General features: G+C 56.7%; 1 protein-coding gene and 1 long non-coding RNA gene across 9 annotated transcripts; one reads left to right on the top strand and one right to left on the bottom strand.

Annotated features, from left to right (window-relative positions):
• Window positions 1-34,348: 34,348 nt before the first annotated feature.
• ELFN2 (extracellular leucine rich repeat and fibronectin type III domain containing 2) lies at window positions 34,349-91,866 on the top strand. Of its 8 annotated transcripts, XM_047742677.1 has the most exons (4): window positions 34,393-34,408; window positions 34,910-34,973; window positions 44,695-44,862; window positions 83,299-91,866. In XM_047742677.1, exon 4 carries the CDS (start codon window positions 83,811-83,813, stop codon window positions 86,280-86,282), a length of 2,472 nt encoding a protein of 823 aa, XP_047598633.1. In that variant the 5' UTR covers window positions 34,393-34,408; window positions 34,910-34,973; window positions 44,695-44,862; window positions 83,299-83,810; the 3' UTR covers window positions 86,283-91,866. The 8 variants fall into 8 exon arrangements, 7 of the variants coding, with proteins under 7 accessions (XP_047598635.1, XP_047598633.1, XP_047598632.1 ...); XM_047742679.1 differs by lacking the exon at window positions 34,910-34,973 and having other exon boundaries at window positions 34,349-34,408; XR_007129580.1 differs by lacking the exons at window positions 34,393-34,408; window positions 83,299-91,866 and adding an exon at window positions 70,358-70,668 and having other exon boundaries at window positions 34,726-34,973.
• A 9,209-nt stretch (window positions 91,867-101,075) lies between these two features.
• LOC125107666 (uncharacterized) lies at window positions 101,076-108,869 on the bottom strand. The gene is made up of 3 exons (XR_007129627.1): window positions 108,558-108,869; window positions 102,016-102,106; window positions 101,076-101,525 (listed from the first exon to the last, which is right to left on the bottom strand). It is a non-coding gene; the product is annotated as an uncharacterized LOC125107666 (long non-coding RNA).
• Between the last annotated feature and the right edge of the window lie 4,936 nt (window positions 108,870-113,805).

Here is a 113,805-nt window from a genome sequence, read left to right as displayed (position 1 = left end):
TCTGGCTCTATGCCCTTGGGCAGGTTACGTCACCATTCACTGGCCCCACCAGTGAAATAGACACGATGACTCCTACGTTGAGTGCTGTGCGGCTTGGAGATGCTCTACAGAGATCTCCCGGCATAGGTATTACCTGCCAAATAAAGAGCCGCTCCCTGGCCTCTCTCAGCCGTAAAAGGGGGGTGGACAGGGGGCTGGACTGGCCATCCCCTCCCCTCTACCATCTGGGGCTGGGCTACGGTCCACCTCACCTGTGTCCCCACAGCCAACCTCCTTGCTCACTGCTCGCGGGTACACTGGCCCCCTTGTTTCCCCTGGTGGAAGTCTAGCTGGTTTCCCCCAGATGGGTGATCAGCTTGGGGAACCTGACCATGTTTAGTATCACCCCAAAAGGGAAAACCTGACCTTCCGTGCTCCTAACGGAATGCAGTAGGAAGGACACAGCACTGCCCAGGAAGTCCGCTTGCCTGAGTCATTGACCCTATGCAGGCCAACTTTCTGGATCTAAATACCAGTTTCAGGAAATGGGGGGATAATGAAACATGTTCAATGGCCCCGTGAGGGTTCAGCCCACCACATCAACAGGGAGATCACTCTATAGGATGAAGAACGTGGTTTCTTCAGCAAATAAGAGGGCATAAACAAGGCAGGAAGGAAGGACCGTTAGAGATTGTAAGAGATTTGAGAGGCAGAGCAACCGAAGGCAGCGCATGGACCTTGTTTAGACCCTGGTTTGAATAAATGGGCGAGAAAAGGTGTTTTTGAGAAAAGTGAGGAAATTTGACCATGGACTTTGTATTAGATGGTATTAAGAAATTGTTAATTTGGGGGTACCTGGGTGGCTCTGTCGGTTACAAGTCTGCCTTTAGCTCAGGTCATGATATCAGAATCCCAGGATCGAGCCCCAAATTGGGCTTCCTGCTTAGTGGGGAGCCTGCTTCCTCTTCTCCCTCTGCCCTGCTTGTGTTTTCTCTCTCTGTCTCTCAAATAAATAAATGAAATCTAAAAAAAAAGAAATTGTTAATTTTACTAGGTGTGATAATGATACTGAGATTCTCTTTGATTTTTTTAAAGGTTTTTTTAAAGATTTTATTTATTTTATTTGACAGAGATCACAAGAGAGGCAGGCAGAGAGATAGAGGAAGAAGCAGGCTCGCCGCTGAGCAGAGAGCCCGATGTGGGGCTCGATCCCAGGACCCTGGGATCATGACCTGAGCTGAAGGCAGAGGCTTTAACCCACTGAGCCACCCAGGCGCCCCCTCTTTGATTTTTTTAAAGTTTATTTATTTAAGTAGTGTTTATGCCCAAGGTGGGGCTTGAACTCATGACCCCAAGATCAAGAATTGCACGCTCTTCTGACTCAATCAGCCAGGCACCCCCAGGTTCTTTTTTTTTTTAATAAGAAATGTTCTCACATAAAAGAGATATATTCTGAAATATTTATGGGTGAAATGATATAATGTCTGGAATTTTCTTTAAAAGGGAGCTTGAGGGGAGGAATGAAATAAGACTAGCAAAATAGGGGTGGTTGTGGAAGCTGGGTGATGGACACATGGGGGTTCATAATGCATTCTCTGTACTTTGGGGTGTGTTTGAACATTTCTGTAATAAAAAATAAAATAATGAGGGTCTGTGGCTATTCCATTTGTTGGCTCTGGCCCTCCCCCTTCTCTTTCTCCCTCCCTTACCCCCTCCTCCATGTCCCACATTCAGGCCCAGATAACATCTGTTCTCATCAGACACCGCAGTCTGGTTCCATTTTCTGTTCTCCCCCAAACAGCCAGAGAAAGGAGAGGCAGACCTTGACCGGAAGCTGGCCCTGCCTGAATGACATTTGGCCTATTGCCTGGCTTCCCCGAGGCCTACCCTGATTCTTTTGGTTCTGAGCACTTGTTCCTGCTGCTTTGTAACCCAGTGGCACTCTCCCTGTGCACGGTCATTGGACACATTCCTCCACCCACTTACCACCCCCTCAGTTGTCCGTCCAGTAAGAATTTACTGCTCATCTTCTCCAGGTGGGGGGAGGTGGGGGAGTGTGGGGAGACATCTCTGTGTGAGAGGTTGCTTACACAGATGCAGGACCTAGCCTCAAGAGGGAGCTCAAATCCCAATCGGGACATATTAAAAACCTGGAGTATCTGGTAATGATGAAACAAGACCATGGTGCAGAAGGAGGAAGGGCTACAATCTGGGGGGCCTACAAGGCAGCAGGGGTCAGGAAGATTTGATGTGGGTGTTGATGGATCTGGGTCTTGAGTCGTGAGGCCATCAGAAGGAGCAGCATGTGTCATGCACTACCTTGCAGACAGGACTAGGGAGACCCTAAGGAAAGGGACCAGTGCTGGTTATGGTTATGGGTAATACTGTTTTCTGTTGTCTACTTATCTCATCTCGCAGGATGAAGGTGAAGTCTGTGCCTAGCATGGTGTCCACGTAAAGCAGAGGGACCTCTTTTCCTCCTTGACTCTGACACCTCTTCCTGAATGACTTTGCACATTTCTCCCAGAGCAGAGATGCATTTCCCTTCTCAGTACCGGGCACATAGCAGGCACAACATGAAGACCAGCGATCATTTAGATGAATGAGTCAATTTTAGGCCAATATCAAGGTGGTTGCATTATAATCTCGGGTGGCTGGTATGGAGGGATCCCGGAGCCCCATCTTAGATCCTCAGAATCCAAACCTCCAAATAAAGGGCTAGGGAGTCTGTATGTTTTCCTGGTTCCCCAGGAGGCTATAAATTGCCTCTGGGTTAGAGGACGAAGTGGGGTTGAGGTGAGTTCAGCACCACGGACAGAACCCTCCCTGCTGCCTCCATCTACTCTCCTCCCTGGGACTAGCTGGGGCAGGGCATTCCGTGTGTGTGTGTGTGTGTGTGTGTGTGTGTGTGTGTGTGTGTATCTAACCTGGTGCAGAAGGTCTAATCCTGGTCTAAGCCTAGTCTAAGCCTGGTGTGGAAGAGGTGACACCTGTGGTGCTGGCTCCCTTGTCTACCCAGCCCTCATCCTTGCTTCAAGAGTGAGTTTCAGGGCAGGCACCAGCCCTGCTGTGGGAGACAGCTCTGACTGCACAGGGAGGGGCCATATAATAAATATTCCCTCCATTTCTAAGTTGTAAATGACCCCCATACTGTGCAAGCAGCAGAGCATGGAGGCTGAGCCGGTGTGAACAAATTAATCCCCCAAATATGGTTTGAGCACCTACTGTGTTCAAGAGCTGTGCTGGTAGCCAAGGGGCACATAGGAATGAACAAGGTATAGCCGCTGCCCCAAGGAACCGACAGCTTGTCAGACATGGTTCACTGATTGTTAGAAAGGAGAGCAGCCTTGAAGATAACCAGACCCCAGTCAGCAAATGTGTGTATGGGAGAGGCAGACAGGAGAGTGAAATGAACAGACGACTAGTAGCAGAAGCTTCCTGGCGCTGAGATCTGATCCTGGCACAGACTAGCTGCATGGCCTTGTGCAGGCTGCACAGAAACCAGAGCCTCAGTTTCCTAATCTGAGAAATGGGAGTGATGACACCCTCCCCCCATTACAGGGCACTTGGGTACAGGGCACCCAGCCCAGTGCCCACGACACAGCTCAAATGCCACTCATTGCTCATAGACTCCAAATTTATGCCAGGCACGATGTCAGATACCATGACCTAGGTGGATGAGAGCTGTCACCCAAGGATCTTATACTGGGGGTGTAGGGCAGAGATGGCACTTCCTCTCTTCTTCCTGGTCCTTGGCTGGACTCCATTTTCAGCATCCCTTGCAGTGAGGGCAACCATGTGACTGAATTCTGACTGATGGTTGTACTCTACTTGTAAATACGCCCCCCACCCCCACACAAGGGGGTCTCTCTCTGTCCTCATCGCTGGCTGGCTGGTAGGGAATGTGGGTTAAGGGAGGGCGGAGCACGGAGATGGAGAAACCCAGAACCCCGAGTCTCCCCATGGAAGTCTGTCCACCAAATGGCTGTACTGAATTGTCAGAAGAACCAGAAGCAATCTTGTGTTGGGTTGAGCTTCTGGGTTTGGGATGCTTGTTACAATGCTTACTGGATCCTGACAAATACAGGGAGGTACAATAAACACATGAGCAGGAGTTCTAGAACATGATGGTGTGATGAGGGACATACACAGGGAGAAAACAGTAGATGGTCTTTGGGGACACACATTATCCCTTTGCTTTTAACTTCTAAGTTCAACTAATAAACCTTTTGCCCTTTAATGGTCCGGGTCTGAAATTCTCTTCCTTTGGACATGTAACTTCCACCATTTTACGTGGTATATATACAACTCATACCATGACCCTGCCTTCTGATTTTATTTCAGGCACCTGCTGGCTAGGTTTGTCTTTCATTTGGCCTGCTGGCTTGGAAACCTGTCCCTTCAAGCTACGTACCTCCGGTTAACTTTGTCTTTCCCACCCATGTCCTCACCTTCTGGGGTAAAGATCCTAACCTGGGTATGTTCCCGCCAGCCATGTCTCTCCAGCCCACTGACCCCCCCCCCAGCTTTATTCAGTATTCAGGTGACAGTATCTTTGCACCTTTAACGGCTTTATAGAGGCTGGCTACAGAACATGAGAGAGGGAACACCCAATTTACCAGTCGGTTTGCAAGAGATTCATGTAGTCTGAATCTGTTTTATTTGTATCTGGTTATTTTAGAATTAAATCAAAATCAACTTGAATACATAAGTAAGATGTTTACTGTTCCATTTACTCATTGCTGCATAACAGCTGCTACCCCAAAACTTAGTGGCTGAAAACAGAGATACCACTTATTTTGCTCACAAAGCTGCAGTTTGGGCAGGATTCACGGGACAGTTTGTTTCTGCTCAACCAAGTATCAGCTGGACAGCCCTGGGCTGGAGTCCGGGTCATCTGGAGGCTCCTGAAACCTGGGTGAGGAGGGTCTGAAACCTGGGTGAGGAAGTCTCAACTTGCTGACATTGTTCTCTGCCTCTAAGAGGTCTCTCTGGCCTGACTGTTCTGGGTAGCTGGACTTCTTACATGTTGTCTCAGGACCCCCAGCCCAGAGGGTTAGGTGGAAGCTGGATTGCCTCTTATGACCTGGCCTAGGAGGGAATGAGCATCACTTCAACAGAAACCAGTAGCGAAGGCTGGCCCCAATCAAAGAGGAAGAGTTTGACTCCCCATACCCCTTTTATTTATTTTTTATTTTATTTATTTTTTAAAAAGATTTTATTTATTTCTTTGATGCAGAGAGAGAGAGAGAGGGAGAGAGAGACAGAGACAGAGAGCAAGCACAAGCAGGGGGACCAGCAGGCAGGGGAGAAGCAGGCCCCTGGCTGAGCAAGGAGCCTGGTGTGGGGCTCAATCCCAGGACCCTGAGATCATGACCTGAGCTGAAGGCAGATGCTTAACCGACTGAGCCACCCAGGCAATGCCTGTACCCTTTTTAAAAAGTATGTTATTAATTTTTAAAATCGTGTTAAAGTATATATAACAAACGATGGCATATTAACCACTTTAAATGAACAACTTAGTGACATTAATTATATTCACCATGTTGGGCAGCCATTACCAAAGCTTTTTAAAAAGATTTATTTATTTATTTATTTGAGAGAGAGGGAAAAAGGGCACGAGTGGGGGTGGGGGGAAGGGCAGAGGGAGAGAACTCACTCTCCCCAGCTGAGCGTGGAGCCCGATGCAGGGCTTCCCGCGATCGATGAGATCATGACCTGAGCAGAAACCAAGAGTTGGATGCTTAACCACTGAGCCACCCAGGCGCCCCAGCAAAACTTTCTCGTAATGTTTAAGTATCATGCCCTCAAGTTTCCTCCATGCTGCCGAGAGCATCAGAGCTCTCTTCCCTTTTACAGCATCAGACTATTTCATCCTCTGGGAACGTCACTTTGTTGATCCATTCATCCATCCACGGACACACGCGGGTCGCTTCCATCTTTTGGCTCTTGTGAAAAACGCCGCTGAGAACACAGCAGGTGTACAAATATCTGTTTTTTGGTCCCTGCTTTTGGTTCTTTGGGGAATATAGTGAGGGTGGAAATGCTGGATCATATGGTAATTCTATGTTTAATCTTCCCGAGGCACGGCCGTCCGTTCCCACAGCAGCTGCACCATTTTACATTCCCACCAGCCGTTCACAAGTGTTTCATTTTCTCCACACCCTCCCCACACTTGTTATTTTTCTTTCTTTTTTTTAAAAGAATAGTAGTCCTCCCAGTGGGCGTGAGGTGGTAGCTCCTTGTGGTTTTGATTTGCATTTCTCTAATGGTTAGTGATGCTGAGTAGCTTCTCACCCGCCTGTTGGCCGTTTGTACCTCCTCTTTGGAGAAATGTCTTCTCGAGTTCTTTGCCCCATTTTTAATCGGGTTATTTTCATTCTTTTTTACAGCCATGTAGTGTTCCAAAGAATAGCTCTCTGTTTTTTTTTTCTTTATTAAACGGGTCCTCTACTGATGGACATTGACATAGTTCCTAGTCACCCGCTCTTCAAAGAAACGCTACAATGAATTTTCTTGTACATGTTATTATGTTCACATGCTGAGTGTTTTGGAGGATCATTTCTAGCAGGAGGATGGGTGAATTAGAGAGAAGCCGCATTTATCATCTAGGTGGATACTCTCCAATTGCCCTTGAGAGACGATGTAATGATTTATATTCTCTATAGCCCGAGTAGGAGAACAAGGCACAGCTTTAAAACTAACACATACGTTTTTGGCACTGTGCCAAAGATTTCTTCTTCCTTGGGGATGCTAATCTGACATTTCCTAATACCGATTAAAACATTGGCCCAACACTGCGCCCTGTGAAGGGATTTGCAACTTAATTGCATTTGTTCATAAAATGGAATTAATACCAAGTCACTTGCCATCAACAAGACTAATTTTTGACCCTGTGCTATGACAAACCTATCCACATTTTATGTTTTACAGATCCATTCAAAGTTTTAAAAAAAGCCGTTATCTGAGTACCATTAAGCTGATATAAAAAATCAGACTCAGAGCTCAATGCGTATTCCCATCTTTGAAAATAATACAGAATTTTATTTCTGTCACTTCTTTCCCAGAGGTATAGCCATGAAAATTCACAACGGAAAGTTCTTTGTTCTTACTAATAGTATCTAACAAGATAACAACTCACATCAGCTATGAACCCAACCTGCACTTTCTAGTCTACATGTAGATTTAGAAGCAAACAGCAGGGGCGCCTGGGTGGCTGAGTGGGTTAAGCCTCTGCCTTTGGCTCAGGTCACTGATCCCTCTGAGATCGAGCCCCACATTGGGCTCCCTGCCAAGCAGGGAGCCTGCTTCCCCCCTTGCCCCCTTGCCCCGCCTCTCTGCCTGCTTGTGATCTCCATTTGTCAGATAAATAAATAAATAAATAAACCCTTAAAAAGAAAGAGAGAGGGAAGCAAACAGCACCTCTTTATAAAGCCCACACCAAGCCACTTGCTCCTTCAACATCTACTCAAGAAAGCAAGTGAAAATTCCTAGGAGCAAACCAGGATCCAATTAAAACAGATAAATAGATTATGATTACATTAACCACTTTATGTTAATACATGTTTATAAGTAACTAGGCATAGTTTTCAATAAGGGACAATTTTTCGAGGGGGAGATAAATCCAATAGATGAAGAACCAACTTGTAAATAAACTCAGGACAGAAAATGCTCTATGTCCTGAACAGCAATTATTGTAATGCTTGTATTAATGGATAGTGAAGATATATGGTAAGTAAGACAAGATGTGCAGGATGGATAAATGGGAAATATTTAACCAATATGGTAAAATCATAGTAAATGCATGTCAACTTTATACCCTGTGTTACTTTGAAGTAGTTTACGCAAACATAAGCTCACTTCTCTTTCCTTGAATATCTTCAAGTTCATTCATTTCAGCCATTCACCCAGCATGGGGATGGATCCCAGGGCACTGAGCATGGCTTGCTTCCTCCGATGACGGCAGTTTCATGATCTCAAATGGTAGGGAAGCCAGGCTGCTCCTTATTCGGTGCCCACATGGAATGTCCAGGACACAGGGGCTTCCTCTCCAGCCCCCTGACAGTCAGAGATACACAGCTCCCGGAGATGTTTTTTAAAGCTCTCCAGATGATTCCAACCTACAGCCACGTTTGGGACCTCCTGCTGTCTACAGAGGAGCCACAGGCGCCTGACCGTCTCTTCGTTCATTCCTTTGTTAACACCGGCATTTATCACACACCTTCTTTGCTAGGTCCTGAGGAGACCAACGTGTTATTTACACTCTGTTTTTCCTGGCATTGATGCTTTTGTACTTAAAGACATTTATCTTATTTAATTTTTTAAATTTTATTTTTAAAAAAGATGTATTTATTAGAGAGAGAGAGAGGAACAGACAGAGAAGCAGAAGGGAAGGGAAAGAGAATCCCAAGTAGCTCCATGCAGAGTGTGGAGTGCAGTGTGGGTCTCGATCTCACAATTCTGAGATCACGACCTGAGCCAAACCAAGAATTGGATGTTTAACTCACTGTGCCACCCAGGCGCCCCAAGACATTTATTTTAAAAAGACACTTTGTAGAATCAAGTGGATGGGCCAGATGGATTTTAAGTAACACACATAAAAATAAGTATATCAGGGGTGCCTGGGTGGCTCAGTCGGTTAAGCATCTGACTCCTGGTTTCGGCTCAGGTCATGATGTCAGAGTCATGAGATCAAGTCTCGGGTCTGGCTGCTTTCAGCTCAGAGTCGGCTTGAAATTCTGTCTCCCTCTCCCTCTGTCCCTCCCACTCGTACTCTCTCTCTAAAATAAATAAATAAACAAATCTTAAAAAAATAAGTATATCCTATTTAAACAAGTTACTACTCTCTAAAAAGTACCTCTTGTATTCTAGTGACATTCACACCGCCTTTTAGGAAATCAGGAATTCATTCATTCATTCATTCTCTCATTCTTTCATTCATCCATCCCACAGTGGACCCCGCACAATACTGGGCACCCTCCCTGCCCTCTTGCTTGACTATGCCTGGTGTCCGTCCAGGAGCCTCCGCACTCCCTGCTGCTGCAACAGGAACGAAGTCATTCTCAGCTTCTTCAGGGCTCGGGGCTTTGTGTTTCTTCCACAGGAGCCGCTCTTCCCTTGGCCCCTGCAGGCAGCCCTGGAGGCGAGCGAGTGGATGGGGCTCGCCTGCTGCTCCACTGGCTGGAGGCCCGGCGGGCAGGACACTCTATCACCACCAGGGGGCACTCCTGCACCACTGCTGGCTTTTTGCCCTGGGCGCAGGCTCAGGGCAAGGTGGGCCAGGCAGGAAGGTTAGGATGCTTGGGGAGCTGCTGTGGGGGACCAGGCCAGTCTTGGGAAGAGCCTCCTCGGAGAAGGGGTGTGAAAATGGACCCCCGGCTCTCAGATTCTGAGAAAACCACTCCTCCGTACACAGCATATCTACCAGGCTCAGCAAAACGTGACCAGCTGGGGACAGCAGCCATCAATGAAATAATTCTGCCATTTGCTGTAGGGGAAGGTTACCCCATGTGCAGATCTGAGCCCACCACGAGCACCAGACAGCATGCCTGTGTACGTCAGCCCTTTGCTGATTATTTTCTTGGAGAAGAGAAGAGCAGAAAACAGCATGGAAGGCCCACGGGGACCTCACTTTGGGACAGGGGCCACCCTGATCCCCATCTTCAGCCAGGAACACGGGTCCTGTGGACTGGGCCTTCTGAAACCGTTCTTCCCCAGTCTCCTGGGCCACAGTTTCCCCTTCCATAGAATGGGACTGAAATCATTTGGGAGCCGGCTGCCTCTCTTGGGTGCATGGATGAGAAAGCTGTGGCAAACAGCAGAGCAGATTGAAACAAAAACGGGAGAAGCGCAAACGGAACTGGGCTTCCCCCCTCCCTGTGCCCCTCCCTGCGGTGGAATCTGTGCACATTTGTCATCTGTGTGAGTGAGTCTGTGCTTTACCATGCCTTGCTGGAGCTGGTAATTAGGACCCGTGGTGGCTCCTGCCTTGCCCTCTGCTGACTTTTCTCTAATTGCTCTAATCTCTGTTTTCATGCACTTGCTGGAAAATGAGAAGAGCCGCCAGTGGCTCCCTAGGAAGGGAGATGAGGGCTGAGCCCCAGGGCAAGGGGAGGGGAAGGCGGCCCTGCCGCTCCGTGTGTGCGCACGCACGTGGTCCTGTAGTGCACGATTGGGGGCGGGGACAGTGGAGGATGCTGTCCCTGTTCCTGGATTCTTATAGTTCCAGGGCCAGGAGGGACATTAATGGGGGAAGTACAGGAGGGTGAGCAGTTTCCTGGGGTGCCCAGAGTGCTGGAAAAGGGGGTGAGGGGGAAAGGGGACCCCGACAGGGCTTAGCTCCTGGGGAGAAGACGTGGGGGGCTCCTGTGGAGTGTCCGGGGGTGGGTGGAATGCCTGGCTGGGGCAGGAATGGGGGGCTCAGGGTGGGGGCAGAGAGAGACCCCGATGGTGGGGAAGGACCTGGTGTGAGCAAGCGCAGGGCTGTCGCTTTCTCCTGGACAGGACGCTTCTGTATGGCTTCTCCAGATTTGTCATACCTTTGGGAGGACAGTTCAGTGTGTGTCCCTGTCTAGTATGTTGTCTCTGACTGTGTGTCTGTGCAGGAGAGAGAGAGAGAGAGAGTATGTGTGTGTGTGAGAGAGAGAGAGAGAAGGAGGAAGGGAGAGAGGGAGGGAGCAGGGTGGAGTGTTACCACTGGTGGCTGCTGGCTCTGTTGAATTCAGCTTCCAGACCTCAAGAGTTTCCTGGCTGAGCCTCTGGGAACCCTGAGTTGGGACCGAGGTGGCCAGTGCAGCTGGAGGCGGGGGTGGGGATAGCCTACATAGCCGTTTAAGCCGGACTGCTGGGGCAAAGCGATTATTGGTGTGTTGTGTGTGCATGAGCACATGCATGTGTGTGTGTGTGTGTGTGTGTGTGTGTGTGTGTGTAGGGGGGTGAGACTGAGCTCACAGCTCTTAGTGGCTGCAGGTTTCTCAACTGTCCTGAGAAGAGCCAAAAATTTGCCCGTGGCGTTTCCCTCCCTTTTCTTGTGAGATTCACTCCCCTTTGCTGACCTGGATACGTGCATTTACTCCAAGATGCTGGGCTCTTAAATTGCTTCTCTTCCTAGGGGTGCCTCAGCTCTAATGGTGGAATTTCAGTCGGCGTCAGAGGGGAGATGGTTTGGAATGTAGGGAGCTTCCTGGCACTGCCTTGGTGACATGGACAAATTGAGATTTCTGACCTTGTGTTTGACAAATGAGTCACCTGTAATCACACTTATTCTCCCTTGCATAAACCGAAGCAAGAGGAAAAGCTTCCAGCTGCACCACCTGTGCCCGGAGGCTCTTCAGAGGGTTAATTCTAATAAGAGCAGTGAGTGTGAAGTCAGGGGATGAAATGTTCCAGAACCGGTGAGTAAATTCGGTTTCCTACAACAAACAGACCTAAAGAAAGAAAGTACTCAGTGTGAATATGATGGCCGTGGCTGACGGTCAACAGCCCCTCCTAGTGTGTACCAGGCAGCCCGTAAGCCCTTCCCAGGTAGGCCTCTGGAATCCTCATCTACTGGTGCCCATTTTACAGATGAAGAAACTAAGGCACAGGGAGAGCCAAGTTCGTGGAGCAGGAATTTGAACCCTGGCTGTCTGGTGCCTTTGCTGTGTCCCCAGCCGCTGTGTCATGCATTGTAGGACATTCGTGGAGGGTGGTCACAGCGTGGCTGAACTGTGCCCCTTCTTTTTTTAAAAGACTTTATTTATTTACTTGGCAGAGAGAGAGAGAGAGCACAAGCAGGGGGAGCTGTAGAGGGAGAGGGAGAAGCAAGCTCTTCACTGAGCAGGGAGCCTGATTGTTGTGGGGCTCGATCCCAGGACCCTGGGATCATGACCCGAGAGGAAGGCAGATGCCCGACTGACTGAGCCCCCCCAGGCGCCCCAAAAGTACCCCCCTTGCAGGAGAACCGCAAAGCTTAGTTTCACCAGGGAGCTTCTGGCCAACTCTTCCGTTTCATGTGGCCAAGACGGAGGAGGAGAAGCTCAGAGGAGAGTTTTACCCCACCTGGCTAGTGTTCTGTTGTTTGCTCTTTGCAATTTGTAAATATTCTGGGGTCCCCTTTGTCTCTACAGCAGGCATGCTGTCCAGGTCGGTGCCCTGCAGGCTCCATGGCCCTTGTGTGAAGAGCTCTAGCTGCGGTGATCTGCTTGGAGCGCCCTGGACACCGGGCTGTGGGGTCTGCTCTGGATCATGGCCAAGGCTGATCCATAGTGTCTGGGAGCTGGGATTTGAACACTGGTCTTTGGGGCATCATGGCTGCCCGAGAGGGAGGTAGGGTGTCTGGGAGTGTAAGAGGTGGGGGTTTCACAATAATTGCAACCTCACAAAGCTTTCGTGTATCAAGTCAGATTGTCTCCCATTGTGGATAACAGAGACGAGAAGTAATGGTGGCTTGAACCAGATTAAGGCTTTTTTCTCTTTCACACAAAGGATGTCAGGAGGTAGGAGAGTCTGGGGCTGATGGGGGGCTCAACAACTTTGTCAGAGACCCAGGCTCCTTCTTTTTCTTAGTCCCACCAACTTTAGCATGTGGCTTCCATCCTCAAAGTCACCTCATGTTCCAAGGTGGGTGCTGGATCTCCATCATCACATCTACTTTCTGGGGTGGTAGGTATAGACCAGCCAAATGTTTCCCTCTGTCCCAACCTAACAATTTATGCTTGCCCTCATTTGCCTTGCCCAAGGGAGGCTGGGAAATGGAATCTATCAGCTGGGCACATTGCCATATGAGTTTGTTACTAAGGAAAATGGGAGATGGGACATGATAAGGGTACTCTGCAGTCTCTGGCCCAGAGTACTGTAGCATCCTATGCACCTAAAAGCGAAGGCTGTTGCTTTTTCCAGGTGCTGTGACTGTTTTAGACCAAACAGCTAGAGAGGGTTAGGGGAAGGAGCCCTAGCGGTGAGTGCCAGCACACAGGCCCATAAGGGTGTGCTAGTTTGGGGTTTTATCTTCCCCTTAGTGTCCTGGAGTAGTTCCAACCTTGGGGGAGGGGTCCTGCTGGACAACCACGGCAGGATTAGGGGGAGAGAGGAGAAGGCTGCCGAGTAGGGGGCTCTGTGTCTTGCAGGTATGTTCTGGAAGGAACCGTGATGACGGCAGTGGTGGTAAAGCTTGGCACTAGGTTGGAGGTCTGGGTGGTCTTCCCAGAGGGCAGAATGGGGTAGCTTAGAGTCTTGAGGATGTGGGTGGCCAGAAGATGGTAGCTTGTCTAGGAAGACCTCTTGACACTCCTGTAGGCCCAGCCCCAGGGGGCCCAGGTCCAGTGACCAAGTTCATGCACACAACCCCCCTCATTCTGCCAGGCCCTGGGAGGGTGTCTCAAGGGTTGTGACAATCCAAGGGAACGTTTCACTGCCCAAGGCATCTTCACCTCCTTATCACACTGATTCTCCCCACAGACTGGTAGAAATTCTTTCCTTTTTACAGATAGGGAAACTGAGGCTGAGAGAGGGTAAAATACAGGCTCAAAGTCACACTGTGGCAGAGCTGGGCTGGGGCACACGTTCTTTGAATCTCAAAGGGGAGAGGGGATGGTCTGAAAACATGTTGCAGATGTAGGGTCTTTTCACTTCCTTTTTACTTTAACTTAAAAAAAAATGAGGTATAATTTACACACAGGAAAGGAAAGTGTAGATTTTAAGTGTACAGTTCAATGAATTTTACCTGTTTGTCAAACATTCCCAGCACCCCAGAAGGTTCCTTATGTCCCTTTCTAGTCACTAACCTTTCCTCTCCCAAAGGGCAATCACCATCTTGACCTCTATCCCTAGAGATTAGTTTTGCCCATTCTTACCCTTCATGTAAATAGTCATGCAATGTGTTCTTTTTCTTTTGGCTTCTCAGACTTAGCCTGCTTGTGAGATTCATCCTGGTTGGGGCATGTATATCTGTAGCTGGTTCTTTTTTATTGCTGAGTAATATTCCACTGTGTGTTACCATTTTTCTATTTATTTTTTTAAAAAAAGATTTTTATTTATTTATTTTAGAGAGAGAGAGAATGAGTGAGAGACAGAGCACAAGCCAGGAGGAGAGGCAAAGGGAGAAGCAGACTCTCACTGAGCAGGAAGCCTGATATGGGGCTCGATCCCAGATCCCTGGGAAGGCAGATGCTTAACTGACTGAGCCCACCCAGGACCCCCGCCTATTCATTTATCTGTTGGCGGGCATCTGGATTGTTTCCCGTTTAGAGCTGTAATGAACAAAGTTGCAGTGAGCCCTTGTGTTCACATCTTTGTGTAGACAGACATATGCTTTCACTTCTTTGGGGCAAGTACCTAGTTGAGGAATGGTTGGGTCAGGGAAGAGATATATGTTTAACTTTGTAAGAAACTATCAAATAGTTGAATCATGGCCACTCTCACTGGCTGTGTATCTTTCCTATATTTGATATTTTCAGTCTTTTCAATTGTAGCCATTCCTACGGATGTGAATGATAGCTTGTCATGGTTTTAATTTGCACATCTCTGATGGTTGATAATGTTGAGTGTCTTTTCATGTGCCTATTGGTTATTGGATATGGTCTTTCACGAAATGCCAGTTTGTGTCTTTTGCCTATTTAAAAAAAAAGTGTTTTTTTTCTTATTAATTTACAGTTCTTTATATATGTTGGATACTAATCCTTTGTCAGATTTATGTATTGAAATATCTTTTCTGCATTTGTGAATTGACTTTTCTTTCTCTTAATGGTGTCTTTTGATGAATATAACTGTTAATTGTAACAAAGCACAATGTACCGTTTTCCTCTTATGTTGTTTTGTGTTCCATTTAAGAAAGATTTGCCCTCCCAGGTGGAGTCATTTTTAACATATTACTCCACCTGGCCTCACGCCATCTGTTTGCTCTCTTTGCAGCCTCATCTTCTACTAGAAGTGCCTCTCAGGAGTAGGGGTGAGGAAGGCTGAGCTGGGATGAAAAATCTGTGATAAAATGCAGGGTTAAAAGCCTGGATTACTTGCCTCCCCAGGACAAGAGATTTGTGTGCCTCCCCAGGACAAGAGATTTGTATCCCTCACCCCTTCCTTTCCCCCCTTGCGGATTTGGGTTTATGCTGCCATGCAAGATTAAAACCAAAGAGATTAAAAGATTACCTCTGGCAGGGAAGGCAAATTCTGCCTCTGCTCCTGGAGTCAGTGGGGAAGGTGTTGAGGGGGAGGTGGAGTGCTAGTGATGGACCTTCCACTTCCTCCTCCTCTGGGGAGGCCTGGCCAGGTCCACTCTTACCTCTCTGGGTCTCAGTTCTCAAGTTGAAGAGCAGGTTGGGGAGCTGAGCTGGATAGTGAGCCAACATGGGCTTTAGTGGGTTCTCAAAGGGTGGCCTGCAGACCAGCCGTCCCAGCATGGGATAGTGATATGTTAAAACGAAAACATCAAGCCCCTCCCACACCTGCTGAGGACGAAGCTCTGGGGAGTGGGGAGGAGGGGCAGCAATCTGGATTTTTAAAAGCCCTCCTGGGCATTCTGATGCACACAAAGGTCTGTGTATGGGCACATTTAATTACGGTTAACAATTGCTAATTTTTAGAGCATCTAACTGCGTTCATCAGTGACTCTTCTAAAGGGTATATACCCACTCACCTGTCATGGAGGTACTATTACTCACTCCACCTTACCCCAAAGGAAACTGACACTGAGAGGTGGAACAACTTGCCCAGGGTCACACAGCTACTAAGTGGCTGAGCCTGGATTTAGACTTAGGGAGGCTGGCTCCAGGCGCTGAGCTTATGGACCACAGCTCATATGGTTTTGAATTCCCAGCACTGTGCACTCTGGGCCCTCACTGAAGTCCACGATCTTCATCAGCTGCTCCAAGGAGTGGTTGCTCCAAAGGGCTGACTGCCTTGGGGACCCCTGGTTCTTAAGGTTCTTTCCCAACCTCCCCGCAGGGTCCGCTGAGTCTGCTTACACCACGCAGGACAGCTTCCCACTTCCTCTTCCTGCTTCCTGGGGAGGTGGTGGCTGGGAAACCCCTGGGCTGAGGTTGAGGGAAGCGGGTGTTTCAAGCTGACCCCAGCTACACTGTCAGCTGGACCCAGAGACAGAGGTCTACGGCATGCTGGGTGAAACGCATTCACGTCCTGGGTCATTTCTCTGTTCAATATTTAGTGATCCCAACCAGAGAGAAGTAGAGGCCAGCAGAAAGCCAGAGGCACAGAGAAGGGGGTGAGGGAAGAGGAAACGTGTCCATTAATTTTATGATTCTTCCTATGAGCCCCCTCCTGTGCTAGGGATGGTCAAAAATACCGACCCTGATGTTGGAAAGTGATCAAGAGCCAGGGCCCAGATGGGGAGGCAGATTCATGGGGACCATGCTGGGGAGCTGGAGTGAGCATGCTGGGTGGGAGAGGGCAATCTATCACTGTTCCCTGGGGGAGCAGAAAGGCTCCTCCCCACCAGCCTGGCCCCACTGGGGGGCAGGCTTGCCCTGCCCTTGGCCAGCTCACCAAGGCCCCTGCTCTCAGGGAGAGGTGGCATTCCCTGGGGTGGCTTGGGGGGGCTCTAGCACTCCCCGCACTCAACTTTTCTGCCCCAGTTTTTTTGGATCTAGAGCCCCTTCGAATCTTTGGGTGGGGGCAAGGGCGGTCAGGGGAAGAGGAAGGACCCCCGGATAGAATCCAGGACAAGTCCCTTCTCTGCAACTCAGCTTTGTCCTGTGAAAAATGAGGGCATCAGCCCAGCCAGGCCAGCTGCACGGGGTGTTCGTGGTGGTAAAGGGGTATGGCCAGGAGCTGCCAAGCTCTGTCCCACCTGAGACGAGCGTGAGGTTGGCACGAGGAACTTGCCTCCCACGGCCTTGCTCCCAGACGTGTGCTGGGCTCTGCATGCAGAGGTGTGTGTCTGGCACACAGGGGTGGCCACAGCCCAGGGTCCCTGCGGGCAGGTGTGTACCCCGTACGTCTACGTGATGGGTCCAAAGCTGTGGGGACACACGTGGTGCATGCGTGTGTGTGTGCACACATGTGTGCAGGCATGTGTGTGTGAAACCACACTGATGGCCTGAGCTGCTTGTAATCCCTTTACTCCTGCCAGCTGGGGAGGACCCTTCTGGGGTGCTGGAGGGGGTGTGGCTGGGTGCTTATGCCCAGGCCCTATCCAGCTGGTTATTTATTGATTAATTCCCCCGCCGGCTGATGGATGCCAAGCCTGTGCCAGGCGCAGGCCCTGGGCTGATTTACATAATTAAAAACCATCAGTAACAGAGCCAGGCCTCACACGCCAACTCCTTCCTCTGGCATGACAACAGGCTGAGCCTCCGTCCTCTACCCCCGCCCTTGCCTCTGCACCCCAAGGCTCCCTCGCCTCCCTGCCTCCCCCGCCCCGGCCTGCCCCAGGTCAGCCCACCGGCCGGGCCACTCCGTATCAGCCCCTGCCCATTCTGGGATGGAGAGACTGTAGTGTTCTGGGATTCTCGAGTCACTGGCTCCGAGATTCTATTAGCTCATGGTTGTAAGGTTCTTTGATGGAGAGTCTCAGATTATAAGATTCAGCTGTGATCCTCCAAGTATGTGATTTTTCAAGAGTCTATTACTCTATGTGACAAAGGAGAAAAACGTTTGCTCTCAGCAGTCCTGCCTGCTCTCGAGGGGGTGGGGCTGCTCTTGGGAGAGCCTGGCTTTCCATGGAGGCCGCCATGGTGGGTGGGATGTGTCCGTCACTGCTTTACAGAAGGAAGGAGCCATTTGTCATGGGCTGAAGGCTAGGGGCAGGGGCGGGTGCTGGGGGGGTCTGGGCAGAAGGAAGGAGGACCCAGGGACACATGGGGGAGGGGCAGGGAGATGTCCCCTGGGGGAGGCCTCCCCTCTAAGAGGGGCTTCAGAAGATTCTGGATTCTGCTGAGTGTGTGATGTCAACCAACCCCCTGGCTGGTGTTGCTTCCAGTGTCTTCAGAAAAGGCTCTCGCATTTAAAGAGGCAGTTTGGGGTGACTTGCGTGGACACCTCCCCCTCCAGGCTGTGTGATCTTGGGAAGCTACTCACCGTCTCTGAGCTGTAGTTATCTTCTCACCTGCGAAATGGGGCTTGCTATAAGGATGAAGTGTTAATCCATGTGATGGGTTTAGTAGTCGGCCGGCATACGGTGAACCCCTCATGAGCGGCTGTTATTGTGTGGGAGTGGGCGTTTTGGGGAGACCTTCAGTGAGCTTGTTAGACTTGGTGGAAGCAGAGACTCGCTGGGCTCTCTGGACAGGAGGGGTGGGTCTGCTAGTCTGCACAGGCCGGCTCCCAGTGAGGCTGGTGCTCAGACAATGTTTGTGCAATGAATGATTTTCTCTTCTCTCAGCCCTTCTCGAACATGGTGCCGGCCTCAGCCAGCTCTCAGCCATTTCCCCTCTTCCAAAACAGTTTGGGGAAGACACAGCTGACTGACCCCACACCCAATGCCGTGGCCTGGAGGTGCACCCACAGACTGTACCCCACAGTGCCTCATGTCAGACTGGGCACGACAGGACCTCAGCACCTCAGTGTCCTGATCCAGAACCGCGGAACTGAAGACCCACAGAGCAGTCTTGCACCCCACCGTGACACCTTGGGCTACATCACGGCACAGGTGAACCACCAATCTTAGGTAATTAAGAAAAGATTTGTCATAATTAAAAAAAACTAAATAAAATATGTTTAAAGTTAATGGTAGGATGAGGATGTACAGCCACTTCGGAAAACAGCTTGGTGGTTTCTCCAGAAAAATATCGAGGGGTGTCTGCGTGGTGCAGTGGGTGAAGCATCTGACTCTGGGTTTGGCTCAGGTCAGGATCTCACAGGTTGTGGGATCAAGCCCCGCATGGGGCTCCGTGCTCGGTGGGGAGTCTGCACAAGAATTCTCTCCCTCTTCTCTCCCTCGCTACTCACACATGCTCTCTACAGTGAATGAACGAATCTTAAAAAAAAGATCCTCTCTCTCCCTCTCTTTGCCCTCCCCATGCTCATAAGCTCTCTCTCTCTTAAAAAAAAAAAAAAAGGGAAACATAGAATTAATATGGGAGCCAGCAAGTCTGCTCCGAGGTATAAACTCAAAGGAGTTTGAAAGAACCCTGAAAGCAAAGACACAAACTCACCCCGAAATTAATGGCAGCATTATTCACAAGAGCCAAAAGGTGGAAGAAACCCAAATGTCCATCAGATGATGAATGGCTAAGCCAATTACGAAACAGACATAAACATACCAAACATGTAAAGCAAACACACACCACGGAAGCTTATTCAACCTTAGAAAAAGGAATAACGTTCTGATCCCTGTTACCACATGGATGAACCTTGAAGGCATCATGCCAAGTGAGAGAAGCCAGACACCAAATGACAAATTCTGGAGGATTCCACTTGGGTGAGGCCCCTGGGAGAGTCAAAGCCATAAAGACAGAAAGTGGAATGACTGTTACCCGGGGGCTGGGGACAGAACATTGGTGTTAAATGGGCACAGGGATTCCGCCGGGGAGGATCAGCACATCCTCGAGATGGACAGTGGCACTGGTCGCGTAAGGCTGGGAATGTGTTTGATGTCACTGAAATGTACACTTAAAAATGGTAAATTTCGTGATGTATATTTTACCACAATTAAAAATTGCCTTCATTTCACTGGAAGAGATCACTATGTAATCCTCTGTCTTTTTTTTTTTTAATTTTGATTTTCCAGACCCTCGTGTTCCAGGCACATAGTAGGTCCTCCATCATGTCTTGCCAAGTGGATGAAGGAGCCAGGCCTCCCCATCTGGCCCAATGACAAGCTAGCTTGTTCAGCAGCTCATGGCTCCCATCCAGGCAGCTGCCGGAGCAGACAACCCATCGCTCAGCCACAGGTTGGTGGGGACAGGGACAGGTACCTGATGGTGGGGAGATGGTCCTGAGCTTTGAGGATTGGACACACCCCCTGAGTTGATGAAGAAGCGATTTCACATGGAGACCTCTTTCTGGTGCTGTCAGAAGGGAAGATGCCACGCTCGGCACACTCCTGAGCTGGAATGCTGTCAGAACCAACCGCCCAGACCCCGCTTTGGTTGCATTTCACGCCGGCAGACATTCCTTCTTGTTCGGCAGCAGCTCTCAGATGTGGCTTTTAATATGCTCGTTGCTGTGTCATCGATTTCTCCCCTTAAGCAGTGGAGAGAAATGTCAAGGGCTGGGACAGTCGGGCTGTTGGGGAATCAAGAAATTTGCCCCACAGTCACTCTTGCAAAAACCCTGGTATCTTTTTATCAAATGTGAACATTTGATGGAGCCCGATTATTCTAGGTGCTGACTGTATAGACAAGTCATGTTTCTTAGAATCAAAGGATTGGTTTTCGTTGGCGTTATTGGGTCACAGAGAAAGACTGTGAATCTTGGCCCTCATTACAAGCAAACAAATAAACAACTTGCTGTACACCTTCATTCAATAGCAAGCGTGGCTCAGGTTGGAAAAGCAGACTTTCGTTCAGCCCATCTCTTTTGACAGCTGGCTAAAAAAACGTCCACTCAGTGGCCTTGGCTTGATTGCACTTGTAATATTCTCAATTTCTCTCGGCACTGAATGAAAATCTGGAAGCACATTGTTGCCTGCCAGCTGCTCACTGTGAATCAGCTCTGAGCACTGGCATTCCCAAGCAAGTGCCTCCATCCACGTAGCTCTGCCCTTCCTAGCAGCCTACACAGCAACGGAGAGTCGGTCCTCATCTCAGTGGCCCCTTCCAGTCCACGTCATGGCTCACAAATAATGAGCTTAACCAAGGAACGAGGAGGACAGAGGAGGACTCCTCTGCAGCACCAATGTTAAGTGATGGACAGGACCAGAAACATCGTGGAGGATGTCTCCCTCATATACGTACAGATCAGGCTGTGGCTGTTGGAAAAAATCCAACCACAGATGTTTTAATAAATAAAGATGCATTCCTGAGAATATAGGTCTGTTATAAAAAAAAGCCTGAATAACAGAGATTTAAATAAGATAGATGTTTATATCTCTCAGATATGACAGTCTGGGCATGATGTAACCAGTACTGATTGGTTGCAGTTTTTCATTGTATTACCTCCCTTCCTGTCTGGTTTCAGAAGGTTGCTCCAGCTCCTGCCATTGCAGCCACAGTCCAGCCTGTGGGAAGGGCAGAAAAATAAAGGAGAGGTATACACTTTTCCTTTAGAGGGCTCGAATAGGAAATTGCACGCCTCGTCTCCGTTCACACTTCATTGGCTAGAATCCAGTCATATGGTCACACCCATCTGCATAGTAAGCTGGGAAATGTAGTCTTTATCTGGGCGGTTATGTATTCAGCAAAATTTCCATATATATATATATATATATACATATATATATATGGAATATATACATATAAACATATACGTATATTTATTTATTTTAGAGAGAGGGTGTGTAGGAGTTACATGTGAGAAGTAGTGGGGAGGGATAGGGAGGGGCAGAGGCAGAGAGAGAGAATCTCAAGCAACCTTCATGCCTGTCGCAGAGCCCAACATGGGGTTCGATCTCATGATCCTGAGATCATGACCTGAACCAAAATCAAGAGTCAGACACTCCACTGACCGAGCCACTCAGGTGCCCCCACATTTCTATTTCTGCAGAAGAAAAAGAGAGTAGATATTAGGGGACAACCAGAGGTCTCTTCATTCATCTAATGAATAGGGTTGAGCCCCCACAGCAGTGACAATAGAGCAGCAAACAAGACAACGAACATCCTGTTTCTCATGGTCTTGACCCTCGAATGGGAGGACAGCGAGAGAAGTCTTTTGAGGAGGAGGGAGCGGTCCGCTGCGTCCCCTGGGGCTGTTTTCCTCCCCCAACAAGAAGCCAGAGGTGGGACAAGGTGACTACCACAGCTGGCTCAGCGTTATGTCAGTGTTCCAGGCAAGGAGACGGTGGAAGAAAGGCCCACCAAGCATCAGACTTCTTTAAAAGGAAAAAAGAAACTTCCTTGGAAACCCACCAGCGGCTTTCTGCTTCGATCTCATTGGTCAGAAGAGGCTTGCCTGGCCACCCCTAGCTGCAAGGGAGGCTGGGAAATCAGGATCAGAATTCTCAGGATGGGCTGAGCACTGGACGAATTGCCCCTGGTTCAGCTAAGAGAAAGAACGAAACGTCTCTACGAGGCAAGCGCCTATGAATAATGCCTCTGTGCTTTTGGTCCCTTCTCCGCCTTTAGGGATGGACGTCATCAATTTTGTGCTGGAAAGCTTTATTTCGTGCTTGTTCTAGAAACACGCCAATGGTTCCCCAGAGCGATGGCTTGATTATTTTGTGGGGGGAAAGATGGGCAAACTTCAGAGGCTCCTCACCACCGTCGGCCACGCCGACATGAGAGACCCCACGCTGGCCGTAGGCATGACGTAGTTTCAGTTCCAGTTATTTCGGTTGTACGTTCTATTTTTACTTTTCCTCTTTCCCTTGTGCAAAATCCTACCTCTCCAACCCAGCACATTCCACAGGCACATCAAAATCCGAGTCATGGTGGATGGTTATACCTTATTGGGGAATGTAGAATTTTCATTAATAGTTTCATCCCTACTTGATTGGTCTGACACACCATTTTTGTCTTACCAATCCATTTTTGTTATCCGGGGTGGTACACCAACAGCAAATGCGTTCAAGGGCTTCTTACGCACCAAGCACTATTTTGAGGGCTTTGTATATATTGTGATGGTTTGAAAACATGCTCCCAGTTTTGGGGGACACTTTTATTAAGAAGTGGCATCTATGTCCCTTTCCCTTTAATCTGGGCTGGTGTTAGCGACTCACTTGTCACCAGTGGAATGCAGGGGAAGGGATGACTCATGATTGCCAAGTCCAGGTAGGAAAAGGCTGTGTAGCTTCTGCCTGGTTCTCCCGGGACGCTTGTTCTGGAGAAAGCCCAGCTTCCTGATGCTGCTATGATGGAGGTAAGCAGTTCGGTCACCAGCTTCAGCCGAGCTAGCTGCCAACCTAGGGTAGACACCAGGCGCCAGCTGTGTGAGTGAGCCATCCTGGACATGCCACACAGCCCCCCTGGGCCATCAGATGACAGCGGTCCCAGAATGCATCTGACAGCACCCCCATGAGAACCCCAAGCACGACGTCCTCAGCTGAGCCCTTCCCGGATTCCTGACCCATAAAACTATGAACAGAATCAAATGGCTGTTGGGTTTTCCCCCACCACTAGAATTTTTAAGCCAGAAAAGGAACCAAAGACATAGAACTAATTTAGTCTCAAATTTTCAGGTAAAGACATGGAACCCCAGAGAGAGAAAGCAAGTTGCACACGTTTTCACAGCCGAGGGAAGAGACGTGTGCTGGCAGGCTGATTCAAATATCTGCCTCTTGACCATAAGGGAACGAGGAAGCAAAGTTAACAAACGAGTAGTAACACACAAAATGCAAAAATGTGGGCCGGCCAGGCTAACAGCACTCTGTTGAGGGAAGGTGGGTCCCTTTGCACCCGCCATCCCCGATGGATGGACTTTGGAAAACACATAGCACTTTTAAGAACCCAGAGATTTCTAGAAAGATCGTGATTAATTTCACATTTCAAATGTGCACAATGTAAGTGGATGAAATTCTTCCACTTGTTCTTTTCTCCTCTAAAACCTCCACACCGCCTAGGGACGTCAGGGTTTTGAGACTGCATGAGGGAAACCCTGACCCCTCGCCTTGTAGCATCTCAGGTGTGGGAGCTGAGAAGCTTCCCGACAAAAAAAATATTAAAGCCATAAAATTAAAGGACATCCAATTTAACTGTTGGAAGCACCTTGGAGTTCATCTCCTTCAGCCTTCCACCCGGGGCAAGACAAGGACAAGCCATGTGCAAAGCAACCGCTCGATGGGATGGTCCCAGTGGTGCCAGTGGGAAGCTGGTGATGAATGGCTGGGGACTGGTAGAGAAAATATGGCCATCAGATCACAGGGTCCGGTTGGTCACTGAGGGCTGAGAATTGGGTCAGTTTCATGGGCACATGACCCGGGCGGTCACTCTTGCCTTGAAGGATCCCATACTTTAATGTCCTGTCTCACTGCTTGAAATCCTTTTTGAATGAGGGGTTCTACATTTTCACTTGTCACTGGAGCCTGCAAAGTGTGAAACTGGTCCAGGATGGAGAGGTCTGGCGCAGGAATGAGTGTTTCAGGGGAGAAGGGCAGGCAAAGCCTGGGAGCCAGAGGCAAGGGGTCACTTGCCCAAGACCACTTTTCAGGCAGTGATAGCACAAGAAACTGAACCCAGTCTTGTTGGATTTCATGGGACCTGGTCTTAAACACTTTGCTCTCCTGTTGCCTGGGACAGACCTCTCATGCGAGCTGCCTTCTCGACTATTCCTACAATCTCAGTCTTCTCTTCCAGGGAGCCCTCCTGGATTGCTCTTGCCTAGTCAGACTTGCCATTCCCTCCTTCTGTCATACTTCCTACCTGGCTGAGCCATGGTCCTTGTGCCAGCCTGTGTCCTTTCCATGCCCCTCCTGGCTAGAGTCTGCTGTGACTTCCAGGCCCCCAGGCCAATCCGAATAGGGCCTTGAACCCGCAAGAATTTTTGGGCTCAGTCTTTTTGCTGCAAACCTTACATGTAGATTCCACGGTGCAGTCTTTCTCACCTTCCCATCCCCAGAGCTGGGCTCCTGCCTCAGTTTCCCTGTCTAAAACTCCAAGGAACTGTGGGATAATGGGAGTCAGACAGGCCTGGTTCACATTCTGTCTTGCTACTCACTCTAAAGAAAGCAGCTCAGCCTCCGCAAACCTCAGTTTCCCCATCTGTTAAGTGGGAGTATATCCCACCTTACCCAAGTGCTCAAGGTTGGCAACACCAGTGACGTGGACATCACGTATCCGCTGATATACAGGGATGACAAGGGCATCGCAGCTCTGCGCAATTTCCCCGTCCCACGACCCATGATGTGAGAAAACATCAGACAAGCCCCAAGGGACAGGGTACAGAATCCCCGACCGGTACCCTTCAAAACTGCCAAGGTCATGAAAAGCAAGAGAAAAATGAGAACCTGTCACAGAGCGGAGAAGACTAAGGGGGTGGGATGACTGAACGCGACATGATCTCGGGGCAGGATGCTGGAGCAGAAAGAGGACGTTAGTGGACAAACGCGCGAATCTAAGTGAAGTCCGGAGTTTAGTTCCGAACGTACCAGTGCTAGTTTCCTAGTCTTGACAAACAGACTGTGGTTACGTTACCATCACGAGAAGCTGGGTGAAGCGGACACAGCCAATTCTCCTGAGTTACCTTGGCCTTTTTTCTTGAAACCTAAATTTATTCCAAAATAAAGGTGTTTGTTAAAAACAAACACAACCTGCCCTGCTGTTACTGCTTTTGTCTGCCCAGTGCCGTCCTCCATTCTTTTGAGGACAGGCCCTCCCCTGGTGACAAGGGTGGGATACCCGACCCAAGCTGGGCCATTAATTTGCCCTCATCATCCTGGCCACAGTGATTGGTCCAGGGGGTAAGCATGTGACCCAGGCTGGGCCAATGAGAGTCCTTCCCTGGAATTGTTCAGCTTGGATCCAGAGGAAAAGCCCTCAGTCTCCGGGTCAGTCTGGGAAGCTGTCAGCCTGAGTTTAGGGGGTGCTCCTGTTTCCACTGCTGGGGGTGGGGGGGCACTATGGCTTGAAAAAACTAAGCCAGAAAGAGAGAGAGAGAGAAGGAGGAGGTTGATGGCATTCAAGATGGCTTCCTCCTTCCCAGTCTTCCTCCAGCAGAGCCTCCCCAGCCTGCCCTGTTCTGGCAGCCAATGTATCTTTCTTTTGAGTTTAAGCCAGTTCATACTGGGCTCGAGTTGGGTTTCTGTCACTTGCAACCAAGGAGTCCTGACTGATACCTTCCACTCAAATTGCTGTGAGGATTCCATAGGTTTATACAACCAGGCCCGAAGCAGGCCCCCTGTGAATGGTGAAGGAGGCTGGTATCCTCTCCAAGGAGTCTGGGGCCTGCCCTGAACTGAACTCCAGCCTGCTTGGCCGTGGCTCCTCTCCTGGTTCCCCCAGAGCCCCCTGACGTCACACACATTCCCACCTCCAGGCCCTGCTGGGGACCTCCTCCTCTCAGGCTGGGAGCTGAGTGTGCCACCGATTGGGCTCTGCTCTGTGAAAGGCACCAGAGGGCAGGAAAGGGACCTGGGCCTCTGGCAGAAAATTTCCTCCGCAGAGGTAGGGGGGAATCCCCACATTGACCTGGTCAGACCCAGTAAAACCAAGAAGTAACTGGTGTTGGGGGATGAGGAGGCTTGCCTAGCGCCTGTTGTGAGGACGGAATGATGGGGCCGTGGGGACCTGGTTCCGTGGGCCCCAAGCAAGAGGCGGTGGGGGAGCAGGAGACTTGAGGGAAGCTTGAGGAAAAGCCACAGGCAGAGCAATCAGAAGGATTTGTGTGCCTGAGCCGGGGCAGAAGTCGCTCTTTTAACTGAGGTCTGGGCTGTGGGCCAGGAAGGGAGAGAAGACACCACCGGGGAAATCAGCGGAAGCAGAGAGGGCAAGCCGCCACCTTGCCTGGGAGGTCCAGGGGAGTCCACCCGGACTTGGGCTGGGAAGGACCCTGCAGAGTCCAAAGATGGAAGAGACAGGGGCCTGGGCCGTGCTCCCCCCAGCTTTTCTGGCCATGTCACACTTCTGTGCCTTGTTCCTTGTGGGTGCGCTGCCTGGTCCTCCGCCCCTGTCAGGCCCATCCAGAGCTGGGGCATCTCTTCCTGGGCGCGCTGTCCTTCTTCCCGGTGCCCCCAACCCCAGCCCCCAGGGCAGAGCTGAATTCGCTCACCTTCCCGCTCTCCCGACATCGGCTCTCCTCCTTGGAGGACTCTTCCTTCCTTCCTTCATTTGTTCCCTCAGGCATGAACTTGATCATTTTATTCCACAAACGTTTTGGGGAGTGCCTGCGGCATGACGGCTTCCCAGCAAACCGAGGAGCAGGGATGGACCCCGCCTGGACCCCTGGAGGCAGTCAGAGGAGTCCTGGGTGGATCAGGTTTGTGGGGAGCTGGGGGGCCATCAAAAAGGCATCGGTAGCGGCCACACACCCTCCCTTCCCTGCAGAACCTCAGGAACACACAGCTACTCCCCCGCCCACCGGGACCCTCGGACACCCAGATTTTAGACTCAGAGAACAGTAAATATAAAGGCTCAGAATGGGACGACCAGCCTCAAACACCCCAAGCATCCTGTGGCTACAGCATGGCTCCCTCAGCAGGAAAACCTGGGTGGATCGTGGCATTGCTCCTTCCCCTCTGGGCCGTCTTCATCAAACTGCTCAGCCTCTCTGGGCCTCATCAGTGAAATGGGCGTTAAGAGCAGTAAGTACCTCGTACGACTGTTGTCATCGTTTGCTGAGACTTTAATTCATGGGAAACACTTGGCATCAAGCCTGAAAGAAATAGTAAACGCCCCCATTTCGAGCTGTTATTCTGATTCTAGGTAGCATGTGGCCAGGTTGCAGAAAACTCCAGATGCTAGAGTAAGGAGGTGGTGCTTTACCCCATGGAGTCAGAGCCGGGAAGTGTTCAAGCAGAGAACGAATGGGAGGAAACCAGCCAGTCAGTGCCTCTCCGGTCCCCGGTCCCTGCAGTATCTTGAGCCTTGGAGCTGGCAGCGGGAGAGCAGTGGTGAGCCTGGCTACGACGAGGCTGGTGACCTCCAGCCTCCCAGGGGCCGCCGGCTGCCCCAGTTCCGGACCCAGGCAGTAGAAATGAGTGTACCCCCACCCCCCAGCATCCCTCGGGGCAGAGCCAGATAGATGGTTTAATAACGCAGGCCGCCTGGCTGACCTTGTGGCTGCTGAGCTGGCGGAGACTCATGCCACCTCTGTGCTGTGGCTGCAGGGCCCTGGCCCGAGGTCCCAGCAGAGTCCCTGGAAGGCCGAATTCTGAGGCCCTGTATAAGGGTGCGTAGACACAAATGGTAGACACCTTGGCAGCGTGGGGCTCAGCAGACTCCGGCTAGTGGGCAGCAAAAAGTCAGCTAGAGGCACAGTGACTGGGCCCCCCTTAGCCCCTTCTGGATCTTCCTGGGGGGAAGACTTCCTGGTGGAGCCAAGGGACTCCTGGCTCCACACGCTGCGGGGAGGTGGTCTGTCACACGCATGCAGGCCCTACCTGAGTCGGAGCAGACTCTCAGTCTCTCAGTCAGACCCTTGTGCCACTGGGGCAGCTCATGGGGGCTCTCCCTCCTAGGTCACTCCCGTCTATGTCTGGTGAAGGCCTGGGCACCCAGGGCACAGACCAGGTCAGACATGGCCAGATCTGGGAGCTGCTCACCTTCTTGGGGAGTCACCAAGTATATCAAGGGGGGTGGGGTGGGGCTCTCATTCCTTTTCTGTTGCAGGGTATGCTCCAGGCCTGCTTTACTGAGACTGGTGGGGTGGGGGGCACAGGCTGGCCAACCTCGCCACCCAGGAATCTCATCTCTAAGCCAGACAAGCGGGGTGCCTTCAGCACCCTTAATGAGCTGCCCTGGGGGCCCTCCCATAACTGGATCTGTGGGTCAAAGTGTATCCCCGTGGACACTCAGAATATCCCCCAGAGTGTAGCCCTGGGCTCTGGCCCTCATAGGCACCCTCTCTTGAGGGCCTCATACACAGCCAGCCTCTAGTCTAGCTTCATCAGGAACTTTATGTACATTCTTCCTGCCCCGTTAGCCTTGAGCTGCCCTTGATTCATGGCTTTGAGGACTAGAGACTCTCAGAATCATAAAATCCTATGGAATTAGGTTCTCCAGCTCTGGTAGCTGTACTCCTAATTCTGTTTTCGCCTCTGGCAGTCTGGAGGCAGAACGCAGAACTTTCTCAATTTCCCCCAATATCATTGATGGATCTTAAGCCCATGGGCTTCCGAGATGGCTCCCGATGCTACCTTCCTCTTAGAATTCACAGCCTGTGTCGTTCTCTCCCACAGCGAATGGGCAGACCAGTGTAACCAGTAGGAAATTGACAACATTGAGAATGTGTAACTTTGGAGCAGGTCATAGAAGACATTGAGGCTTCCCCTTTGCTCTCGCTCTGGGAGGAAGTAGCTGCCATGCCAGGAGGGTGCCTAACAGTCCTGCTGAGAGGTCCATGAGACACAGACGGAGGCCTCCCTCCCACGACCATCACCAACCCACCAGCCACATTCATGAACCTCTGTAGGAGATCTCCTCCAGCCCCAGCCCAACCTTCAGATGAGAGTGGCCCCAGCAGCAATCTTGGGAGGTTATGCAAGCAAGAATCACCCACTCCCAAATTCCTGACCACAGCAACAATGCAATAACTATTTTGTTGTTGTTGTTGTTGTCTTTTTGTTTTTTGTTTTTTGGGTTTTTTTTTTTTTGCTGATACAAGCCACCGAGCTTTGAGGCAATGTGTTACATGGCCACAGATGACTAATATGATAAGCACATAGACTTTTCTGTTTTTTTGGTCAGCAAAGAGTGTCACACCTTTAATAATGCTAAAAGGAAACAACCAATGACCTAGACGTTGATAACCATCAAAAAATCTCTTTCACAGCTAAATACAAGGAATTCAGATCAACAAGGGTAGGGAGCTGGAAAATAGCAAACGCTCACGAAAGTGAATTGATGCAAAATATCCATGAGCAAAATAATTCTAGGTGAAAACACGAGAGAAAAGAATTAATGCAATATGAGAAATAGATAGGTAATTGTAAGTACTGATCATATGAAGAGCCTGTAGACAGAGCAGGGCAGGGAAGGTGTTTGGCAAGGCAGAAGTGGGGAGGGGGGGTTCTGTTGCACGCTCCACAGCAAAAGGACTTAAAAAATCCCTTTTGGAAATGTGTGTGTTCTCCAAAATCCATTCAGGACAAGGCCTCCTCTGGGGGTTTTCCTGAATCCCTCCTCTCCTGACCAGTCATCTCTTCTCCTCTTCCCTCCCCACTGCCCACTTTCCCTCAACCCCAGCTCCTTTTTTCTCTTTTCTTTCTTTTTTTTTTTTAAAGATTTTGTTTATTATTATTATTATTATTATTATTTTGAAATAGAAAGAGAGACAGTGAGAGAGGGAACACAAGCAGGGGGATTGAGAGAGAGAGAGAAGAAGTCCAATGCGGGACTCCATCCTAGAGCCCTGGGATCATGACCTGAGCAGAAGGCAGATGCTTACTGACTGAGCCACCCAGGTGCCCACGTCCTCTCATCCTTACTAGGCCTGGGAATTTGCCCTCTGCCTTCAACCTTGCCCTACTCTGACCTGTCGAAGTGCCTAGCAAAAGAAAACCCTCCCACGTAAAGGACCCCCCCCCCTTCAGGAGAAGCTCAGTCTGTGCATCCGTGTTCCACTGGGATGGCTCCATGATGGGCGAGGTGCAGAGATTTTAGGAAGCGGAGCTGCAGGTTTCCCTTCTGGGTCCTGCGTCTCATCGCTGGGTCTTGTCTCCAGTGACTGTAGCCTTCATTCCTGCATCAGAGGCACGTCAGAAAATCTGCTTCGTGGTTTGGATCTGAAACAGGAATGGGACCCCTCTGCTACATGTGTGTTTTGCTAAAAGCATCACTTAACCTAATTTTCTTAATCAACTCAAAATGCCATGTAGACCAAGTGAAAAACAATTCTTCTGAGCACAAAGCGTGTATCTTGCTGTTCCTCTTGAACAGTGCGGGCAGCTTTTAGTATTCCTGTGTTCCTCTGGCTCTTACCGCTTGCTCGGCTCTCTGGGCTCCGCAGAAAGGAAGAGTTTCTGGACAAACTGTCCTTGTGGCGATGTGGCCAGGGCCTTGGGCTCATTTGGATATGAGACACATCTGGTCAACTGAGGGAAAAGGGGTCCTTGTTGGTGGGCTGTTAGAGGCGAGCTCCTGGGCACTGCTAGGAGATTCCAGAACAGATGGGGTCTGGGATCCAGGACAGGGGTCCAGGCAGCTGGAAATACCTGCCTGTCATCTGGCACTAAGGCTTCTGAGATGGTTCAGCTTCGCTGGTTTTTCCTGTCCACGCATCATTCCACTGATGGCTTAACTAGCCCAGCAGGGGCAGGGAGAGGCACCGGGATTCACAATCCACGAAGATGGCACATGGCGGTGGGGACACAGGCCAACATGGTGTTGGTGGGAAGGGAGATAGAAGCTGGATGCCCAGAACAAAAGCCCTCTAATGTCCACTTTGGTGGCTTATTAATGCAAATAATGTATGAAATAATGTATGAAAAGCGTTCTGCACGGTGCTTGGTCCCTAATGAGCCACCATACACCGTAGCTACCATGATGGAGGTGATGGGTGAGGAGTAAGTTGGGGAAGGACACACATGAGAAAGAAAATAGTAAAATTTGATGCATGCTGTCATTCAGACCTACACAGAGTGTCCCAGGAATGGGTGGAGGAGAAGTAACTTGGCCAACTCAACTTAGGAGTAGTCAGGGGAGGCTTCCCAGAGGAGGTGGCCTTTGAGCAGTACCTGATGAAAGCATGGAAGTAGACAGGTGGGGAGGGAATATGAGAGGAGGAAAGGCGTGCAGGCTGAAGGAACAGCAGCATCAAAAACACAGATGGTGCAAAGATTATGGGGTGAGAGTTTCATGGCATGTTCTGGAAAGGGCAGGGACTGGTGTTGCTGGGCCCCAGAGCATGTGTGGGGTGATATGAGAGGGTCCTGGAGGGGTAAGTAAAGGCCCAACTGCAAAGGGCCTTCTTTGGGCAAGTTAAGGACTGGGATTTGATTCCCTAGCACAGAGGACATACCATTCGTCCTTCTGTCTGCACCCAAGGCAGACATCACCAGTCGATCATGATGCTTCCTGCAGAGGGAGCACCCAGGCGCTGCTGCCAATCATCTGGCATCATCAGGAGAAATAAAACCTGTGGCATCCCTGCCCGGGGGCTATTGGAGGGTGGGGAGGAAGGTGGTTGCGGGTGTCCAGGTGAATGATGGCAAGGCCTGACCAAGGACAGTGGCTACGGGGATGGACATATGGCTGCCCACGTTTGTCTCAACCTTACCCGTCCACCTAGAGAGAGTCTAGGCAGTGTCCTTATCATACTGCTCTCTAGCCTGGCCAGAGGGCTGGGGGAGCTCCGCGCGCGCGTGCGTGTGTGTGTGTGTGTGCACGTTAGCTCCCTATGGGCTCTATTTTAGTGAGGAAGTTGCTGTCTTTCTGGACCTGCATTATCCAGTATGGAAGCCACTAGCCATATACAGCTATTTAAATCTCAATTAATAAAACAAAGATTATAAACTCAGTTCTTTGGCCACACTAGCCCCAAGTTCAAGCACTCCGCGGCCACACGCGGTTAGTGACATTGGACAGTGCAGGTAGAACATTCCCCCTATCACATCTCTTTCTCTCTAAAGTAAATAAATAAATAAAAATCTTTAAACAATTTTTTAAAAAAGGCACCTGGGTGACTCAGTAGACTCTTAATTTCGGCTCAGGTCATGATCTCAGGGTCATGTGATCAAGCCCTTAGCAGGGGCAGGTGACACGCTCAGCGGGGAGGTCCTTTGTCCCTCTCTCTTTGTTCCTCCCCTGCTTGTACCTGCTCTCTCTCTCAAACAAATAATCTTAAAAAAAAATTTTTTTCCCACCATCACAGAAAACTCTATTGGATGGCACTTGTCTAGAGAAAGCACAATCTGGTGTCCAGATAGTGTGGTCCACCATGACCCTCGGTTAGCCCAGGCCAACTGTATCTTCTATGTAGTGGCAGTGACTAAGTTAAAAGTTTGAAAGTCTTTCCAGGCTATGTGTCGTAAGGTCGGTCTCCAGGGAGACTCTTAGAACATTTTAGAGCTCAAAAGTACCCTAAAGCTAAACCAGCGAGACCTGGAGGTCCCAAGGAGGTAAGGGAGTGCTCAGGTAGTGAGCCCAGCATTGTGCTGGGGACAGGGGTGCTTTTGTTATTCTCATTACACCAAAGAGGCTCAGAGAGGGGTGTGACCTGCCCCTTGTCGGATGGCTGGGAAAGTCACCCAGGCTGAACCAGAAGAGGCTGTTTGGCCGCCCGCTGCCTGGTATTCTTGAGATCATGGCTCAGTTTCTTGAGTCGGAGCGGATTTGGTGGGCCTCACCAGTGCCCACCTCTGAAGCGGTTCTGTCCACCAGAGCCGTGGTCACGGGGGTAAACGAGGGGCGGCGGGGAGCTCTCTGCAGTTGCGCGCTCCATCCGCCAGGGGGCGCAGGGGCCGCTGTGTCTCCTGCTTAGGTGGGCGGGGCGGTGGGGGAAGGTTCTTCTCGCAAGGACTTTGGCCTGGGACCCTGCTTCTTGTCCCTCTTGGGGCGGGGGTGGGGTGGGGTGGGGGGGTGCATACAACGCGTTCCGGACAGCCCTTGCCCTCTAGGAGCGGAGACAGCACAATCACTTTAGGATCTGCAGGGAGGGGCCTTGAAGGGTGGGTAGGAGTGTACCCAGCAGCCTGCGGTGCGGCTGTGGAGGGCAGAGCTGGAACCCTGTTGTCTGTCTCCTACTTGGGGAGATAAAGGTGGCCTGAGTCCCAGTTCTTCTGCGCCCTCCCAGTCCCATCCCGGACCTGCTTTCCTGTTCTCCGTTGACAGGAGGGAGGAATTTCCGACCAGACGTCCTTGCTGCTTCAGTGAAGCCTAGCTCCGTGGAGTTCCCTGCACACACACACCAGGCTGTCTCCCGCCTCTGTGCCTTTGCACAGGCTGTTCCCACAGCCTGATACATTCCTCTCCACCTTCTTCAGCTGATCAACTCCTACTTCTCCGTGGAGATTCAGCTCAGGCAGTGGCTCCTTCCGGGGAGTTGCTGCCATCCCTGGCCTGGGGGGGATGCTCCCGCTGCCGGACGACGTTCTGCTGTGGACCACCCGAGGACAGGCACTGGCGCATGCGGCCCCGTAAAAAGTGATGGAGACGCAGAGGACCCGCTCCAGGCAGGGCTTCAGTGTGTGGGTTAGCGGATCCGGAGGGCCGAGAGAAGGCGCCCGTTTCTTCGTGGATGCGGGACGCAAGCTGAGTGTTCCCGCCAGGTGCTTGTGTGCCCGAGTGCAGGGGTATGGGCCCGGATGCTAGAGCTTTCTTTCTGGATCTCCTTCCTCCACCCCTAGCTTCTACCCTCTTGCGGGGGGCGCAGGTGTGTGGGCATCAGCCAGGGAGGGGCTAGGGCCTAAGAAGAACGTCTGGGGGTCGGGGGTAGGTGAAGGGTAATGAGCCACTGCCAAGGGCCCCCGCACAAGCGTAGATCTGGAGTTTAACACTGTCTCTGCGGTCAAGCTCGCTTTGTGACCTTGGGCGAGTGGCTCTTCTCCCCCGAGCCTCAGTTGGCTCGCCGATAAAATGGGAACGCAGCAGCCGCACTTCTCGGGTTGCCCGCGGTGGAGCGCCGGCCGCCGGCGGCCGCGCGGAGGTGAGGAGGGGTCCACCCGCGGAGGGGGAGTCGGGGGCCGCGGGCGTCCCCCGGCGTGCGCTGGGGGGCGCTGCGCACCTCGTGCGGCCCGCCCCGCGGCAAGTTTGCCTCCAGCTGTTGAATGCGCTCGCGACGGCGTTGGCGGGACCCGGAGCCCGCGGGGGTGAGCTGGGATGCGGGCCGGGGCGAGGCCGGGGGTCGGGGGCTCCTCGGTCCGCGCGGCCGCCGCCGCCTCCCCTGGCGCTGCAGCTGCGGCGTTGGAGCCGGGCGCGGCCCCCGCCCGCGGCCGTGTGTCTGTGCGTGCGCGTGTGTCCGTGGAAGGATCCAGCCGGGAGAGGGGGCGGGCGGGGTCTCGTTGCGGAGAGGCCTGCGGAGGGAGCCGGGCGCCGGGGCGGGCCGGGGCGGACGGACAGACGGCCGGCCGCGGGCCCTGACGCACGCTGCGCCCCGGCCCCCTCCCGGGCGGCGGGCCCCGCCGAAGCAGAGGCGCGGCGACGGGGAGGCGGGGGTGGCGGTGTCTGCGCGCACACGTTCGCTCGCAGACACACACACACACGCACACACACGCACACGCGGGCCACGCCACAGACACACGACACGCACCGAGCCTCGGCCGGGCGCCGCGCACACTCGCACCCGCGCTCACACTCACACTCGCGCGCAGGCCCCGCAGCCGCCACCGCCGCCGCCGGAAGCGGCGCTCGGCCCGGATCCCGGCTGGGCTGGAGGTAAGTGAATCCCTCCGGATCCGAGCGCCCGCTGGCCGGCGGAGGCGGTGGGAGTGAGGACTGGAACCAGAGGGCACCCCTCCTCCACCGGTGGGGGTGGGGCTTGTTGTGGGGGGGCACAGCTGAGGATTGGGGGGGTAGGATGAGACCGGGAAAGCCACCCCCAGGGGCTCCGGGGTCTGGGGAATCACTGTGAGACCCCCCCGGGGGACCCCCCTTTGTGGGAGTGCGGGTGGTGGTGGGCGGAGGCGGGGTGGGAGGACGCGGAGGACGGTCGGTGAGGTGAGCATTTTTGGGGGGTGGTGCAGAGGCTCGATGGTGGACGGCTGTACCAGTCAGTGCCACGCCGCACCTCTCTGCCCCCATCCTTGCGAATCGGGGACCCTGGCCCCCTGTTTCACGGAGTGCTGCCGGGGTGGAGCAATTCATCTTCGTAGCTGGTAAGGGGGGTTTGGTTGGTGCTGCTCTAGGGGGAGGGAGGCAGGGTGGGGCTTTACCCCCTTTACCCGCAGGAGGGCGATGGATTTGGTAAGAGGACCAGACGCGGGGAGTGGGGTCCCCTAAGTGGGTGGGGACCCTGGCAAAGGCTTTGCTCCCTTCTCCGTGGTGCTGGTGTGGGGCAAGCAGGGAGGCAGCCCCGGGAAGCAGCAGGAATCGGCACAGACTGCAGCTCTGGCAGGGAGGGCCACGGCCCCAGGCTGCGTGTGTGTGTGTGTGTGTGTGTGTGTGTGTGTGTGTGTGGACTCCAGCAACTGGCAGAAGATGGGGGCGGGGGGGAGGGTGGGTGTGTTGGCTGGTGGGGCAGTGTGTGCACGTGGGGAGGGATGTGTGTGCTCTGTGTGTGTGCACACAGGGCTCTGTGCAGGGGTGGACCCTACTCTCTCTGTACACACACACACACGCATGCACACACACACACACACACACACACACACACACACACAGAGTCTGTGGCCCAGCAGGGTTTTCTTGGACTGTTTGGAGGGGACAGAGCTGGTGTGCGTGTACGTGTGTGCACTCGGGGAGCATGTGTCCAGGACAGAAGCAGCCACAGTGTGTCAGGCATGCCCAAGGAGAGACAGGAAGGGGATGGTGGCGCTGGCCCTCGGCTGAGCTCAGGAGGAACGTGGGACTTGAGGGTACTTTCTGTCGCTCTGTGCTCCGTGCTGTGCTCCTTCCCCTGAACCCTTCCTAGCCCAGTGGCCACCTCTGGAGGGCACTGCCTCCGTCCTCTTGCCCCCCGCCCGCCCTTGCCGAGACACAGGTGTTGGACTGGAGTACGTGTGTGTGTCCAGGCTGCGGCTGTCGCTGCTGTCAGCAGCCCAGGCTGTCGGAGGAGGAGAGAAGCTGGGGGGCAGGGGGAGGAGGAGGGGGTGCTGGCAACACCTGGAGGAATGTGGTAGAAGCTGCCAGCTCTGGGCTGCCTGATTTAGTCATTGAGGGACATTTTCATACACAGAGCTGCATCATGGGGGTGGGGTGGGGAGGATTTTTGCCTGTGCACACATATGTCCAGGGCTCGCACACCTGTGCCCCTGGCCTGCCAGGCACCTGTGGGACGTAGTGGGTCTCAGCCATCAGCAGGGCCCGTGGGCCTGCGCACCCGCATAAACGTGTGTCCTATGAGGAATGTGCACACACAGGCTGTGTCTGTGAACGCCTGTCCAGAGTGAGTGGTGACTCTCAAGCTGTGTACGTGGGTGGTGACCTCTGGGCCATCTGCATCTGGGCAACAAGAAAGAGGAGTAATTGAAAGGGGGGGGGGTCTTGGGGAGAAGTGTGCGTAATGCCAGCATGGGCCTGTGGGTGTGACGTCAGTGAGAACCTCTGGGTGTGACATCAGCGGCAGGCTGCCAGTGACGTCACTGGGATAGCAGCGTGAGGGGTCACCCCCAGAAGCTAGAGTGTGTGATGTCAACCGGGAGGGCTTGTGGCCGCATGTGCCTCCGTCCCCCGTGTTGTGATCTGTGAGAGGGGGAGGAGGATGGGGTCCCTGAGGGAGAGGTCCCTCTCCAGACGCCCCAGGTGGGTGTGGGGCCCCTTACCTGAAGGCTTGTTCTCTGCCCCCCACCTTTCAGTGGGGGCGCCTCTTCCCTTCCTCTGACAGTCTCTGTTCTCCACCAGCCCCAGCCGGGTCACGGAGATACGTGTTTGTGTGAGCAAGGGCGGTGTGCAAATTCATGTGACAACACGGCCGAGGGGACGGGCCTGCTGGTTCTAGTCCCGTGTGGCTACTCTGTGCTTTGTGATTTAGGCCTTCCTGTCACCTCTCTGGGCCTCGGCGTCTCATCTGTAACCTGGGGCAGGGGTGGTTGGAAAGGTGAGGGGTGTCACAGGGAACGGTGGGCCTCCGGGGTGCCGGGTGCCTGGCTTGTGGTGGGGGCTCGGCCCATCACGTCCCTTGGCTTCCTGTCCCCCAGCTCGGAGTCTAACTTTGTAAAGAACTTTCTCCCTCCTCGGATCCTCAGAGCCGTCCTGTGGGGCTGGCCAGCTGGTTTCTGTCATGTAGTCATTTGACAGATGAGTAAACTGAGGTCTGAAGGGTAAGGCGAGTTGTCCATTGATTGAGTCCTTAGAATTGGCCCCTCCCCTCGGGGGGAGACTCACTGGATTGGCGGCTCCCTTCCCACAGGGCACTGTCTTTGTTTTTATGGACAGACCGGGAGCTCTGTGCATTGGGGATGGGGAGTGCCCAAGGCCAAGGTGTAGCTGGCCACCATAGAGGCTGCTTCCATCCCCAGCCCTCTCTTGCTTGTCCTTCTACCCCACAAGCTTCTGGCGACTGAGCCTTCTCTAGTGTGCTCCTTGCCCGCTGCCCCGTGCGGCTTCCTTGCCTCCTGAAGTCTGCGGGATGTCTGCTTTGGAAGCAGAACTGGTTCCAGTGACATCTCTGCTGAGCGGCTGTGTGTGACACGGGGGTCAGCGGCGCTGTGCTCTGTCTGCGAGGCTGCAGCTATAGTCTTGCAAGCTCGGTGAGTGAGTGTGAAAGTGTGGCATCCATCCCGTGGCTGGGAGGTACCCATCCCGGTCACCTCCCCATTCCAGGTACAGTGCCCTCCCCACCCCTGGGCCTAGATCTGTTCCCCCACAGTCTGCAGTGGTGTCCCAGGCCGTGCGGAACAGAAAGCCAGGAAGCAGGATTGCCTGGAAGCCCGAGCCTCCTTAACCAGTAGTCCAGAAGGTTAACTCAATCCTCTGCCTCTCACTGCCCCGTCTGATCCCCTATTGAATTAACCTTCTCGTGGCTCAATGAGTTTCGGGGGCAGGGTCACTGTCATTATTACGGGCCGGCGGCGGGGGGAGGGTGGTGGAGGGTGCTGGGAGTTGGAATAATAGAGCCCCTTCCCCTCTGGTGAGCAGACAGCCCCCTGGGAGGCCCCGGAGAGGCCCTGAGGGTTAGGGAGCCACCTGGCAAGCCTCAGCTGCTGGGTGCCGCTGGCGGCAATCGTTACAGTGATAATAATAATAATGATATGAGCTAATATTCATTGAGCCCAAGAGCCAGGCCCGGGGTGAAGCTCTTTGTAAGTGTTTAATCCCCACCAAACCTTCTGCAACACAGCCATTCCCATTCCTCATCTCCTACACAAGACACAGAGAGGTTACAGATCGGCTCAGGGCCACACAGCAGCAGAACGAGGACCAGAAGTCCCACATCTCTGCCAGGGGACCTTTCCATCTTGGGGTGTCCCGGGGTGAGGGGCCTCTCCGGGCCTTGCCTTGCTCATCTGTCAGCAGGAGAAGCAGTGGGTGTGGCACAGGGACAGAGGGGCAGGAAGGCTCTAGGGTCTCAGGCCTGTTCCACATTCCTTCTGTGCTCCCCCCACCCCTGGGCGACCTGTGACATCCCCGAAGCCAGCAGCACGCTCTCTTGCTGTCCTCCAGCACCGAGCACAGCGCCGGCGCCCAGCGGGTCTTTTGGGGGCTCCCCTGGGTGATGGAGGGAGTGCTGCTCCCAGATTAGTATCTTCTCCGGTTCCGAGGCTATCACGGCCTCAGCGACAGTCCCCTTGGGCCACTCTACCATCTTCTCCCCCTGTCTCAGTCAGCAAAAGAGTAGGGGCCCAGGGTCCAAATTCTGTCTCTTTTTAACGGTGTGTGTCTTGGGTAAGTTCCCTTCCAGGAGGCCCTGCTTCCTCAGTATAAAGTGGGGATAGCAATGCCGGGTTCCTAACTTTTCCAGTGCGGTTACGTAAGAGAATGTCAAGTGCGGAGCATTGTGTCTGGCACATAGTAGGTGTCAATTAGATGAGTTCCCTCCCCCTTCCCATCTGTCTCCCTTATTCATTCCTGGTTCTCTGGAGTGGGTCCTGGGCTGTGTGCGTGTGTATATGTGTATCCCTCCCTCTCCTTTCAGCTTCTCTGTTCACCCCCTGAGACACATAGAAACTGTTTCAGGAGCCAGGCTGGGGGGCCCCACGGAAGTGTGAGAAGGGCCTGAGAGCTGCCTGTCCCCCCAGCTAGAATGTGCAGAGGGGCTGGGAGGGGGCTGGACATGTCTGCTGTGCACCTGTGCATGTATGTGAGTAAGTGTATGCGTGTGACTCTGTGCATGCCAGTGCATGCTGGGGCAGGGGGTTAGGGGACAGCGGGAAGCAGTTCCAAAAGGCTGCCCGGCCAGCCCGCTCCGGGCCCAGCCCCAAGACTCAGGCCTGCCTCAGTTTCCCTCCTTGGCCTGGCTGGGTCCCCTCTCTCTGAAATTCTCCTGGGATGGTGGAGAGACACAGGCGGCGGGGTTGGCAGGCCACCTCCCTTGCTTTCCGCGCTTCTCGCTCTGGGGCTGTGTGGGGAGGTTCATAGTTCTGGTTTAGCTGTTCCCTCTGTGTCTCTCCTGCTAGTACATCAGCTCCACACAGGCGCAGACTAGTAGGCCAGGCCCTCAAAAATGACTTGGGCAAGTTCCTCTTATCTCTGTGCTATTTTGAGGATGGACTGATGCATTTTGCATTCAGTACACACGCGCGTGTGCGTGCACGCAGGCACAAGCGTATCTCACCCAGGGATAACTGTGGTGCCCCAGGGCTCAGGCAGGAACGCATGGAGAGGAGTCACGTGGAACATCTGGAAGAGAGATGAGACACGTGGAACATCTGCCAAGTGCCCAGCGTGGGGCCTACGCACAGTAGGGCTGGGCAGACGGGGTGGTTCTTGGTTGTCTGTGACCTGACCCCGAGGCTGCAAGGGCAGGTGCCGAGCCAGCCTGGAGAGCTGAGGGTGGGAGAGGCTTGGTCTGGCCGCTTCTGTTTGTCTGCTCGCCCCCCCCACCGTGGGGTCCCCGAGACTGCACACCTGCTGGGTGCCAGGCACGGGGCTCCACACTGGCTATTATCTTGTTTAATTTTGGCCTGAGGACGGTGAAGGAGGGCCAGCCAGCTCTGGGTGGGGGCGGGCCAGGTGGAGAGACCATTAGGAGCCAAGGTCTGGAGGTTGGAAAGCCTGGAGTGGATTTTGGGAAGATGAGTCTGGAATGCGATTAGGGGCTCCATTACACAGGACGGTCAACTTTGGGCTAAGAAAGGGAACGTTAGGGGCACCTGGGTGGCTCAGCGGGTTAAACCTTTGCCTTCAGCTCAGGTCATGATCTCAGGGTCCTGGGATCGAGCCCCACATGCAGCCCCACATCAGGCTCTCTGCTCGGCAGGGAGCCTGCTTCCCTCTTTTTCTCCACCTGCCTCTCTGCCTGCTTGTGCTCTCTCTCTGTCAAATAAATAAATAAAATCTTTAAGAAAAAGAAAAGAAAGGGAACGTTATCCTTTTTGTGAGGGAACACCAAGGTCTCTGGGCAAATCTGTTAAAAATGCAGATTCTCAGGCTTCGTCAGCTGAGACTTTGATTCAGGAGGGGCGATGTATGGCCCGGGAACCTGCATTTTTAATGCATTTCCAGAATATGAATTCGCCCATGTTTGCTGGTTGGAGGGCAGCTGAGGGGGCTGCGTCTTCTGGATCTTTCTGCACAGGTGGGGAGGCACCAAAGGCATCTGCATTTTTCAGAGGAGCCTGGGGTCAGTTCTGTAGCAAGACCAGGCCAGTACTAATCATCTCCGTGTTCACCAGCTGCTGTTCTGAGCTTGCCCAATGGCCCTCAGCAAATCCTCAGAACGACCCTCTGCATCGTTCCTGTTGCATAGAAGAGGAAGCGGAGGCAGAGTCAGCGGTTTCGGGTTCAAGGCCGCACAGCTGGTAAAGGCATGAAGTACGGGGCAGGTGAGGTGAGACCAGCGAGGGCCTGCCCAGCGTTTTGGAGAGAGACCATGCCCTCCCTCTCCCTTCCTTTGGTGCCAGGGTACTGGTGGAGTTGAGCCTGGAGTTATGCCTGTGAGCAGAGGCTGGAGGCCGCCAGGTGGTGGAGGTGGGAACAGAGAAGCCAGAAGAGGACGGAGAGCCCGGAAGGCCTCCCGGAGGCGGCAACGCAGAGTTGCACAGTCGCGAAGCACTGGCCTGAGGCGGGTCATCCGGTGGGCGCTCTGGCCCACGCAGGTGGCTATGGGCCGGGCGGTGAGCGGGTGTCCATCCCCGGTGCGCACCTGGGGCAGGCCCCCAGGGTGCACCGGCGCGCAGCTCTTCCCGCACGGCTCCGGGGCACCCACCCCCGGCCCCGCCCAGCAGGGCACAGGCACGTGCACGGCGGCGGGGTGGGCGGGAGCGCGCACAGGGAGGCCCCTCCCCAGGTCGCCCGTACCCCCTCCACCCCCGCCCTCACCGTGGCCGGCAGCCCGCCTGGTTCTGCCTTACTTCCCTGTGCTTAGAATTTGCAGCCGCATCCCTCGCAGCTCGCAGCCAATTTCACGGCCTCTGGGCTCGGCACGGTGCGCTGGATCGTAAACCCGCGGGCTCTGGGCAGGGGGCTGGCGGACGGCCAAGGCGCGTGCCCAGGGAAGGGGGCGGAGGGGCGACCCGATCAAGGGCCTGTGACTTGTTGGCGACCGGGTGTGTGTGTCAGGTGGGTGTGGACGGGATGGGGTTGGCGGGGCGCCGCCGAGAACTGCCCTGGGAGTGCGGCGCCCTGGGTGTGCAGGCGTGGCCCTGCGTGTGCTGGGGGTGGGGTGGGGTGTCAGGGAGCGGTCCCCAGTGCGCTGGTGTGCCGGGGGCCGTGTGCGTTGGCCTGTGAGGCCGTGTAGGGGCCCCCGTGCCTGTGGGCAGGTCTGTCTGTGTGTGTATGGTGGAGCACGAGTGCCTGCCGCGGGTGGTCCACCAGGAGTGGGCGCCAGTGCGTTTCCATGCTTGTGTTGAGGGCTATCTGTGCCCTGGTCCCAAGCATGGTGGCACTCGTGTGAGTCCACGTGTTCAGGTGGGCGCTGCTATATCAGGGTTCTGTGGGCAGCTGTGGACGGTGCATCTGGGTCTCTGTGCACATGTCCAATTGAGGGGATGTGGGATTCTGGTGTTAGTTGCTCTTCAGTGTCCTGTGGGTGCTGGCGCGCGCGCGCGTGTGTGTATGTGTGTGTGTCAGGGTGTCTGCTGGCCACAGTGCTCCGGGTTAAGCGTGGAGGAAGTATCCCTGGGGGACCTGGGCCTGGGAGCCCTTTCCAGGAGCCAGCAGGTGCGTCCTTGTCCTCTGCCTTTGAGCCGGGCAGCGCCGGGAGCGCGTGCGCGCTTGTGTTCCGGGGCCGCCAGCTGCCCGCGTTGGAAGGGTCTATGTATGTTTATGAATGGCAGTGTCGAGGGGGCCAAGGTGTGAGGCTCTGCCTGTGAGGACGGGCTGGGAGGACCATCTGGGCTGGTGGGGGGTGCGGGCCAGACAGGGAGAGGGGCCTCTGAGGGCAGAGAGGGAGTGTGTGCGCGTGTACGTGTGCGCACAGATGGGAGAAGGTTGGGTGGAGGCACATCTGTCCAGAATAGTGTGTGTCTCTGCCAGGGGAGGTCAGGCAGGTGCATTACTCTTAGGGTGTATGAGTGCATATGACCCGATGGTGCCCAGCAGGGCGTAGGCTATGGGCACACTGGGAGAATGGGTGTGTGCGAGTCATCAATGAGAGATGGCACGGGGTGGGGGGGTTGCTTGTTCCCTGCAGCAGAGGGCCTGGGGCCCAGTGGTAGAAGGAGTAGGTCCGGTTGGGGTTGGGGTGACTGATAGGAGGGTGGTGTGGTTGCCCATGTGAGGAGGGAGGGGCTGTGTATGGGAGCACCTGACGACAGGGAGTGGGAGGGTATGGGGACCGTCCCCACCTGGGTATGCTGTGTGTGTCCATGACTGAGTGGGGTGTCTGGCTGGGACGTGGGAAGAGCCTCCAGACTCTGGGGCCCTTCAGGGAGTCAGGAACATGAGCGAGACTGGGGTGGGGTGGGAGGAATGGGGTCCCTTCATCTCCTAGAAACTACCCATTTGGAGGGTAGTGAAAGAAGTCCTGTGACCCCTTCCCTCCTCTTACTCTTGAACCCGATGGGGCCTATAAGATGGGGACCCAGCCTTCCCCATCTCCCAGCCTCCCTCTCCCCCACCTCCCAGCCTCCATGTCCCCCCATCTCCCAGCCTCCATCCCCCAGCCTCCATCCTCCCACCTCCTAGCCTCCCTTTTCTCTACCTCCCAGCCTCCATGTCCCCATCTCCCAGCTTCCATCCCCACCTTCCAGCCTCCATCTCCCAGCCCCCAGCCCCCCACCTACCAGCCTCCCTCTCTTCTACCTCCCAGCCTCCATCTCCCAGCCTCCATGTCTCCCATCTCCCAGCCTCCATCCCATTACCTCCCAGCCTCCCTGCTCCCTTCCTCCCAGTCTTCCTCTCCCCTACCAGCCTCCATCTCCCAGCCTCCATCCCCCAACCTCCCAGCTTCCATCTCCCAGTCTCCATCTACCCCATCTCCCAGGCTCCATTCCTCTGCTTTCATCTCTCCATCTCCCTGACTCCATCTCCTCCTACTCCCTCCCTCCCTCCCTCCATCTCCTCCATCTCCTCCACCTCCTGGCCTCCATTCCCCACATCTCCCAGTCTCCATCTTCCCGACCTCCCCAATTCCATCTCCCTATCTCCCACTTCTCCTTGCCTCCTTTTCCCCCTCCTCCCTGCCTCTGTCCCTCCCATCTCCCTGCCTCCTTCTCCTCCATCTCCTTGCCTTCCTTTCCCCCTCCCTACCTCCCTTTCCCCTATCTCCCTGCCTCCAGCTTCCCCTCCTCCCTGCCTTCCTCTCCCTCATATCCCAACACCCATCTCTCCCATCTCCCAGCCTCCATCTCCACCATCTCCCTGCCTCCATCTCCCCCTTCTCCCTGCCTCCCTCTCCCCCTTCTCCCTGCCCCCCTCTCCCCCATATCCCAACATCCATCTCCCCCTCCTCCCAGCCTCCATCTCCCTGCCTCTATCTCTCCTTTTCCCTGCCTCCCTCTCCCCCATATCTCAACCTCCATCTCCTTCATCTCCCAGCCTCCCTCTCCCTCGTCTCTTGCCTCCCAGCCTCCATCTCCGGGCCTCCATCTCCCCGCCTCCATCTCCCCCGTCTCCCCGCCTCCATTTCTCCACCTCCCTGCCTCCATCTCTCCCATCTCTCTCCATCTCGGCCTCCATCTCCGTGCATCCCTCCCCTCTCTCGGCCTCCTCCCTCTCTTTCACACTGATATTCATTTGTGGTATATTTGGTTGCCATGGGAAACCTAAGAAAGAAGTGAGTGTACCCTTCAAGACTTCAGCATTTTCCCTCCTCCCTCCCTCCTGCTGCCCCCCTCCCCCTCCTTCTCTCCTCCTCTCCTCTCCCTCCCTCCCCTTTCTCCCCCTCGCTTCCCCGCAGAAGGAGAGGACCTGGGTGAGAAGCTGCCGCTGCCTGAGCTGGACCAGGACCCGGGACCCCATTGCTCCTGCTGCTGCTGCCTGGCGCCGCTGCTGCAGGGGCCTCCCTGAGACCAGGCCAGGGATAGAGCCTCGTGGGCCGGAGGGCCCCCTTAGCCCGCAGACATCGGTAAGGACAGGGTCCTTCTGACTGTGTGCGAGCGTGTGGCTGCATGTGAGCCTGGCTCACATGACCTGGCCTTGTGAACTGTGGTGTAGCCAAGCCTGTCGCCCATTGGTCCCTTCCTGTCTTGCCTGGCAACCCCCCCCCCCCCGCACCCCTGCTATAGGCACCCCCACCTGCTTCTCCCCAGCTTCCCTTCCTCCGGGCCTGCGAGGCAGCTGGCAGAGTGGCAGGCCTTTCTGGGGGCCGGGACAGGCTCCCTGTGGGGGGTGGGAGGAAGTCACACTCCTGCCCCTTGGCCTGGCCTCTTGTACCTCAGTGGGGGGCCGGGGCATCGGAGGGGGCTGCTGGGGTGGGGACCGGCTTCTGGGGTCTCCTTTCCTCCCTCAGGAGGGGAGGGTGTCTCTTCATTGTCGGGAGAGGCAGACTGAGGGGCTGGGAGAGAGCTGGGAGCTGAGACGCGCGGGGCAGGATCGATAGGGGCCTGATCGGTGTCGGGGATTTCATCGGGGAGAGCAGTCAAACAGCTGGCGGCCTCGGGCAGACGGGAGCTGTTGGTCTCTGCTGGGGCTGGTGGCTGCCGCGAGAGGAGAGGCTGTCACTGTCACCGTGGCAGTGTTGGTGGTGGCCACGTGGAGGGAGCTGTGGTCCGGGCGGGTGCTGAGTGACGGTGGTTGCCTTGGCGAGGGAGCCGCCTCTGTGGCATTGTGGTCTCCATGGAGAGAGGAGGAGACAGAGGGAGGAGGCTGGCTGTCTGGGCGCGGTGTTGGTGGTTGCTAAGGAGAGGGAGATGCCGTCTCTAGGACGAGGTGGTCCCCACGTGGAGGAGCCGTGGCTGCCGAGAGGTTGAGGGCCCTGGGGAAGGGCCCGGTGCTGGAGGCTCTAGGGGGGGCCATGCAGGGAGTGGGAGCGAGTGGGGCGGTGGGGGCTCCGTGGGGGGGGGGTGGTGTTACAGGGAGGGGCTGCGGCCCTGGGCTGACACAGGGTTCTCTGAGGGGGAGGGAGGTCCAGAGGGTGGGTCCAAGCAGTGCCCTTCCCTGCCAGGTTCATCCTGTTCACTCCCATGTCTGTGGCCAGGTGCCCCCACCTCTGCCTTCTGGAGCCTTCCTCTTCCTCAGGGCCTCTGAGCATACAAGTCCCCACTCCGGATGCATGTTCTCTCCTTGTCCCCAAGTGACTTGGTCCCATACCTCACGTTTGCTGTGCTCCAGGATACCTGGAATTGATACTTGCCTTTGAGGCATCAGAGAGGGAAGGTCACTTGCCCCAAGTTGCACAGCAGGCACGCACCGAGGCTGGGATTTAACCCCTGGGTACCTGTCTCCCCAAACACCCAACTCACCGGTCCTGACCCCTCCCCTGGGAGCCTGTCCCTCTGTGACCACCCCGCTGAGAGTTGGCTCTCTCTTCCCTCAGTCCCCAGGTCCTTTTCCGAAGCAAACATTTCACTTCAGTAGTTACAGGAGGCAGCAGCTTGGGACAACAGAGTCCTGGGTTTGAATCCTGACTCCGGCACTGACAGCAGTACGGTCCGGGGCCTCATTTTCCCAATCTGTAAAATGGAGACGACGCACATGCTTCTTGGGCTTGTGGTCACTGGGGATAATGTATGTCACGCCCCAGGTGCGGTTCCTGGTGCGTTAGCAGAGCCGCCGTTAGGTGTCAACCCCACCACCATCAACATAATTCCTTCCAAAAATGATTGAAAAATTATTTTCTGACATGCCCGGGGAGGACAACAGTGGTGATGTCTCACCGGAGGTCAGCCTCACTGCATCCTTGTCTGTGACCCTTGAGCCCTGGAGGCAATGACCTGGCCGCAGGAAGTGGGGCTGGAAAGGAGAAGGGCCTCCAGGAGTCACACAGCGCCTTGGTCACTGAGTGGGCCTGGAACCTGGTGTGGCTGGCTTGGCATTCCATGCTCCCTGCCTGCCTAATCCAGGGGCCTGGGTGCCTGCTGTCCTCACACAGGCCTTGGCCCTCCAGCTGCCGCCCAAGTCTCCCACCTCCTGGCTTCCTTCAGGGTCCCCAAGTGTCCTGAACCTGCCCAGCTAACCCCAGCCCGGGGCACGGCGTATCAGGCGAGTGGCGGGTGGTGTCCCGGGAGCAATGGATTCAGGGCAAGTCCTTCCTGCTACTAGGGGCCACGGATGGAGAAGGATGTCCAGAGAGCGACATCTGAGGGATTTGGGGGATGAGTGGCATGGTGACTCTGAGTGACACAGACCTGAGTTCAGAGCCTCTCTCTGCCACTTTTTAGGTGGGTGGCCCTGGGCATGTTTCTTACCTTTTTGGGAACCTCAGCTTTTTTCTTTGTACGATGGGTGTGATAGGGCTCAGCTTTATTTGACCCGCGTGCGGCAAGGGGGTGACAGTGAAGCCCAGCATCTGCTGCCTAGCAGGGGCTCCCTGCTCTTTTGAACCCGTGAGCCCTTCCGCGCCTTTCCAGTGACCTGCGGGAAGTCGTGGGAGAGGTGTCCTGTGTAGCCCCAGGTGGTAGAAGGGAAACCAACCAGGGCATAGACATCCGTTCCTCCCAAGAGACTTTCTGGCGGTCAGTGCTATCTTGGGATCGCCTGGGGGAGAGGCAATGAGCGTCCCGTGACCCGTGAGGCCACATAAGGCCAGCAGGACCTAGGGTTGGGGATGACAAGACCTCGGATCCCATCATCATGTTGCCATTTACGGGCCGTGGGGTCTTGGGAGCCTCAGCTTCCTCACCTGCAAAATGGGAGGAATGAGAATGAATCCAGGTGTGTGGAAGAGACGGGGTTCCCTCGAAGCTGCCCGGCATCCTGTTTTCCAGAGGAGGAAAGCAAGGGGCAGGGAGCTCACAGGGCTTAGGGGCGGCTTTTTCTGGAGCTTCTGCTGTGTGCTGGGCGCCCCCCCACCCAGACTCCATGGGGCACTGAAGTCCTTGGCCTTTGTACTTGCTGGTCCTTCTGCAGGAGTTGCTGGCCCTCTCTGGGTTCCCACCTGCTCCCTGGGCTTGTCCTGGGCTGCCCCCTGAACCCCCGTCCCTGTTCCATGTCGCCTCCCCAGGGAGCCCCTTCCTAAGTGCTCTGTTTGTGGCCCCGGGCCTCTTCCCTCTCTTGGTAGCCCCTAACACAACCAATTGCTCTTTTTGTTTTTTGTTTTTTGTTTTTTGTTTTTTTGCTTTTTTATTATCCACCCTTTTGCCAGCGCAGTGTCAGCTCGTGAGGGCCGGATCGTTCTCGGTCTGGTTCCTCCCTCTATCCCAAGTGCCTTAAACGGGGCCTGGCATATAGTAGGTGTTCAGTCAACACGTGATGGCAGCGTGGATGGGTAACCCTGCCGGGGGCCCTGGGCTGCCAGTCTTGTCATTTGCATCTTAGCTACAAGGCCCTTGAGCCTGGGGAGGCCAGGCCAACTGGACCCGGAGACACAGTGGGGAGTTGGTGGCCGAGCTGGCCTCAGAGCCCCAATTGCATGCTGACTCTGGGTCAGGTGGGGGCCTGGCCTTTCAAACTGGAGAGTTCGGACTTCACTCTGACTGCAGAGGCAACATCGCAGAAAGGCTCTGAAGCAGGGACGGCTCCTGCCTGCCATAAGGAAGAGGTTTTGGTAGCAGCCTGAGTCATCAGTTCAGGCGCTGTGTGCCCTTAGGCAAATTACTTACCCACTCTGTGTCTCAGTTTACTTGTTTGTAAAATGGAGATGATATCTTATCTAGACAGGCTTCTGGGAGGTGGTGGACTTGGAGATTTGGATTTGCAAGCTTGACTCCAAGGCCCTCTCCCCAGGAAAGACCAGCAGCCTCTCCTGAATGCCCCCAGGCCTGGGAGGCTCCATCGCTCATTCCTGAGGGAACTGAGCTTCTGACTTGTGAATAGGGACGTTTATAGTGCTTGGAAAAAGCCATTTTCTGCCCTGCCAGCCTGGGCTCTCACCCTGCCTGTCTCCCCCCCACCCCAAAAAAGAAAAATAGAAGAAAGAAGGAAACTGGTTTTCTTGGGGCACTTAGTTCGTGCTGGGGACATTGCTGTCTGTGTCCACATTCACAGTCCCAGCAGCACAGGCAGAGTAGGTCTAGTTAGGCCCATTTTACAGATGACCTGCCTCAGGTTTGGGGAAGTTTTCCATGGGGCACAGAGCAGGAATTTGGACCTGGGCCCAGAGGCTCCTGCCTGCACTGTCGGGAGGGGAGGCACCTTGGAGGCATCTGGGGTTGGTCCACTCTGGGGTGACCCGGGGAGTGAGCTGTTGATCCCAGCCCCATCAGGATCTGATTTCGGAGGCTGGACCTTAAGAGAGGCTGTGGCATGGACAGCCTGCTCCCCCATGCCCCCCACCCCTTGCCTGCCCCCCCACCCCCTGCTGGCAGTGACATTAGCCCAGGGAATAGATCTAGCCTTGTGTGTGATCCCAGTGGTTCACTCAAGACCCCATTTGTTTGGGGAGGAGAAAGGGGGGTCTGTGGTGCCCAACAGAGGTGGGATTCATGAACAGGGCCCGGGGGAGGGGAGTAGGCTGCCTGGTACGGGCCAGGCCTGGAGGACTGCCAGGAGGGAGAGGGATAGGAGGAGGGGTCCTGCTTGTACCATTGGGGCAGAGTGTTATATTCTGGGTGGGGGGCTGTGTGCGTGGAGGTACAGGAGGAGGGAAGGGGGAGTCTCACCCCCATTACTTCCTAGTCTGAAAGAAGGAGAGCATGGTGGCCCTGGCCTCAGGGAGTCCCTAGTCTTCCAGCAGAGGATTGGGGGTGGGGGAAGACTGGGCCATCAATATCCTTGTCTGGGGAGTCATAGCCCTGACTTCAGGGAGTCCCCCATCTCCCAGGAGCCCTAGTCTGAGGGCAGAGGCTCAATCTGCTTCATTAGTGTAGAAGGAAAGCACAGTTCCTTTGAGTGGGAGCTCCCCGAGTTCCGGGAAGACTTCCTGGAAGAGGCAGTCCCTAAGGATTGGGAAGGGGTTAGATTTAGGGCAGGGGCTCCAGGCAGGCAGGTTCTGTGGTTGGAAGCAAGGCACAGTGGGTTCCATCCCGATCCTGAGTGGTCCTGTGCACCTGAGTCTCTCTGTTTACTCATCTGTGAAGTGGGGACATTGCCTGCAGACAGCACTGGGCTCCTGCAGGGGCTGGAATGAGACAGGGTTGTGCGAGGACTGTTTACATAGAACAGGCCATAGGGCTGCTGGGGACTGCATGGTTGGTAAGGCCTGAGGCATTCTAGAAGTTGCTAAAAATCCACCCCCCCCCCCCCCAGCCCCTTTGCCTCTGCACTGGGTCACAGCTCAACCAACCTAGCTTCAAGTTTTACAAACACAGGAGGGAGGGCAGACTCTGTGCTGAGCTGTGACAGGGAGCCAAGGGCCATAGCTCTCCTTCCTGCCTCTGACTTGCTGTGTGACCCTGGCTCATCTGACACCCTCTCTGGGCCTCAGGCTGAGACCCAGCTCCTCTTCCCGAGGATATCATCTGAAGTTTATGGGGAGACACAGACCTTCCCCTCCCTGCTCAGGGCTTTGCTTTAAGGATAAAGGTGGGAGCTGGCCGCAGATCCCGAGCATCCTGGGAAGAGACGGGCCATAGAGGGCTCGGCAGAGGAGGGCAGGTACCCCAGATGATGGTGGCTTGGGAGCCCTTGAGCTGAGCAGGGACTGGAGGAAGGAGCCCCTTCTTGCCTCTGTCTGACATTCTGGAGGGTCGGCTTGGGGTAGGTGGGTCAGAGCAGGAAAGTCCTGGGTCTGTGAGATGGGGTGACACAGTGGTCAAGCCTGTGGGCCCAGGCCTGGGTTCCACTCCCTGTTCTTCCCTAACAAGTTGCCAGGCCTCTGCAAAGTGGGAATTAAAATAGTACCCGCCTCCGAGGACTGATACTCTAAAGTGCTTGGGGCCGGCTCCTGGCATACAGTGTGTGCTCAGTACCTGCTCACTCTGTCTGTTGTCGGGGTTCCTGGTGGCAGGTGCAGGGGAGCAGGGCTTCAGCGGCCCTCCCAGCCACCCCGTCTCAGGCTGTTGGGGATGGGCTGTGGTGCATGGTGTCCTGAGGCCTGGGATGCCAGTTTAGGAAATGCGGGGGTGTCTGCCTGGCCCCTCCCACTCTCCCCAGTACCTGCCGGACAAGATGTGGACGTTGCTGCTGGGTTTTGGAGTAGGCGGCCTGCGCTCCCTGCCAGCTCCTTTGTCCTCTTGCTGGCTGCGTGGTTCTGGGCAGGCCATCTCCGAACCTCAGTTTCCCCATCTACAAAATGGGATCAAGGTTCTTCATGAGGATTAAGTGGGACAAAGCAGGCCGGCAGCATCATCTGCTCCCCTACAGGCACATGTGATGCATGGTACTTGCGGTCATCGTCACTGCCCTGCTCCTCCCCTCTCTGATCCTGCTGGCTCTGGTGGCTGCAGCAGGGTAGGGGGTTCCTGGCTTGGCTAAGACGGCAGCTGACCCGGACACTCTGTTCTGGATTCTAGATTCCGGGGGAGCTCCAGGGTGGAGGAACAGGGCTGTCCCCAGAGACCCCCCCCCCAGGCCCGTGGCGGGGGGCAGCCTGCAGACCGTGAGGGGCCTGAGGAGAGGTGGGAGCCGGGCCTCGGCAGGGGATTGGGACCCTGGAGTCCTGGAGGGTCTAGCCCACAGGGTCTCCATCCCCTGCCCTGTCCTCCTGGGCATCCTGACACCCAGAGAGGCACTGGCCCAGGGTCACTGGGCGGTGAGTGGCCGGGCTGAGGGCGGAACCCAGGAAGACCCAGAACTGTCCCCTCCTGGGGCCCCTGGGCCACTTCGGATCGGATCGCATCCCCCCTGGGCCCGAGCGGAGCTTTCTTGGCTCTGCCGCTTGCCTCTCACTCCATCTTTGTCTCCCCGTCTTCTCTCTGTCTTTTGTCTCTCCACTCTGCCCATCTCTGTGGCAGCTTTGGTGTCCCTTCCTCGGGCCATGCGAGGAAGGTGGCTGGCCGGCTGCTTGGGTGTGCGCACATGCACACGGGGTGATTCTTGTGTGTTCGTTGGGTGTTGAGTGTGCATGTGTAAAGGGGAACGTGTGAGTGTAGACGCCCGCTTCCTAACTAAGGAATGGACGCGTGCTCTCTGAGGGACGAGCTGGGGCCTGGTGGGGTCCTTCCCTGTGATTCCAGGCCCCCTGCAAACACACGTGTGCTATCTGTTCTTACCTCCTTGGGATTCGCCTCGCAGCCTCTCCTCCTTCCCGCGCCCCCGACTCCACACTCTGCACCTCTGCTCTCGGGGACCCAGAGGGGGCCTGTCCGGCTCTGCCTTAGCTGAGGGCCCCCTTGCATGGCCATTTCCCTGTTGGGGGGCTGGGTCGGTTGCACATTTTCCACTTTCACCAACATGGCATGATTTCAGATTCTCGCACCCCTGACCTGGGTGGGCGCTCGGTGATGTGGGTGGGCTCGTGGGTGGGGATCAGCTTCTGAGGGTGCGTGTGGACATCTGGGTCCACTCTTGGCTGAGGGCTTCAGGGACGACTCCCGTTCTGGGTGCGATTCCTGCTGGTGGGGCTCCGTGGGACCTTGGCTGTCCCTGGGGCAGAATGCTGGGGATTGGGAATGCTGTGGCAGCTGCTGGGAGGCCGTAGTACCCCTTGCCATCCCCTGCCTGCTGTGGCCCAGGACCACTGGCCTCAGGCCCTTGGCACCGAGGGTAGCTGCTTTGGCACCTGGCTGCCCAGGGCCCCTGGGTGGCCCTGGCTTTCTGGAGCTGGGGGTCAGGCAGAGAAGTTGGCACGAGGGCTGGTTCCCAGCCTGTGCTCTGACCTCTGTCTCCATACAGCCTCTGCCTACCTCCTGGAGCCCGAGCCAGGGTCAGTCCTGGGATGTCTTCATTCTCTTAGCCGAGCTGGAGCTACCTTGGTGCTGTAGGGAGCGAGTATTGGACGGGGAGTCCTAGACCTATGGTTTGAATCTCAGCTGTACCCCTTGCCCTCTGGGTGACCCAATTCTCTGGCTGTCCTTAGAGCTAAAGGGACTCATTTATTCTTTTGATTTAACAAGGCCCAAAGAATGCTTCCCACAAGCCAGGCACTGTTGAAAGAACTTTATAGAAATTCAATCCTCACAACAATCCAACAAAATGTCATGATCCCCATTTTACAGATGGAGAAACTGAGGGGGCAGAGAGGTTCAGGATCCTGCCTATGGTCCCAGAGTGAGTCAGTGGTGAGACTGGGATTTTGAACCTGGGCTATCTGGCTCCCAGGGCCCCCGCCCCCAAGCACCTTGCTGTGGGAGCCCTTGAGGGTCTGCAGGGAGCAATGCTCCTGCAGGGTCTGGGCCAGCCCAGAGCCCTGGTCTGAGCCTTGAGGGAGGTCCAGGAAGGTGGTCCCAGACCACGGTAGGTGTGGCAGCTTGGGGTCAGGCGGGACTTGAGTGCCCAGCTCGTCACTCACTGAGCAAGTCACTTGACCTGGCTGAGCCTCAGTTCTCCCCTTGGTCAATCAGGGTCACGGTACTTACCTGGCAGGGCTGTGGTGGGAATTCCTTGTGGCGAGGCCTAGGGGACCCCAGGTATGTGGCAGGGACTCAGGACGTGGGGGCCAGCTGTGAGGGCTCCATGACAAGGGGAGAGGGAGGCGGTTTCAGGGGTGGCCTGTGCCGGCAGAGCTGAGCGTGCAGACTTAGGAGCCTTGACTGGGAGCCTCCGGGGGGCACACAGACAGCCTCCCCTCATCACTGGGCACACCTGTCCCTCTGGTGTGTCTATCGTGCTTCTGGACCCAGCGCTGGGACAGTCAACTATGTGTGCGTGTGTGTTGGGGGCATACCGCCACCCCTGGTGTCCCCCACATACACACAGCCATGATGGGGAGACTGAGAATCCTTGCTTGGGGGGGGCTGGGATACAGCCTCTGCTCCCTCATTGTTGCAGATGGGGAAACCGAGGCCCAGGCAGGGGAAGGGGTTTACTCTGGGGCCCGCAGGGAGTTCCAGTTATCTGAAGTTTCATTGCTGGGCAGGACTTTGTCTAAGAAATATAGGGACAAACCCTGCCTTTGGTAGCCCGTCCTGGTTGCCCTGGCCTGTCTCTATGGGGTCAGTGCCTTGCTGTGTTGGTTTCTGTCCATCCCATGCTGTGTTGATTAGAACATGGGACACTGGACAGTGGAAGCCAGGGGAACAGAAATCTTGCCCAGCCAGGAGCCTGGTGTGCATACAGTAGGCGCTCAGTACACATTGGTTGATCAAGGGACCCTAGCAATGAGCCCTTCCTGCTCCCCCTCAGTAAAGGCCGAATTTCAGAGGGGCGGGGACTTATCCAGAGGAGAGCGGGGGAATGGAGCCCAGACGTCCTGGCTTCCGATCCCAAACCCTCTTGTTCTCTGCACTCATGGATGCGTGTAGCACGTGCATGCACACACGTACAAGCACACATGCACACACCTGAGCGCAGAGTCACATGCTCAGTGCGCTTGCTCTATGACTCGGTCCAAAAGCTTCACTCTGATCATTGCTCAATTTTCTAGCTTAAAAGTATCCATCTGTCCATCTCTCTGCCAAGGCCGTGGGCAGGACACCTAATGGGATGCCTGTTCTGGGGCCTCCGCCATCTGTGGCTGCCCCCAGGATGGGGCAGGAATCCTGGAATGGGGTTCTGGGAGGGTAGGACCTGCCCAAGGGACACTGCCCCAGGCATGTCCCCTGCTGTGTCCCCTCCTTCTGGCCACATACACCAAGTGGCACACTGAAATCCCTGCCCGAGCATCCTGATTCCCCCCCCTCTGCCATTTCTGGGCTGTCTCTGGCTTGGGGGGAAAGGGGGTGTCATTCCTGGGGACCAGCCTCCCCCGCCTCCCCCAGGAAGCCTGCCCTAATGCCCGGGAGGATGGTAATTAGCATGAGGCAGGCTGATTAGCTCAGAAATTAAGTCTTTGTTTCCCTTGCTCCCTAGTTTCCCTAATTGAGCAGATGCGGAGTGGGGGGAAGGGAGGGGCTGTGGGCTGGTCACGGGGCTGGGTGGGTGCCCATGTGGTTGTGTGCTCAATGGTGGAGGTGGTGGGGGTGATGGGAGGGGGTGGACAAGGGCCCGGTTGGGGTCCTGCGGTGGGACTGGTGGAGGAATGCCGGGGTGGGGTTTGCACCTGGTGTGGACCCCCAGGCTGCAGCCCTCTGGGGATATCCTTGCTTGGCTGGGGGCAGGGCATCACTCCCAGGACCCCACTGGAGTGCTTGTGGGCCATCATTCTTTCCTTCAAGTTTTACCATCCGATCAGTAATCACAATGGTTGTCCTTTGTCGAGCGCCTGCTGTATGCATTCCCTGGGCTGAACACCTTTTGTGTATCTCCTTGTTGAGTCCTCCTCACTCAGTTGTGCAAGGATAGGACCCCTTATTTTTTAGGGCAGGAACTTAAGGCTCAGAGAGGTGAGGTGACTTGTCCAAGGTCACACAGCTCAGAGCAGCTAGGGCAGGGTTCCGACCCAGGCAATCTCACGTGGCCCTGTCCCGGGCTGAGGGCCATTTGGACTGGGGAGGGAGGAGCCTGTGATCAGAAGGTGGCCAGTCTGGGTCCTGGATGACAGGGTAAGTGAGGCCTTTGCCCTTCTCATTTGTTATACTGGGATCCCTGCGTTCGCTTTCTCAGGTTATTGAAACGTTATTGGAACGTTAGCAAAGACTGTAATGATGATTTAGTTAGTGCTTCCTGGGTGCCAGGCAGGTGACACGTACTCATGTGTTTTCATCTTTCACGTTCACAACAATCGCACGCGCCACGAGCAGATACCCTCCTTATCCCCATTTCACATTCGCAGAAGCCGAGGTTGAAGTGGGGTGGGGGGACACTCCTGGTCCCATAGTTAGTAAGCAGGGACCCGGGGTTCGGCCCGGGTTCGACCATCCTCCTTGATCGCCACCATAGGTCTGTAACACCTGTGGGGGGGCCTGGCTGTTGGTAGGTGCTCAAAAAGGTTAGTATCCTGTCCCCCTCTCAGAAGGAGCAGGTTCCTTGAGGTCCCACACCACTGGGGGACCCAGGGGGTAGCCCTCCTCATAGCAACCTGTGGGATAGGCATTGCTTTTATGTCCCTTTTAGGGATGGGGAAGTTGAGGCTTGCCCAGGATCTCACGGCTGGTGAGGTATAGGGGCCCGGATTAGAGCCCCGGAGGTCTGGCTCCAAGTGAGGCCATGTGGGAGACAGGCCTGTCCCTGGGAAGTGAGGTTCCCGGCCTGATCATCGTTCTCTGCTCTTGGGGGTGGTGCTGTATGTCCCTGGCTCCTCCCAGCAGCTGTGTACGGGGTGGGGGGTGGGGTGCCCAGGCCTCCAGCCTCCACAGTGCCCTGCCTCTGGAGGGCCTCCCTAAAACTCAGCTCGTTCCATCCCGGACTGCTCTAATCCAGCATCCTGACTCCGTGGCTCCTTCTCTGAGATTCTCTGTTCTGGGGTGGGCACTGCTGTCTTTCAGCTGCCGGCCTGGACCCTGGGAGTCATTCCTGAACACCACGTTCAGCCTCTTGTCCTCATCCTGAAGGTGACCGGTGCGTCGCCGAGACCTGCTCTCAGGTCCTCCCGTCTCCTGGTCACCCTTCCACCCTCATGGCAGCTCCGCAAAGGCTGCTGTCTCCGCTCCTGTCCCTCCAGTTCCTTCTGCGCTCTACCCTTGGCAGGACTCCCTAGCGTTTCCCTGGCTCCCACTCTCCTTGAGCCAAGATCCAGAATCCTTATCTTGGCTTCTGAGACCTGCAGGGACTTGGCCGGCCTTAGCGCTCCTGCCTGGAGGGACCCTCTCCTCTCACAGGCCATGATCCAGTCCTCCTGGTTTCATTCCAGTTCCTCGGACTGTCACCCTCTGGGACCTGATAGGTGTTTCCATCACCAGGATCTCCCTCCACAAAGCCTTCCCTGACCCCAGGATAACGAGGTCCGCAGGTGTGCTGGGGCTGTCCCTTTGATTAGGGGAGTGGTATTGCCCATTTTGCAGATGGAGAAGCTGAGGCTCAGGAAGCTGGAGTCGGATCCCAAGGCTCCTCACTGTGGAGCCTGTGTTCTCGGTGTGTGCATGTGTGTGTGCGTGCCGGTGTGTGCGCACCGCCGGCGCTGCCGTCTGTTGTCTGTGCCAGGCGGTGTTTGGGCAGGGCTGAGCCACCCCCCTTGGGAGAAGGAGGTCTGGGATGGTCTCTGGGGACCAAGTCTGCCTCTTCCTTTGTGGGGTGGGGATGCTAGTGTGCGCATAGGGCTGGGGCGTCAGGCTCTCTCCAGCCAGGGACCGCAGCCTCCCAACCCCTCCCATTAATCACCCCTTCGCTTCAAAACAAACACCCGCGAGCCCAAACCGCCCATCCAGCCAAGGCACAGATGGAGTGCCAATCGGAATTAATTAGTCAGGTTGCCAAGGCAACCAGACCCAGGATCCAGCCTTACCTCCGGGGGTGGGGGGTAGCCCACCCACCTGTCAGGCCCAGCCCCCACCTTTCATGGCCCCACCCCTCTCGCCTCAGGCCCCACCCTCTCCCCCCTCCGCAGCTGGGGGTACCTTGGGGACTCTTCTGAAAATCAGGAGGTGGTGGGTGGGAGGGACTGTCCAAGAGCTGGGTTCGAGTTTGCAGTAGGCCACGCTTGGCTTGGTGGGAGCTTGGGCAGGACCTGCAAAGCTGGGAGCCATGCCTGGTTCCGTAGGAACGGACAACGGCCAGACCTGACTGGGGAGGGGCCTTGAGGGGCCATCTCAGACTGGTGCGAGAGGAAGAATGACCGAATGACTGTGGCCTGAACTTGAGATCCCACTGACGTATGCCACCGCGGGAGCTGTTAGGAGTGGCCAACCTCTGTCGTCCACGGTAGTGATGGGGCAGCCTCTCAGGACTCCGTCCTCCTCCATCCCCACCGTGTTCCTCTTATCCTCTGCCTCACCTGTGCATCCATAACCAGGTTTGGGTTCTCCATCCTTGCTCCTTGGTCTGCTCATGAGTCCACCGGCTCTTTCTTCCCAAGTAGCCTTGGGCAAATTACTTAGCTTCTCTGTGCTTCTGCTTCCATGTCTGAAAAATAGGCAGAACAGCACCTATTTAGCTCTCAGGTTGGTGTCTGGTCTCTGGTAACTACTAGATTGTTCCTTGTACCACTGCTGGATGCAGGGATGCCCAGGGAGAGGGGCTCTGGGGAAGACAGAGGGCACAGAAGCCCCACCGCCCTTTGGGGAAGTTGAGGCACACGCAGGAATGACCATGCTGACCGGTGAGGAGGACCCTCACCACCTACTTCCCTCCCAGAATGGCTCACTGTGTCGGAGTCAGCCATATTGCAGATGGGGAAGTCGAGGCCTGGAGAGGGCAGCTGGGGCAGCGGGCTGGCGTCTCTGGCGTGAGTCTGGGCCCCTGTTCTCTGGATCTTCCCAGCTGGTGCTGGCCTCGGGAGGGTCGCACAAGACAGGTCTTGCAAGGCCGGTCTCCCTTTGTGGAACCATAGGGAATCCATCCCTCCTCCTGCTTGGGCCTCAGTTTCCACTTCTGTGAGATGGGGGCTCGCGGGGGTGTAGCTGGTGGTAGGTCTGGCTGAAGCAGCTTGGGGCTGTGGCTTTTTATGCTTTGAGACGTCAGAGGAGGGGCTGGTGTGGATGGACGGGCTGCAATTTCTGGCCGAGGTCTTTCCTGGAGGTGCCCTCAAGGAAGAGGGTATGGAGGGGCCCTGAGGGGCATGGGCCAGCTCTGGCCCCATTCCCCACCCTTGGAGCCTCTGATGCTGGGCTCTGCAGGGGCAGGACCTGCGAAGCTGGGAGCCACGCCTGGTTCCGTAGGAATGCGCAACGGCTGGAACTGACTGGGGAGGGGCCTTAAGGGGTCATCTGAGACTGGCGCGAGAGGAAGAATGACCAAATGACCACAGTCATTCTTGGCTCATCGGAGTGCCACCCTGGCTTGGCACACCCATTGCCAGGTTGGGGTGAGGCTCAGGGCAGGCCCTTCCTCCTGCTTAGCCGCCCACAGCCCACTCTAACGCACTGAGCTCACGGAGGCCAAGCCTGTCTCTCCTGCCCCCTGGCGGATGGGCCATTTGCTCCTCCGTGTGACAGGGAGGAGTCTCTCGAGTCTCTCAAGCTGGCACAGTGGGACTGGGACCCATGTCTGACCCCATAGCCCTTCCCCCAGGGACTGTGGGCCTGTCATTGGCCCTCCGTGAGCCTGTTTCCCCATCTGTCCTCTGGCCTAACGATGTGTTCAGTGAACTCACCTGTTGGAAAAGATTCAGAGGGGCTGCAACCAGGGGTGGCAAACTCAGGGGCCCACGGGGGTCAGGTCACTTAAAGGTTCGAATCCGGTCTGAGTGAGGCAATAAGGCATGGCGGGGCCTCTGGTCAACATGGGCGCTCAGGCTCTGCGATGGCAGCAAGCTCGGGTTTTTCTCACCGGTGCAGGGGCCAACAAAACTGATCTGTGGGCGGTGTTTGGAGCTGCCAGCTTGCCCCAGAAGGCAAACTCGACAAATGGATTAACTGGGGGGTATTTAACTCTCCTTTACATAATAACAAGGGCTAACATTTATTGAGGGCTTGTTGGGTGCCAGGAGCAAACTAAGCACTTTACTGGGATTATCTTGTTTGATCCTCAGACCGGCTGGCCGGCAGAGGCAGGCAGGGTGTGGTTGTGATTCCAGCGGACTCCGTGGATGAGGCAGTGGTATCAGAGAGGTTCAGTCAGAACCCCAGGTCACACAGCTGTGGGGGCTGGAGCAGGGTCGCCCCAGGTGCCTTCAGATTCCTCCGTGGAGGTGTCTCCTTCTAGCCCAGAGGGTGGAGGGGGGGAAGGGCAGACCCACTTGGGGGTGGGAACCCCCAGACCTGCTGCTTTTGCTTCCCTCACAAGAGGAGGCTGGGGGAGGGGAGGAGAGACAAAATTAAGCCGCCGAAGGGTGTTGTGGCGCTGAGGAGGAATAACTTATTTTTTATGAGCTTGTTCGCATTTGTGAAGTTAAGTAAGCAGAAATTTATGCCCTTCGTTGGCACGCATTAAAGGGGAAGGCCGCCTGGGCCCCCGTCGTTACCAGGAAACCTCACGCTTCCCAGCGGCTGTGCCCGTCCCTGGCGCGAGGCGGTGCCCACGTCTGGAAGGTTTGTTTGGGCTGTGTGCAGGGGTTTCTTCGGATCCAGCTGTGGCCATCTGCTGATGGCCCACTGTGTGCTTGTCCTGGCCTGCGGCGGCTGGGGCTGGCCTTGCTGTGTCTGAGAATGGCTCACCCGGCTGCCGGCAGTGCAGCTTGGCCCTTAGGTCAGAGGCTGAATGTTCTAGACCCTGTTCCCTGCCTTCATGGTGAGGTCCTCAGAAGGCCCAGAGACCACCCGTTTTGTTGCCCAAGAGCTCTGAGGCCTGAGGCATGTTGCTTGAGCTCCCCCAGCCTCGATGTCCTCATCTGTGAAATGGGGATGGTGGCGACGCACACCTCATGGGATTGTGTCCTGCTCGTGACACAGCTCATCTGAGATGACCTCGGCTTGTGGGGTGGCATGGCCTATTTATTCATTGACCTGGCTCCTTGGGGGCCCTTTGTTTCTAATGGCCCTGAGAGCTAGATGGTCCTTCCTGCAGGAGGCCTGACTGGACACCCCTACCTGGCCTTGGCAGTCTCGGGCTCTCCCACGTCCCCCCCTGCAATTATTGGTCTCCTGTAATTACTACTCCTTTCCAGCTGTGAGCGTCCTCCGGGCAGCGCCGCGTCTGTTCTGATGCCTGCGGATGCTTCGTGCCCGCCCCAGGGCATGAGAGATGGCATTCAATGAACAAGAAGGAAATCTAGCATCTCCGCCTTGGTTTTCATGCGTTTGGAATTAGAAGTCCCTTCCAGGTGTGTCGTGATTTATGTGTGTGTGTGTGTGTGTGTGTGTGTTTCTTTTAGATTTATCTTTTTTTATTTGAGAGGCAAGGGGAAAGGCAGAGGGGGAGAGAGAATCTCCAGCCACCTCCCTGCTGAGTGCGGAGCCTGACTTGGGGTTCGATCTCATGACCCTGAGATTATGACCCGAGTCCAAGTCCAGAGTCGGACACTCAACTGACTGAGCCACCCGGGCGCCCCGATGTATGGTTTTAAAAGCACTTTTGGGCTAATGCCCTCATTTGATCTCTACTTTTTGGTCCCCTTGTGAAGAAGGCAGGGCGAGTTACAGGTGGAGTGGGTGGAAGTGGGGGGATTTGAATCCAGCGCCCATTCACTTGTTTGTTCAGGGGAACTTCTGAACTCCTGCTCTGGGTGAGGTAGTCGGGGTCTTGGGGGGAATCTGGTGGGATTCTGCTCTCCAGGAACTTAGAGGCTGCCCTCGATAGGCAGGTACAGCAGGGCTAGGAGGAAGCTGGGGAGGCCGTGGGGGGTCACTGCATCTCTGTAGGCCCGAGTCTGTCATCTTGTCTAATGGGTGACAGCTCAGAGGCTTACAGCCTCTTCTGGTTCTGATGGGCTCAGCTTCTCGGGTAGGGGATTGTTGCCAGATACCTGCTAGGAAGCCTTAAGACCTCAGGACTACCCATCTTCCAGCCCTATCCATGCAGTCCTGGTCTCTCCAGGAGGCTGAGGGGCCCTGAAGACACAGTTTGTCTGGGCCTTGAGGGCTGGAGGAAGTGGCTGTCCCCGCTGTTGTCCCTGGGCCTGTGACCATGAGGGTGGTTGTCTGCACGCTGTGGGAGTCTGTCTCTGGTTAGAATTTGCAGTCAGCCTGGAGCTAGGGATAGGGGTGTGGGGAAGGAGAGCTAAGGGGCCTGAGGACTGGTGGGATGGGGGGTCAGCTTCTCTGAATGGAGTTGTTCCACTGGGGGGGCTTCCTGGAGGGACGTCGAGGCTGCAGAATAGGGGGAGATCAGCACCTTGGGGGGCCGGGTGGACCCTGGGGAGTGAGCAGAAAGGCGAGGAACGAGGTTGGGAAGGCTGTGTGTTTTATTCTGGCCTGTTGGGAGCCTGCAGCCAGGTGAGGTGGGTGTCAGGGAGGAAGGTGCCGCCCCCTGCGGTAGCTCCGGTGTGCAGCTGGAGTCTGGCGCAGGTGTGGAGAGAGGGCAGATTCGCACGGGTCATGAACTTGTCCCCTCTGCCTCCTGGAGCTCCGGGAAGGTACAGGAGGGAAGTGCATTTATTCGGCAGATAGTTCTCAAGCATCTAGTATGAGCCAAGCATCGTGCAAGGCACTGAGGGTCTGGGGGGGGGGGGTCAACGAGAATGGTTCCTGCCATCAGGGACCGTGCAGCCAAGGGGAAAGGTTGACTAGGGTGAGTGATGACCCAGCAGGTTGGAGGGCTTCCTGTAAGAGGTGGCTCTGAATTCTGCACAAAAAGTAGCATTCACGAGGTGGGGGCAGAGCAGAAGGGATTGTGGGAATTTCAAGGGGAAAGGCCAAGACTCCTTGAGTTCAGAGGAGGGTGAGAAGCTCATGTGCTTGGGTCTGGGGTTTGGGAAGGAGGATTTGGGAGACTGGGGAGGAGGCAAGGCTTGGGAGTTTCTTTCGGGCCAGGAGAAGGAGTCTGGGCTGTGCGCCTTCCAGCACTGGGGAGCATGCTGGGTGACTGGAAATCAGGGGCGTGGATGATGTGTCCAGGACGGAACACAGAGTGGGAAAGGCTGAGGCGCTGGGGAGGGGACTTCTGGACAGTGCCACTCTGGGTTCGGGTGAGAGGCTGGTAGTGGGATCAAGGCTACAGAAGGGATCAAGAGAGGAGCCAGGGAGGCCCAGTGTACGTGTGGGCACCTGTGTGTGTGGTTTGTTGCCGCGCTGTTGGGAGTGGTTTGTTCTGACAGGCATCCGGGTTACAGGGTGGTGTTGGAGGGCAGAGTTGCGGAGACACGGCCAAGACAGATCACGAGAGGTCTTGAATGCCGCAGTCAGGACCAGGGAGGCGATCAGAGGCTTCTGAGCAGGGCAGTGACCCACAAGCCTGCTGTGCCTCCGGAAGTTTCCTTGGGCAGCTGGGCAGAGGGTGGGCGGAGGCAGGGGTAGTCTGGGTGGGCCGTTAGGAGACTGCACCTGCCTGGGGGACTTTCACTAGCCAGAGGCAAAGGCGAGGAGGGAGGGCAGTCAAGTGCCCCGGGGCAGGCTCAGTGGAAGAGGGGGCTGTAGAGGACGAGAGAGTTCTGCTCTGTGGAGGGGAAGAAGACGCAGCAGGTGGCTGCACGGAGGAGGCGGGAGAGGGGGCCCATCGATTCGGGGAGCCTTTGAAGGATGAAAGGGAAGGTCTGAGCCAGGAAGGAATTAACATCATTAGTGAGCACCCACCCCTAGCGATGCTTTCTGTCCCCAGCACCGCGCCTGGCTCCACGCTTCCAGCTGCTTGGCTTTGGGCAGCATCTTTGAACACAGCACCTCCGTTTTGTTGTCTGTAAAATGGGGAGACTGTTCAAACCCGCCTCTTACGGAGTCTTTGTGAGGATTGGGTGAGCGAATCTGCCGGGCTTCTGGGACGCTCCATGGTGAACTAGTTCATTGGCCGTGGTCATGACAATGTCATTGAACGCCGCACGCCTGCAGGGCAGCCTTGAAATATGGGGACAGGTGAGGAATGGGCTCCAAAGAGGGTTCAGTCTGCCCTAGGCCATGCAGCTGGGAGGGCTACAGAGCAAGGGACCTCCAGATTTGGCATGTACTGTCCTCCATGGCTGCGGCCTCCGAAGATGCCCAGCCCAGCGTGCTCCGTGAACATTCTCTCTGCTCCTTCCATGTTGAAAGCTCTGTGGGTCCAGCACAAGGGCCCGGGGGGCAGGAGTCAGCCTCTGGCTGGCCCCACCAGGCGGGAGAGCTCAGGTCAGCTGCTCGTTCTCAGAGCCTCAGCTTTCTCATCTGTTAATGGGGGCCCCATGGGCCCCATAAGCTCTGTTCTGTCAGGCCCCCGTAGGGCTCCTTTCCCAGCTTCTCTGCACCTGCTTGACCACGCTGCCTTGAGTGGGCGGAGACCAGGGTGGACATGGGAGGCTCAGGGTTGGTAGAGGCCCTAATGGTCATAACAACAGTGGTAAGGGGCTGGGAGGCTATCTTGTCAGCAGTAGTAATAATGAGCATACCTCAGCAAGTGGGGAGGTGGTGGGGTGGGGACAGAGACCAGCTGGGAGTGACGCACCTCTGGGGGGTGCTCTGTGGGTCTTTTGCTTTTTTTTGCTTCTTTAGCTTTTTCAGTCCCCAGACCCCAGGCACCTCTTCTGCATCAGTCTGCTTGCTGGCAGTGGGGACACAGAGGGGAGGTGGTGCTGTCTTGGCCCTCTGGAAGGGAGATGGTGACCGTTTAGGGGGACGCTACTTGGTGCTGGTGAACACAGGGTTGCTGTGGAATGGTGAAGCCAGACCTAGGGTTCAGGGCAGACTTCCTGGAGGAGGCGATGCCCGAGCTAGAGATGGTAGGGGTTCACAGTGTGGGGGCGAGTGCAGGGAAAAGGGGGTGTCAGTGCCAGGGTGGCATGGGGTGGGCGGAGGACGTGAGGAGGGCTGAGTCTGGAGCAGGAGGTGGGGAATGTACAGCACCTCTTACTGAAGCGTCTCACACCAGCGAAGAGCTTGGGATTTAGCCCTGGGCCTTCAGGGAGCCCCGGAAAGGCTGTGAGCAGGAGAGGCAGCCTCAGCATTGCTCTCTGGAAGACTCTTTCGGGCTGCTCTACGGAGGGGCTGGAGAAGGCCATGTGGGCAGCTGGACAGTCTTGGTGAGGTGGGGAGCAAAGGACAAATGTGGGACATTTTGAGGACAGAAGTGGCAGATCATCTACCAGGGTGGGGGGAGAGACAGTTGAGGATAGTGCCGGGGTCTGTATCCAGAGCAAGCTGGTGGGTGGTGGTGACCTTGACCAGGAAGAGATGTGTGGGCAGGTGTGGGCTTGTTCCAGAAGCTGACCTGGCCCGGCAGGTCTGGGGCATCTGAAGACACGGGTAAGAGAGAGCAGCTGTGGTTAGATTGGGGACACAGCCTGGAGGAGCAGTCGTGTTTTGGTGGGTGGGACAGAAGGGGACCCCCCAGAAGGATAGGCCTCAGTCTCCTTCTGTGTTCTATGCCCAGGGCCTGGACAGGCTAAGGGAGCTTCCAGCTCTGACCGTCTGTGAAGTCCCCCAGAGGGTCAAAAAGTGGAAGGAGTGAGTTTCACTGGGGGAGGGGGGTGGTCCCCACACACAGTAGCTTTTGTCCTGGACCCAGGTGTGTTCACGGAGTTCACTGGGAGTGTGGTGAGAAGACATCCAGAAGGCTGGGGCTGTTACCTCCCTCTATAGCCCCAATCTGTGACAACTGAGGTTTTTTTTTTTTTTTATATGAGAAATTAGAGGCTGGTTATTTATTTCACAGAATAATTGGGAGGAGGGTTTCCTTAGAAGCAGTAATCTCCTGTGTGTGTGTGTGTGTGTGTGTGTGTGTGTGTGTGTGTGTGCGTGTATGTGTGTGTTGGGTTTCCATTTGCCTGAGTCCCCACTGGTGCATGAGTTTCTCACTCATCTTTGTTTCTCTATCATAACATGGCCTGAATCCCGGGCCAGGTAAACAGTAGGTGCTCAGTAGATGTGGACCATCCCTCTGGCAGAGTGCAGTGCCCTGCGGGGATCCCCAGCCTCCATGGGTGGTCGCAGGTCCTCCGAGCGCCAAGCCCTCCCAGTTAATAAGCAGCCTCAGCATCTGGGGAGCAGCCAACGGTCTCCTTGGCCTCTCTTCGGGCCGCCTGTTGGCTCTGTGGTCTGCTCCAGGATGACAGGCAGGGCCTTGCTTGTCCCCCTGAGTGAACTCCCTAACTTGTCCCACCCCGGGTCTCCTACCCCTGCAGAAGGGAGACCAGTTTGCTGACCCAGGGCCTGGGGAGCTCTAGGCCCACAGGCGCGTGGATAACGTGCTTCTGCTCTGTGCGTCTCGTCCACCCCCTTCCAGGTGAAGAAATCAGGGCCCGACAGGGAGGGTCTGGCTCAAGGCCTTGCCACCAGGGAGCTGCGATGGAGATGGGTGCCTCCCACCCTGAGTGCCTCTGGCCATGGAGGGCCTGGGAGGATTTGAGCCAAGCTGGAGGGGCAGAAGGACTCTATGGCCACGACTTGGTCTCAGACTCTTCTCCATCCTAGCTCTGTGCCCTTGGGCAAGTGGCATCACTGCTTTGGGCCTCAGTTTTCTCATCTCTCAAATGGGTATAGTTAACAGGGCCTGTCCCACCGGGCTGGGGAGAGGGTTGACAGTTCATTCGTGTAAAAGGCCTATTGGGGTCTGGCATGTGGTGAGTGCTGCTTATCAGCAGTGACCTGGGGGGCCACTTTGTCTTTCTGAGCCTCAGTTTCCTCATTTGAGAAAGGGGTCTGAAGTGCTTTATCCTCTCATCCTGGTAGGTGGGGAGCTGTGTGTGCACACGGACCAAGAGCGGTGAGTTCTCCTCTGTGGTCTACCAGGCTCCCTGTTGGCACTGACCACAGCCCTGTGGGTTTGCTGTCTTGACTTCCCGAGGTGTTCGTTCAGGCCCCAGGATCACTGTGCTGACCAGCGTGGGGCTGGAGCCCCAGTGGAGAGCACACTGTGTTTGCCGGTGGCCCCAGTGTGCTGGGGGTGGGCAGGTGGGTGGAGAGGGGACGGACACCTGCCACGGACAAGAATGGAGAGAGAGTCACTGTGGGAGAGGGGAGAGCCGCCTTGGAGGAAAGCTGGAGGGAGGGTCTGCCGTGGGCAGTTCAGCCCAGCCTCGTGGCTGCTTTGACCTTCAGGAGGATTTATGGCTTCAGTCTGGGAACCATGGAAGCTTCTGGAAGTGTTTTAAGAGAGGGTCTCTCTACGGGTCCATGATAGATGGCATTTCGAGAGGCTCTCTGGCAGCTGAGCAGAGGGGCGGGGAGGAACTTGGGGGACGCTTGAAACCCTGGGAGGTTGTTGTGTTCTGAGTAAGAGCCACCAGTGGCTTCGGATGTACAGGTGTGCGGCCTGGACAGATGTCGGGATGGATTGGAGGTGAAGGATGGACAAGGCAGAGGGCAGAGTCAAGTGTGATTCAGATGATGGGGCTGAGCGCAGAGAAGTTTGGTAATGGGCCCATAGTCACACAGCCGGCGGGTCAGGGAGCGAAGCTTTGGGCCCCGGGACACGTAGGAAGCAGCCCTGCATGGAGGCGCCCATGGCAGGGAGGCGGAAGGCAGGACAGAGCCATCGGTGACATCCTCGCTGCTTCCTCCCTGGCTCTGCCCAGAGCCAGGCATGACGGAGATAGATCAGGGCACCTGCCAGGGAATGGGGGCTTTGGTCCATGTTGCCCACCGCTCCAAGAGGCAGGGATCGGCGCGTAGAGGAACCAGGCAGGGGAGAGTGGAGCCGGCGCGAGTGGTGGCCAAGCATCACACCTTCAGGGGGCGGGTGCGATGGTGAGGAGTCCAGGACTCCAAGTGAGAGAGACCCAGGTTTGCAGCTGGCGCCGGCATTTCCCTGAGAACTGGCCGTGACCCCACTGGCCTCAGTGTTCCCATCTGTAAAGTGGAGATTGTTTGAAAATGGCTGGGATGATATAGGACTTAGCATAAGGCCTGGGACACGGCCTCTCTGATCTGGGACAGGTCGTGGCCTGCCCACCCAGCTCAGCGCAGGGGCAGACCTTATCCTTGAGAAGGCAGGAGGAGAGGCCACTGGTGGGGGAGGACCAGGAAAACTGTCGTGGGGACGGGCTCCTGTTTCGTGGAGACTAGAGTTACGCGAGTCGTGGGAGCCAGAGAGGCACAGAAGTGCAGGCAAGCGACAGAAGAGTCTGTGGAAGGATGGGATGGGGCCAACTTCGATGAGCCCTAGCAGTGCTTAGACACTGTCCTTTGCGTGGTTTTACCAGGTAACCATACAGATAGCCCAGAGAGGGTGAGGGCCAGGTTCAAGGTCACCCAGCAGCTGGCGCTGGGAGCAAACCTGCTGGCTCAGGGCCTGGGCCCCGCCCCCCTCTGAAGGAGGGATGTGATCATTTGTCTGGGGAGTTTAATAATGAATGAAGGCGAAGTGTCTTTAATGCAGGCAGCAGGCCCGAAGTAATAAGGGGCCCTGTATTAATTCGGAAGTTAATGAATATGCAGGTGTGTCTGAATGATTAATGGGGCTCCCAAGGCTTTGGAGAGGGGTGCGTGAGCTGCTGATGGGGATATGAATATTGCATACATCTGGCAAGTCAGATAAACTGGGGAGCAGGTGGGCATTCGTGCTCCAGGGAGGGCTTGAGCGGCCACCAAGGCTGAATTTACAGATGCTCCGGGGCAGATGTCCCATGTCATGGCTAAGTGCACTCCTGTTTGACTGTGTGATCTTGGACAAGTCACTTCACCTCTCTGAGAATCAGTTTCCTGCAGGAGGGCATAAAGAGAGTACCTGGTTCCTGGGCCCTGAGCATAGGGACGGGCACTGTGCAAACAGCTGACACAAACTCTCGTAGCCTTTTAGGAAGGAGGGCAGAGATCGCTGAGAAAGGCCAAGGAAAGAATAACAGTGACAGTCCATTCCCTTGATGATGGACAGCACTGTACAGTTGGTAAGGGGGTGGGGAGCGTCTTTCCTCGGTCTACCCCGTGGCTCCACGAAGCAGCGGCATGGGGCAGAGGAGATGGGTCTTGGGGAAGCTGAGGTTCAGGGAGGGCTGGTCACTGCCCAGCTCAGCAGCCGGCTGGCGCAGAGTCGGGCCTGGGCCCAGGTCTGCAGCCTTTGACCATGAATCTTGGAGGAGGCGGAGGTGGAGGGTCCCACACCACCTCTCGGAGCGATAGTGTCTCTGCCTGGCTTGTGAGGGTCTGTCTGCCTCTTGGGGCTGTTTCAACGTGTTGATGAGAAAATGGGACACTAACCCCTCGCCTGGATCAGGCCTCTGGGGGGTCCTGGGCTCTGCAAATGACGTCTCTTATTGTCTGTAACAGTTGTCCTGGGAGTTGGCCTGAACCGGCCCTGTCTCTTAGGTACTGGGGGGCTATGGATGCTGGGCTACTTTGTAGCCTTGGGTCCTTGGACACATCGCTGAGTCTCTCTCTGCCTCCGTCTCTTCATCCTTCCAGGGGGCATAACAGCATGGCTCTTGTGTGTCAAGTGTGCAGGCCTGGCACACAACTGTGCTGGGCACAGTGAGCTCCCTTCCCCGCCTTTCTATCTCCCCTGGGCCCACATCACAGCCCTGCGCGTGGGTACCCTTTCTGTGCCCCCATGGCACCTTAGTCATCCTTTGAGCCTGTGAACATTTATGGAGTGCCTCCTGGGTGCCCTGCTGGACCCAGGGTTTGCAGGGTGAGTGAGACTGCCCTCCCTGTCTCTGTCCTTGACAAGGTCATGGTCCAGGCGGAAGGCAGGTGTAAAACCGGTGTCCCGTGATGCCGGCTGGGACGGGGACGGGAACCAGAGGATGGCCCCTATGCAGGCCTGGGCAGGGGCAGGGGCAGGGGCAGCGTGCTCATTTATCTTGTGGGCTTCCCCGCTAGACCTCCCACCCGAGGCTGTGTCCTGGCTGTGGGTCCTTGGCTCCCAGCGGGAGGTACTCTCAAGGTGGCTGGAGGAGGGATCGAGGGAGGGACTGAATGGGTGGCTACTGTCTGGGCCCCTGCCTCGGGCTCCCGGGCTCTAGGCCAGGCTGTCCCAGGTGCATCCAGGGGGAGTCTGTCTCGTGGCCTCCTCTTTTCCTTCCCACATCTCCGCTCTGGGCCCAGAAAGGCGCCCCCACCCCCTGCCCTGCCTCGCCGGCCTGGCTGGGCCACAAAACTGTAGCCTGTTGGGTAAAGGACCGGAGCTGTCCTGGTCAGAGTGTAGCCTGTGGAGACTGAGGTCCCAGGGTGGGGGGAGGGCTGTGGGGCAAGGCTGGGGTTAGAGCCCCTACCGGGCTGGTCCCGGTGCAGTCCTCTGCCGTGCTTGGCCTGGCTGGGTATTTATAGTCTCTCCCGATCTATATTAACACCAGGGCCTTGTGAAAAAGAGGCCTTTGCAGCCTTTGCATCTGAGGACGGCTTTGAACCCCCTGGGGGCTGTGGAATCAGAGCTTGCCCCTATGGGAAGGGGAGAACGTGGCTTCTCATCTTGCCCTTCGCGGCTCTGGAACTCACACTGGGCCTTTTGCCTGGAGAATGTTTGCCGGTCTGGGCCTGGGCTCGGGCCCCCTTTTGGTGGGTTCAAGGTCTTTGTCTGGGGCTGGTTCTTCTACCCCACTGCCCTCCAGCTCTGCAGAGAGACTGTGTACACAGCATGGGCCCTGGGGCGTGGGCCGCGTGGCCTCGGGCAAGCCGCCCTTGTCTGAGCCTCAGTCTCCCCATCTATAGAATTGGGTAGAAGTCTCACCCGGCTTCGCTGTCAGGCACAGAGCGCTGGATGCTTGTGAGCTGGGAGTCAGTGTTTACACTCCTCCCGTCTCTTTTGGTTCTTGTCCCAGACAGTCCTCAGAGCCTATGGGGGACTAGAGTGTCCTCTCTGTTGGACAGCTGAGGCCACTGAGGCCCCGGGGTGCCCTAACTTTGCCAGGGCCATGCTGCCTGTTGGGGCACAATTTGGACTTAGTTTCTCATCCCCCCCCTGCTTCTCAGGGCCCCTAGGGTCCTCGGGGGGCAGGCCGGACTCCTTGCCCCCAACAGCTTGGTTCCCACCCCCGTTGCCACGGGGACAGCTCCACTAACTCTATGCTTTTCTTACAGAGCAGAGACGACTGGCCGCCCTGAGCGCAATTCAATTCAACAGACATTTACTGAGTGCCTACTATGCGCCAGGCCTTAGGCTAGGCACTGGGGTTGGGGAGCAGAGAGGAAGATGGGGTCCCGTCCTCAGGTAGCTCCGGGCTGGGGGCAGTAGGGCTTGGAGAAGACTGGTAAGGGCTGAACGGCTCGGCACCAGGAGAGAAGCTGCGTGCAGGGCTGGAAGCAGCAGAGATGCCTGGGTTCAACTGTATCCCTGGAGAGCTGCTGTCCCTCGTCTGTGCCTCAGTTTACCCATCTGTACAACAGGAGGGAGGTGAGATGGGGTGAGACGATCTCTAGGATCCTTCCTGGATTCCGTGGGGATGGAATCAAGGGATGGGGGCAGAGCAGGGAGACCACTATTCTCCCCGCACAGAGGAAATCTGAAGGTTTCTTGGACCAAGAGGCATGAGGTCTGGGCTACAGGGGGTGGGGAAGGGCGGGAATGGCATCCCAGGCTCAGGAACAGCTGCCCAGGTTATGAAGGGACGTCATGGGGTATGAGCTGGGCGGGGGAGGGGCCCAAGGGCGACATGTTGGGGTGTGAGCTCTACTCTGTGGGCTGTTGAGGGTAGAGAGTCAGGAATGAATGGTCCTGCTCTGTCTTGCCCCCACTCCTCTCCTTCCCCCCGGGGTTACACTTCACGATCACATTTCCATAGCACCTTGTGGCCATGGCAGTGTCTGCCCCGTGCTGGGCACTTTGCACGGTTAGTCCCCTTTGCAGCCTTATAAAGTGGGCATTAATGGGCCCAGTTCACAGATGAGGACGTGGAGGCCGAGAGGGAAGCTCTCGCCCAGGGTCACGATCTGCTGCCCAGACTCCCTGTGCTTCTCTCAGTGGCTCTCCCTGAGGAATTTCTCTGTCCTGTGTGATGTCTCCCATCCTAGGAACCCCACCCCCACCCAACCCCAAGCTCTGAGGAGTGCCTCCCAGGGGCAACGCAGTCGGGTTTGAGGTGAGGGTGGGAAGACCCCCAGATGTTATTAGCCGGATGGGCTTTCTCCAAGACCGGAGTTTCTGCCCCCTCAGTCACCCCCTGAGATGGGGTGAGGCGGGGCTCCTTCCCACTTTACAGATGAGCAGGCTGAGGCCCTGGGAGTCATGGGGCTAGCTGACAGTCAAACTCAAGGAAGTGATGGCCTGAGCAGGGAGCCCCATCTCTTATTGTCCTGTGGAGGCTGGAGGGAGGTTCAGTTTCCCGGAGATCTGTGCAGAGGGTGGCCCCTACAGCCCTCTCTAGGAAATGGAAAAGGCTGGCGTTGGAGTCCAGACCTGGTTCAAATCCTGGTTTTTCTCTCGCACAAACGGTGTGATCTTGAGCAAGTTGTTAATTACTCTGAGCCTCGGTATCCTTATCTATCAAGGGAGAGGGCAGGCCTCCTTCATTCAGTCGTTACTAAATATTTATTACCTCCTGGGTCCTTGGTGCTCGGCTTTCCTGGGGAATCTGGCCCTCCCTCAAAGAACTCATCCCACGGGTAAAAAGAGCAGTTCCGATTCTGGTGGTGATGGGAGAAAACCCTACGGGCTGCGGGGACCCACAGGAGGGACCCTAACCAGACTGGTTTACTTGGCTGAGAAAGCAGGAGGGCAGGAGAGGAGAGCAGGGACCTGCTCCGCAGGACCCCAGGAGCTGGCTTTCGAGGTCTGCTGTTAGAATCTTACCAGATCAGTAGACTTTGGAGGATGGAAGTGCTACTCTCAGATTTAGCCTTTAGGAGGCTTGTCCTCTGCTGGATGATGGGTTGAAGGAGGCCATTAGATTGGAGACAGACCAGTGAGGATGCTGATTGAGAAATTAATTTTGGGCCAGGAAGGAGGGCAGAGCAGTGGGAGGGCGTACACAGCAGCTTTCCAGGTGTTGAGGGGCTGCGCAGCTGCGGGCTTCTGGCTGGCTCAGGGCAGAAGCAGGAGTGGGCAGTGGGCGGACAGTGGAAGGGGACAGGAGGCAGCTGGGGTAGCGGGCTTTGGGCCTGGTCAGCACCTAAGGGATAACAGAAGCGTCGGGAGGGGCCGAGTTGCTGGGTAGGGGGCGGGGAGCAGGCTTTGGGGGCTTGTTTGGGGACCAGGACCTGGACCTCAGGGGAGGCCCCTGTGGAGGGGGAGAGCAGGGGAGGTAGGAGGAGAAGCCAGATGTAGGGACTTTGGGCTGCCCTGCCCCGAAGGGGGCGGGCACAAGTCATATGTGTCAGGCGCTTTGCCCAGTGCCAGACCCACGGGACGGGCCCAGAAGGGTCAGTTCCCACAAGTCATTGGCCAGCAAGCAGAACCTAGTCTGTCCCCTTGCCAGGCCAGCCCGAGGAAGATATTCGGGAAGAGCATTTGCATGCGTAACAAGGCTAAAGTGAGGGAGAGAGAAAGGGGGAGCAGGAGATGAAAAGAAATTACCATACGCCAGGATCTTGTTATTCAACCCAATTTTCAAAGGACCACAGCTGTCGCACTGAGATAATCCGTTAATTATAACAGCCCTTGTGCTTTGGCAGTGGGAGAGAAACCGAGGCTGGGGAGCAGGCAGAAGGCAGGGGTGGGTGCAGGCCTTTGGGGGGCCGGACCTGTGAGAGGGGACAGGGGCAGGTAAAGAGGGGTGTGTTGCCCTTCAGACTGAAAGGAAGACACCGTTGGGGGGCCAGGCCTCCTCCCTTCCTGGCTGCCATCCGTAGGGCAGTGGGTGGCGAGGACCTGCTGTGTGCTGGGCACCCCCGCCCCCCGCCTCCCCCAAAGCCAGGGTGCCATGACCATACTAGGGGCTGCTTAGTTTATTGAGCACTTACTGTGGGCCAGACTCTGCTCCGTAGCTGTTCACTCACCGCCCTCTGAGGTAGTGCCCTTCTAGTCTCATTGTACAGAAAAGGAGGCTAAGACTCAGGGGGCCACGCTGTGGGGTGGGTGGCAGAGCTAGGATCGGAGCTGAACATGGCCCGCCCTTCCAGCAGAATGGGAGGGGGCGCCGGTGTCCCTGGCTTGCCCTTGAGTTTCAGGACGAAGGAACTGTAGCTAGGTATAGGACTCTTGAGGCTCAGCCTTATCATCAGAGGACCCCCCCCACCCCGAGATGACAGGCCCATGCTGTTGGAGGGTGGCTTGGTGGCCACGCGCCCTGGGCCATGGTTTCTACGCAGCCGGCAGTCATGGGGTGCCCCCCCAACCCTGCCCTGCATTTCCGGGGCTTTTCCAGCATGGACAGAGCTTCCTTGTTCTCCGAGGCCACAGCTGCAGGCCCCTGGGGGCTCCCCCACCCGCTCCAGAGAAGCTACCCCAGGGCCAGGAGAGGGTCCCCTTGCTTCTGCCTGATTCATGGTTGGGCTGGGCTGCACCTTTGGCTGGCTACAGGCCCTGGATGCTAGACCTGCAACAGGCAGTGGGAGGGAGGGCAGGTGTCCTAGGTGAGCAGAGTAGGGGACTCAGAGTCTATGGGGAGAGGGGTGGGAGTATGTGGCCATCCCAGAAACCCCAGAGCCCTTTGCTGCAGGCCCTACTTGCGGGGGCGGGGGTGAACTTAAAGCTGTCTTCGGGGTGTGGCTTCTGCAACTGAGGCCTCGGGCCTCCTGGTGTGCACAGCAGGCTTAGCTGGCAGTGTTTTATGGATTAGGAATTGTGTTTGGAGTGAGTAAACCTCAAACCTCAGCAGGAACCTGGGTCAGGTTCCTGACCCAGGAACCCAGGCAGCATCATTAGAGAGCTGGTCCCCTAGGATGACGAGCAGATCTGGGAGAGTGTATAGGTGCTCCCCTAGTTTGGGGTCCCCCCTGTGGGCCTGCTTAGAGCTAGTGGGTGTTTGCTGTCTGTCCCAGAGCCACAGAAGAGGGAGGCAGGGACAAAGGTGCTCTTGGGCCCCACACCAGGAGGCTCGTGGGATCCCCCCACCCCAAGGCTGGGATTCTAACTATTCCCACGCTGAGGTTCCCTCTATGGCTGGTTTCCCAAGCTCCAGTGCGCCAGGGCCAGAGGGCAACGCAGCCAGACAGGCAGGGAGGAGGATGGGTATTTGCTCTGTCCTTGCAGGGATGCGGATCCTGAGCAGCCAGAACTTCCAGGTTGTTCCATGAGAAACAGGGATTTTTGAAATGAAATCACGGAAGTTTTCAATATTGGCAACTCAATTAAAAAAAAAAAAGTTTTTAAAGCACTATCCAGATGAAACAGGATCCCACAGCATCTCTTGACCCAGAGCCTGGTGCCACGGAGGGTCAAAGCCCCTGTGTAGGAGTCATGAGACCTCAGTTTCCTCCTCTGTAAAGTGGGAATGATAACTGAGGTTGTGCGGAGGGCAAATGAGCTAATGTGAGAGGTCCTTGGGCCCAGCCCGGGAGGGAGCCAGGACTCTGTTTCCCCCTTGCCCCAGGCTGCCCATCCCTCCCCCGCCAGGCTGCCTCCCAGCGGGCTGCTCCCGGTGCCCCTGGAGCCTCCCCTTCTCCCGGTGGGCTCCTCGTGGGCCACCCCGCCTTGGGACTGCCCTGAGGGTGTTGGAAGGCAGGGACTGGTCACCCCTTGGGGCCCTGGAGGAGAAGCAGGCGGAGGAGGCAGAGCTGGGAGGGCAGGCCTAGCCGGTGCCTGGTACATAGTAGGTGCTCCATAAATGTTTATTGAATGAATGAATGGAGGCCATGCAGGCAGAGGCAGCCGCGCGTGTGCAGGCACTGGTGAAAGAGCGGGTCCAGTGGAGACTGGTGAGTAGTGCCCGGGGTTGCAGCTGAGCGGGGCCTGGGGTTTGCTGGAGCCAAGTTCAAGAGGCCAGCAGGGACCAGGTGGGAGGGTCAGGGACTAGGTGGGGGGGTTCATGGGCCCAGTGGGGGGGGTGGTCAGGGACTAGGTATGGGGAGGTCAGGGGCCAGGTGGGGGGTCATGGGCCAAGTCGGGAGGCCGGGGTCAGGTCGGGGAGGTGGGGACCAGGGGCAGAGGTCAGCCAGGGAGGCAGGGACCCAGGGAGGGGTCAGGGGTCGGTTGGGGGATGGGTCAGGTAGGGGGCAGGGGACAGGTGGGTATGTCAGGGGAGGGCAAGGATCAGCTGGAGGAGGCAGGGGTGAGCTGGGAAAGGCAGTTCTCTGAATAGCCTGGAGGATTCTGGGAAAGCCAGAGGTAACCCCTGGGGTGGGACTAGGAGGCGAACTTTTAACACAGGTCACCCTTGGATTTGGGCGGGAGGATCCCATGCTCCCCTCCAGGGCCTGGCGGTAGGTGGTCCCGGATCTGGGCTGCTCGGGGCTGGGCAGTGGGTGCCAGAGAGTGGCCTATCTGTGAAGTGCTCTCCAGAGAACTGGTGTCAGGCCTCTGTGGTCAGTTTTTCTGGGTAGTTTTTCAAAACCAGAGCCTTTTGGTAAAAACCCTCCCATCTTCCTGCTTACCTCCTCCCACTGAGGCGTGGACATGATGCAGGTGCTAATGATGGGCATGGTAGCCCCGGGAGCAGCTGCGTTCATGGGTGATGACTCGGTGGGGAGTTTCCAGAGGGCTTTGGTGGAGGGGGGTGGTTTCCTGGTAAACCAGAGAGACACCAGTGTGTAGTTGTTCTCCCCCTGCACAGATGAGGAAACTGAGGCCCAGAGGGGCAAGGCGCTGACCTGCCCGTGGTCACACAGTGAGCCAGCCAGCAGTGTGATGTGACCGCCCAGGATACGGCAGATGAGCCCAGGCCCCTTCCCTGGCCGAGGCTGCTGGGCTTGGAGGCTGGTACTTGTGTGTTGAAGCCGTGCAAACCCAATTACGTAGCCCCCCCACCCGTCCTCCCCTGCCCCTCCGTAGCTCTCAGCCCTCGCTGCTGGGGTGGCGTGGCGTGGCGTTCTCCTTCAGCTCTTCTAGGTGAGCCGGAAGCTCGGTGAAGGCAAGGCGTGCATGTCTGCTTCGGGGCCGGGCCCCCAGTAGGTGTGCGGTGAATTCACGCCCCGGTGTCAGGAATGTGGGCGAGTGGGCAGCGGGTCCCCGTGTCCCCTGTGACACAGATACGGATGCAGCCGTGGTCGGCTGGCCCAGCCCCAGAAGGTGCAGAGCTGGGAGCTGGCGCCGAGGTTTCAAGGGGCAGAAGCCAGCCCCCCCGAGATGGGGGACCGCTGCGCACAGGGCTGAGCCTAACGAGACGTGATGGAAGGGGGACGGACGGAGCCCGGCACCTCGGGGGCAGCCCAGACTCCTACTTACTGCCCAGAGCTGCCTGAGGACGGTCTGGGCACGGGGGACTCCCCAGTGGAATGTGTGAAGGGGCCCAGGGCTTTGGGTGACATCCAGGACGAGGTGAGGACGTAAGGCGGGTGTGCACACTCCCGCTGCTCTAACCGAAATGTGGTGCCAAACCAAGGGAGGCGGGGGGCCCTGGCGCCCATCACAGCTCGGACCACGTTGGCATGATGCTGAGCTCTAGGTGATACATTTTAGGGGGGTCCTTGGCAGCAAGCATGACCTGGGCAGCTGGATCCAAGAGCTGGGGACTTGAAACTCCAGTGGAGGAAGAGGAGGAGAGGACGTGAGGCTGTGTAGCCTGGAGAAGTGGATTGTAGGGGTGTGAGGTAATGGTGGGGCCTTTAAGGAGGGGATATTGGCCTTGTTCTCAGTGGCTCCAGACAGCACTTGGACCAATGAACAGAGGTACAAGGAGTCAGAATTGGCTCTGTAATAGAAGAAGAAATTTGTAACCATCAGATCTGTTCAAGAAGGGTTTAAGTAGCTTCCGGTGGATGCTGAGATCCCTGTCACCGGGGGCATGCAAGCTGGGGAGTGTTACCTCTGCAGGAATTTGGGAAAAATCTGGTAGTTCTAAGAGCTCAGGTGGGCCCAGATTCCCCCACTGTGTGGTCTTGGGCAGATCACTGTATCTCTCTGAACCCGTTTGGTCATCTATAGATGAGAAGCATAAGGGGGGCTTATGAGGCTAACAGGAAGGCTCAGTGAATTTCCTGCACCCCATGAGCACCCCATCAGTGGGGCCCCTACTTCTGATATGTGACATCCTGACTCAGTGGAGTCAGGGACCCCAGGATCTCTGTCTGCCTTCCGTCCCCGTCCCTAACCCTGAGCTCTCATTCCACACACCATGTTCTGAGCACCTGCTGCATGTCTGACCTTGTTCCAGGCATGGAGGTTAATTATAGTTGTGAACAAAATAAAGCCTGCTTTGATTTCATGATGGGGGGGTGGGGGGGTGGGGAGGGCAGCTGATAGTTAATTACCAAGTGATGTCTGGCATTGCTGAGTGCTCTGAAGGGAGCCAAGCCAGGTTTGGTTTCAGGGAAGGTGGGCTTGAGGGGAGCAGTTGTGGTAGGGTAGTGGCCTATGGAGACACTGGGGGAGGAGCATTCTAGGAGCGAGAATAGCATGTGCAAAGGCCCTGAGGTAGAATTGTGCCTGGGGGAGGGGGTTGAGGAACATCGCTGGCTTGGAATAAGTACTTCCCAATGATGGAGAGATTGAAGTTTCTTTTGGCTTGTAGACACTTTCCTAATAGGGAAGAAGGTGCATACACAAGGGGAAGGAGAGCCCCTGGGCAGCCCATGCATGTCCAGTCCCTGCCATGAGCCCAGCTCTTTAGAGGAAGCCGGGGAAGGAGAGAGCCTCAGTTTTCTCATCTGCAAAATGAGACCAATAGTCCTAGTCACTCAGGATTGATAGAAGATTCAAGGACTGTGCAATGTCGGCCAAAGGGATGGTTATGACTATCTTATAGGTGAGGAGACTGAAGCCCCAAGAGGTTCATTAATGTACCTTATGTCACACAGCTCAGCATTCAATCCCAGGACCCTTTGCCTTCAACATCCATACTTCTTACTCTCTGCCCTGTAGCTGGGGCTCATTGTACCTGAAATCCAAATGGTTTATGGCCAAATGGCCTTTCCATGGTGGAGGTATAATGATCCCATTTCGTAGATGCAACTGAGGCCCAGAGCGGCGTGCCCCGGGGAACCTCAGTGCGGTGCAGGAAGTGACAAGATTCATTGTCCAGACCCCCCAAGGGGTGGCAGGCTTTGTCCCAGAGGGCAGAGGGGACCCCTGGCCTGGTGCTGTCTTTCAGTAGACAGAGGTGAGGCGACTGCCTGCCCCATGAGTTCTGGCTGGGTCCCAGGAGTCCTCAGGCCTCCTAATCCTGGGTAATGGCGTTGACCCGGACAGTGACAATGGCACCTCAGGGGACCTTGGCCAACCTGGCTCAGGGAAGAATCCAGGCCAGGGCTTTCAGCTGCTGCAAATGAGATTTCCCCGGTCCACCCTCATGTCCCTGCTCCTGGGAGGTGGGAACAGGGACCGCACCCCTCCCCGCCCCACCTGTTCCCCAGCTCCCACCAACATCTGCTCCAGCAGTGTCCCCATGGGAGCTTCCTGCCCTGTCCAGTGTATTTGTCTCCGCCACGGCCTGCGATTTCGGGGGAGCCCTGTGAGATAGCAAGGTGGCACTCAGCAGCCCACGCAGGTGGCAGCCCTTCCTCTCGCCTTCCCTGCTGATCCTGGCTCCCCCACCTCCCGCCCCTCCCCCCTCCACCGCAGACCTCAGCTGAGCACTTAGCCCAGGGAGGGGTTGCTCTGGGGAGCTGCCCTGGGTGCCCGAAAGTGCGAAAGTGGGCTTTGCCTCCCGAGCAATGTCCTGGGTTAAGCTGGGGGGGGCCGCCCCTCTGGGGCAGGAAGCTCCCAGAAGGGATGTGGGGTTGGCAGATCGAGGTCTGCCACTGCCACCTGGGGCCTGAGCCTGACCTGCCACCAGCAGCATGGGACCCTTCCCTGGCCCTGGTGTCCGCTTTCCCCTCTGGGAAGGGCTGGCATGGGGTGGAGCAAGGGCCCCTCCTTCTTCCAGTTCTGAAGTTGTAGGATCCGGAGTCCATGGAGGCGCCCCGAGCCTCGTGGCCCTGGAGGACAAGGGCATAGAGGCCAGCTGGATAAACCAGTGGCTTCTGGGGGTGGTTGCAGAGGCCCAGAGATGGGGCGGAGGTGGGGCGTGGAATTTGCTGAGAGTCACTCATGTTCTGTGGCTCTGAATGGAGACCCCAGCTGAGCTGTGACCTTCAGACCTGTCAGGGCTTGCTGACCCTCCTTCCTCCTCACCATCCAGGGTGTCCCCACAACAAGGGACATCTGTAGCCAGCCAGACTGAGGGCCCACCCCAAGACCCCTCTGCAGTACGCTGCAACCCCCCAACTTTGCCCCCCAACTTTTCTGTGTTGGCTGGAGAGAGGGGGGCCTGCCCCTGCTCAGGCCAGAGGTCTCTTGTTCCTGCCACACCGGTGTGCCCCCTGGGCTGGAGCAGGGGGGGAGGGTTGGGGGGGGCAGGCCCAGTGCATGGGTTGGGGAGGAGAAGCTGGGTCAGCTGGGAAGGGGGGAAGCTGGGCCAGGCTCTCCCAGGTTTAACACCCCTGGCACAGGGCAGCAAAGGCCTCTGCTTCCGACAGCTGCTTCCTACTGCTTGCCCCTCCCTGCAAGCTGGGCACTGGCGGCATTTCTGCCCCGGTGGGTGGGCAGCAGGCTCAATGCCCTCCATCATCTCCCTGAGCCTCTCTGCTGATTGGTTCCTATCTGAGACGCTCGTTCTCCATTCATCTCCATCCTCTGTCTCTCCCCGCTTGGCTGTCTCCGTATTTTGCTTTCCTATCCTGCCTGGCCTTCTATTTGCAGCTCCCTCACTCCTTCCTTTCCCTCTGCCATCCCCCACCCCTGCCACCGCCCCAGGGGTGGGGGTAGGGCCCTGCTCCTGCTGCTGGCATGTGTGCTGGGGGATCCCCAGGACCATGAGTACCCCCAGCTCCAGGTGTGAGCCAGCAGCCCTCCCCCATACCTCAAGTAGGTGTGCAGCCGGGCAGGGGGCCAAGTGCTGCTCTCAGCACCTTCTTCCCCTTGCCGTCCCCCTTCCCTGGCTGCGTCAGGCCTCAAGGGGTGGTGGGCAGGCGGCCCAGGGACCGGGACGGAGTGGCTGACGCACACATGGGAAGGGGTGATGGGGAGCCTCCTCCCCTTCGGTCTGAGTCATGGAAGGGGTGGGAGGGTGAGGGGAGCTGGGCGCCGGGCCAGGCCATCCTGGAGACCAAGAGGTGCTGGAAAGGGCCATGGGCAGGGTCACCTTGAGTTGCTGGGGTGGGGGCTTTTGTCTCCCCTGGACTGTTTGGGGAAGGGAAGAGGTCAGAAAGGACTAGCCCTGCTCCCTAAGCCTGGGATCCTTTTCCTAGCAACCCCCTACCACCATTAGCCTCTTCACATCCCCTCAGCATGGCCTTGGATTTCCAGAAGCTCCAGCCAGCTCAGCTCTGCCCTGCACCCCCTGGGCCCGGCTGGGGGTGCTGGCTTGAGCAGCTCAGATCTGAAGGGCGTGGGGAATGGGGTGGGGGACACTCTGTGTGGCTCAGTTGCACAGGTGCGCACGTACGTTAACAAGGGGAACTCACACGTTCTGAAACATGTTGACATATCAGCAGGTATGTGTCTGCGTCCCTGCAGATGCCCCTACGTGCACCTTTCCCCACTGCTCCACACGTAGGTGAGCTCACCTTCACCCCAGAGCACTCCCAGTGGCGGGCTGCACATGCATGGATCCTGGGCTCTCGCTTGGGCATGAGTGTGCACACACAGCTGCCTGCATGTCCGTCTACTTGCACGCATCTGCTTGCATACCTCTGTGCTGGTGTTGTTTTTTTAAAGATTATTTATTTATTTATTTGACACAGAAAGAGAGAGAGATCACAATTAGGCAGAGAGGCAGGCAGAAGGAGAGGAGGAAGCAGGCTCCCTGCGGAGCAGAGAGCCTGATGCTGGGCTCGATCCCAGGACCCCAAGATCATGACCTGAGCCGAAGGCAGAGGCTTTAACCCACTGAGCCACCCAGGCGCCCCTGCGCCAGCCTTCTGAGCCAGTGCACACCTGCGCGTGTACTGACATACAAATGCGGTCCCCGGACGTTCCCAGCAGGGGCTGGAGGTGCAGACGGAGGGCTCCCTAACCTGGCGAGCTTGGCCCCTCAGCCTCTCCCAGTACAAGCTTGTTGCCAGTGGCAGGGGAGGAAACTGAGTCCCTAAGGAGCCATCAGCCACGCCAGATGGGAGTGCTGAGCTGTGCAGCCCAGCCAGGGACAGAAATGCTCTGTGCTGCCTAGGTGCCAGTTCCTGCCCGATCTCCTTGTGCCCCCTCATCACCCCCCTTCCTCCAGTCCCCATCTGGCCCCTCAGCCCGAACCAACCTTGCAGAGGACTGGGAGCTGTGAGTCGGCCTCACCTAGAGGTCCGGATCATCACAGCTTCCGTAGCCACGTCTGCCTTTAATCTGAGAAGTCATCGAATGTCCTGTTCGCTTGCCCCCTTTTCCACAGAAACTGCCTGCCTGGACTTCTTCAGGGACTGTTTCCGTCCTTGCTTCCCTTTCCTCTCTTCAGCCCTCTGGGGCTCCGGGCTGTAAATTGGTTTTGCTTTAACAGCAAAGGTTTAATACATTTTTTTTTTTTTCCCTTTTCAATGCACTCTCTCTCCTGGAGTTTCCCAGGAGGAGGGGTGTGAGGCAGAGGTGGCTCTTGTGAACGGTGTCTGGCTTTCTTTGTCCAAATGTGGATTTCTCCGGTCTGGTCTCCATAGCCCTGGCCACTGCCCAGGGCGAGAGGAGGGCGCACGGGGCTCTTCCTGCAAATCGAGGGAGCCTTGTGTGGGAGCTGGGGCCACATCAGCTGAGCGGCCCCTGTCTGGCTTGCTGGGCGATTGAGGCAGGTGTCCCCTGGTTGGGGGCTCAGTGCCCCCCCCCGGAAAATGAGGGGCTGCCGGCTGTGAGCCCTGTGCTACCAACGCTGGTTCTCTGCATCTCAGGCACGGGCAGCATGGCTCACCATATTTCTTCCCCATGAGACGGCTGGGCAGGACCTGGTCCCCACTTCAGTGTGGCAGAACGTTCAGAGATGGTTCGATCCCTCTGGCTGATTGGGCTGGATAGAGGGGGCTCCAGGCCTCCTGACTCTTGGTGCCTAGAGATCCTTGATCCTCGCCCAGGCTGTGCTGTGTGACTAGGGGCAAGTCCCTGCCCCTCTCTGGGCCTCTGACTCTCCAGCCGCAGAGGGGATGCGGGGTTTCGGCCACACTGTTGGGGATGCCGCCAGCTTCTCCGCCTGCCTGAGACCTTGTACTACAAGATCGGGGCCCAATAATGGAAAGCGCTTTGGGGAAGTGATATTGGGGGGTGTGTGTCTGGCTTCCCAGACTCTCGTCCTCTCTCCCTTGGCTCTGCTGCCACGTGTGGAAGAAGCTGTCCCCGTGCCCTCCCTCTGTGGGAGACCCCCAGCTTGGGGGGGCCCACAGCCATCCTGCTCCGCTCCCCCTCCCCCATGGAAGCTGAGACAAGGGGATTATTTTTGGAACAAGAGCGGTTACACAACAAATGAATTATTTATCTTTGGGCATGGAGGGGAGGAGGCATTTTGCTAGGCTTCTTAATTCCTCTCCTGGATTGGAAGGTTCCTGCCTCGTTACGGGGTCATGTGCATACGGGCCCATTTGTCCAGCATAAGGCCATCCGTGGGCATGCTGCGGTGTTCTGGCTCATGGGAGGGCATGTGGGTCTCTGTGCTGGCAGGTGGACGAGTGTGGACAGGAGTGCTGGGGAGTGTGTGTGTGTTGTGTCTGTGCGTGTGCACACACACACCTGACCTGTCACTGTCCAGTCTCCCTTCTCTGCCTACCATCCTCAAATTCTGTCCCCCTGTCCCTACTCCTTGTTTCTTCTGTGTCCTTCCCTCCAGACCTCTTGGTCCCTTCTCCCTCTCTTGCCACCCCCCACCCTCCCTTCTTTTACATAACAGAGACCCCCCCACCCCCCCCACCCCCCGCGCACTTGCTGCTGGCACCAAGGACCCCCAGTAGGAGGGGGTAGAGAAGGGACAGGGGCCCATGCTGGAGCTTTAGTGGGGCTGTTCTGAGTTTCCACTGATCTGTCACTCCCTCTCGGTGCTGCCTTTCAGGAGCCAGGTGACAGATGGGTCTCGTCCTTCCTGCCGCGACTCTCGCGCTCCCTCCTCGGAGCTTCCCTCTCCAGCTGCCCATGGGAATCGGGAATCGTGGGAATCGTCTGAAGTTCTGAGCCCAGAACCAGAGAAGGAGGAAGAGAAGGAAGAGGAGGAGGAGGAGGGAGAGGAAGTCAAGTCTTGAGAGCCTGTGCACCTTCCCAGAGACAAGCGGTGGGGGTGTGTCCCGCTGTGTGTCCCTGTCCCAGTGGCCTGCACCTGCCGCTAGCACCCACCAAGGACTCCCCCATCCCACTCCCCACCACACGGTTGGTGCCGGCTGTGTCTGCCTCACCAGGGGCCCCTGTGCCAGGGGTCGCCCCCAAGATGGTGGCGGCCCCAGGGAGGACTGTGCCGCCAGCCCCAGCCTCCCGCTGCTAGGTCCTCCCCCCCACGCCCCGGCCCCCCTCTCTACGCCCCCCCAGCCCGGCCTTCCCCGGAGGGTGGGGTGGGGGGCTGTGGCCAGCGCCATGCTGCGCCTGGGGCTGTGCGCCGCCGCGCTGCTGTGCGTGTGCCGGCCGGGCTCCGTGCGCGCTGACTGCTGGCTCATCGAGGGCGACAAGGGGTACGTGTGGCTGGCCATCTGCAGCCAGAACCAGCCGCCCTACGAGACCATCCCGCAGCACATCAACAGCACCGTGCACGACCTGCGCCTCAATGAGAACAAGCTCAAGGCCGTGCTCTACTCCTCGCTCAACCGCTTCGGGAACCTCACGGACCTCAACCTCACCAAGAACGAGATCTCGTACATCGAGGACGGCGCTTTCCTGGGCCAGTCGAGTCTGCAGGTGCTGCAGCTTGGCTACAACAAGCTCAGCAACCTGACGGAGGGCATGCTGCGCGGCATGGGCCGCCTGCAGTTCCTCTTCGTGCAGCACAACCTCATCGAGGTGGTGACGCCCGCCGCCTTCTCCGAGTGTCCGAGCCTCATCAGCATCGACCTGTCCTCCAACCGCCTCAGCCGCCTGGACGGCGCCACCTTCGCCAGCCTGGCCAGCCTCATGGTGTGCGAGCTGGCCGGCAACCCCTTCAACTGTGAGTGCGACCTCTTCGGCTTTCTGGCCTGGCTGGTGGTCTTCAACAACGTCACCAAGAACTACGACCGCCTGCAGTGCGAGTCCCCGCGCGAGTTCGCCGGCTACCCGCTGCTGGTGCCCCGGCCCTACCACAGCCTCAACGCCATCACCGTGCTCCAGGCCAAGTGCCGCAACGGCTCGCTGCCCGCCCGGCCCGCCAGCCACCCCACACCCTACTCCACCGACGCCCAGAGGGAGCCCGATGAGAACTCGGGCTTCAACCCCGACGAGATCCTCTCGGTGGAGCCCCCGGCCTCGTCCACCACGGATGCGTCGGCGGGGCCCGCCATCAAGCTGCACCACGTGACCTTCACCTCGGCCACCCTGGTGGTCATCATCCCGCACCCCTACAGCAAGATGTACGTCCTGGTCCAGTACAACAACAGCTACTTCTCCGACGTTATGACGCTCAAGAACAAGAAGGAGATCGTCACGCTTGACAAGCTGCGGGCGCACACCGAGTACACGTTCTGTGTGACCTCGCTGCGCAACAGCCGCCGCTTCAACCACACCTGCCTGACCTTCACCACGCGGGACCCCGTCCCGGGTGACCTGGCACCCAGCACCTCCACCACCACCCACTACATCATGACCATCCTGGGCTGCCTCTTCGGCATGGTCATTGTGCTGGGCGCCGTCTACTACTGTCTGCGCAAGCGGCGGATGCAGGAGGAGAAGCAGAAGTCGGTCAAGGTCAAGAAAACCATCCTGGAGATGCGCTACGGGGCGGACGTGGACGCCGGCTCTGTCGTCCACGCCGCCCAAAAGCTGGGCGAACCCCCTGTGCTACCCGTGTCCTGCATGTCGTCCATCCCTTCCATGATTGGGGAGAAGCTGCCCACCTCCAAGGCGCTGGAGGCCGCGCTGGACACCCCCAAGGTGGCCACCAAGGGCAACTACATCGAGGTGCGCACGGGTGCGGGCGGGGATGGCCTGGCCCGGCCCGAGGACGACCTCCCGGACCTGGAGAACGGCCAGGGCTCGGCTGCCGAGATCTCCACCATTGCCAAGGAGGTGGACAAGGTCAACCAGATCATTAACAATTGCATCGATGCCCTCAAGCTGGACTCGGCCTCGTTCCTGGGGGGGGGAGGCGGCGGTGGGGACCCCGAGCTGGCCTTCGAGTGCCAGTCCCTCCCCGCAGCCGCCGCCGCTGTGTCCTCGGCTGCCACCCCCGGGGCGCTGGAGCGTCCCAGCTTCCTCTCGCCCCCCTACAAGGAGAGCTCCCACCACCCGCTGCAGCGCCAGCTGAGCGCGGACGCAGCCGTGGCCCGCAAGACCTGCAGCGTGTCCTCCAGCGGCTCCATCAAGAGCGCCAAGGTCTTCAGCCTGGACGTGCCCGACCACCCGGCTGCCACGGGGCTGGCCAAGGGCGACTCCAAGTACATCGAGAAGGGCAGCCCCCTCAACAGCCCGCTGGACCGGCTCCCGCTGGTGCCCGCGGGAGGCGGCGGGGGTGGCGGGGGCGGTGGGGGCGGCGGCGTCCACCACCTGGAGGTGAAGCCCGCCTACCACTGCAGCGAGCACCGGCACAGCTTCCCAGCCCTGTACTACGAGGAGGGCGCCGACAGCCTCAGCCAGCGCGTGTCCTTCCTCAAGCCGCTGACCCGCTCCAAGCGGGACTCCACCTACTCGCAGCTCTCCCCCAGACACTACTACTCAGGGTACTCCTCCAGCCCCGAGTACTCCTCCGAGAGCACGCACAAGATCTGGGAGCGCTTCCGGCCCTACAAGAAGCACCCCCGGGAGGAGGTGTACGTGGCTGCCGGCCACGCCCTGCGCAAGAAGGTCCAGTTCGCCAAGGATGAGGACCTGCACGACATCCTCGATTACTGGAAGGGGGTCTCGGCCCAGCAGAAGCTGTGACCCTCTCCTTCCCGGTGAGGCCGGACGGGGGAGGGTTTGGGGGGGGGCCCCACGGGGAAGGGCCCGGCAGCCGGGCAGGGGGGAGGGGGTGGCGCTGGGGGCCGGGGCCGAGGAGCGGACGCACACGCACACCCGCACGCACGCACCCATGCACACACCTGACCACCACCTGACTGTGAACAGCCACCACCCGACAACAACGGACAGGAAAACAGAGACACGTTCTCCTTCAAGTTTACACACTGATACCGAAACCAGTCGTCTTTACTGTGCTGCCCAGGGACTCTGCGGGGGTGTGCCGGGCTGGGGAGGGCAGGGCGCAGGCCAGGAAGCCCCAAGTGGGTGTGGGGTCTGGGGCTCTGGGACTAGGGACAGGTGTGGGGCAGAAGAGTCTGGGGCGGAGAGAGGGTTCCCCCCCACCGACTCTGGGGACAGGTCATTTGGGGATTGAGCACCAGACAGACATTAGGCCTTGTTTCCTTTCTTTTATGGCTGGGGAATCTGAGGCCCGGAGAAAGAAGGTGATAGCTCCAGGGCCACATGGCAGTTTAGGCAGTTTTGCTGTCCACCCCCCACTCTTCGTCTACTTGCCACCCCCTTCCAGAGCTGTGGTCTCTTGGGGCTGAGGGACTTGAGAGTCAGGCAGGTGCTTTTCCTTTCTAGAAAGCCCCATGGCCACGTCCCCAAGTGTGGAGCTATGATTCATTACGCTGGGGGTCCTTCGCCATGCCCCCCACCCAGTGCCAGCACCCAAGAGAGACAGGAGGTCTGGCTTGCAAGAAAGGAGCAGAGGCACAGGGCCATTCCACCAGCCCCCTTCAAGTGTCTTCCACGTAGCCTGGGGGCTGCTTCTGGGGTCTGAGAAGAGAGCAGGTGGGTCCACTCCCACCACGTCTCAGGTGCAGACCCCTTCACCCCAGCCCCCTAGCCTCTCTTGGCCTCTAGGATCCTTCCTTATGCCAGAAGGGCAGCAGTGAACTGTGATGCCTGGGAGCAGTGGGGAGGCAGGGTATTGGGGGGGTGGGTCTTCCTGCCTGTGTCCCCACATCCTGACCTCCCACCTGCCTGATCCTATTATGGGATCTTGGGGCAGCATCTCGGCCTGCCCAGGGGAAGGAGGGCTTTCCCAGGCTTACTCACCCACCACCTCTCAGCTGCCCATCCCTGCCCCGCCCTCTGACTAGAGGGGCTCCCATGTTTCCATGGAAATGGCGCTCCTCCCCTTGCCGACCCCCACCCAACATCGAACAAAGCACAAACAGTGAGCACCCCCCCTTGCTGGAGTGGGGGGGCGGGAGCAGGCAGGTTCGTGGGGCCCCTCCCTCTGCCTGGCCAGCTTCTGTCGCCATGGCAACCCAAGGCCTGGCAGTTGGGACTGTTGGGCTCCTGGGGGTTCTCTGTCAGTGTGGGTGGCAGAGGGTGGTGAGGGAGAGCAGGGTCAGGTGGCTGCAGCCTTTCTCAACAGCGAGGGGCTTTCAGGGTCGAGTCGGTGGGGGCGGGAGGTGGGGCAGATCTGGGGTCCTGAGACTGCGGTCTTGAGCACACTGTCAGGGTGCTGAGAAGACCTTCACCTTTGATAAGGACCTGGGCCAGTGGGGGTGGGGACAACTATGGCCTTGGCCACCTGCCCACCTGCTCCCTGGCTCCTCACCCAACTCCCGATGGGGAGGAGCCCACGCACCTCGCCCCACAGCCCTGCTGGAGACCCCCCAGCCTCTGGCCTATCACCTCATTGGGTTTCTTGAGATCTGGGGCATGTGGCTATGGGGTGAGGGTGGGCATTGGGGTGAGACTAAGACCTTTACTGTGTGTGGGGGTTGCTGACCAGGAAAGCTAGTGCCATCTCCTGGGTTGGGGGGGCGTCTAGTGACCTTCCTGCCAGAAGTAGAGTCTGGGGCAGGACTGTTGGGGGGAGCTGCTAGGCTCACAGGAGCGCCTCCCTTACACCCACTTGGGGGACAGACCAAGCCCAGGGCTCACTTTGGGGGTGACATTTGCAAAGAAAAGACTGTTCTGGGGAGTAGAGAGGAGGGGGCCAGCGTGGACGTGCAGAGCAGACCTCCCTCAACCCCCGAAACCTGCCCCCTCAAGCCTGCCTCACACCAGATTGGCAAAACTGAGAACAGCAAACGGGCAAAGCCAGTGGTGTGAGGAAGCAGACTCCTGTTATATTTGCATGACGATTTTACTGTATTTTTCTGAGCAAACATCTGTCGTATATGTGCCAGTTTGTCTAGACTCCCAGCCCCCCCCCGCCGCCCCCTCTTGCCCACGTTCCCTCTGTCGTGATCTGACAAGCAGCTCTTGAAACCTGGGGAGGGTCCAGCTCTGCAGAAGACCCAAAACAGGTGCCACTGAAACGCAGCCCCTGCCCCGTCCTGGTCTCCTTTCTCTCTGAACGTTGGGCCCACAAGTGCTGCCTTGCCCCTTGGGGCCCCCAGTTTCCTACCCTTGCCCTTTCCCCTCCTCCCTGCCAGGGAAGGGAGCGTGCTGGGACCTCTTTGTCCCACCTGCTGTCATTTTTCAGATGAAGACGTTGGGGGTCCCCCGAAGAGGGAAGGGCTGGGTGACTTGACTACCAGGCTGAGGGGTAGGACACGGTCACCTAGCTAAATCCACGGGGCTAAGAGCTCGGGGCTTCATGGGGAGGCTGGGGGCCCTGAGGGAAGAACCCATGGAAGGAGCCAGGGCCAGGTTGGCCTGGTCTCACCGGAGATGGCACTTCCCACAGAGAGGGTTCCTGGCAGTGGGAGCAGAAGCCCCCCACCCTTGCCATTCCCCCATCATTCCTGGTTGACGATGGCCTATAAAAACCACAGACCATCTTTCTTTGGGGGTCTCTATCTTAATAGTGAGTGTCTTGCCACTCCAGGAGGTAAACTGACCTTCCCAGCCTAGATCACACCACTCTTGGAGGCAGACTAGAATCGATCTCAGGCCTCTGGCCTCCTGGGCGGGCTGGACCTTCCTCAGCTGCCAGTCGCCCTGATCTGGGAAAGGGGCCAGTGCACTGCAGCCCACCTTGGAGGCTTTCCTGCATCTGTGTCCTGTGTCCTTTTCTGGATCATTCTTCTCCAACAGGGAGCAAAATACGAAAGACAAATGAACACCTATGTCACAGAGTCTGGCCAGCTGAGGCCCCGTGTTTGTAACAGCGATGAGCACGGCGGCCCGGGGCAGACGGGGAGGGCTGGCAGCCAGGAGAGAAGGGAAGTAGGGGGTGATGGAGGAATCGGGGACAAGCTGGCCCGAGGAGATGTGGGCCTCCCGGGGGAGGCCTTCTTGCCTTGGGTCCTGCCTGGACTTTGCTGTCCCTGTCAGAGGATCTCCAGAAGAAATTCCTGGGTGCCTGTTGCGGGAGAGTGGCACAGGGTGTGGGGTCCTCCCTTCACCTGGAGGGCCAGCACTGCTAACTGTCTGTTGAAGCTAATGGTTTTCCTTCCTGGAGTGAGATGCGGAGGTCTGGAGGGGGAAAAAAAAAAAACCCCAAACCAAAACAAAACCTTAGTCCGCTGTGGATACCTCCTCAGGAGTCCCAGGGCCCGCCCCTGCCTGCTGGAGGCCCCTCACCTCCTCACGCCTGCTAGGGGACAGTGCTGGAGGCCCTGGAGGCTGCCCGAGTCCAGGTTGCGGGGAGGTGGGGCATGGAGCTATCTGCGGGGCAGTGGGAGTGGAGAGACCCACTTGGGAAGAAGAGTAAGCCTGTGTAGTCCCAGAGACCGGGGACTCAGAGGAGAGTCTTGGCCTGGCTGAGGGTCTGTTTAAGGTTTTCGATGGGACGTCGCTCACCGTCTGTCCCCACTACTGAAAATTTAACAGTGCGGAAACAGAAGCTCAGGAAAGGGAAGGAAGGAAGTCTTCTAGAGTCTCGAAACCAGTTAGGGACGTGAGTCCAAGATGGCAGCCAGGCATGGGGGACAAGAGTCACAGGCCCCAGCTTGTAAGGGGCGTCCGTGCAGAGAAAAGTTCCCCAGTGAGGGACACTGTGCAGAGAATTAAAACAAGGTGACAGAGCGGTGAGGGGCTCAGGGACCCCCTGGCAGGGGGAGGGGGGCGGGGGGCGCGAGCCCGGAGGACTGACCAAGAGGACCAGACCAGAGGGAGAGGGTGACAGGTGGCTGGATGTCCCGAAGAACCTCCTCAGGTGTCCCCACTCTGCGCGCCCACCCCCGGCCGAGGGAGCCTGCCCTCAGCAGCATCCCACCCCATTCGTGGCTGAGCGGGGCTCTTTCTGGGTAGAAGCCCTGGGTGTGGGGGGGGTCTGGCTCCCGAGGGGCTTACAGGGGCAGGGCTGACGTGTGCCCACCTGAAGGACTGCTTTCTCCTCCCCAGCAAGACTCCTGCGCAGCGCCCTCCGCCCTCCGGCCCCGGAGCTGCCGTGCTCCTTGTCCTCCCTGACCCTGTGTCCTCCCACCTTTAAGACAGAACCAGTATTTATACTTCTTGCCTCACAGGCCTCATTAAAGGTCCCTCATTGCTGCTGAGCAGAGGGAGAGGAACGGGGTGTTGAAGGGGGTGGGCGGGAGGCTCTGCGCCTCCTCTTCTTTTGCCCTCGCCAAACAAGCACAGGGCTGGACAGGGGCAGGGGTCTATCCTCGCTGCCTCCCTCCCTCCCTCCCTCCCCTCCTTCCTCCCCACTTCCCTCCCTAAGGAGCCGCCAGCCCTGAGGGCCCTGCGGCTTGGCACCTGGTTTGGGGGCTGCAGAGGGGACTCCCGGCCCTGGGCTACGAACCTGTGAACCCTAGCTGTGTGTGGACCTTTCCTTCCTTGGGGGGGGGGGCCCAGAACCTCTCCTTTTCTTCTTTTAGGGGGGTAACCTCATTTATTTTCTCTTCCCTATATCTGCCTCTCCCTCCTCCCGATTTCCTGTTTTAAACTGAATGGCACGAAATTGTTTTCCTCAACTCGGAGATTCCTGTATGGAGAGAATCAATTTCTATATTTGCAATAAATTTCTTATTTAAAACAATGGGGCCAAGGTCTGTGTTGAATGTCGACCCCCTTCCCCCCGCCCCCGCCAAGCGGGAGTCCCAGGAACCCCCATTTCCCTTTCTCACCAGAGTCCCACACCCAGGGTTGAGGAATGAAGCCCCCTCGATGGGCAGTCACCCCCCATCCCATCCCGCCCCAGGGTCAAGGAAAAAAGCAGTGTGTCTGTCGGAGGTCAGGGGCCAGCAGGAGACGAGAGGGTTCGAGTCCCCCCACACCCCTCAAGCCTGGCAGGCTGGGGCCTTATGGCACCTCTTCCTTAAAAGCCAGGAGGCCCTCGGCCAGCTGCTGCGTTCCCCACCCCGGGTGCCCTGGCCTCCATCGTCCCTGCTCGCAATCAGACCTGAGGAGACGGACAGGGTGTGGACATTATGAATCTCAGCCAATGCCCAGGGATTATGTCCCTTAGCCAGTGGCCAAGGACCACGATTTGCCATGGGCTGGCTTTTAATTGCTCTGTGCCCTTCAAGAGGGGTGATGGGGGCCCAGCGGGTGTCCTCCTGGCTACTGTCAGGCTAACTTCCGGGCAGCCCGCCGAGTCCCAGCAGGTCTCCACAGAGAGCTCTGCTGCCCCTTTCTCCAAAGCTACGAACCACCCCTGCTCCTTCTCCAGAATCAAGAGATTGGCATCTTGTCTCTCTGCTCAGGCATGGAGTTTGCGTCTTCCGTCCATGGAAACCCTTGCTCAGTGGGGCCTGGGGGTCACCTACAGACCCCGCCTCCTCGTCTGCCTGGGCCGCCCTTGGCTCGGATCCTTGTTCTCCAACTGCGGCAAAGCCCTCCTTGGGGAAACACCTGGCTTCAGCCTGGATGGCTGTGGGGTCCTCTGAGTGGCCTCCCTGGCACCGAGCTGTTCTGCCACGAGTGATGTCACACGGTGCCATTTGGCAGCTCTGACCCCGGGGCCATCCCTGGGGCCCTGGTGGCTCTTGGCCCATGGGTGTGTCGTGATCCCTTTCACCTCCCTGAGAGCTGGTGCGGACTGGTGGTGGGGTGGGGGACGGCGTCCTTCTGCGAAAGCCCCCGTCTGGGCCCCAGCTGGCGTCCCGTCTCTGCTCAGCTGGTCTCAGGCACCCTCTTTGCTGCTGTCTCAAGATGGCCTCAGCCCAGCCCGCGGTCTCCAGGGACCTCTGCTGACTGGCCCTTGCCAGGCAGCCCCTAGCTCACGTCCTGTTTTCTGAGGGGAGGTTCAGGATGAACTTGCACTGTGGGATGGGAAGAGAGAGGGGCATGTCTGTGGGTGGGGTTGGGGGGGCACAGCCTGCAGCTGGGGCTGCCCTGGGGTCCCCCAGCCTGGCTGAGGCTCAGGCCACCCCTCCTCACCCCCGCCCCGCCACCTTCCTCTGATACTTTGCTCCAGGGCCTCCATCACCGTGGGCCTTTCCTCTCGGAGGGCTCCCATGATTTCCAAGGGTAGGAAACCATGACCAAAGGTGGGCTTGAGCCTTTGGCGGGGGTTGGGGGGGCGATGGGGGCCATCCAGGCCAGTCCAGGTCCTTCCATTCCCGCTGTCCTGAACTCCCCAGCCCCTCAAGTTCCTTCCCCCAGAGGTTCAAGGGTCATCGGCAGTTCCTGGGAATTTGGAAGTGTCTTCGAGGACAGCTTTGCTTTTGTGTACAGAAAGACTCATTCTGTTATTACTCAGGTACAAATGCAAAGACCTTTAGCTTTTCATTTCGGCACAGAGGTTATTCTACTCATAGATCTAGTAAATTTTCACGTTCACGTGGAAGGGGATTTGGGTTAATTTAGGTCCTGTTTACAAAATGCAGTTAATCAAATGTCTTTAACGGCCCCAAACTTCATCCAGACGTTCATCCTATCTGATTTCCTTTCAAAATACTTCGTTTATTTGGAGAACCAGCAACGCCTTACATCCTGACAGATTTCTACTCGCTCCTGGGGTGACTTTGGGTTCTTGTCATGTACCGATCTTCTTATCACATGAGTGGTATTTTCAAGGAAAATCACAATTCGGAATTAATTCCTTTTATAAACAAATCAATCTGAATTTCAGGGACATGGATGCCTTATAAAGAGCGAACAACACAAAGAAACTGAAACACGAGATAAACCCAGATATCTTCATCAGACATTAATTATACAAATGTGACATGTGGGTTTTACACCTAATTCTAATCCTTCCTGGGGTAAGGAGGTGTTCTTCCTGTGACAAGACACATGTCACCCAGGGGGTCTGACTTGTGGGCACTTTAGGGTAAACTCTTGCTAGCTCTGATATATTGGCGATTTCAGTGGGGGTGGGGATCTGGACGCTATAGACAGAGGCAACCCCACTTTTACGGTTTCCCGGTTATGCCCTGTAAACGGGCTCACTCAGACCAGTGTCCACAGGTGACCCGGTTTTTCTGTCTTCTCCAGGAGGTCTACAACCCCATCATGTCCCCCTTGCCTCGAGCTGTCAGCTCAGGATGGCCACTGCCTCTGGATTCCTGAACCTTCCTCCCACATACGCGGGCTCCCACTTCCCAAGGTGCTCCCAGGAAAGCTCCCCGGGCTCCTCCAGGGCTTGGTTTGAAGGTGTTCACGGTTTCAAGGTTATTCTATGACCTTCTCAGAGCTGTGGGTCAACGAACTTGCTCTCTATTTAGTTGGGTAGCTCACTTCTGCTCCCCCGGGGCTTCCCCCTTCCCTGACTTAGCAGCAGTAAAATCTCTTCCTCTGAAGGTGTCCTCAAGATCAGCCCTTGTGCCTGAAGGGCACTGGGGACGTCACCCGGTCTCGGCTGGTTCTGAGGCAAGTCTCGGAAGGCACGGCCCTGGGCACCCCGGCCTCTGGTCCATGACCCCCAGGCCTGCCTGCCTGCCTCGTGTTTCTGCCTTGGGTAGTCGAGTTGTCTGTGGGACCCAAAGGCGGCCTCCTGCAGGCCACAGGCGAGGCAGCGTCACACCGGGCAGAGCCCTGCCCTGGGCTTCTGCTGGCCTCAAGCCACAGCTACCCCTTTCTCCACAACTACAAACCACCCCTGCTCCTTTTCCAGAATCAAGAGATTGGCAACTTGTCTCTCTGGTTAGGCATGGAGTTCGGGTCTTCCATCCAGGGAAACCCTTGCTCAGGTGGGGCCTGGGGGCCACCTACAGGCCTCAGCCTCCTTGTCTGCCCAGGCCACCCTTGGCTTGGATCCTTGCTCTCCAACTGCGGTAAAGCCCTCCTCAGGGAAGGCCCGGGGGAGGCAGCCACTAGCTCACGTCCTGTTTTCTGAGGGAAGGTTCAGGATGAACTTGTACTGTGGAATGGGAAGAGAGAGGGGCATGTCTGTGGGAGGGGTTGGGGGGGTCAGGGTCTACAGCTGGGGCTGCCTTAAGGTCCCCCAACCTGGCCGAGGCTCAGGGCCCCCCCGGCCAGCTGCCTTCCCCTGCTCCCGGGCAGTAGGGGACTTAAGGTGATTTCATAGCAGCTGAGGTGTTTTTCTCAAATTTTTAGACACTGGGGTTGGAGAATCCAGTTCTGGGTCTGGACTTTCTCTTGGCCCCAGCTCGCCCCATTTCCTGGATTACAGGTGCCGGTCTCTAGCTTGCCAGCCCCTACATTTGCCATCTTCCACACGGGTGAACGCTCAGCCCCCGGGAGCCCCCTCCCCAGGGCTTTTTACCTGCAAGAAAGGAGACCTGGTGACAGATGCAAGGCCAAGGGGAAGGTTCTGGGCTCCCACCTTCACCGTGTCTTCCTCCTCCTCCTGCAGGCCACCCCTGAGGCCTGTTCCTGGCCCTGCGCCAGCCTGGCCTCCAGGAACTCAGCCACGTCATTCCTCGGGCCCCGAGCTCCAGGAACATCCTCTCCTCCTTCATGCTCATCTTGGGTCCCAGGACATCCTGATGTGAGTCCCAGACTCCAGGCTCTCTGGCACTGGAGCCCCGGTCGTGCTTGACTCGGGGCTCTCTGCCTCCCCTCTCCTCCTCCCTAGAGAGTTCTGCAGCTTGATCTGCAGGGTCCAGACTCCAGGAGAGGTTGGGGGCTGCCTCTCTGGCCTGGGCTGGGTCCTCCTTCCCCTTCCCTAGGCCTGGGGGGCCCCAGCCTACTGTCTGTGGCCCTCTCTCCTCAGCACCAAGTCTGCCATACCCACTCCTGCCCAGTTCCCCTCCAGGCTGGAAGTCCTGCTCCAAATCTTTCTTGGGCTAGAAGAGCCCTTCCCTGCATCTCTGACAGCCCTTCGCCAGTCTTCCTGGTTCTTGCCCAACTAAGCAAGATCATGCCTGCCTTTGTGTGTGTGTGTGTGTGTGTGTGTGTGTGTTGGGGGGTGCGGCGGGTTACACAGTGACAGGTGGGGACAGGGGAAGTTGTAGCCTCTCAAAGTCCCTGACCTCAACACTCTTGCCTACCCCTTCCCTGACCTGCTCTGACAACCTCCTGGGCCATGCCCTCGTGTAGAGAGCTCTGGGAATCCGGACAGGCCTGAGACCTCCACCCTGCTCTCTGCCCCTTCCTCTTCTTGCTTTGGCCAACGAGGCATCCCGTTTCCGAGGCAAGGGCAGGGAATATATTGACTCTGGCGGGGGCTCTGCTGCAGGGAGCAGAATTCTCTAGAGCTCACTGAAGCAAGGAAGGAGTCACGAGAGGCCACCTGTCAGGCGTAAAAAGGACCCAGACTGGAGCTTGTGCTTTCCGGATGGGCTCTCCCCCAGGCCACCCGCGAGGCGGCTGCTGCCTTTTGGGCCCTTAGGAAGCCCGGGACTGCGGGTACCAGGACCCAGCAGCCGGATGGACGTCCGTGGAAGCCAGTGGTAGGCCGAGGGCCCCCACTCCTTGCTAAAGCGGTGGGGAAGGCACAGAAACAGAAGACTGCCTTCTGCCTCCTGACCTCCTTCCACACCTCTCTGAAGCCCATGTGACCTGTGGGGCCAAACCACTTGTGACCCGCAGCTTCAGTGTGACCTTGGCAGGTGGCCCTTAGTGTCAGCTCCACAGCACCAACAGTGGGGTGAGCTGGTCCCTTCCATCTCTCCCATGGACCACGTTGCCTATAATTCCCATGGCAACCGTGTGAAGTAGGTGCTTCAGCTCTGTTGTACGTTTTGGGGGACAGGATCCAAAATAGGAATTTCCTCGAGCTGGTACAGTGCATCAAGGTCAGGCTGGGATGGAGCCCCACCCCCTCATGGCACCCCCAAGCTTGGCTTGTTCCTCTAGGTAGCTTCTTCCAGATGTCTCCTCAGGGCGAGGGTCGCAAGCCCAAGGCCAAGGTAGGGGGCACTGCAGGACCTCCCAACCTGTAGGCCAGCAGAGAATGGAAGGAAAGCCAGCTTTGAAAGAGGCCAGGGCCTGTGACAGTCCCGCGTCTTGAATGTCCATAAAGACATCCCAAGGCCCACCAGAGCCTACATTCTGATTCTTGCTGTTAAAATCCTGGTGACTGCTGAGTTCTCTGTTAAGGATCCTTCATTTAAAGATGAGAAGAATGAAGTCCAGAAAAGAGGGATGGAGAGAGCCTTCTCAGGCCCCAGGGAGCATGGCATGACCTGGGAGGATGGAGGTCGGATCTTAGAATATTTTGACCCGGCCCCAGAGATGGGAAAGGGAGGAGGCAGATGGGTCTAGGTTCAAGAGGGGCCCTAGATCGGGCTATGCACATCAGAGGTCCTGCTCTGGCCCTCTAGCCCCCAGATCAACAAGTCTGCAGGGCCTCTCTGCTTCTAGACCCTTCTCCAAATACCTGGGATCCCACCCTTGTCTGCCTAGTTTGGCCCTAGACCTGCTTCCAGGCTCCGTCCTCCCAAGTGCAGACTGTGCCTCCTGCAGCAGGAGAGATGGCCAAGGGTAGCTCTGTGTGTGTGTGTGTGTGTGTGTGTGTGTGTGTGTGTGTGTGTGTGTTGGGGGTGGGGTGTAGACAGAGTTTGGAGGTGTGGGTTGGGGGATTATAGGCATCCATATGAGATCACTCAAATTATGGGCTAGTGCTGAGGGAGAGAAGGGAACAGGGTGTGCTCAGGGCCAGGGAAAGGGGGCTCCTTCTCCTGGGCCACCACATTCACAAGTCCAAAAATTTGAAGTTCACATTGGTCGTGGGTCATGGGGAAGTTACCTTTGTGTCAAGGCAGGAGGATGTCCTCGCAGTTTGTTAGCTTGATTTCTTAGACTATGGGATCTGAGCTCCCCTGTGAGCTCTGGCCCAGGCCTTGCCAGCACCATGGGCACGCCCAGGCTTAGGGCTCCCGGAGCCACTGAGGGCGGCCGATGGTGCAGGACAGGCCCGCTATTTGAAGGAGAAGTTTCTGCAAATGGTGTCAAATGAGGAAAATGGTTTTGCTTTTTGTGTCTGGGTGGGTGCAAGTCGGTCACAGAGTAGGGAATGCCCCATGCAAGGAGGGGCAGGGTTGGAAGCAAAGACGGTGTAGGACTGGGTGGGTCTGAATTTCGTCTCCCAGGGAAGAGGGATGATGGAGCTGGCTCCTGAGGGAGGGAGGGGCTGGGAGAAGGGGAGGTCAGAAAGGCAGGTCACATTCACGGTGTTGTCCTAGTGGTGCCTTTTTCAGTGAAGTAAAAAATGGGATAATTTATCTTCCCTCCCGTCGCTCAGCAGAATCCCCCAGCCCGAGGTCTGCCTAGTTTCTTACTCTGAGGGTGAACCCACCAGCCTCGCTCTGTGTGCCATTGGGGACAGGGGTCCTGGTCGGCATCTGCAGTGTAGACGCAGAGAGGAGACGCAGAGAGGAGACACGGCCTTGTCCCTTGGGAGCCAAGAGATGCCAGGGAAGGACAGTGGCCTTGGGGCAGCACACTGGCAAGGGCCAGGGAGGAGAGGGCTGCCTGGACGGGGCCATCCCTTAACTACCATTGAAGTTCCCTTCACAGTCTTTAGGTGAGGATTTATGGCAAAAAGTAACCGTAGTACCTGACGGGGCCTCACGTGGCTTGGTCTCCACAGTGACTACCATTCCCCAAAGCCCAGTTCAGCCATCAGATAGCAAGGAAAGAGGATGCCGCTCTTTCCTCGCTCTCTAGAAGGACATCAGGATTGCATTTAGGATTTGTGGCAATCCTTTCTGGAGTCCCTTCTTTAATCTGCTCCTTTGTCTCCTGCCCAGAAACTGCTCCCGCACCACCTCCCTCCACTTCTCTGGTGTTCCTGCACACCCTAGTTTTGGTCCCTGGGTGCCCCCCTTCCCAGCCCTTTCTGGCCTAGGGACCACCCTCCTGGCTTTGGACCCGAAGTCACCCCAACAATGTCTCCCTTTAATAGTTACCAACCAACCCCCACATTAGTGCCTGAGCTGTCACTGTGCCTGGCCTGCCACTGGCAGCTCCGGTGGGGGAGGCGTGAGCGGTCCATGGCTCCTGCCCCGGAGGACCCACCTTTGGAACAAAGCACCTACTACGTGTTTGCCCACGATGCTCACCGTTTAAACCTCCCAACGATGGAGGTCGGACATCACCCGGTCATTAGATCTTTGCAGCATGCGAGTGAGATACAGAGTTGTTCTTCGGCCCAGTGTACTGACCAGGGGATCAAGGCTCAGCAAACACTGATTAGTATAGACCAGGCCAGACTCCCTCAGCTCATGTCACTGCCTCAGGCCTGGCTGCTTCCGATACCCATCAATAGGTGATGACTTGTTCCAGGCCAGGCTCCGAGCCAAGGGTGGAAATGACCACCAGGGGCGACCCTGAAAAGAGAAGGAGTATGGTGGCCCAGGCGCTGAGACTCAGGAGGGCTCATCGGAACTCCAGGGCCTCAGTTTCCACTTCTGCAAAATGGGGCCAGCCACACCGACCTCACTGAGTAAGGGGAGTGCTGGGAAGCACTCCCACCGGGCCTGGCCCAGCCAGGCTGTCCGGAAATGCCAGCCGAATGCAGAAGGGTGTGATGCAGCAAGGAAAACAATATGCTTTGTCCAAAAGAAACAGGTCCCAGAGGAGGTCTCAGGAGCTGGCGAGGCAGAGAAGCTGGGGGTGGGGGAAAAGGAAAAGGGGAGCTCTGGGGGCGTGGAGAGGTGAGTGCTGGCGGCTGCCCTGTAGGGGGGGGGGTGGCTCCCACCACCCAGCTCCTTCCTCTCCTTCCCTGACTGCCTCTGGCTGGATTATGAGTTCCTATGGATTTTATCTTTGATGTTGCTGGACCCCTTTAATATCTGGAGAAAGGCATGTGTGCTCGGGAAGTGACTGCACATTGATTCTCCAGGGCATGCGCTCTTCAGGGCCCCAGGGCTGTCCATCTGTTGATGACTCTCAGCCACAGATCCAGCCCAGATACTCCCAGCTCCCCCGCCCAGACCTCCTGCCTCGACTTAAGTGGCACCACTCAGCTGTCCCAGTCAACATCACAGGTGGTCTTTTCTGAGCTGTCCCCTCACTGCCACCGCCGGTGCCTCAGACTTTACCTGGAAAGCCCTTCTCCAAGCTAACTACCCCTTCCGTGGACACCACTCCCCCTGGGGGCTTTCCCCTGGAGTGATCGCTGCAGCTTCCAGACTGGCCTCCTGCCTGCCACCAGGTGAGCCCCGGTCCCTCTCCTTGCAGCTGACTGTGGGGAGCATGCATCTGGTTGTGCCCGTGTCTGGGGAAAGAAACCCACTGCCTCCCCCAGCCAGGCTGAGCGGGCTTTTCACCCGGGGCACGCTGTTCTCTCTGCTGGGGTTTCCCCGCTGGACCTCCCTTTCTCCCCTCTACCTTCCTGTAAAGAACCCTCTCCTTTCACTCAGGAGATCCCTCCCCACCAACATATAGCACTGGACAGGGTCCCGTCCCCAGCCCAGGGCCAGGCTGGACTGGGCTGAGGCCACCGTGGTGGTGGTCCTACCCCCCTTGCCAGTGATTGGTTTAGGAATGGTCATGTTACCCGGTTCCCACCAGGGAGGGGACACCTGCCGGTGGACTTTCGGGGTGGGGGGGGGGTCTCCGTCCTCCTCTGAAGACCCTGTTGGATCTAACTGGACACAGATACCTGGAACCCCTCCAACCTTGTGGCCACGAGGACCCTCCCTGGGAGCTAAGCCGACACCCAGGGAAGGCCAAGGGGAAGGAGCATGAAGCTTGTGTTTGAAGAAATGGCAGAGCTGAGGGTCCCACAGGGCCTGGACCTGCCTGCCCCCGCCTACTTGCAAGACAGCGTCTCTTTGGAGCTTGCTAGTGTCCGGGGTCTGTGTTCCTCGCAGCCACACGCAGAGAGAGGTCGTGGATGTGTTGCTTCTCTTCCTGGACGTGGCAATGTGTGCTCCATGTCCGCTCACAGGCTGACAGAGCCGCTTCTAGGCATAGGGGCAACCATGGGCCATGTGTACAGAAGCACAGGGTCCAGGCTGGGGGAGGCAAAGCTTCTGTGCTCTTCTGTCCTGCCCGGACCCCACCTGGGGAGACCTACTGCGGTTGTCTGCAGAAAACGATCCCATTTGGAAGGGTTTGGGAATCTTCCTCAGGCAAGGGACAGGGGAGAGGACGAGGGTTTGTAGCCTGGCAAAGCGAAGGCTCAAGGGAGACCTCATTTGTCTCTGGGAGATGCAAAGATGCATAGGGGAAGGGGGCTCCGAATGAGGTGGGGAGCCCAGCCACACATGCGCTGCTCCCAGCGACGAGGAAGTGAATGACGGTATGGAGAATTCGGCTAACAACTTAGGGCAACCTCAAACTTCAGTGGGCATCCTTCCTGCCGGGGCAACTTGGCAAAAGCACAAAGTTGCAGGCCCTCCTTGCCTTTCGATGAGCCCAGCCTCTGAGTTCTTAGCACTCTAGGAGATTGTGAGACCCTCCAGCATCGGGGAACCCCTGACTTCAAGGAAAGGAAGCCAGCATTTGGTCTGGTGCTAATATGTGCGCATCTGATTTTGACATCAATCTTCAGGGCCAAGCATGGTTGTTACAGATTGTTTGGTAAGTAGTGAGTCCCCCATACGAAGGATAACTCAAACTAAGACAAGGGTAACCCATACAATAGGAAAAGGAGAGTACTGGAAAGATGATTCTTAGGTGGTAAAATGAAAATGGCCAAGAAACTTTCCAATGTGGCAGAGATCACTAGCTGTCCTCCAATACCCACCCTCCTTTCTTCCATAGGAGCAAACTCCTTGATTTTTGGCTGGCCACAGGGTCATCTAGAATAAAAACACTCCCTAGCCTCACATCGAGGTGAGGCCATGTGCCCAAGTTCTGGCCAGAGAGAAGTAGCAGATTCCTGGAAACTTCCTGAAAAGATAGCTGGTAGGTGCTCTTGGTCTCCTTTTCCTTTATCCTTCCTTTCTTCTGCTGGCTGGAAGACAGGACATGATGATTGGGGATCTGGCAGCCATGCTGTACTGTGAGATCCTGGGAACAAGAGATTATACACAGCAAGTAACAAGAAAAGAGGCTGGGTGATGCCACTGTGGGGAAGAGCTGCCATGTCAGCCCTAGATGGCCAAGCTCAAGATTTTACTTGAGCAATACATTTCTGGCTTAGTGTTTGTCCCCATGCCTAATTCTAATTGATAAAGTGACCATAGAGAAATGCAAAGTCATGGGCACCTGGGTGGCTCAGTTGGTTGGGCGACTGCCTTCAGCTCAGGTCATGATCCCAGAGTCCCGGGATCGAGTCCCGCATCGGGTTCCTGGCTCCATGGGGAGTCTGCTTCTCCCTCTGACCTTCTCCCCTTCTCATGCTCTCTCTCTCTCATTCTCTCTCTCAAATAAATAAATAAAATCTTTTAAAAAATGCGAAGTCAGATCATGAACTGTCCTTTTTTGTTCAGGAGATTGGCGAGAAGGAAAAGACTGTTGTAGCACTAGAGACCGTGTGACACTGTGGTTAATAAGCTACCTGGGCTGGACTCCTGCCGTGGACTTAACCTGCATGCATGGATCAGATCTGTCCCTTCAGCGCCTTGTGACTTTTTTGGGTGTTAAGTCACCTGAAAAAAAAAAAAAAAGATTGAGAAAAACAAAAACCAGCATTCATCTGTAGTCTCGGTGAGCAATAATTCTGAGAACAGTACCTGATACAGGGCACACACGCAAGTGTCTGCCTTTCCTGTCACCACTGAGCTACCGTCCCACTGTCATCTGTGGGGGTAGATGGGCTATATTCACACTCGGTCAGAGGGAGCGTGTGGTGTAGACAGCCGGTTTAGAGGGCTCTTGGCCAAATCAAAATATCCAAAAGTCCATATGGGACTCTCTTCAATGTGGCTCCTGGAACCTGGCGATCTGTCCTAGGAACCTGAAACTTTGGGGCCAGACGTGTTCCAGATTTTAGCGATTTGCTGCGTATGCCCCACTCTGGGGTGTTCCCTTGCAGGGTGAGGGTGCTTCATGCTGGGGACTCCTTGAGGTCTTCAGCCCTCTCTGATTTCAACCTCTTACAGACAGTGGCCCCCCTCAAGGGCAGCTGGGAAGTTCTGGGGAGTGAGTGCCTCTGGGGATACCCTTACCTGATAGGGCCCAAGGGCAGCTGGGTGAGTGCTCAGATGCTTCTAGTCCTTTCGACGAGGTCCCAGAGGACCCCTCGTAGAAGGGTCGACTGTGCCCCATGGTCCTCTGCAGTGACCCCAACAACGACCCTTGTTTGGGCTTTTCCCAGTTCCTCGAACTCTTCCCAGTCGCTGCCTCCTGCTTCCTGGCATCCCCTTCCACATAAACCACCTGCATCCAAGTCCTATCTCTGGCCCTGCTTTTGGGGAGCCCAGCCCAAGATCACCCCCTAACAAAACATGATTTCTTCAGCAAACTGCATCCATATTCACAGTAAGATAAACAAAGACTTTAAATAGTCTAACAATTTGGGTCAGGTTTGCTGCCAAATAGGTAAAGGAAAGGGGTTTGGTTTTCTGAGTGTTTAGACTTCGTAGCTGTGGGTAGGGGACCAGCTTCTACTCACGCGGTACACAGAGGCACGTCCTCTCCTGCTTGGTTCAGTCGGGGAAGCGGAGAACTTCCCGTTTCCACGGGCTGCTCCCAGCAGGCCCCAAGGACACAGCAGTCCTTAGCCCCAAGGACAAAGAACTTGAGCTCTGGCCCTCAAGGAGCTGACCTTCTAAGTGGGAAGACTGTTGATAAGACTAGGTCCAGAAGGTGATTTGGCCTCTGGCAACAATGGGAAAGGAGATCCTGAGATGGGGAGACAAGACTGCATTTGATGGGGATTTGAGGGGAGGCCAGTCACCAGATGATGTCTGAGCAGGGACCTGACTGGTGAGAAGGTGCCCTAGACACTGATCTAGGGACAGGGAGCAGCAGATGCAAGGGCCCTGAGGCCGAGTGGGGTTTGGCTTGTTTGAGGAGGCGCAAGGAAGCCACAGGGGGACACACAAGAGCTGGCAGTGTGATGGCAGCAGGCCTGGGTTAGAGCATCTCTAGTATCTAAGAGCAGAGGCATGTACTGGAGGGTTGGGGAAGGGGGAGACTGGGGCGGGGGGAGGGGCGGTGGCCCACAATCTGCTTGATACTCCTGGTGTAGAAGGGAGTATTAGCAACAGGGCCAATTCGGAGTGAGCTGAGTGGTGTTTACTGCCCATGTGCTCCCCGCACGTCCTCTCCAACAGTATCCACGCCTTCGCGGCGACAGGAGTGAGAACCAGGAGGACACCTGTGAGACGATGGCGGAGGCCGCAGAAAGACGGAAGAGGCTGCTGCTGCCCCAGGAACCCCAGGCACTCCTGCTTCCTGCCGTGCCGAACCGCGGCTGTGTTGGTGGTGCCCACGAGACTCCCCGGAACGGCTCCCCGCTGCGGAAACCTCCGGGCCGGCCGCAAGCAAATCGTCCATCAGAACGGAGGGTCCAACCAGCCAGGGCCCGTTCTGTGCCACGGAACCAACAGAGCCGTCGCAGAGAATGAGGGGTGACCTCGTGTCCTGAGAGGGACCCAGCCACACGGCAGGTGCCGCGGGTTCTCAACCCGAACGATTCTGTCCCCGAAGTAAGTTGCCAGATGAAGCAAATGAGAACGCAGGGCAAGCAGTTAACTTTGAATTTCAGGTGAACAATGCATAATTTTTTTAAAGTCAGAAAAATTTCAGATGGTGCCTGTTAACTGGATGGCCTGTGTTTTATCTGGCAGCTGTACTCTCCGGGGACTTTGGGCCATGGAGCCACTTCTGATGGTTGGTTTTGGGAGCAACAACCCTGGCAGCTAGAGGCCAGGGCTATAACCCTACAGAATGCCCCCAGTGCAGAAGACAGCCCACAACACAGAGTGGTCCCGTCCCAGATGTCGGTAGTGCCAAGGTTGACAGCCTCTATTATAGGAAAAAAAACAACCCAATAGGATATGGCAGAATCCCAGTTGTGTGTGTGCGCGTGTGTTTTAAATCCAACTGAGCTATACAATTGCGTATAAAAAGGTATGGAAGGTCACACACCAATGTCCTGTGGGGCTAGGGAATGCCTATTACCTCCCCATCGAAACCCTGCTGCAGGGTTTCCTTTTTTTTTTTTTAAGTTAACACATTTGAAGTTACTATATATGTACACGCACACACACACACACACACACACACACACACACAGAAAGTACACAGATCAAAATGTGAGATTTCTCACAAAGTGAGCTTGCTCACGACACAGCCCTCTGGGGAAAGACCCGGTTTATGACCAGCCTTCCACGAGGCCCCTTATGTCTCCTTCGGGTCTCTGGCTGCCCTGCCAGGATTGCGGCTCTCTCGACTCCTAACTCGTGTGAATGAATGTTCGATGAACAGAATCGTGTGGTATGTGGTCATCTGGGTCTGGCTGCCTTCCCTCAGCAGTGTGTCTGCGAGAGTTCCCGCGTTGAGTGTGCTGTACGTGGCCTGTTCTCCCGGCTGTGAAATATACCACCATTGATTCAGCCCTTCCCCTCCTGACCCTCATGTGGGTTGTTTGAGAATGGGACCACGAGGAATCAAGCTGCAATGAACGAACTTCAGCAGGTGTTGGGGGTCTCTGTGCTCGCTCCTAATGGTTCTTCACCGCGGCAGGAATCATTCAGCCAGAGGGGGTGTGGACGTTCAGCTTTATGATCAGAGAGCTTCCCTCGTCCTTGCCCCAGTTTCCACATCCGTCCGCCAACCGTTCGCGGAAGTTCTTATTGTGCTGCCTCCTTGCCAGCCCTCCATACGGTCTAGCTCTTTCATTTCATTTCCTCCGGGGGAGGGGCATACACCGGTAATCCATGTGATCCTGATAATGAAGCTAAGCCCTTGCTCCCATCTCTGGGAACCCCGTGAGCACCCCTTTTGGCGCAGCTCATTCAAGTCACTGGTGCACTTTGCTCTCAGGTTATCTCCTTCTCTCGCCTTGATTGGTAACTGACTCCTGTTTGCAAATATCTCTTCCCATTGTGTGGCTTGCCTTTTTCCTCGCTTCCAGCGCTGCATCCTTTTCTGGACCCTGACATGACCCAGATTCGGGTAATAGAACGCGGACTTTTGTGAAGTGACTCAAAGCCGAGGAGGTCACTCTTCGGTCACTCTTAGCATAATAAGTTCCCGGAGAAAAAATGGCTGGAGGTCAACCTTTGCGGTGTGAAAGATCTGGATGTTTTTTATAAGTGCTGCTGTTGGACTAGACACCCTCCCAGGGTGGGGGGCTCTGCTCCTTGTACCTCCTTCCCTCCAGGACCTGAACACCCCTCTGCCTCCCTTCCATTCCCCAGCAGGGCAGTTGCAGAATTGGACAAAGCTGAGAAGCACCTGACTTTCCCTGCTGGAGGCTGGATGTAAGAGGAGGCAGAACTTTGGTAGGAGGAAGAAATTAAAAAGAACCAAGATATAGAGCTGGAGGGAACCGGGCAGAGGGTCCTGGAAAGTGCTTCTCACTGTCGTGGATAGAACCTCACCCCACGACACTCTATGGCCAGAACCCCTTTGGCCTCCAGTGTCTCTTGCCCACATCACTGCACAGCCCTTGTACTGGCCTCCCAGCTTCCGTTCTAGCCACACCATCCCTATCTACGCACTTTGCGCCAGCAGCCAGAATATTGAGATCATTTAAAACGAACAAAAGGAGACACTGCTTCTCTTGTGCTTAAAACCTCCAAGGGCTGCTTTTTTTGCTTAGAATACATTGTCTGTAATTTCTAGGGTCAACCAGGCAAGACGTGGTCTAACTTGGACTGTGTCTTTTACCGCCCTCGGTCTCAGCTGCACTGGCCGCCTGTGACTCAGACAACCACGTGTTCAGCCTCAGGGCCTTTGCACACGCTGTTCCCACCATCTAGAATGGCAAGCCCCAAACCTTTGCATATTGGCTTCTCATCATTCGGGGCCCTTTCTCAGTGTCCCCTTCCCCTGGGTGTCTGGGTGTCCCCAGAGCTCTCAAATCTGACGCTGCCCCAAGTCACTATCTCCTCACTCTTAGGTTTCCTACCATTATACTCTGAAATGATCTTCTTTACTAATTAGAGGACTTGTCTGTCGGGTTCCTCACTATGTCCCCAGAGTCCCAGCATGTACCCAGCACACAGCTGGTACTTGATAAGATTCTTCCCTGAAGGCTGCTGGAGTCTGGACTGATGGGAGGTCCCCTGGGGTCCTGCATAGGCCCTACCGGCTGAGCGACTGTGCGTTCTAAGGAGGACACTAAGAGGCTACTCGCTAGGGTTACTTATTACCTGGGTAATTAAACAATCATTATGAAAAACAACATTAATTACTAAAGAAACCCACCAAGATGGATGAACCATCGGGGTCCTCCCCCCCTTGCCAATGTCTGACATATCGGGGTCTGAGGAGCCCACACAGGGTTGGGCTTTTGAGACAGGGTTGGGGGTGGTGGTGTTGGCTTCAGATGGGAGCAGGTGGGGGGAGGGGAGACCGCATCTTCCAGTTCCAGCCAGAGGTACCTTCCTGGGCTGCCTGGGAGGGCGGAAGGAGGGCTGGGGTCACCTGTGTGCCCCCACCCCACCCTGGAGGACTGCCAGCTCAGAGTCAGGGAGCCTAGGGGGCCCCAGGAGGCACGCAAACACTGTCTGCTTGGGGGCCAGGCAGGAGGCGGTCCCCAGGACAGAGGGAAGGTCTGTGAGAAGCCCATTCTTAGTAAAAACAAAACAAAATAAATGATGAGGCCAGCCACCAGAGCGGGATCGGAGTGAACTCTCAGCAGCCTCTTGCTTTGGCCAAAAAACTGAAAGGTGTGGAGGCCACGCAGTGGGGCTTTGAGGAGGAATCTCATTTTACAGATGGGCAAAGTGAGGCCCAGAGTGGGATGGGCAGGGAGGCCACACTCGGGACTACCAGCCCAGTGCTCTCTCCTCCAAGCTTTGGATTCTGCCCATAGCCAGAAAGCCAGAACTCAAGGGAGGGGACAGAGGGGCTTGGTGGGGTGCAGGGGAGTGGAATGGGGCACTGGCTCCCATTCAGGGAGGTGAAAGGTGCCCACAGGTCTTGGGGGAGGGGGAGCAGCAGGGGAGTGGGATCATCCCCAGCCAGCAGCTCAGAGAGAGGGGAGAGGGGAGGAGGGCAGGGTTGGGGGCATTAGGATTCCAGGCAGCCGCCGACACCCAATTTTCCAGCTGGGTGCCCTAGCCTGTTCTCTGAGCACCCTGCCAGAGCCGGTCTAATTGACAGGGAGAGAGGAGACTGCTGGCAGGTGGGAGCAGGGCTAGGAAAGGAAAGGGGAAGGGAGGGCAGGGGAGGAGGGGGACAGAGGGAGGAGGGAGTAGAGTGGCAGGGGTGGGGTTAAAGGGAGAAGGGAAGGAAGCAATAGGACCCTTAGGGCTGCAGGTGGACACAAGCCCTGTGGGAGAGGTTTGCAGGATGAAGCAGCTGGAAGGCGATTAAATCCAGCCCCTGGTTTAAGGGAGGAGGAAACACCCAGAGGGAGGAAGCAACTTCCCTGGGGTCACACAGCCAACAGGAGGCAGAAGCAGTACAGCAAGGGGCAGAGGCAGGTTTCCAGACTTGGGCCACAGGACAACCCTGAGATGAGAGGGAGAGGCTTTTGGGGCAGGTGGAAGGGATGAATTCCCAGGAGACGGGGTGGGGGGGGGTGGCCCTGGGGAAGTGCTTGGGCAGCAGCTGCATGCCTCCTGCCCCACCTCCCATGGGCCTTGTGCCCGGCCGGCGATGGCAGGAGGGCCTAACAGGGATCCCTGGCATTCTGACACAGTGGGCAGATGGTTAGATGCCTGGGGTGTGTGCCAAGGCCGTCCCCTCCGGCTCCCCTGGTGCCGACTGGAGTAATTATCACTAATGACAGGATTAGGGGCTTGGGTGTCACACCCCTCAGCCCTTGGGCGTTCACCAGAGGGGCTGGCAGGTGGTGAGAAGGGAGAGGAGAGTGAGGAGGGGAGGGACCACCCAGCCCCTGCAGCCCCTCAGGTGACCTGGGCTGGCCTCAGGATGCTCCCCCAGCCCACGCTGGGTGGGTTGTGGGCATTCACTCACTCAGCTGCTGGGCCCAGGGTGTCCACGCTCCCCTCACCCCCCGCTGAGGTCACCTTCTGGGCAGCAACTTCTTCAGGCCACGACTTCACGTGACGTTTACAGGAACTAAACGTCTTCTTATTTCTTGCCTCTACTCCGTTCCTGCTTTTTCTACACTTCTGCTGCTTGGTCCCTTCTAGACAAGGGATCATGCTGGTGCATTGAGTTCTCCTTTTGCCTGTTCTCCTGGGGTGTGTCTGGGCCGCCCGGCTCTGGCAGGGACAGTGGGACAGCAGCCTCTGGCAGGGATGTGGCGGGTGTGCGCTGCCATGCCCTCCGGGCGCTGTGTTCTTCCACCAGGGGTGCTTTTGACAGCTGGCTGCTGACCCTGGGGGGCAGAGCTAGGGGAACCCCCGGAGGAGCTAGGGGAACCCCACAGGAGCCCCATGGCTACTTAACTCTCAACTGCCTGTCCTCCCCCACCTGATCTGGCGTCTCAGGAAGCGCGGGCTTCCTCTGTGCCCACCGACTGGGCGAGCATCTCCTTCCTCCCTGGGCTGTGCGCAGACACACGCTTCAGACTTTTATTTAGAAACTCAAAAGCTGAGCCTTAACTTCTGTGGGTATAATCACACCCTGAAGGTGGTGAGTCTGGAATGTTCCGGGCTGGAGAAAGCCGCTAGCACAAGTCGGTAGTGGTGAGAGGGGGATGTAAGCCCAGCATGGGTTCACACGTGTTCCCATGCAGAGCCTCACATGGTGTCGGTGACAACCCTCCCACCCCACCCCCTGGGCACAAATGCCAGGTAATTCTCTGGTGGATGAGGGAGAGGGGGAGGGGACCAAGGGATCCGATGTACCTGGGAGGGAGGAAGGTCCATGAAGGGGTCTCCCCTGACCAGGCTTACCCTGTGCAAAGCTGGGAGTCAGGCGTGTGGGTATAGGACCGGGTTGAGGCCGGAGGTAGAGATGTGCAGGGTCCCTAGGGAGCTTCTCCAGAACCTCCCAGTATCCTTGAGCAGAAGTAGGCCAGTCTGCCAAACTGGGGCAGGAGCCGGGAATCTGGGCCGAGGGCCTTGTTGGTCCCCAGGGCTGTGCCTCGTGCACGGGCACCTCTCTGCTGCCCGCCCCTGCTGGGGCAGTCCGGGGCAGGGCTGTCTATCCTCCCGCTGGCTAGTCCCTTGCCCTCACGAGGGCATAGCCCTTCGCTGGCCCTGGTTCTATCCTAAGGATCCAAGTCCCCAGGAAGTATATTAGCCCATGGCCAATCCCAGGACAGCTAAGTGGTGGGGCTGGGATCTGGACCCTGGCCTCCTCGATGGTAGGGCTTAGTCTTTTCTAGGCCGTCACACTGCTGTGACCTTCAGAGGAGATGGGAGATGGAAGTTAGCTCTCTAGGCCCAATAACCCCAGGCAAGAATGTCATAAAGGGGCTTCAAATAGTAGAGACATTGGATTTAGAGCTTTTTCTGGCCCCAGATTCAAGGAATTTGGAGGTTCTCTGCCTTAGAGTATCAGACATCATGCCTTTTCCGAGGAAACCTGTATCTTCAAAGAGGAATCTTCCAGAGGCAAAAGAATGGATGATGGTAGGTCGGAGGCCTGGTGACTAGCGTATGTACGTGTGTGTGTGTGTGTGTGTGTACGTGCCTATCTATGGCCACCTACCAGCTGTGCAGCACTGGGTGGATCTCTCAACCTCTCTGAACTCCGTGTGTTCCCTGATGACATGGAGGGTGCCGGTCCAGGCTCAGGCCCAGGAGCTGCCCAGTCTGTTGGGGGCCACGGGGGCAGATGGATACCGAGCACAGCTGGGCTCCAGCGGCCGGAGGTGAAGTTTTTGTGTCCGTGGTTTAGGTTGTGATCTTCGTCCAGCCAGGCGGTCGGAAGCCCGTGGAGGCTGCGGAATGGCGCCAAGCTGTCTGACGGTGAACGTCTGCGCCTTTGCAATAAGCGTGGAAGTCAGCCCCTTCCAGAAACAACGAAGGTGAGGTTGGTCCCGGAGCAGCATGCCGGAGGGTTTGGGGTGGGTAGAGGCAGAGAGACCCCAGGGGTAGAGGGAGTTTGACTATACCCACTGCTGGCCCGCACAGCTGAGAGGGCTGCAGAGAGGCGGCCAAGGCCCCCTGAGGGGTGGGTGCGGGCTGTTCACCGAGTGGGGGCTGTGTGTATGTGGGCAGTGTACACACACGTGTGCGCGTGCCTAGCGTGTGTGCATGCCGTGTGCACACGTGGGGCTGTGCCCACGCCTTCCTGGACACACCTGTTTTCCACTGTCGCAGGGAGAGCTGCCCATGGGCCCCACGGTCTCTGGCCAAGGACAGAGGAATTCTTTATTTCCATGGCCTTCCACGGTGATTAAGTCTCCAAACTTTTCCTTAACCATCATTTCTTCCAGATGAAAAATCAAATTGCATCTCCAAGCAGCTTGGAAATCGATTTCTTTCAAAATGAACTTTTGGAGAAGCGATTCCGGAGAGAAATAAGAGGAGGAAGGTGGGAGGTGGAGAAGGGCAGGGACAGAGCAGCTGCCAGGGCCTCTGAAGGCCTGAGGGAGGGGGTGCCCTGGCCAGGCTGGTGCCCCCCCCACCCCTGCCCCCAGACGCAGCCTGGACAGTCTCCCTGCTCCCACCCCTGCCAGCCCGTGGTCCTGACCCTGCATGGAGAGCCCAGCGGCCTGGCATGGGAGCCCTGGCAAGTGCCCACCTCATGCACAGGCCTGAGATCTTTCCTGAGTAGAAACAGGGCTCCACAGTAAGCCCAGGAAGGATGGGCTGTCATGTTTGCCTGTAGAGGGTTCTAGATGTGAAATGCTCAGCGCTGCACCAGGGCCAGTGCAGGGGCAAGGGAGTGGGTGGGCAGTTCCATGCCACAGGCGAGCCACAGCCGAGTCCAGGAGTCAAGGAGGGACTGGGGGGCCCTTCATGGGGGAAGAGGTGTGTGCCTCAGAGTTTGTCTACGTACCTGCTGTGTGCCGGGGACTTTGGCGTTTATTGGTCCGTTTTCCATATGAGGAACTGAGCTCAGAGAGGTGGAGCAACCTGTCCAAGTCCACACACTCAGGGAGCAAACCCAGATCATCCTGGGTCCCCAGCCTGTGCACCACCCAGGGCCACCACAAAGAGCATCTCGGGAGGGCTTCCCGGAGGAGGTGGCTAGTGAAGGTGATGGAGAGGGAAGAGCCAAGTGGGTTTCCTGGCAGGGAAAACTGCACAGTGACAGGCAAAGAGGGTGCAAAGAGTGGGGATGGCTAGGTTGCGCTTCACAGTCTGGTGGAGCTGGGAGGTGGTGTGGACGGGTAACAGGCCAGTTCAACCCCCGTGAGGGGGCAGGGAGAGGGGTCCTGGCAGAGGGTACAGTGGGGGGGGCAGGGGAGGTGATGGTGGCCCACACCGAGTGCTAACTAGGTGCTAGGTGCCTAAGGGTCTAAGGGTCTCACATGAACAAATCCCACGGCCCAGGGAGGCAGGTACCATGACGGTCTCACCTTATAGATGGGACCACAGAGACCCGAGAGGTTGAGTCAGAGCTCAGGAGTGGTAGCGCTGGGACTCCCATTCAGGCTCGCCCCTAAACCCTGCTGCTCCGCTGGGGAGAAGAGGGGAGCAGGAGGGAGGTTGCGGGGGAGAGGGGCCGCTGTTGGAGCAGCTGGGCTGGGTGAGGCCCCAGGAGGTGGGCAGCAGGGTTCGGCTCAGGAGGCCCCTCGAAGGCCATGCTAAGGATTTGGGGCCTCCCCTGAATGTGAGGGCCTGGGGAGTTTTCCAGGGGTGCGGTGAGGGTGGTGATGTGACCAGGGTCTCCCTGCTCTCCTCCCTGCTACACTCCCCCCCCTCAGGCGCCAGCTTGAGGAGCAGGAGAGAAAGGCAGCCTGCTGGGGAAAGGCGGAGGCAGAGTTTACTGGGCTGTGACAGAAGGCACCCTGAGCCAGTCTGTCTGTCTGTCTGCTCCTGACACTGTCCCTCCTGGGCCCCGGAGAGCCAACAGTGCCAGGGGCTTCTGTGGCGGCTGTAGCGCTCCAGGAGGAGCGATGGACGTGTGCATGTGAGGGTGTGTAGATTGGCATGAGTGTGTGACATGTCTGCTGGGTTTGTGTGCGTGTGTCTTGTGGTGGTGGTGATGGCGGTGGCAGCTGCTGCCAGCCCAGTGCAGGAAGGTGCCTGTCACTCAGTCTAGGAGACAGCCATGGGGCCTGGTGGCTGGGCTGCCATGCAGTGGGGGGTGGGAGCTCAGTGTGGCTCTCAGACCCTGGCCCATCCCCATGGCAGGTGCTCCTGGTGCTCGCCCCTTCCCCTGCACAGCTCTGCCCACCCTCTGGTTGACTGGCTTGAGGGAGGAGGCTAAGGCCCGAAAGAGCTGGGGGGGGGGTTGAGGAGATTGGGGGGGCAGCAGAGGGTGGGGCTTGGAGGTTTGGGGGAGCGGGGCAGATTGGGGTTCCCTGGAAGAGAAGCTCCCTCCCTCCCTGGCTGGCAGCTGGAGTTAGCAGGAGCACTGGGGAGGGGTTAGGGTGGCTTAGCAGCAGGGGGAAGTTGGCCAACATGGGGCAAGGAGAAGAGGAGGAAAAACCACGGGCCCAGAGCCATTGGGCTGAGAGATGGACAGAAACCTCAGGCTGGAGGCAGCCTGGCGGGGCTTGGAGGCTCGCGTCGTCTGTGCCAGGCCCTGGACAGCTAGTTGTCACAGCAGACCGAATAGTGGGCTGGTGGGAATTCCGTTCCCCTGAGGAAAACTGAGGCTCAAGTGGTCCCAAAGTATCCAGGGGGTGGGATCCCAGAGCCCAGGGTTTTGTGGGGAGAGAAGGGGGAGCGGGAGGTAGGGAGGGGAATATGTGTTCTAGACCTTTGGGCTGGGCCTCCCTCATGCCTGAGGATTCCTGGACAGAGGGAGGGGCCTGGCCTGAGGGCAGGAACCCTGAGATCTAGTCTCCACCTTGTGACACCTTACTGTGTGTCCTTGGCCAGTCACTGGCCCATGGTGGGCCTCGGTCTCTCTGTCTGTGAAGTGGATTATCTGCCATATTTCTTTCAGCTTCTGTGACTCTAACTCCAAGAGACCCACCTTACTGGCATTCACAGGGAGCTGATGGACTGGGCTGAGTTCTCTGCCCAGGACTGTCCCTTAGCTGCTGTGGGAGCCCTCTCTCCAGCTGTCTGTGCCTCAGTTTCTCCCTGCTCTAACGGGATGGAGGGGCTTGAAATGGATCTGTCTGCCCAGGCCTGGTGCAGAGCCGCAGGATGGATGCCTCCCCTCCCCTCCCCTCCCCACACCTAGC

This window comes from Lutra lutra, chromosome 8 (genome assembly GCF_902655055.1).
Source record: "Lutra lutra chromosome 8, mLutLut1.2, whole genome shotgun sequence".
Classification (NCBI taxonomy): Eukaryota; Metazoa; Chordata; class Mammalia; order Carnivora; family Mustelidae; genus Lutra; species Lutra lutra.
This window is presented reverse-complemented; position numbering and strand designations above follow the sequence as displayed.

Excerpts from the sequence above, each read along its gene's own strand:
- ELFN2 (XM_047742679.1), top strand. The coding sequence starts at position 83,811 with ATGCTGCGCCTGGGGCTGTGCGCCGCCGCGCTGCTGTGCGTGTGCCGG.